The sequence below is a fragment of the Calidris pugnax genome, unplaced genomic scaffold (assembly GCF_001431845.1).
Source record: "Calidris pugnax isolate Ruff unplaced genomic scaffold, ASM143184v1 scaffold38, whole genome shotgun sequence".
Lineage (NCBI taxonomy): Eukaryota > Metazoa > Chordata > Aves > Charadriiformes > Scolopacidae > Calidris > Calidris pugnax.
The window spans coordinates 5,321,388-5,465,566 of record NW_015090995.1 but is presented as its reverse complement, the minus strand read 5'-3'; the positions used below and the strand labels follow the sequence as shown (position 1 = coordinate 5,465,566).

The window sequence follows — 144,179 nt, the reverse complement described above, 5'->3', positions numbered from 1 at the left end:
TCTGATTGATGCTGTGTTGAAAAATAAAAATAGGAATGTTAATGCTTAGAGACAAACTCATCTCAGAAACTGTAAATCCAGACTAACTCAACATATTTCAATGGAATCAAGTCAGCCTTACCCTAGTGAACACAAAAGCAGAAATTTACTATATTAGCTGAGGAGCTGATCTGTCTGTCATTGAAATAAAAAATAAGCTAAGTCATTTTTTACCTGAATAAAAATACAATCTTGCTTTTTTTCTCTATTGATTTGTGTGGTAAAGCTGTTATTAGTTTCAAATAACCATAGGGTAGAATATAGAGTAGGTGCAGTCCTGTGTCTGATGTCAGTGGAACTCTACCATGATTCAAGAGCTGTGGGCATCCTGTAGATGTACTATGGATATAAAACTATTTAAATTTGCTGTTTTAATACATAGACTTGGGAGATACATCACATAGAATAAAAATGCTATTTTAACAATATAATTTATTTTCTCCCTGTAATGCAACAAACTTACTTACCCTGTTGTTTTTTCTCATTAAGTCGGAACTTTATTGCAAGAATCTTTATTTTACTGTTAATTTTATTGATGTTCATTAGTAATACTTGAGATAACTTATTTATTGTCTGAAAACAGTACATTTTGAGCAGTCTTTTATTTTTAAAGTACCATTCATTAGTAAAAGACTGATGCTGTATTTTATTGATTTTTCATTCTCTTGCTGGGAATTTTTTTAGTCATTTAACACAAAGTAATTTCTTGAAAGTACAAGTCAGATAAAAAAAAGAGGCCTAGCTGGTACTAAATCCAAATTTTTTCTATGTGTGTATATGAATGTGTAAATACATCTATGTGTGTGTACTCAAAGGCTTAAAATACTGTAAATCAACTCTGATGCATGCACAAGTGTGTATCATTGTCCTTTTGGTCTTTTTCTAACAGAAAACAAAATATGATTTCTATATGGTTTAGTAGTCATTTTGCATATTTACAATAACTAATCTTCCTCAGTTTCTTTCATCCACAAGCATTTCACTTCTTGATTTTCTTTCATGTACTTTCCTAGGATGCCCCCTTCCATGGCATCCTTCCAGTTCATGCTCTGACCTTTCAGTGTGCCCAGTCTGAATGTTTGTCTGGACACTGGTTAATGCAGTTCCCAAGAGGCAAAAACCAGCTTACAAAAGGCAAATTGTAGGAGACTTTCCTGGATGGTTTCTGAGTCATGTCAGATGTACGATCCAAAACAGAGAGGAGTAGGAAATGCTTTAAGCTTCCATTAGGAAGATTCATTTTGGGCTTTTGAAACTGGACGATCATGGCTTATCATGACTGTAAAATGTGCAATGTAAAGAAGCTGTGATTTGGTCAACTGAATCCTGGCAGTCGGACTGCGGGCTAAATCCTGCAGACATCTCCACCCACTTACCCAAGCTAGGCTTTGGTGTTACTATTCACTGAGGACAAATTATTCAGGTTAAACCAGATGTGATACATATTTCTTAACGAGGCTTTTAACAGAGATGTGGATATATTTGTGTGTGCATTGGATGCTGTTTGGGTATGGAGGTGAGTCCATATCTAATGTTTGTTGAGCACTTTCATAGGCAGAGTCTCTCTTCGTGAGATACATTACTGCCCACATCTGAATATGAGCCACTGCACAGCAAGTACATCTCAATGAGCAGAGTCACAAAGGGCAGAGTGTTTTGACAGATTTTGAGCTCTTCACTGCAAGTAACTACAGGAAACGATGTACCATACAGCAGATTTCCTTGCTCCCTGGCAGGGTTTCATAGACTCTGTGAGTCCTTCTCAGCAGGGTATTCTTCTTGTCTACACACTGCAAATAAGACTCCAGGTCACCAGTCTGGTATATACGCAGTCTGTGTTTGCTTATACCCAAAAATAATTTTGTGGAAAAGGGTGGGAGAAGAACTTTCATTTTTTTTTCTGAAAAGCAAAATGAGTGGAATTTGAATTTTTCCAGATTGAAAAAGAGCAATACAGGTATTTTAAAGCATGGTCACGTTGTTGGGTAATGTATCTGTATTTAGAAAGCATTTTACTGCGAGAGAGAGAAAGCAAGCAGTTGGTTTTATATTTTTAGCATGCAGCTTTTCAACTTGTTCCATTCTTGGGTTAGAATATGCCCTGGGAGGCAAGGAACTCACATGTGCAGCTCAGGGCACAATTTAGCTGCAAAGACACATCTGAACTGTCTTGCTGCCTTTTGTGTGGTAGAGATTAAATGCAAGGTTTTGAACATTCCCTCTCTGTTTGCTGTAATGGAAGTTAGATCAGTTCCCATTCTTAAGGACCAGGCTTTAAACATCTGCTGAGCTTCAATCTGATGAAGTTAGAAGCAAGAGTACAAATGTTGTACAAGGGGTGATGTCTTTGGATCAGGGTTAGTACTTTGAATTAATTGGGGTTCTTATAGTTTGTTAAATATTGCCATGTGGTTGCTGTATTTTATCCTCATAAAGATCTTTACTTTTGCAATCAGTTCAATAAATTGGTAGTTTCACAAATGTGATCAGGAGACTGTGTCCAAATGTCCAGCAAAAAAAACTTTGCTTTGAATTCCCATCATTTTCAAAGATGAAAATAAAGAACAACATCATCATGAATAACCCATATTTAAGATTTCTCTCTATTCTCAATGAAAATCACTTTTGCCTTAACTGGGTGAAATATTCAAAAAGTACTTCGAGATAATTGGGATACTGCCAACAAGTAAGGTCCCTATTCTGTAATCCTTTCTCAAGAATATAAGCTGTGGAAGCACTAAGAGGTTTTATCTTTTAAGTAGCTTCCCCTAGAACTTGGAGTTTCACTTTAGCTGTTGGAGCGATGCCATGGACATGATTTTATGATTTTGTTGCAGTAGTCACATACACAGTCAGCAGCTAGCAGAAGTAATGGTCAACAAGAACAGTATGACGCATTCTCTCTGTGCAGCTTTGTCAAGTAATTTATACCACTTCGGCATATGACAGCAAAGATAGTAAGGATTACATTTTGTAAAGTGTGTGAAGAATTCTTTTACATTTGTAATGTGCTTTCAAAATAAAAGCGGTATGCAAATGATAAGTATTATCAGCATACAATCCGTTTCAGAAGGGGAATACCATTGTAGTGTATGTAGCAGTCTATTGTTCAGATTGAGAAATCACTGTAAGTGAATAAGCTGAGTTTTCATTTCTGTATACTTTTCTCCCTCAACCATTAAAAGACCTGTTTTCTCTATACAGAGCAATACAGCTCTGAGCCATATGCAAGAAAATATATAAGCCTAAAAAAGACGAGCAAATATGTTCCCTTGAAAGAGAACATCTGCATTATAATAATAAAATCACTCCTATTTTTCAATAACATTAGGACCTCTGGCAGTTTTTGCTTATGCTTGGTTGTGGGGTCGAGATGTAGAATTGGAGTCAGTTCCTATTTCCTTTCTCCACTCCAGCATTGCCTTTGACATGACACATGCATGAGGTCAGTTTGCCTGGTGTCTCTTAGCGCCATACGGAGTTGAAGCAACCCCTTGTATTCATACCTACTTATGCAGGCATTTGCCATGGGCCTCACAAGAAAGATGTCCCCAGAGACAACAGAAGCATGGCAATGACCTTTAATAAGGTGTCTTCTCCTATACCCTCTGGAGCAGAGCTCTGTGGCATGGCCCAGAACATCCATGGCTTGGGCCAAGTAACAAGGTTGTAGCAAGGTGCAGTGACGTCCTTGTTTTGACATTGCAGGGAAGCAAAGTAACAGGAGCAGAACAGCACAGCAGCTCTGTAATCAAGAATGTGAGACTCTCTTTGACTGTGTGGTACTTCAATATATGGGCTAGTCCGTTCTGCAACAGGAAAAGCAATCGTCACTTCTGGGTCCAATCTAATCTGAAAAGTTTGTGACCTGGCTGGAAGAGCTTGTTTCACCAAATGTGTCGTCCTCCACAGCATGACTCGACCAGATCCTCTGTCAAATTTATGGAGAAGTATGTGTTTTCTCTGTCTGTAAATAGTGTACAGTCAAACTTGCATTAACAACTTTTAATGATTCTGTAACGTACTGCTCATAATGCATGTTCACAGGCAAAATTGTCATCTCTGTGCAGTATTGCTAAGTGTCACTGGCAGCAGATGGGAATGACCATTTTTTATCTCAAAGCCTATTGTGGTGGCCAGGCTCAGATTGTTTTGCCTGATAATTATGTCTGCTTCTGATAGAATAATTTATGTATTTTCTGAATCACAACACTGTTTCTCATTAGCAAAGAGAGAAGGCTTTCACCTTTTTTTCCTCATTCTTCTGTGCAATAGAAATTCCTTTAATCCATTTCCAACCCATAAAGAACAATGAAAAATCCTCTACAGGAAAATTCCACTTTATGTAATGCACTGAAGATGGCACTGTAGTAACAACTTCACACTGTGAATGATAAGATATGCTTGTGTTTGTTGCTGGGAGTTTATGATTTTTTATTTATTTAGCTCAGTTAACAGCCAAAGGTCAGTTTAATGCAGCACCACCCGACACTGCTATTGTAATTAAGGCTGGAGAAGTGTTTCTGTCACTTAGGCTTATCTGCAAGGAGATTCCAACTCAACCTAAATTATGTGAAATAGTTTATAGTTGATCTTTGTAGAAAGTTTTTTTGTTTGAAAAAAAACAAGGAAGGTAACAAAGGAAATCCTTTTTGTTGAGGATGGCACTTACCTTTACAGGCCATATTAAGGCACATTAACACTGCACAAGGTCTCTAAACACCTAATGGACCCCAGGGTAGGGCTTTATGGTATTAGCTACATTATGAAAACCTTCCAAAATTGATTGAGTTTCCTGTAGAGTTTGGAAGATTTTATTCATGTGCAACAGGAGCTTCAAGTTAAAAAAAACCCAACCCAGCAAAAAACCAAACACACACAAAGAATTCCACTGATCGGTAAGAGTCACAATTAGGTTTGTGATAATTTTTAGTAAGAATAAAGAAAAAGAAATTTAAATTGAGAGTCATATAGGTCTGAAACAATGCTTTTAAGCCCTTCATTCATACCAGGTGGGAATTTTGGTATGTCTTGAAGCATGTGAGTAATTGGGCCCCTGTGCAGCAGTTGTTTCTCACAGCTACTTCCATCATACATACCTAAGCTATTTTGAGGTGATCAAAAATGCAAACCTTACATTCTTTGTAGGACTTGCCTTGCTCTTGAGAAGTTAGTGGAACTATTTACATGAGCTGCCCCCACTGGGCTTTTTTTTCAGGTGTTGGGGTAAACTAATGAAGGTTTTAAAGCCCCACTGATTTCCATGAGAGACAGCACCTGCCCCAAAGGACCTAATACTCTCTGTCAGCAAGCCAAATTTGGAAGGGGGGGGGGTCTGACTTTCTCAAAACCCCTAGAATACGTGCTTATTTGCCGGGCTGTAGAAAGTGCTTAGGCTGTTAGAGAGGCACTCAGCTTTTCTCTCTGCATGGCTTTAGAAAAACCTCTGCCAAAGGCCCAGGTGTCGCTTCCAGTTCAAGGGCCTGACCCTGTAGCCACTGGGCCACAAAGAGCATCCCTTTCTGTGGGCTGTTCAACCAGCCGGCGCTGCCTGTTCCTTCTCCCAGCAGGGATTCTTTTCAGAAGCAGCAGCCTCAGCCCCGGCGTGGTGGGCGGGAGGGAAAACAGCACTTCGCTTGGCTTGGCACCGGCTCTGCTGATCGATTAATGAGCGGTGTTAACCTCCTCAGGCTGTCTTCGCTCCTGTTCCTCGGTGGGAAGGATGACAGCCACGCAGGGCGCGGGGAGAGGTGTTACACGAGAGGCTTGTAGCAGAGGCACAAAGAAAGAGACACAGAAATGCTTGTTTGGGAAACTGGATCTGGCTGCACTGCACATCGGCACTAGAGAGTGGAAACTGATGTGGGGACCATCCTCAGGCTCTGGCCGAAAGCTGAGCTGCTAAACCCCAGCATCATCGTAGGTGCAGGGCCCAGGAACTGCTGGGACTTGGTAACAAGTACCTTCAAGGCTAGGGCTTGGGGTCTTCCCCCCTCCCTGCCCCAGAACAGGCATTTCAGAAGTCCTTTGTGTGCAGATCTTCAAAGATATGGGAGTTAAATAAGTAAATATGTTTAGGGCCTTGATCTTGGAATAAATCTGGTAGTAGCTCTTTAATTACCCCAGCAGGGTGCTCCTCTTTGCACACAGCACTTCCCAGCTGCCTGAGCTCTGCATCCTCCTCAGCCTCCCCTCCTCCTACAAAAGCTCTCTAGTTCCTTCAGTGGGTTGTTTGTTCTGGTGTGAGTGAAACCCAGGTTAATCACTTCTATTTGTGCCACCCCAACCTCCAACTACAGTAAAACTGAATGTGGGTGGTGGAGACAGACACTAAGCCCAAGAAGCTCATGGTAAGGTAAGAACATGTTTAAGAGATGCTGAAGGAGGAACTAAACAACTTGGAGGTCTAAAGCTGAAATATTTGCTTAGAGGTGACTTTGGGGCCATGGGATTGCTTAGAGGTCTGTGAAGCACTTAGCAAGCAAATTAATGAGTTAGGTGCAAACAGGCTCAGCTGCTGCAAAAATAAGCACTCTAACTTATGGACTCATGTAAACTTTTAGAGATCTCTGTGATGCATTTGCCATTAATATTTAATTTATCACTTATTAAATATTTCATTTTGTATAGTTCTTTAATGGAAAGGTGATGGATTGTGTTGTCTACAAGAACCTGTATATAAAGATCTGGTAGATCTCTCCATCTTTTTGAAAAATAATTATATCCAGTTTGCAGGAGGTAAAAATGCATTATGAAGAGATTAGTCATCTGCAAATGTGTTGTCTTAGTTTACAAAAGGCAGGAGTAAACACCAGCAGGCGGTATTTGTATTGGAAAGGGAGAATTGTTATGGACCTGTATGTTATGAAACTGCCACCTGGCTCTTCACTGCCCCCATCATCACACTAAAGTTGAGCTGTTTGTTTCTATCTCCCATGGCTGATGGAGCAGTGATTACATGAGGAGTTGAAATATTAGTATAGGATCTAGTGCAAGGAAGACTAGACTAGACTAGACAAGGAAGACTTGTGTTTGTGCTCCCCCCCCTACTGATGGGCAGTGGAGTTAAGTCTCTGCACCTTCAGGAATTGGGGCCTGTGCCTCCTTGAGACTTCTGCCACTCTGATATTTAGAGGGTGAACCAGCTCAAGACACAGGCCAGTAGAGTTGAAACACTGTCAAAAAACAGTGTTGTGCAATCTTTTTTTTTTTTTTTTTTTTCTTTTTTTTTTTTTTTCTTTTTTTTTTTTTTTCTTTTTTTTTTTTTTTCTTTTTTTTTTTTTTTCTTTTTTTTTTTTTTTCTTTTTTTTTTTTTTTCTTTTTTTTTTTTTTTCTTTTTTTTTTTTTTTCTTTTTTTTTTTTTTTCTTTTTTTTTTTTTTTCTTTTTTTTTTTTTTTCTTTTTTTTTTTTTTTCTTTTTTTTTTTTTTTCTTTTTTTTTTTTTTTCTTTTTTTTTTTTTTTCTTTTTTTTTTTTTTTCTTTTTTTTTTTTTTTCTTTTTTTTTTTTTTTCTTTTTTTTTTTTTTTCTTTTTTTTTTTTTTTCTTTTTTTTTTTTTTTCTTTTTTTTTTTTTTTCTTTTTTTTTTTTTTTCTTTTTTTTTTTTTTTTTTTAATGAAAATGGAGTGTGAAAGCTCCATGCCACAGTCTCTCTCCTCTTTTGTGGTCACACATGGCCACCATCTTCACCCCATGTCCCACACCACATGCACAAATCCTGGCACATCTTGAAAGCAATCTCTCTCTCAGTTCTCAAGCCTCCCTCTGTGCAACAGACCATATACACCCTCTTCCTCTTCCAGTTGTTTTTGCTTTTAATCCAGCAAAGCACTTTCTTAGGTCCTTAACAGCAAGCTTAAGGTTAAGCATTTGTTTAAGCACTTTGCTAAACTGTGTTTTGCTGAATCCCTGCCAAATGAAAACAGATGGGCTAATTTACCCTGATGTTCTTCCCTGAGCCTTCAGGAGAGCTCTAAGAGCAGTAATCTTGATGAAACGTGTATTTCAAAGCAAGCAAGGGGCAGAGCTAAGCAATTCCAGGCCAGGAGCCATCTCTGAGTTCCCTGGGAAGCTGTAGATTTGGGGATCATGTTTGCTCTCCCTATCCCTCCTCTTCTTGGGAAGTGCACCACTCTCTCTGCAAGGAGTGTCACCCCACTTAGTCATCCCGAGTACCTACAAGGAATGGAGCCAAGGAAGAGCAGTCTCCCCCCATTTGTCACCAAGAAACGGTTGTGGCTGTGTTGTATGCGGTAAACAGGGCTCTTCTTTTTGCTGTGTTACCCAGTCTCTGCTGTAGGTTGTTTGAAACAGAAGTGTGCTGGTCTTCTGATGGCATTTTTGATGAGCTAGAGGAGACACAAACTGTTGGTGGATCCTTAAAGCCGTTCTTTTTTTTACTAGAGAGCAGCCAGTATAATTTACCATGCTGTGGGATCTAAGTATTTTGTAGACTGATGTTAACATGTTAAAATTTGATAGAAAATGTTGACCATAGTCCATTACTCAAGAAACAACATGGGAAGTTTAAGGCTTTGCAATATGTTACATACTTAAAAAAATATTAAAAAATAGCCTATACTACATCTTAATAAAACAGATTATTAGCCTAGAAGCACAAATTTTTGGAGCTGTGTTTTTAAGGTATATGAATGCTGACATGCATGTCAAATGTCCTGACTCTAGTATAAGGTCTCAGAAGGGTATATGACTAAATGTAAATGGTCCTGAGCAAAAACAGCAAGTGAGCATGGAATTAAAAGCTTCAACATAATTCAACAGTAGGCTGAATCAATACGGCATTGGCAGCATTTATTGTTCCAATGTTTTATGTAAGGGTTTTTTTGTGTGCGTGGTTTAGTTCCTGTAACTGATGATACTCCTGCTATCCACAGGGAGTCTAGCTTGTTACCAAAATGTGCCTGCTTATAAGAGTTTTAATGCCAAACGAAAAAGTACACAGAAGAAAGGAAGAGTGGAATTTGGACTTTAAAATGTCTTTCTCATGAATTACTTATATTATTTATTCTGCAAGATCAAATGCTGTTTTTAAATAAAGTATGACAGGAAGATTTCAGAGGTTGAATATGAGCAACAAATCTTTGCTAGGAAAGGAAAAACAATAAAACCATCACCAAACCTCAAACAGAAAGTTTGTCTAAGAAATACCAAATATCAGTGTTAAGGGACTGTAAAATGCAGACCCAAATCTATCATTTTATTTTTACAGCAAGGTGTTGTCAAGCTCTTCTCTGATCCAGCACAAAACAGCAATTTGCAAAATGGGGTGGCAGAACACAGACTACCTTCATTTTTAGCACACTGTAGCCTGGGATGAGCCACTGTAAAAACAGTGAATTTCAGCCTCCTTCACAGCATTTTATTCTCTGTAGGTAATTAACTGTGGTGTGGAAATGGTGAAATCCCTTGGTTTAATACAGCAAGCACCAAAATGATATATGTAGTGCCAGTCTTGTCCTTCCTTTTTTTAACCACTTAGAGGACAGCAGTGGACATCTTTATACATGTCATTAGATGTGTATTGGGAAAGGGTTGCAACAGAAAAAAGGGAGGGGGGAAACATCACTCTTTGTCAGTTTGATGAGTTTAGGCAATGTTGAGTTTGACTTCTCAGGAAAGCCTGATCTGAAATGTTGAGCAGAAGGCACAGAAGATGTTCAGGAAAGAGCTTGTTGCACTGAGTTTGTACAGACATTTGAATGCAAGGGAGGAAGAGCAATATCTATGTTACCTTGCAGAACCAGGTGCTGGTGACTCTGTCCTGGTTGTCTCTATGTGCTCTGCAGATGCCAGTGCCAGTGTTAGCACTAACTTTCAAGCAGGTCATGCACTATTTGCTGGAAATATTTTGAGGAAACTGCCATTCTGCAGAGGGTACAACTGAGGGGCAGGAACAGGGGAAGCATTTATTTTGAGGGTACATAGGCCAAGCATTGCCAGACAAAAATCACCAAGGAGAACATGCCTGCTCCTTGCTGACATCAGTAGTAAGTCTGCTTGTATCTCATGACTTGTAGCCTCTGAGCAGTTGTGTCACCTGGGAGCCCGCTGCTCCTTGACAAAGAGCTGAGGATGTTCCCAGCCTTGCCTTCATTGTGGAGATGGAGAAGGTAAGCTCAGCCCTCACTAGCAGGGAGCATGGAGACCATCTGGTAGCATCTCCTGCATCTGCTGGAGTCAGCAGAGCTGTGCTGATCTAAATAGCCCTAGGATGACTTTTACCAATGGAGCTAGGCTCCATAGTGTCACTGGTGTTCATGGAAGTGCGATGTGGTTGAAGGACAAATATCATTTTTTCCAGTGGATACCATGGAAAGATGATGTGAATTTAGAACACACTTTCTAGTAGCTAAAGCCTGTTCATCTCCCCTTTTCTTTCTTACTGTGCATATTAGCAGAGACCAACTGGGGTTGTACCAGCTGCCTAATTTATTTAGCTACTCAGATTTGTAATTTAATGACATCTTCTTGTCAACTACGGTAGACTCTGGTTCAGATCCACAGTATTTGCTGCTGCAGCAACTCTCACTGGCACAGAAACTAGCAAAGAAGCAGGATGTAATTCAACAGCTCTTTACACCTATGTAACCACAGATACTTGAATGATGCATAAGACCAGTGTTTACAAAGTTTAGTGCATTGTTTCCAGAAGTGGGAAGCACAGATTGCAGGTTCTCCCTGGGACGTACTTGCAGGAGATGAAAAGTAAAAATAATGCTCTTGTACTTTTATGAAATAGTGTTCTGTAGTATGTTCTACTTTCAGCTGTTGTGACTATAGCAGGCGTTGATGGCTGTGGGTTTGTGGCTTTGACGGCTATGGTAGACTTTGATGGCTGAATTCCATATTTAATGTCAGGTGGGAGGGGGCAAAAATTGCTGACAGAAGCAAAAAAAGTCTCTGTAATACAGATGCCCCAGGGTTCTTTATTGTAGGTGCAAATAATAAACTCCCTCACAAAAAATATGATTTTTAAAGCAAAAATAAATGCATACATAGCATGTCTTTTATCTTTTATTCTTATTGTATTTTATCTCCTTATGCCTGTAATATTTTAACACAATTCCCTACATAAGGCAGTTTGCTAGGGTATCTTTTATTTAGCACTAGTTTGTTGAGATTTTTTTTTTTCTCAGACAAAATGACTGGTTCTAGGATCAACGATTGCCATCTGTTTCTTTCTGTACTCTTCAGAGTACAGCATACTGTTGCCTCAGTTTCTACTTCCCAGGTTAGTCGTCTTCATTCACTCCCTCATTCATTCATTCCTGTTAACCATTCAGTTTCAAGCCAGGTTTAGAAAGGATGTCCAGCTGATTATAAAATGCCCCAGCAATAAGTAAAGATGCATGAACAAAAAAATCCTAGATCTTTCTCAAAAAATTCACACAAAACAACAGAAACTTTAATTCTCCTGGTGCTTTTCCAGAGAGTCACCAGTGTCATCATTATCTGTTTGGGTTTTTTTTTTCTAGAGCTGGACAAAGCATGGCAAGGGGGCAGGGAAGAGATATATATCTCATAAAAATATAGACCTCAAACTACACTAAGCATTAAAATGTTTTGTTTTGCAGTAAGATTTAAATAAATAATAAAAAGCGTTTATTGCTAAACTACTGGGAGAAACCTGATTTTTCATTGCTGAAAACCAAGTAATCTGTTTCAGGTTGATATGTGTGCAAAAGCCTATAGGGAAATTTTTAATGAAATTAAATATTTTCCACATTTTTCCGGAGTTTAAAGAAAGAAAAAAAAACAACATCAAAAAGCAGTCCTGAAAAAGTCTAACAACACTTCAGCATGTTACTGATTTCAGTAAGCGCAGATGACAGTTTCCTCATCTTACATAGCAAATTCCTCTAGGTGGGGTCAGCAGAGGCACACATGGTGGATGCTCTAACACTCAGCTCTTGAGGGCTATTCTTGCATTTATGGCATATTTCTTAATTCCTTATTCATGTCCACAAAGTTATATTGTATGCTTTCCTCTGTATTTAAGTCAATATGGAGAAGCATATGAGCCAGCAGCCACAACAGTCACCTGCTTCAAGACATTTGCTCAAAGCTGGAGCTGGGGTAGTTGCAAACCAGTGCTTGTGGTAGCTGCAGGAGATGATGGTTCTTGCTCCTGTTCTAATCCAGGGCACGCTACTTTACAATCTCTTTAGTGTACATGTAAGTAGACCATGGTCTGAGAAGAAGGAAAAAGATGAAGGATTGTTGGACAGTTGCTCTTCATTAAAAGCATAACATTATCCTAAAACAAGGTACTTTAAAGCACTGGGAGACAGAAATTCTCCTTTTCCTCCAGAACCCAGCCGCGGACTTTGTCCAGAGCTCTTGGTGGAGCAGAAAGCTTTCCCCTTAGCTGTATTGACCCTTTAGAAAGTTCCAGTGTTTGGTTAAATTTAAACACCATATGATCAGCAGGTCTGTCTGACTTGGAATTACACCAGGGTCTAAGGCAATTTGGGAGCTCCCTGCCAGCTGATTGTACCGAGTGGGAGGTGAGAACACGCGTGTGCACGTGTGTCTGCAAACCCAGGCACAGAGGTGAAGCCTGTGTTGGTTTGTTTTTTTTTACAAAATCTACCATACAAACCTGACAACTGTAAAGATTTGTGAAGAAAGCGTTTACTTCACTGCTGGTTTTTTTGTTAATCTGTGCCATATAAACAGTGCAGCATTCTGTAGTGCACAGCCACTGCTTGCTGAACAGCAAAGCGAACTCCCCCAAATAAACAGAGCTACCAACTCGGGGGGAAAACTGGCCATGAGGAAAAGTCAGCATTTGATCCTCGCTACTGCAACAGGCTCATTCACTGGCTAAGTGAGGCACCATCCTGCTGATGTACCTTTCCCACATTTTTTTTTTTTTTTTTTTTTTTTTTTACAAAATCTACCATACAAACCTGACAAGTGTAAAGATTTGTGAAGAAAGCATTTACTTCACAGCTGGTTTTTTTGTTAATCTGTGCCATATAAACAGTGCAGCATTCTGTAGTGCACAGCCACTGCTTGCTGAACAGCAAAGCGAACTCCCCCAAATAAACAGAGCTACCAACTCGGGGGGAAAACTGGCCATGAGGAAAAGTCAGCATTTGATCCTCGCTACTGCAACAGGCTCATTCACTGGCTAAGTGAGGCACCATCCTGCTGATGTACCTTTCCCACATTAGTTTTGTTCCTGTTAGCTCTGCTACTGTGAGCAGGATGTCAGCGTAGCTTCCACACAGCATTTTTGTGTCTTATTTTTACTGATGATTTCATTTTTACAGTTACACCCACCAACCTGAAACCCATGACGTAAGGCACTATTTAGGGGCTTTATGCTGTACATAGCCGTGTGGGGAATCTGCAGTAAAAATATGTTGCTCTGCAGTTCTTACTTTTAGCAGGCAAGTGATTCAGGTTTTGATAAGTAGCATCACATTGAATGTGCTATTTTCTTTTTTTTTTTTTTAAACTAATCTTACAGCAGAACTACAGTATGCCTGATTTGTAGCATGCTACTGTGAATATTATAATGATTGTTTATATTATATTCTCTTTGCCCTGGGTCTGAGTTATTTTGTAAGAAGCTTACATTTTATTAATTTAAAGCAACAACACCAGTAAATATCCCTCTAACTTTCAAGCCAACCTCAGTATGAAAAGAAGCTTAAGTCTTAAAACCCAGAATTCACATTAAACCACATGCAAAGATATTCGTTATTAAAGTCTCAAGATTTTATTGAAGGAAATCTTACTTTTTAAGACATGATTTTTTTTTTTTGAATGCTTGAGGTTAACAAACTAGAATTGTTTGAAAATCTTGTCAGCCCTGAAGCCAATACTTGTCTATACAACTCCTACATTTAACTGTATGAGGGACATTCACCCGTCCAAATGTAGCTGGAATCTCCCGGAAGCATCTGTGATAAGTGTGAAGAAGGAAACCTGTGTGGTCAGACGTAAGGGGGGAGGGATGGGGTGAAGATGAAGTTTGGCTCAGAGCTCCCACATGGTCCCCGTTGCTGTGGAAACGACGGCCTTTGCAGTGCCTATTGCATCTATATATGTTCAGAAGAGCCATCTCTTCTGTATATCATTAGGAGGAGTCTAAAACGAAGCCGATCAATTAAGGGCCTGTGCGATGAGGGGAAAATGTAGACAATAACTTAAACTGTGTGCTGAAAAAGAAGTAATGAATCACCCTTTTATGCAGTGACATACAGTCACATCCAAATGCCATGCTGTACTTCTTAGGGAGAAGAAAAGGAAACAATGATAAAAATGGAACTGTGCTTTTAAATTCAATTGCTCACAATATTTCACGTCTTCCTTATCCTCATGAGCGAGCCAATCAGTATATAATATTCCCTCTCCATTCATCCACTACCTTGCGAATAAGATCATATTATGTGATTATTTCTTAAATTAACAAGGCTGAAGCGCTGAGAAGTAGATGCTTCCACTTAAAACACATTTTCCTTCTGCTGTTTGCAGTTTGTTTGTATGAGTGACTGTCTGATTGTTACCCAGGCAACCAGCGCAGGCATGAATTTGATTAGATATAGTTTCACAGATGTGGGCAGTGTTTCAAGCATTGTTTGGTGTTTCTGTCAGAAAGAAAATTCAGTTTGTTAACTTTTAAGAGTTTTTGTTTGAAGGACAGGGAGGAAAAAGGCAAGGATCTTAAAATAATAATTTTTAGTTGGGGTTATCTCAGCTTGTTCATTGCTATTTGTGTTTGGTAAATGGTCCCTCATTCTACATACAGAAAGATGTGGAAAAATTCCAGTACTGACAGCAGGGAGACATGTAAAAGTACAAGAATTTTTATTGTCTCCACTGAAGCAGATTAAATTATTATCATCGCTCTAGAAGATAACATCATTAAAATGTGAAGACTTTTTGGTCATATCATAATAATAAGAGTACCGGGAACATATTTCGATGCTTAGCTATGCACGGTCTGTCTTGTGAAGAGACAGCATGGTATTTTAACTGATGGCAACGTTGTGCTCAGTGTATTTATTTCTCCAGGGGAACTTGCAGATGTAAACATCTGTTGAATGTGTAGCTGGAGGACAATGGTTTGACATTCTGCATGAGCTCTCTTGGTGAGCAAAGCTCACTTTCTATTCCTGTTACAAAAGCAGAAGGGAGAAGTAAACTTTGGAGATAAATTAAAATGAAAATGACTCCCCCTAAAACTGAGCATTTCAGAATGCAATTCAGGCTTGCAAAGACATAAGCCTACATTGTAATGTCAAGCTCAGTCTCCAGGTATAAAATTCAAGGGAGTTGAGGTTTTCTGTTCTATTTCAAGGTAGAGTCTCGAGTAAACAGTATTAGCTATTTAACTGTGATCTCTTGCTTGGGATTGCAATGACCTACAGCCTGGGAGCTGGGAACAAGTCTTCCCCCGCTCCACGGCCAATAACCTTGAGAGCTTTATGCACTCTCCTCCAAATGTACATCAGAATTACTTCTCATGAGCCAATGAACTCTTCTTTTATGATCCCATTCTTAAAAATGAATGATTTGGCTGCCAGTGCACTATAATTAATACCTGGTCTGTGATTTTTTTAAAACTTCAACCTTCTTCTGGGAACATTTAGTCTAGCTTTTTAAGGAAACACAACTTGTTATGACGTTGTCCGTCTAACTGTGAGTCAGTTACTTGCTGGCAGCTTTTGAATTTTTTTGGCAAACTCCAACCAAATTTGCAAATATCAACTGATAGCACAGAGAGATCTGGAAGATGTTAAGTCCCTACACATTCTGTTAAAATTGGAAGCTGGGTAAACGGGAAAGCCTTTAGTGAGAGAAAAACAAGGAGTAGTCTGTTGCTCTCAGTTGAGTTGGTAGCAGCTGTATAACCAGTAACCCTTCAGGCAACTCCTTGGTTGCATAGCACGGGGCAGAGCTATCAGCATGGCAGGATGGCTGGTTTGAGTAGAATATAGCAGGGGAAGGGCCTGGGGGCAAGAGGGAGCTGCTGTCAGAGAGGAGAATACCAGGGGGACTGGAAATGTGAAGGGCAGAGCCACTGTGATAGAGCTGTGGGGAAGGAGGAGCTATCGGGGGAGATGGGGAGGAGGTGATAATAGGAATTATCTGGAAGCCAGGCTTTATCGTTTCTGCTATTCATGAGACAATTTGTTTTACCACATCATTCAGCTATGATTTGATCCTGATAGTCTGTAGGGTAAATGAAAGAAGATCAAAACTTCATGAATGGAATGACTCCTGCTGAGTTGAATGGCGGTTGGAATGGGATCCTTTTTGGTAAAAAAAAGTAATAAGGGATCAAAAAAGAGAAAGAGTAATTGAGAGTTGTTAAAAGTCCATAACCAGAAGGCTAGATTTGTAACATAGCTCAGTCTTCTTGATGGTCATTTAAAAGTGCAGCCAGTGGGCAAAAGATTCTTACAGATTGAGGTGAGAGTTTTACTGAAAGGGTTAGGAGATACAATGGATAATATAGTTTAGAAATGTAATGCTTCGTTTGTAGATTGTGAAACTAAAGTAGTTACCTATCACTATTTGGTCTAATAAAATTAGCTCTTTTTCTGAATCCCATCAATACAAGCTTTGATTTTCTGCAGATGTATTTCTTACTCACTGTTGTTAACTGAGAAAGGGTGAGAATGAATTCTATTCTTCCAGCCGACTGCCAATAAGTGTTAATCCTCTGTGCTTTGTAATTAGATGGTATTGTTTCCGCACCTAAACTAGCTAGTGGGACATCTTTTATAAGACAATTGCTAGGAAGGCACTTTTTTGGGTGTGTAAAAAAAAAAAGTTTTTGTTCCATGCATAACTGGGAATTTTGCATGTTCCTGTTTCCACGTTTGTATTTTCTTTGGCAATTTTATGTTTCAACAGACAGCAATCTTCCAGGACAAGTGTGGCCAAAATCCTGTTCACATGATTGCTAAGAATAGGACAAATACTGAAACCTCAGCCCTGCTCTACCCCAGAGAGTTACCCAACCTCTCAAGCTCACTCACATTGTTGCTCTCCATTTGCCTAGCAGTGGCTACCAATTGTGGCTGTTTGACCATTTTTGACTCTGTTAAAAAAGAACATGTTATTTGAAATGAAGAGGGAGAAAAGGAATTGACATAATTCAATACAATTCCATCACCTAGGAAATGAAATAGGAGTGGATTTTGCTTTCTCATTTGAATTCAGAGTACTAACTCCTCTGCATACAAAGGTAATTATTCTGGTTTAAATATCAATATATACCAAGAAACGCACACACCCCCACACTCTGAATAGTGTAAATGTAAGAGCAGAAATAGATCAGTGTTTTGTTTGTTATTTTTCCTCATCCTGTAGACTGTCAGATGCAGCACCATAGGACACTCTAAAAGCCCCTATATCTGTGTGGCTAGGTGCATTTTATACAGACTGGCTATTAGTTTGACTTCACAGAAATGGACTCAGATAAAGAATGATAGGTCACATGTTAGTGATGGTTTATGTCCTCTAAGAAATGAACAAAGCAGCTCTGTCAGGGCTGTAGATCTGGTACGTGCTAATCGTACTGAGCAACGGATCACATTGTTGTAAATGTAAGGATACACGGACAAAAGCTTGTCAGTCCTTATAAATTTTCAAGCCACATACAGGGAAACGGTACTTTTCTTGTGGGTTAAATTCCCCTCAGGGAAGAAATTACAACTCATGCTTTTTAACAGTAGCAATAGTGAAACTGGTTTATATAGCACCTTTATAATAAAAATAATGTATGTGCTTGACACATAAGCATATGGAGATGTGGAAACATGAAAAATACTAGAGAATAAACCAGCTGGAGGTTGGAAGCTGTGCCTGAGAATGGTTCAAATGCTCAGGCTACTGATTTCATGGGAATCAGAGCTCACTAGTGTCTTGCATTGAAGTAGCAGCATAAATTATCCATTATTTAGCCCTTAGTATAAACTGCTACACCCTCAGCAACAGCCCTTCCAACTCACCCTACTGTCCTGAGCAGAGGCAATACCACAACTGGATTCTGCCAACTTTACACAGCTTCAGCAGTGCTATGAAATCTGTGGTGTTACTCGGATGGGAAATTCTTCACCATGAAAATGCTTCAGTGTAACTGCAACATGGTATACTGTTGTCATCAGTAAATCTACTTTTATCTGTATGGTGTATCACTATGTAAGGATGTAAAAGTGAAAGAAACAATGTAAGAGTAACAGAATACAGATTGTAGCCATGAAGATTTTTTTACTTTTGACAACCAAATGAACCAATAAGGTATTTTAGTAGAAAGGGACAAATTTTGTATCAAACCCCTGAAGAGTTCAAGATGTTATGCAAATATATTGTATTCTGAAAAAAAAAAACAAAAACCAAAACCAAACCCACCAGAGAACACAAAAGCAACTGCTGTTTGAGTTTTTGGATGAATATCTTCTTCACCACGTAAAACACACAAAGAACTGAACTAGTACGGGTCCAGAATGTATATCTGGATGTATACCCTTTATTTATCCTGTTTTAGTCACAATCCTAGATTGAAATGAGGCTGTGCTACCTCAGCACACAGAGAAATAAGGTTATCCCAAATTGCTCAGGCTTTCTTAAAGTAACAGGAGGATGTGCTTGTACTATATAGGTACATTGTACTTTTTTAAAATTATTTTTATTTGCTTGCTGGTGGAGTTTTCTTAAGGCAAAACTAGTTTTTCACCTGGGATCAATTTTTTAAAAGAACTCAGGTGTCATTGGGGATCCAGAGAGCTCAGCATCAGTTTGACCACTTTTCAAAAGAGCTGGTGTGGATCTGCACCAAGTCTCAAATCCTTAAATTAAAGTGCCTTAAGTACTTGCAGATATCAAGCACCAATCTTTAAAGACAGTGGCCAGCATGCTTTTGAAAATAGGTCTATATGATCTAATTATCATAGTTAATATTAATCTGTTGTTTTTTAACAATTAGAAAATACATGGACATGGTTTTTCTCTTAAATGAGCACATCTGCAGGGCAAACTCGTGGCTCCTCAGTGCCCATGCCACATCCACCATGGATGCAGCCACCGTGGGGCAGCTGGGCTGCCCTGTGTAAGGACTGCCTACCTGGGAGCTGCTGGCCACTTCAGGAGCTGGGATTGCTTATGGTTTGGGTTCTGAGATGCAGCAGTGGGGAAGAAGCTGTGCAAGCAGCAGGAGACATTGCCATCTCTCTTAGTCACTGATTGAACTACAGGCATGAGGTGAGAGTGGCTCTGCTGATACCAGGCTTTTGTGCTGACTTGGGATTTCTGTGAGACTGAATTACTTGGGTGGTGTAAGACTCCCTGCTTTGGGATTTGCTACATAAACTAATTTGTTACAGTAAAAATAAACACAAGCTTTGCAGTCCCAAAATCTCCCCTACTAGGTGACATGGCATTTGGGCACTGCACTATCTGGACTGATAGCAATGCTGTACCACCCAGAAGAGAAGTAAACACTGCTTCAGGCTATAGAAAGGGCAATTTCTGACTCATTGGAAAAAAAGAAAAAGACAATTTAAGCTGCTCTTACTGGAGCAGAAGAAGTCTCTGAGGAAGTTGCAATGTACAGTCATTCAGCTGCCTTGTGCTTGGGGGCTTTTTGATAAGGCTAAAGCTATTTAATCTACAAGTGTTTAAGGTTTTAAACCTTGTATTAATATATTTTTCCTCATTTATGTATTAAACTCAATCCTAGCAGATTACATTTTTAGATTCTGTGGTAGACTGAAAAATGTAGGCATTTTTAAAAGGAACAAATGATATATTGCTTCAGGGTTGCTGATATCAATAGTCCATTCTGCTTCTGAAGTAAGATTTCTGAAGAAGTCTCAGTGAAGCTGCAACATATTGTCTTCCCTGTAATGCACCGCATTTCTAATTTGGCTGGGAAAAAAACCCAAACAAAATGATGAAAACCAAATCTGATTTGCTAGAAATCCAGGCTGTTCATTGTAATTAAAAAAATTTACTTCTCTGCAGTGCCCTCAGGAAGGAAATTTTTTATAGCTTTGAATTAAGAAATCTTAAGTACTTCAATTTGGGAGAGCAAAACTACTTGAGTGACTTTCTTTGGCTCTACTCCAAATCCCTATCTCTATCATGCTTTCCATTTTCAATTTATTCAGAATGGCAAGTATTTTGATACATAGATTAAATTGTTCTGAGGTTTGTATTTGTCTAACTATTTCCTCCTATAATAAATTATCTAGATATTCACTTGCAGGGGTATTAATATGGTTTTTGCTGAGAGAAGAAGTAACTCTGGGAATCAGCCATGAATATGTGTCAGAAAGTGAAATATAAGTAATAAATTCTGTGATTTAGCTATAAATGTATTTGGTAGTATGAGAGAAACAGGACTGCACTGTGTTAGTGGAAAGTCAGGGGATTCCTTTAGCAGTGCTGGTGCTGTGTATGGCAATATAAGAGAAACATCCATATCTGTACACAGCTCTTAGGTTGTTGATGTCAGTGGAGTCATATTCTCTTTCATAAACCATGAATCTTGTCTAATTCATGTGATTGTTTTTTCCAGTTGCCACTGAGTTTTACTATTGCTATCTCAGATGCCTGTCTTTATTCCTTTGCTTCTTGCTCTTGTAAAGCTCTCCAAAACTTTAAAAAAAGAGGAAAAAAGCAATAGATCGACATAAACAGCATGGAGGGGAAAGTGGTAAGATTATCGAGGAGGGATGGTGGAAGTTGGTTTCATTTATGATGCAGGAAGAGAGAAGATGGAAGAAAGGATAAAAGTTCATTTGGTCATCATTTGGTTTGATATGGTCCATCTAATGATCATTGGATGCTAAATAGTTCAGCAAAATGAGGATCCTCAAGGCAATGATTCTACACAGTAGAAATTTAAGGGAAGGCAGGTTAGTGCCCTCAGGCTGCAACCTGTCTCTATTTCAGTAGCATTTTCTCCAAATGTTGTTGTCTGTTCCTGTCTGGGCTTTGGGCTTTTTCTCACAGAGGAAAGCACAATGCATATTTATTGCTTTACTCTTCCACCTCTTGAATAGGGAAATCAAGCAAGCTTTTTGTTATGGCTGCAGGCTACCATTTGCAAACTGTTGGTTATCACAGTGTAGTGTAACCTCAAGGTACCTACACAATTTTCAATGGAACTTTGTTTTAAGCCTTTAAACGTACATATTGCTGGGAAACTTCTTAATGACTCTACTGTAAAGATACATATGTAAAAACACAGGTAATTTTTTTTTTTAATCTAGCACTACTTAAGCTAGAGCACATAAACAGCAATGGGGATTAGAGCACAATTTTGGTTCTTTCTAAAGCTATGCAGTAAAGGTCATTGCTTTCACAAAGAACTTGCAGTCAAAACAGGGGAGTCAGCATGTGAGAAAGGAAGGGTTATTCTCTGCATTGGCTAAGGCCCTGTGATCTAGGCCACAACAAAAGCCCCACCAGAAGCAGACGTTTAATGATGATCTCAAGAATTGAAAAGGATACATGAAAAAAAACAGTTTCTTTGGAAACACCTTTTGTATTAGCTGCATACTATCTACCTTTAGCTTACTTTTGATGAATATTTGTGGTATAACAGACTTTCACCAGGAAAACAATACGGGGCCACACAACAGAAAAGATGTACGTCTTTGTGACACACAGCTCCTGGCACAAAGTATGAGCTAACATGAGAGACACAGAACAGAAATACTGTTCCATCCAACCTGATAATGATCTTCCCCTCTTGTTCATAGACCTGTTAATAGTTGTAATGAGCAGGATGTGGTAGTGCGGTGAGGAAGCAAGATTGTATTGTATTGAGGTTGGTGCAAAGAAGTGATAGGGCCTACGAGAATGTGACATGCTAGTGGCGAGGCCTAAAGTCCTTGGAGTCCTAAAGAAAGGAGGGGCTGAGGTCTGTGTGGCAATTTATACTTGTTTGATGCTTTTGGTTGTCTCTAAAGAAATCTGCTTGTAAATGGCGGTGGGTGTTTTATTTAAGAATACAGGTGCACTTGGAATCAATTTTCCTGGAAGATATTTGTGAGGGCCTGAAAGGTGTTTTAAAAGGTTGAAAGAAACACTGTCCGGAATCTCAAAAAAGTACTGTAGCAAACCTGGAATGAAAGCTTTAATTTTTTAAAAAAAAGTGATATTTTGACTGATTGAGCAGTCAAAATATAACATGATCAGCTATAACAAAAATATCCTGACTTCTTTCAGGAACCTTTCAGTGTCCTTTAGTTGCCAACTGCAACTTCCACTTAGTTCCTATGTTCCATTTATGAACTCTGAGAGCAGAACAGGTCAATAATATTTCTGTTGGTTCTATGATACAAGTGACACACTGCAAGGTCAGCCCTCAGGGAGGCAAAGCTTCTGGTTTCCTCACGCAATTAAAGAAAGTGATTTCCAAGAGTTTCCTAATGCTCTCTAGCCCGAGAGATACTTCTCATGGATGGGGCAAATTACTGCATGTTTGCTTCTGTCTCTTTTTCCCTATCCCCAGCTAACCTTACTCTGTCAAGGGAGAATCTTTGTTGGCCGATCACCATGCAGATGAAACATATTCACCTTGCGGGCAAGTCCTTGCTGTGTTGTCCAACAATTCAAGTGACTCTGAGGGGACTGTGTTAGAGCAATAGCTTAGTCAGTAACCTCTGCTTTGGAAACTGCTGATCCCAGCCTCTTTTTCTCCAGAGACATGTAATTCATATTGCTAAAGAAATTATAAGACTATGTGGGAGAAAAAAAGGATTTGTGTACAGTACTCAGTTGCTAAGATGATTATCTGTCTGAAGGCCTGACCATCAGCCAAGATTTCAAACAAATCAAATACAGGGAAATGAAACTCTGCAGTGCTCTTGTGGAAATCAGAATCAGATCCACTTTGATCCATTTTCCATTTCCCCTATTGCCTCAGGGTAGCCTCAGATAGGATTGGCTAGATTAGATCTGCCCAGGGAAGGGAGTGCTTTTGCTGTGCAGGAGCTTCCTGCTGAAAGCTCTGGTCCAAGACTTGCTGGGGCTGCTTGCTAAAAGATGAATTATCCCAAAGGGTGAGCATCCTGAAGGAGTCATCACCTTCTCTGTCACTTGTTCTAGCTTTGTTAGTAAACACTTCTCACCTGTGACAGTCGCTGATAAATCTCAGACAGGAGTTCCTGGTCTATTACAAACAGCTCTCAGTTGCTCCCCTGAGGGAGGTGTTTTTTAGAATTTGGCATGTCTTATTGCTCAGATGGCAGCATTAGCAGTATGGTGCTGTAGCGCACTTGTCAGGAATTTTAACGACAAGAAGGTGGGATGTTTCCCTCCCTTTCTTCCTCTTCTACCTGTGATCAAGAATGGTCACGCTAGTGCCAAAATCTTCACATGCTGAAAGCAGGTTTCAGTTGTAAAATCCACAATAACAGCAACTCCAACAGGCAAACTTCCATCCTGAGAAACTACTTTACAACATGCATGTACTCATTTTCTGTAGTAAGCTGGTTTGTGCTGATCTTCAGGTAGGGTTGCTTAAGACAGGTACCACTGCAAGCTCTTTATATGTATTTCCTAAACCTCCCTCATCCCATTCTGTGTACTGCCTGGGCTCTTGCTAAGTCTCTGTGAAAGCAGCGGGATTAGATGCAGGTTTAAAGTTAGACCTGAGCTTCAGCACCTTGTTGGTGGGACTGGGATCCAAATTACCATAATGATAAGATCAGAGTATTAAAACTAAATTATGTGTTAATACAAACTAGGGAAAAATATGCTGGGTTCCAAAGTTGTCCCATCATATTTGCTCTCAAATCCACATGCAAATCCACAGTGGTGTTTACATTTTAAAAGGCTTACTGCCATTTATGGGTGTAATAATGTGATACAGTAATTTTCTTCATGGTTAAGACCCCAGGAAGTTAGTGGAAGGCAGTATGTCTGTGAAAGCAGCGGGATTAGATGCAGGTTTAAAGTTAGACCTGAGCTTCAGCACCTTGTTGGTGGGACTGGGATCCAAATTACCATAATGATAAGATCAGAGTATTAAAACTAAATTATGTGTTAATACAAACTAGGGAAAAATATGCTGGGTTCCAAAGTTCTCCCATCATATTTGCTCTCAAACTACATGCAAATCCACAGTGGTGTTTACATTTTAAAAGGCTTACTGCCATTTATGGGTGTAATAATGTGATACAGTAATTTTCTTCATGGTTAAGACCCCAGGAAGTTAGGGGAAGGCAATATGAATAACTATGCGTAAGAGGGGTTTTTTTTAGCTGAAGCCAGGCTTTTAGAAATGCAAGATACATATTAATGAGAACTGTGCCCGTGAAAGGTGCTAGATTAACCTTCCCTAAGAGGAGAATCTTCAATTTATTCACTGGAAAAGTGCTACATTAGCAGAAGTGCTGGTATTGCTGTGTTGGGAGCACTCTCTATCCCTGTTGGGTCCCTACTGTGGCAAAAGCTGGTGTGTCTGGCTGCCTTTACGCATAAGACTAGACCACCGAAATTAAGGGGGCTGATTCTTTGTTTACCATGTATCTAAAGAGGTTTGCTGTACTCTCAGTTTGTAGAAAAATTGTTTTGGGAATGGGAAGACTGATTGTCCTCTAGGCCTGTCCATCCTCTGAACTTTGAGTACTCAATGCAGAACTGTAAACACAATTGCAGAATGTAGTGGGATTTTTTTAGATAATGATTAGGAAGGTTGCTACATAAAAGGCATGGGAGATGGTAAGAGGTTACAATAATGTCTGATTTGCAGCTAGCACTTCTTTTCAGATGAAACAGCTTTCAGATGACCACAGCTTTTGGGCCAGCTTCAGAGCAAAACCTGGAAGGTGGGAAAGCTTCCTTCTGCCAATCTTCTCACTCTTCTTCAGCAATTCTAGTGGAGTTCATCATCTAGCCAGGAACATTTAGTGGCTGTAACAACAACAGGCTTGTCAGAATTTTTCAGTAGTACATAGAAGTCAAAGATTTCTTGGGTTTCTGTAAGAAGATAATGCCCAGGGCTACATAGATAAAATAGATGTTGATACACCACAACATCCTCTGTGAAAATGGTGTTTGTCATCAGCTGGTGAGCACTTAGATTTACAGATTTCAGTGAACCTGTGCTGATGTACCCCAGCTGAGGTTGTGGCTTGCATGGTTACTCTTTGGCAGAGGCAAAACAGACAGTGCAAATTGAATATAAACTTAAGGAAGTGATATTAAAAATCAGCTTTTAGAACTTGATGTGGACTTTAATTGATGGGTATAAATAAAATTGTAGTCTCAAACTTGACATATACTTTTGTAATATCAATTCCTTCCCAAAAGTGAGCATGCCAAGACAAGGCCAGTCTTCATTGGAGGGGGGTTTCCCCTCACATATTTTATTTTTTAAATCATCTAATGCATTTTCCATTTCTATTTAATATTCATGAAAGTGAGGAATCATATCATTACAACTTTAAATTGAATACCAGTCAAATTATTTGAGATCTACAGCAGTGAAATGTAAACATTGAAAAACTCAGCTATTCACTTAAAGTGGAAAAAACCAATACTAAATCATTAAACATGAAGCAAAGTATGGAAATGCATCACCAAAACAAAATTCACAACTCTGAATTAAACATGAAGGCTACTGCAGAAGTATTTTCAAAAGGTATTTTGGAAAAAAAAAGAGCAGCCTAACCACAATTAATTGTAATTCATAGTTCCATTATAGTTTTATTGTTGGGGAATAGCATATTAAGCACAAGTAGCAGAAACATTTATCAATGGTTTTCAGTAATGTATTTCAAGTATGACCTTTTAATGTGAAGACAAAACAAATTAAGCATAGTTATTCTTGAGATATCTGATTCATATTTACAAGATGGAAACTGAAAAATCATTGTCAGAAAAAATTAGGCGGCTCCAAACAGGTTATGCACAAAGATGAGCACATATTTGGATTCCGTTTGGATACCATCACTACGTGACTAAGGGCATAGTCAGACATTATCCACTGGACCTAGCTATAAAAGCACAGGAAATCACCTCCACCTGTTCTTACTTCAGCCAGCAATTATGGTTCCCACACTTGAAATACCCGACAGGCTTGTGTCTGTAGTGCTTGTTGCTTTCTCTACTAAGTCAGCTGAATTAGACAAAAATCACCCCTGAGGTAATTAGAGATAACAGGACTCTTAAATAAATTGAACTTTTCTCAGCACTGAGGTAATAACAAATACCTATATGGTAATTACTTCCGTCATTCTAAGTATGTATGCAAAAGACTGTCCAAGCTGATGCCCAAAGAACAGTAAAGTAAGTCAAGGGACTTATTCTCTGCAAATCCAAATTTTGATCATTGTTCCATGCCAAATTCAACAACTAGATGGATTAAGGTTTCGGTATTCAAAAGCCTGTTTGAATTATTTTTTAATTTATATATATGTATCTGTTTTAATCAACTGGTTAGATTTAATATGGCTAAAGAAATGAGCTGTCTGTCAGAATCAAAGCCATTAGGTGTTATTGGTCATCTGTCAAATCTAATGAAGCAGGTTGGCTTTGGCATCATTGCTAAACAGGTGTCCATAAGCAGCAAATCCCCCAAACAATTTTTATGTGTAAAAAGCACCATAATGCCACAGATGTTCATTGCTTTCCTCCATTATGTAACCCTTATATGTCTTAATTTCCTTTAAAAAGTGAACTTTCATGCCTTTATGCCATATAAATCTTTGTAAACAAGGCAGAACATCATCTTAAATTAGAATTTTTAGGAAATTCTATCCAGTGATCTAATTGACAGCAATAAAAAATAGTCTTAGGAGGTATTCACTATTAAAATTCCCTGCACTGTGTATCTTGATTTTACTGAAATCCCGAGTTCTTCAGATCCATTTGCTCAGTTTTCTTATTGTTACTGTCACGTTATCGGGACAGTGTTCCATTCCTGGTTTGTGTTTCAGCTTGTCAGTTAATCCCAATAAAAGGTGAAATAATAATAGTGGCATAAGGAATTCTGTTTGCACAGAAGTTGTAAGCTGACTGTGTTTCTTGGTAAGGTCAATTTTAGTACAATAATAAATATCTACATTTAAAAACAAAACTAAAAGAGCACCAAACAAACAAACCAAAAAAACCCCATCCTATCCCTCCCCCTTCTCTTCCCCCCCAGCCCCAGCTTCTATCCAGGCTTTATGTATCTAGCTAAGATCACATCGTGATTGTTCACTGGTAGTGAGGCTGTGATTGCCAAGCCTACATGAGTGAATAACGGGCAGGAAGAACTTATCCACCACTATGAGATGAGTTACATAAGGTCCAGGAACATAGGCATCTCACAAGCATCCTCTGTGCCTTTTTTCCTCCCAGATGCAAGGGATTTTTTTGGTGCTTTTTTTCCTGTTTTGGTTTGGTTTGATTTTTTTTGTCTGATTTTTGGTGTTTGGGGGTTTTTTTTCTTTTCTTTTTTCTTTTTGTGTTTTTTTTTTTTCTCTTTTTTTTCTTTTGTATTACTATTTCTAGGAGTTAACAAGGTATTTTTGCCTGGAAAAGAAGGACGGGTCTTAACTCTGATCTTTCTGTTGCCCCAAGATGGTTCTGTGTTTGGCTTTAGTCTTGGTGCGGAGGTACATATTGCAGGGCTCACCTGCCAGATGCTGGCAAAATTCCTACAGAAACCCTGCAAACACCAACTCTCTTAGAGGCAGAGCAAGCACTGCATCAAGTAATGTCAAGGTAAAGCACATGATCATTGTCTCAGCAGCAGAGTGAGATAACACTAACCCTGGCTTCTGTCATAATAAGTCACAGCACAGCAGAGAGAAACTGCCACAGGCAGGTGGCCCCTACCCCCATATAAGTGAATACAAATGCTTAAACCTGACTGTTTCGTACAGTTTTAGCCACCAGCCCTGTCTGTCCTTGCCTTTGATTCATCTAGACTAGCTTAAGGCACACACTGTGCTATACACCTTATGAAGTCCCCACTGTCACTTGCCACTTTACTTTGTATATGAGGGAAAAAGCAAACCAAAGGGTCAAAACCCAATGAATGGAAATGCTGAGAAGTCTGCCAGAGTCCAAAATAACAGAAGGGGTGATTAACTTAATCAGCTTCTCCTAACTTATCCTTCTTAAGGTCTGCTCTTAGGACACTGATATCCAGGATCTCTTAAAGCACAGCAGTGATGCTATATCTCATGCTCTAGGTGTGTTTTTGATGCCACCCCTACTGCAAAGTTCCCATAGCACACTGATCATTCTTGCTAATGAATTAGGAAAACTTCATTAGAAATCCAGAGCTGCCAAATAAGATGATTTCATCAGGGCATTCTGCCAGCTGAAGTGGCTCCTGTATTTGGCAATCCAGCACCTGCTGGTAAAACACGTTCCCCGGCAGGGGAACACATTGCTCCCCCTATATTCTTCCCAAGTGGAATATCTTTCATATTCATCAGACAGTCTGAGAATTTCTTTTTTTTTCTCTCCATACCTCTGTTACTCCTCCTTGCCATCAGCCATGCACCCTCAAGAGATAAATTTCCATTTCCTGATGAACCCTGACCTCAGGAGGAGCTGTGTGTGACCGTCACTGTTTGAAATCCCCTATCCGAAGTCATCTGGCGAAGATTATACAATGATTTGAAAGTGGTGGCTTTGCCAACTGAAAGAATAGAGGGAGATGCTGGTGGCAAAAACCTCTCTGCTTGGCAGATGTGGTGATACTGTTGATGATGATGCTTATGGAAAGGTCCCCACCCTGTTGGACATTTCCCCTTTGTCAAAGGAAGTTTCCTAAACCTGGCATAGTACAACTTGCGCTAGTATTTTGTACTCAAACTAACATTTGTAAACTTCCTTGAACTCTGTATTTTCTGCACGCCTTGACTTATTAATCTTTCTCACAGCTCCAGCCTGCGGTCTGTTTTCTGCAGATCCTTGATGATAAAGGATTCGTTCTGAGCACTTCTTGAGTGCTTTGAAACCTCACTCAACTAAATACATACAGTAGAAGTAACTCCTGAGGCTTATCAGTAGTGCAGCCCTTTCCCCCACACTCTTTAAATCTCATGGTAACAGTACATCTTCTGCTATCCATTGTTCTTTATTTTTATTTTTATAGTTTTCTGCTTGCCGTGTTCAGCAACTGATTTACACGAGAGGCTAGTCCTCCCTCTTTGTTTCATGTTTAGGTCATAACTTTCCAGCTCAAGCCACATTCCCTCTGAAATACTCCAGTAGTTCTTTATTGCTGGGAGGACATTTGGTCCCAAGTTGATACCTTTATTGCCATTGCTGTGAGAATACTTATTCCATTCCAGTAGAAATGGATGCACTGTGAGGGTTTGAATAGAAAGGAGAAGAATTTGAGAGGTATCTAGACTTGTAAATGGCGTAAATAGACAAGCCTCTGCTGATGACACTGAATGTTAAATGGATCACATTGGGTGCTAGTGTAAAAATATGCTTATATGATGGTTGCATAGTTTTGTCTAAGGCAATACATTTGTTGTTTACCAAAACAAAGCTGGAAATTGTCCAGTTAGACAGTTTACTGTAAGACATAAGCCATCAGCTTGGTCGCAGTCTGCTTTTAATTATTATGGTTTCTCCAGTTAGCATATAGAGAACAGATGAAATAAAACAAACAGGAAAGACCCTTTGTGAACAAAAACCCCAAATAAAAAAAATATCATAAGAAATGCAAATAGTCTCCTGTGCATTCAAAGTAATTTTTATTTATAACAGAGACCAAAAATGCTTTCCTTTGAAACTACTTTGTCTTTACAATACACTGCTGAAAAATTTACTTTTACTGTCCCAAAGCTGAAATTAAGAAATAGTTTTGCATATTCAGTAGGAGAGAGATGGTTGTTATGATACATCTGAGGTTTGCACCACACTAAGAAACAGTGCTGGCATGTTACATGCATGAATGCTTTTTTTTTACATATAATGCATTCTGTTATTAAGCTGTGTATTTAAGTGGAAAATAGACCAGGTTGGACAAAAGTAGAAAGAGGAAATTGTATGTACTGGAAAAAACGGGTGCATTTGGTCAGTCTGCATTGACAGGAGCAGTTTAAGTATGGTTGTCAGGAAGCAAGGGAAACACAACTTTTCATTCAGCTTTTAGTGCCCTTGCCTAGAACAGAACCCACTGAATCAAAAAAGATCAAGGATAAGATTCTCAAAACCTGCCTCTGGGCACTGCAGACTGCATTCCCATTCATTTCAGAAGGAACTGGGTGTCTCTTTCCTTCAGTTCAAACGGTTGTTGCGGAAAATTCAGTGTGACTTCTCATTACTTGCCATGTTAGGAAATGTTATCAATTACATAGTTTGAATTCAATGTATAATATATTTACAAATATACTTTTTTACCTTGGCTCCAATGCTGGCATAATTTCATAGGCAGATTTTTTTTGTCCGACAATAAATTATCACTTTTTTCTTCTGTAGCGGTGAATACCATGTGTCAGTACTTAATTCAAAATAGGTAATTAGGAATCTTGCTAATGATGCTTAACACATTTAGTGTGGTGACACTTCAACAAATTTCTCCCAGGCTGATATTATGCAGTGTCTTGGGTCTTTGCCCATTTGGGATCATCTAGAGAGGTGCAGCAGACCCTTGATACTGCCCGGTGTCTTTGTCAGCCAGAGTCCACCATCATCACCTCTGCCTGCTGAGGTGACAACACATGGCTTGCATCATCAGGATGCAATGGGAGAGGCTATGACATGAGAGATCTGCATGTGCCATAATTACAGTTGCATTTTTTCGTGCATTTCTGGAATAATCTGTATCTCTAATTACCACCCTATGTCCAGAATATCAGTGCTTGAAGATGTGAAGTTAATGGTCAGGAGCAATTGCGTGCCATTCTTTTGGGATGTAGAACCCCATAAACTTCATCTGGCCTATTGCATTAAGCATTTTCAGGGTTGGTAGAAGAAAGTTCATGACAAATTGTTCTCTGTACTTAGTTGAAATCACAACAGCAGACCTGGTCCTAAGCCACTGGGAGTCTTTTCGTCATTGTCAACAGACTGTGGGGGTAGGCCAGAGTATTGTTACAGTGTTTGCTTACTTTTTAAATTCTGCTCAAATCTTCTAGCTAAATTTTAGGGTGATGCAAGTTATTACATCACCTGCTGGGCAAGAAGTCCAACAGCTTTAGTGGAGTTAAACAGGTTTGCATCAGCTAAAAGTGTGGTTCTGAGTTTTCATCTAAATTACAATGAACTGAACAACTAATGCTGCTAATAAATTAAACTTCAAAATAAGAGAGTTACATAGTATAAGTTTTGAAGTGTCAAAACAAGTGCTGATCCCTAAACATATTGTATATTCTATAAAAGAAAGGGTTGTTCACCTTAATTATTTATAACTCAGTGATTTATGGATTTTTGGGTTGTGGTTCACTTTTGATTTTTTTTTCCCATGTTTGCTGTTTTCCCCTGATCTCAATTTAACAATCTCTTTAATATTGATCTGGATATGACAAACAATGCAATTTTTTAATGTTCTGCATCACGTGGCATACTTCAATTATTGGGATTTACTGTCATGAATAATTTATAACTATGTTCTTTAATTTGTCATTGATTGTTGCCATCTTTTAAAAATGAAGGTAGTTCTCAGTTTTGCTGGATCGACAGGCATGGGTAGATGTCTTCTGTTCACAGAAGGTACAAGAAAAACAGTGGTAGTTGAAACTCCCAGATTATATCACAGCACAGTCTAGCACTGGTTGTTGACTACATTTTAAAGGGAACATTTTAGACTTTATAGTCATCCAAGCACTGATGTGTCTGTCTGTTGATACTGTAAGGACAACCAACTATTCCATGAGCAGCAATTTTACACTGAGGCCATAAAGCCATATTCCAGTCTCTAAGTATTTTCAGTTTTTAGGCTACATGCAAACTGATGTTTTAGGAGCGTAAAGCGTTAAAACCAAGTATCTAGTACCCTAACCAGTCCTAGAGGCCTGGAGAGAATGAACTTCTATAAGGTGTGGAAAGACAGATCTCAGATTTTTATGTACTACAGGTTCAGAGAGGTTTGGTGGAACCATGGTGACAGGATGGTGGAAGTAAGAGGTAAAAGATGGCTTAGCCTCAGAGGAAAATTACTTCTTTAGAGAATGCAGGGTTATAAGGGTGAGACTGCCAGGCTTTAAAAACTAACAAAGACAAGAAAAACTGTGTTGAACTGAGAACAAATCAGAAATGGTCAGTCTTTTCACATTGGAATAACGATAATGATTCCTACTAGTTGTGTCCTGAATCAAGGACACTACTGAAAAAGTAGGAAAAAACCGCATACAGTAGGAAGTTTAATCTTTTGCACTGCAGCAATCTGAAAGTTGATTTTCTGATCATAATTATTTTTAGATGGTATGGCTTGTTAATATGAACTTAATATTTCAAAATAAGAGGATGACATAGATTACGTAGACGGAAGGAAAGATGTGGTTCAAATTAATGAAAGAATTTATTATTCATTGTATTCTGACTTTTCTTCAAATGAAAAAAAAAATATCCAAACAAGGTCACTGCAAGCATACTTTCCAGCTGTCAGTTGAGGAAGAATTAGCATCAGTATTTCTAGGGGATAAAACCATAATAACAATTGGTACTTACTTAGCACTGAGGACCTATTTGAACTAAATAGATGCTCTTTCAAGTAGTGGTAGTTCAACCTTCATAATACATCATGCAGTATAGTCATTGCCTGTTTTAATGGAGCAGTAAACTGCAATACAGCAGATGGGATTTCCAAGAGCGTCTAGTATTGCCCCGTTCTCACTTAGGCTGAAGTTGACAGGAGTTTTCACATCGATATTTATGGGTAAGAATCCCGATCACGCTAACTCTCTCATTGACCTCAGCAGCAGGAGAGAGAAATCAACAATGATGGCCTTTGAAAAAGCGTTTTCTAAGTGACTTCAGCCAACTTAGCATAGAAAGATGATAACAGAAACAGACAGGTCACTTAGGTCACCTCTTCCAACCACCATACCACGCTGCCTTTGTAGGAAGGGTTTAAGATGCTTCATTCACCTGCTGAGAACTGAATGTGCAGTGCTTATGAGAAGTCTGAGAGTACAGTCTCTGTTTTCCTCTCTATAGAATAGGACAAGAGAAAGGGTGAAGGTATAAATTTTATCTCTCACAATAATGAATATTTTTATAACTCCATATGACAAGGAGGACATTTTCCCTGCACTGCCACATGTAGAACAAAAATATCAAAACTTTCAAGTACATTTGGGATCACAGAATCCAAGTTAAATATTACAACTCATTATATGGTCACAAGCCATTAGTTTCAGCTCCAAATTGGCAAGAACGTAGCAGTTCAGAATTCATATGCATGTGGGAAAAAGTGTACTCAGAAAAATCTAAAAATTAATCAGAAAAAATGTGTTTCATAGCAATTCCCTTCTTCCATTTTAACACCCTATTGCTTATGATGATGGCTCATTAGCTTCTGTCAAATATTTCATCATTTAATTCTCAGCCTTATTTGAGAATGGCTACATTACATTTCTATTCTGGCTCTGAGGACGTTTATATTTGTTAGTCTTGATTTCAAATTTATTTAATGCTAATCCACTTCAGCAATTCATAGTACTTCAAATACATGTTTATTCATTTGTCATTCTTCTACAATACTAAATCTGTGCTTCAGATGATGTAGGAAATTGTGCAAAATAGTTTGCTTCTTCACAGTGGCAATTATTCTAAGCCACTGCTCAAAACTAGTTTCATGTTATGTATGGAAATCCACAGAAAGATGTGGTCTGAACAATTAATGACTTCCTACACAAGTGCAGTCCATTTTTCCCCTCTGTTCCAACAGCCTGTTAAAGTAATGCTATTGGCAGCTAGCAAAAATTTTGAGTGCTCATTAAAAGAAAATGACAAATATTTTCTTCCTCAGACAGTATATGATGGTAAGTGTATGGGAATTACCAATGCCAAAAGACTTTACTGCAGCTGCGTACTAGCTACTTTAACAAGTGGGAAACATTTATCTTAGTTTGACTTTTGTTTTGTATTGGAGAAGGTCTCTTAATGGATCAGTCAGACAGTATATCATTTTTCTGTTTTAACTAAAGGCTTAAAATGTCCATCTGTCCGTAGTAAACGGAATCCCATGAAACACATGTAGTCACTCACTCAGTATGTGTAGCTTTGAGTGAACCTGTTCTGCACAGTTTGCAGAGTGATAATTTTAAAATAGAGCGGCATATGCCACAGTCCTGGTGAACATTCCCTTGGGGAGTCCTGGATCTCCGAAAGCTCACCCAGTTGCTGTGTTTGGATCCTAACAGAATGGACCCCTGTTGGTGTAAGTGGGCTGGCAGAACCCAAACAGTTTTCTGTGATATTTGAGAAATGCTGATTCATTTATTCATACATTTGTGACAGGAAGGGCTTGCATTAGACCTTTAAAAAGGCACAGAACTATGCACCTCCAAGTAGGAAGGATATCAGGCATGGAGGCTTGTTTTTGTACCACCCTCACCAACCTGTAATCCCAAGGGTGAGGTTTCATCTTCCTATCTTTGACTGGATGCCTAAATTTGGACAAATGTGGTTAGTGCATCTCAGCCTAAGACAGATGTCTAAAATCACTGAGAAGAATCACACTCTGGAGGTGCTAGACTGTCGACTTTAAGGGGAGTCCAGATGATTAACTGCAACAAGATGTTTAATTCTGTATGGCTAAAGTTAGGTGAGGTATATTCTATACAAATTACATGCAAACTCTCATTACCAGTATGGTTTACAGGGACTAGTTTAAATCTAAACTAGTGTGTACTTGTCAGAAAACAATGAGTCAAAGTTGTTTTCACTACATTATTTCATTCTAATGCAGCAGAGCATGGTAAGAATAAGACTATACAAGCACATGGTCCTTCCGCATAATTTGTATAATGAAGATGATTATGGCACTGGTAACATTCGGGAGAAAGCAAGCAATTGGCAAAGGATGGGAAGAAGTACAAGAAAACAAACTAAACCCATGATCTAATATCACCCAAAAAACCAAAGCTGAATTTGAACCAAGGATTGCAATTGCAAATATACATTATTAAAAATCCTCAGTGGATGTAGTAGTACATAATTTAATCTGAAGTGCACTTGAGAAATTAGAAATGCTTCTCTTTTGTTGCTTTTTGACATGACAGAGATCTGGATAAGTGTTAGGTTTTAATGTAAATTAACAAGATTAGTGTGTCTGCAATTTGTCTACAAATAGCCTTCATCTGTTTAATTTCCTTCAGTAGTGTCACCCCCCATTTTATCCTCTTTGAGATGCTCCAAGGGGGAAAGGATTCTCAGGGTACAAGAATTATTCAAATTTCATTTTAAAATACCATCTTGGTTTCTTAGACTGTCTTGTAATCAGAGTAACCATCTTGAAGAGTAAACACAGAATTAATCAAGCTTGTGCTTTTATGTTCACAAAATTCCAGGAACTCATAGCATTCACTGCAAAAAGGTTGAAACCATAATATTATAAAACTGTGTTAAAATGACCTATGCCTTGGTTTCTGGAGAAAGGTTGGATAAACGAGCAGGGTGCATAAGCATTCATTTTGTCAAGGACTTCTCTAAAAGCAGCTAATTAGAACCACTTCTATTCAAAAATAGCAGAAGTTACATAGGAAAAGGCTTAAAAATAAATGGAACTTTTTGTATATTTCAAAAATATTTGCATTATCTTTGGTGTAATTTTGCAAAGTTCTTTCATTACTGTTATTCTACAAATGAAACTCAGATCTGTTCTAAAATTTAAACCACGCCTTCTCCCCACCTTCCCCAAACCTACTTCCACTTTCATCACTTTAATTTTGCAGTTAAAAAAAATCACTGCACTGAAAATCACCAGCTTTTGCAGAGCCTAATCTCAGCTTCTGCTTCTGTGAGGCTCAAATAACTTTTCTTCCTCTCCACAGACAAAAATATCATATAGTGAATATAAAATATTTTTCACCATATCATCAATCCCAAAGCACTAATGTGGACTCCTAGGGTTTTGGAGCTATGTGATTTGTGTGAATGTGGCATAAGTTTTGGAGCTATGTGATTTGTGTGAATGTGTGCGCAGGCATAAAGGGAAAGGAGAGGGGACATAGCAGATGGTTATTACAAATGTTGCTTTACTGTATACATTTCATTTGCAGATTCTGCTCTTGCACATGAACCCTTTCAACTATCAGACTGTAAAGCACAAGGGCTTACACAATAGCAAGTAATTTTTGGCAGTTGCTGCTCAGTCTTTCATCGCTGCCAGATCTTTGGCAGTATAAGCTGAATCCCTGTCTAGGATACAACTAGCACAAGGTCCTCATTATACTGGAATTTAATACTTGGGGCCAGAAGGCTCTAGATACAGTGTAAACCCGGACTCTCTCCCTTGCCTTTTGAGTGAACAACTGTTTAATACGTGGTGCCTTACAAAGCTGCTATAATTGAAAGGATAATTATTTATATACGCATTCAGATTCAATGTAAATAAATAAAAATAAAGAAACTAATGGAATGAATCTCAGAAGCTGAATATACTTGAGTATATGCAGCTATGCCATCAGGGAACAGTGACAATTGGCACAGAAGTCTACAGAGGGCAATTATACTGAATATTAAGGACATGAAGCCTGCAATATATCCTAGTACTAGAAACAGTGTGTATACACAAATATACAGTTGTGTGCACACAACAAAATCTTTTTCTGCTAATTCTTCAAGGCATTATTTTAAATATTAGCAATAGCTTAGAACCAGGAAGAATATCTTAGTGAGGTATTTTTGCAATATGTCCATGTGAATATAACTCTTCCCAAAGATATAATTTCAATTCTGTGCTTATACTGCCAACATACACACCCAAACAATTAGTTACAAACGTGGGTTTGGCAAAATACTCACCTTCTAAGAATAGCCTTGTTCATCCAGAGACTTAGAAGTTTATAGCTCCCAATATCACAGTTATTCCTACCATATCTGCACCAGGGAGAGTCTATGCCCGCCTCTATAATTTTTAAAGTCTACTAAATATAATGTCCTTCTCCATGAGAAGCAAATGAATGGAATCCTCTCCCTGTGCACACTGTATAAAAAAATACTTGTGACATTTCCTTATTGAGTTGCAATTGCTCATCCATGTCTCTCTTTCACACTGATTCTTTCATTCTGTATTGAACAACCACATAGATATCCTGCACAAAGGAAATACTGCAAGTGAAAGTGATATTCTTGCATGGAGCTCTTTACATGTGTCAAGAGGAAGCTGTTGGACATCCTTTGGCTGAGATACTTGCCAAGCACTTTCTATCATTACATCAGCCTGATATAATTTGGTTTTGATTTTTGACTCGGTTCCTAGAGTTAGGAGGGAGGAATAGAGAGCAGCATCAGGATATATGAGGGACAGGAACACAAAAGTACACTACAGTTATGCCATTTTCTTCTGGAACATGTACATGTTGGTAATTCTTTCTCTAAGGAGTCTCTGAAAGCTGCCTATTCCCTCCTGTTGCACAGTTAAAGTGCTTCACAGTCTGTGGGTGATTTTAGCCTGTTGTCTATATTCTCCCAACAGATATCTCACCAGATATCTCCTAACAGAATCCTCTCTAACATTCCCTTAACCCCTCCCTTCACTCCCACCCCCTCCCAAAAAAAAAAAAAAGAGAAAAAAGAGAAAAGAATTCCCTACTGGGTTTAGGGCAGTTGTTTCGTAAAGAGAAAACACAATGATTTTTTTATTTTGTTTTCTTATCCATGCTCCAACCTAGATATATTGAGGAGCTTTGTGTGAAAGATGAGTACTGAGCCAGCACTTCTGAACACACACAGCAGCATAAGACTGAGAATCTAGGGAAGTTTTCACTTTTTCAGTCTGAGCAGAATTTTTTCTCATTTAACTCATGCTCCCTGCATGCATCACAATCTCGATTACTAATTGCTCTTCTGGATTTTATCCTAAATTAATAGATAATCTGAGTAACTCTAATAGGATCAAATGGCTAAGTAGGGAGGAAAAGAGAATTACTTTGAATGGCCAAGGCAGACTCAATAATCAAGGCTTTAAACAGAAATATGTATTTTTATTAATTCACCTTCAGTGTTCTTTTTTTTATTAAAAATGAAATGAGGCACTGTAGATAGGAAGAAGATAACTGAAGAATGTGTATATATACTGGATTTTACATCAGTGCATGGTTGTTTAAGGTTACCTCATTGTGTCTTGATTTTAAAGCAATTTCACACAATCAAGCATTAGTTGCTATGAGGCTGTTTGGCACAAGAACCCATAAGCACCTTGAGGTTAAGTAAAAAATGAGGTAAACTGTGCATGTTTCTATTTATAGTAGCATTATTATGACCTTGACAGTATTTTCATGAGATAGATTAAAATTTTGCCACTAAAATTCCCTCTACAGGCTGAGATTTATAACAACAAGGCTTCAGTATTTTAATAGCTCCTTAAAAGATGAAATTAGACTCTGATGCTGGAAAAGGCTTTACTGTTTAGATCAAAGCTGGCTGGAATTCAGTTTTGTTTCATGGGAATTTAGGATATTTCGAAGAAGTTTTAATTTTAGTATGGAAGTAAAAGTAAAGTTTTCTAAATTTCCCATGGAAGCAAAAAAATTAAAGAATGATAATTTTTATATTAATAATTTTTGAAAAAGTACAGAATTTGATCAGATCTTTCTAAAATGGAAATTAACCAGTACTATGTAAGTACCAGTTTTCCAGAGCTTCCAGGGGGTCAGAACAACCAAAAATTTGGGTGTGAAAGACTCAGACATAGCCAGGTTTGTCAGAGCTTTCATGGAGCGTTGCTTTACGAGGAGGAGCTTGCATGTTCTGAGTCCCCTGAGCCTACATCTGAGCATCTCCTCCCAGTACCATGTTTATTTGGCATGAAATGTGCCCTATAAAATGAAGAAGTAGTCTTCTCATTTTGAAAATGGGGACAAAGAGAGATGGAAGACATTGCCAAGATGTAAGCTCATCTTTGCATAACTTAACCTTGGAAAGTCAGGGACTGTGAGCAACCAAGAAATAAAGCCAAACTACTTGAGAGGAAATATGATGTATCGGCATGTAATTTGGACTGGAGGATGATGCATCCGTCCAGTCAGAAATCACAGCAAGACTTTTCTTAGCAGGTCAGGAAACTCAGTAATCTTCATGTCTTCTAGTAGAAAATTCAGGAAAGGAGTCCTGACTGAGTGTGCCAGTACATCAAGGCAGGAGGTACTTTCAATAAGCTTCTCCTTACTAACTTCCAAAACTGTTCCACTCTCTATACCAAAATAATTACTTGGTCACAGGGCCTGAGAGAGCAAATGACTTTGCAGCCGAGTGGGTTAGATTCACCTTTCAGAGTCTCTCATGCCTGGAGAAATTATATTGCTCCAGAGTGAGATGACAGGTGGCAAGTTTGAAGGTCAATATTTTAGTTTTAGCTACTCCTTTGTGGGTCCAAGACCATGTATTTATCCGTCCAAAGGCTCAAAAGGAAAGCTGCAGTTGAGCCAGCAGCTTAACTCTTTGGGAAAAAAATCTTGTGCTGTCAATGCTGTATAGTCAACGTTTATTATCAAAAGGCACACTCTCTACTAGTTTTCTTTGGTTTAGAACATAAAACCGCAACATAAATTTGCAAAACCCTATACATAAATAATAATTGCTACGACAATAATAACAAATGTATAGCTGAGATCTGTAAAATTTAAAGGTGTGGTTTAGTGTGAAATACATTTTTCTAAGGAAATAATTTTGACTTATTCTAACATTATATAACTCTATGAAGAATTTATACTCTATAACAGCTATAGATCTATAATATGGAATATACATTGGTTTCTCTATTTCTCTAGCAGGACCCCAAAGGAGCTATTAAAATATATGCAGTGAAAAAGCATTAAGTATAAATCACAAATCACAAATCTTGACTAAATCTTAATATGGCTATTGATAGAATATTAAATTCAAAATGAATCTCCTATTCCATTGTGTATTAGTAGCACTTTGAAAATGCAAATACTTTAATTTTGCCAAAACAGAATAGAAATAAAAAAGAATGAAATTACTGTACAGCATCATAAAAATGTTTAAGTAATCATGAAAATGTGCAAAAGCTCTACTTTATTCCAAATCATTATGGCCATTGTTATAAGAATTTATGCTGTCTTATGTGATTGCAGCAGTGATTGCCAATTTATGAATGATTCCACCTAAAATAAACTACAATATTTTACTGCAAGCCATGGAAGAAATTAAATTAGAACAAAAAAAGCTGGGTGAGTGAGACATAAAGCCGTGCCCTGTGATTTTACACCTTATCATGGTAAATCTGCAATTTTGACATGGTTTCCAACTGAGACATCCTACATAACATCAGCTGTCATTTTTTTGAGTGCCTCGGCCATCTTGTGGATTTTACTGTGAGCAAGGTTTGGCATGGGACTCAATACACAGGGAAATAGTCTATCAGTACATGTCCCCACATTCAAGAATCTCAATTAGAAATAATTTGTGCCATGTCTTCAAAATACAAATCCATATAGGAAAATCACCAGCTAAAGTAGATTTATGACTAAAGTGTATTATGGAGGCGTGGATGGATGCAAGCAAATTTTGTGTTCCTAAATCTTAGGTGGTGTGCAAGAAACATCTACATCCTACATCTTGCAACCAAAAGATTCTCTGATACATTCATGAAAGTTTTTACTGGAGATACAGCAACGTGACACATTTTTGACATAAAAAATTCAGTACTGTGAACCGAGAGAGGTGTCCAAATAAAACCTGAGTCTAAAAATCTAAACCAGGTCTAGACATCAGTGTTGCTAATCCAGCAGTCACTGCACTTGGTGTGCTTCCTTGACTCATTCCAGCTACTAATTGAGTGCAAATAATGACATAAGAATAGTATGCAAGATGAGACAGTGCTAGATGAAAGGAGTAGAAGGTGCTCAACAGCTGATCTGCATCTCTTTCTTTTTCCAAATGTAGCATTTTCTGTGACAGAAAATTAGGCTGAATTTCAAAACGAGGGAAAGATCCCTGAAAAAGTAAGTTTTGAATAACGCTATCTTTGAATCAAACAGCAACACTGTTTCCTCTGAGAAAACACTTTGAAAATTATGAGCATTCTTTTGAGTTAGCATATGCCAAAAGGTAGGTTGAATTGCAGCTGTTTCCAGAGCTCAGCATATACTTTCAACCTGTTCTCAGTTTCCTTTTCTATTAAAAATGTAAGAGACTCTTTCTCTGTGCTAAAAAGCTGAAAAAAAATGCAGTAGCTTGTAAAAAGCTTATTCTGCAAGGTTTAAAAGATCTCTTTAGTAAAGCATTTGATTTTGAAAGTTAAGGCTATGCTGCTTCCACAAGGTTTTTTTGCAGCTTCCACATGGAATATAATCTTGTTTCAGGTTTAAAAAAAAAAATAAATCTCTTGACAGTGATGCCTCCGGCTTTCAGTAGGACTCCTTCGTGGTTATTGCAGGATGGCAAGTTATGTGTCTCTGGCCCCTGCTGAGTGAAGACACTCAGGAGGTACTGGGGGTATGCTGGGGCTCAGCAGACTCAATAATATCACTCCAGTCCCCAGCTAGTGTCAGCAGAGCGCACGCAGGGCTTTTCTTCACTCTTACAGCTGACGATGGCTTGGATGTTTACATTATTTCTTTCAGACACAAATGTAATCGTAATGGAAAAGTACCTTCTCTGGGCTGACAAATCCCACAGCGCGACAGTGTTAACATTTCGCAGGCTAAGTGATGTGAGATGGGAAAAATCGAAGGAAAAGTTCTGGAAATGGTGGATGGATGCAAGCAAATTTTGTGTTCCTAAATCTTAGGTGGTGTGCAAGAAACATCTACATCCTACATCTTGCAACCAAAAGATTCTCTGATACATTCATGAAAGTTTTTACTGGAGATACAGCAACGTGACACATTTTTGACATAAAAAATTCAGTACTGTGAACCGAGAGAGGTGTCCAAATAAAACCTGAGTCTAAAAATCTAAACCAGGTCTAGACATCAGTGTTGCTAATCCAGCAGTCACTGCACTTGGTGTGCTTCCTTGACTCATTCCAGCTACTAATTGAGTGCAAATAATGACATAAGAATAGTATGCAAGATGAGACAGTGCTAGATGAAAGGAGTAGAAGGTGCTCAACAGCTGATCTGCATCTCTTTCTTTTTCCAAATGTAGCATTTTCTGTGACAGAAAATTAGGCTGAATTTCAAAACGAGGGAAAGATCCCTGAAAAAGTAAGTTTTGAATAACGCTATCTTTGAATCAAACAGCAACACTGTTTCCTCTGAGAAAACACTTTGAAAATTATGAGCATTCTTTTGAGTTAGCATATGCCAAAAGGTAGGTTGAATTGCAGCTGTTTCCAGAGCTCAGCATATACTTTCAACCTGTTCTCAGTTTCCTTTTCTATTAAAAATGTAAGAGACTCTTTCTCTGTGCTAAAAAGCTGAAAAAAAATGCAGTAGCTTGTAAAAAGCTTATTCTGCAAGGTTTAAAAGATCTCTTTAGTAAAGCATTTGATTTTGAAAGTTAAGGCTATGCTGCTTCCACAAGGTTTTTTTGCAGCTTCCACATGGAATATAATCTTGTTTCAGGTTTAAAAAAAAAAATAAATCTCTTGACAGTGATGCCTCCGGCTTTCAGTAGGACTCCTTCGTGGTTATTGCAGGATGGCAAGTTATGTGTCTCTGGCCCCTGCTGAGTGAAGACACTCAGGAGGTACTGGGGGTATGCTGGGGCTCAGCAGACTCAATAATATCACTCCAGTCCCCAGCTAGTGTCAGCAGAGCGCACGCAGGGCTTTTCTTCACTCTTACAGCTGACGATGGCTTGGATGTTTACATTATTTCTTTCAGACACAAATGTAATCGTAATGGAAAAGTACCTTCTCTGGGCTGTCAAATCCCACGGCGCGACAGTGTTAACATTTTGCAGGCTAAGTGATGTGAGATGGGAAAAATCGAAGGAAAAGTTCTGGAAATGGTACTAGTGACAGAGAAGTGGCTTAGTGGTTTTTTTTTTTTTCTGGAAATGGTACTAGTGACAGAGAAGTGGTTTAGTGGCTTTTTTTAAATTTTTTTGGTCTGTGATAGAAAACATTTCTCATCAAATTAATATAAAAAAATCATTAATAGCTAGGAGCTAAATTAATTATGAGGTCATATATGTAATTTACAGCTGTGTTGATAAAGCTTTATAACCTGACCAAATGTGATCAGGAGACATTCTGGGTTTTGGTTTTTTTTGCAAGAACATAGGTGTTAATAAGAAATGAATAAACAGTAGCCTGGGAGTTACATAATGGAAAAAAAAAAAATTAATAAACAGTAGCCTGGGAGTTACATAATGGGAAAAAAAAAAACCAAACAAAAACTGCTTTCCTTTGATGTAGGGCCTGAATAAGTGTGCAGCAAAACAAGCATGCAGGAGCTGAGGATCAGCTCTGTACCATCCTCGTTTGCTCCGTGTTCTGATCTGCTGGGTCCCAGTGACGGGAGCTGTGAGGAGGTTCAGTGATTCATCCCGTAGGTGGCTGCCTGTCACGGGTGGGTGAAGCGCTTCCTATATATAGCTTCTGCCTGGGTTCATAGCACACTTGAGGATGGCCTGGAATGAAAGGTGCTCTCAAAAAGCCCTGGGTAAATCATTATTTTATTATTACAGCAAGTTGCTAGCAGCTGACAATTTCAGTAATTGGATCAACATTCACATTGCAAATGCCAGCAGGTTTGACTCAGCTGTTTATAGCTCTGTAGCAGATAAACCAAGTTCTATGAAACTAATTTTATTTCAGGTGAGATTTTGGGGGGATGGGAGAAAGAAAGGCCAGTCTGTCATTTCTGGATGTTAGAGATCCCAGTGCTGCTGGCCCAAATGACTTCTCTGTTGTGCTGTGAGTTAGCCAGACAGGCAGTTCCTGGCCAGGGTATGGACAAGAAGTCCAGCACAGCAGTGTACTGACTCGGTGCTTAGTGTTCTCACCCAGAATGACAAAATCCCCATTTCTGGCCCCTCTTCTGTCACAGGCACTGCACAACTCACCAGTGCTGAATCCAAGCAGGGATGCTCTCACACCTGACTTGAGTTTTCTGGATCTTGGAGTGGAATCTATTTCCCAGTATTAGGTACAGTAAGTGCCTGTAAAATGAAGACGTGGTCCTCTTAAAGGCATTTAAAGGCAGGCTTACCTAGATAAGAAGGAAATGCTGCTACTCTTCTCTGGTGTGAGAGGTTAATCAGGGTCTCAGGAAATCATCATCTGCAGGGTACCACAGCTGGAACATCCTCCTGGAAGGAGAGGCCTTGTCTTCTTTCTAAAATAAGGCACAGATCTCAGTTGTGTGGTAACCTTAGGTTAAGAGCATTTATCCAAAACTATGCAATGTGGGTTCAGTTTCTTCCTCTGAACGCTCAGCCTTCATTTTTTGAAATCCCTTGCTATCAAAATAATTGGGTCATTAATTTCTTTTAACCCTCATCTAAACTCACACATGACAAAAACTATGTACTGAAGTAATAAAATTTCGCTTTTCCTTAGTGAATTGTAATTACATCAACGTCCCCGTGCATTCAAAGCAGTGTTTCCCAAGATGATCTACAATTTGTATTTTGGAAAACTACTGAGAAGCAGCACTATGAACTTCAGAAGTATATTTATTAGGTCCAAACCCAGAAAACTTATCCTTGATGGCCTGTTTATTTACTTTCTCCATCACTGCCTCTCTCTTTCCTTGATATGAATAATGTATCAATGCTTTTTGTTGTTGTGGTGGTGTTTTTTTTTCCTTAACACCTAGAGAAAAATGGAGATGTTAATTTCTTACAGTGGCAGCTAAGACAAGCACAATTAAACAGTTTACTTTCTAGGGATTGCTCACTGAATTCTTCAAGAAGTTCCTCTGCAGCTGACGCAGTTGAGGGCCACGCTATCGATTCCTAGCTGACAGCAAACAGATGGCCTGTCAGCAGAATTGTTCATACTTTTAGTAGGGTACATCATTAATGAAGCCAAATACGAGCTTCTGTTTTCAGCTCTCCGGTATTAAAAAAGTGGTGCAGTACACTGTAAAAGTAGTTTATTAGACCCCATGTGTCATTCAAGGAAACCAGTTATGCTAAATCTGTGACATGGAAAAAATCAGCCTTCTCCAGGAACATATGTCAATGGTGCCCTGCATTCTTTCTGACAAATTTTATTTTTCCAGAGGTAAGTGCTAAAATACTACTTTGCATCACCAGTAGTAGTAGCAGCGTATCTCTGTATTCTCTGACATATGCCAATGTTAGGTGTCAAGGGATACAGAAAAACCTGGGACAGCTCGAAATTCCAATCAGTAGGTCTTTTTATCTTTGTATTGCCTTTTTTATTTTTGCTACATCTAGGAGAATCTATTCCTCGGGGGACAACATAAAGCTATAATGAGTTGGTGGACTGTTGTGTGTAACAATTCAGACTTTAAAACACCTGGTTACAGTTTCAAGTACTTTAAATTCCAAATGAAACAATAATACTTAAAGGATCAACTCCCACTCACTTTACTGTCACAAATAGTCCCATTGATACTAAGCCAGCTGTGGAATATGTGGTCTCTTGCTTATTGTTTGTTTCGTGCAACCAAATTTCCCCAGGGCAGTGACATGTGTGATCAAGTTCGCCATACAAAAAAGTGCATTGCTTCATAGTCATTTAGTACTTGTGTATGTGGCAAAGCAATAATAAGCTTGTCCAAAATCCTAAACAATGAAAGATGATTTTAAAATAAAAAAATATAGATGAATAACTGCTGTGATGCTTAATCTTGAGAGATATATCTATAAAGATACTGACAGCATCATGGGTAATATTATTAAATGACTTACTGTTCACATAGTTTGTTGTTCTTTGGATAATCTTTTCTATGTAATATATGTCCTTTTAAAAGAAATTTCTTCATATCCCTGTGGTCATCTTTGTCAATCTTATAATTGATCTATAGTTTTGTTCAGTAGAATGTTAGAAGGGTTTCTTATATACTTTCACTTTTAACTAGTAAAGTTCTCTATAGGAGGGATCGTGATGACTGAAGGCTAAAGTGGTTGCATCCAAGGGTTTTATTTAAGAAGTCGTATTTTTAAATAAATTACTGTCATTTAAGAAAACTCAAAGTGTATGGGAAAGTATTGTTCCTAGGGTGTATTATTATACTTTTTTTTTTTCTTCATGTTCGCCATTTGCTATTCTTCTATTCTTTCTCTCTCAATTACTATTGATGTTCAGGATGCCTGTCAGCTGATAGCTTTTTATAAGCTGTTCTGCAAGCTGAACACAAATAACATGACAGCTTGCAGGCTACTTGTTGTCATGGTGTTCTTACTTTGCTCTGGGCAATGCCATATAAAGAATATTACATCTCGACTCCGATTTGCATCAACCAAATATTTTAACATTAACACAATAATATCAGAAAGGCAGGATGTTTATGACATTACCAGCACCAAGAAAGCGGAATAAAATTATGTTCTGTTTCCGCCTACACATTTTCACCCACTCCAGGCTCTGTACTACCGTGGTTACAGAAATGTTGATTTCTGTGGAGGTAAGTTGATTTCAGGTTCTAAGCCCAATTATGAAATTTAATTTAAAAGGTCTTTCTGATTGCATTTGCAGGCATTCATTAAATGAGATGTAACCCAGGGAATGTCACCTTACATGCTACTCGTTGACTGGCTTCCAACAATTTACTCTGAGGATGTCTTAATTTCAGAAGTTCTGTGCAACATCCACAGTTGAAAAAGCTTCAAGGCATTACAGCACTGACCAAGAACAGGTGAAAAATACTTTGTATAAAGATCATTACCAAAATAATGGATCACAGAGATTTCTTGCACCAGGAAATACCTCTCCATCTGAATAGTCTTCCTGGAGTTTAGGATTGACTTTGGTTTATTATGTCTTTATTTTGTCTTACTTTACATGTGGACTTTAGACCTGTTGAAAAAATACAAGTATTTTTATGAAAAGAAGTATTTAAGCAAAGATAAAAAAAAAAACAAACAAAAAAACCAAACCCAAACACAAGTTTCATTTCAGAAAAAAACCAACCCATCGTATCAGTCTCAAACCTGAACAGTGTTTCAAAAGAGGAACTTAGGCAAAAGAAGGAGCTTAAAAGGGAACAACTTTGAATTGGCAGGAAGAGAAACAATTTACAAACCTGTAAAACCAGCAAACAAACCAGTGTACTAGTCAAGACCTCAAATCTCAGCTAATGTGGAAAGTAGCTGTGAAAAATACTGCTTTTGATTGTAAAGCATTTTTCGATTGGGAAAACCTGATTTGAACAGCCTAATGAGATCCAGAGGAGACATAGTGATGGTGAGAACCGGTGAAGACTTGGTGTAGGTACACTTCAGAAATGTACTCTGCAGTTAGGCGAAGACATTCCTTGATAACATTAACAGGATTGCTGGAGGAAACTGAACTTACTAAATCTCACAGTTACATGGCTGCATTTCCATAGCAGAAAAGGGAAAAAATTAGAGGTAGCTGCATGTGAACTCTCCTGGCTTCCTCACGTACATCATAGAAGAAGCTTTTTGTGTATTTTTCAACTCAGAGTTGGTGATGGGATTCAAGGTCACTGTGGCTGAAGGTGAGGCTTTAATGCTAAGACAGAGTGGAGATAAACATAGCCAACTGGGTTTACAATTGGCTTTATATGAAAACAAAGGTATTGTTTCCTCCTGAAATTTGAAGGTGATATTTTGTCATTCACTACTTATCAAATCTTTTGCACTCCTTGAAGTATTCACAGAAACACTCTGCTTAAATAAACCAGATATTTTTTTCTTGTATTCTTTGTGCTTCTCCTGTTGTTTATGTCACAACAGGACACAATGGATTCACCTGGGTCTAGTTACTTTTTGTACAGTCTTTCTCACTTTTCCTGGGCAGCCTTTCTACCTGTTTATTTCATCAACGTTCTTCAAAATTGCAAAGGATGCAATTTGCTTAAATAAAGTCCTATGTAATTCCATTCCCTGAAATTCTGTTGGCTACTTATCACTTTGCTATGAAGATGAAGAGCAAGTTTTTCTTCCAAAGATCCATATTCCTAGAAACATAAAAGGAAGTGGAAATTAATAAATAATGCATGTAAAGCTTGCTTAAGGCAAGCTAATGAACAGATAAATAGCCAGGCATAGTCCATAGTGTGATAGCATATTCAGAAATGAAAGTCCACCAGGCAAATTAGATCAAGTTTCATAATTTCCTTCATTTGCATTCATATTTGCATCTTGGTTTATTCCCCAGAATTGTCACATATTTTGCCCTCTAACCCCTCACCTTCACAGGGAGTATTAGTGTACTCATGACCTCCATCCTGCTGGTATGAAGAGAACCCAAAACCTCTGTAAAAAATTTTAGGTGAGGTGTATTTGCATATTTGCCCCTGTATCACACTCTGAAAAGAGGATGCTTCTCTTTACTCGCTTTCACAAGAAAAACAGCAGCTGAAAGTAATTTGATCATCTCATAGCCTGCTGTAAAATATTTGCATGCAACTACTTACAGTGAGGCTGAGCAGCATTTTTGAATCCACAAGTTCAATTGAAATTGTGTGTTCTTTGGACTTGACCTGCAGATAAGCCTTTGTATCTAAACTCTAAATTGTGTCTTCAAAGAGAAGGTTTGTGAGTAAGAATTTTTGTACTAGCCTACTATATCAAGATTTTTTTTTCTCTGAACACTGGTCTGGCACTTTGGTCAACTGCAAAATGAAAGATAAATGAAAAATAAATTCAACTTTCATGTTGAATATGATTTTAAAGTTCCTGGAAAATGGGAAAGATTCATCTCCACCAGAGAAAAATTGTATGCTTGAGCCAGCTTTTTAATGAGTATTGGTTGGAAAGGCAAGAGAATGAAATACTATTCAATTAAGTATGTTTCATATTTAGCCTACTATATCAAGATTTTTTTTTCTCTGAACACTGGTCTGGCACTTTGGTCAACTGCAAAATGAAAGATAAATGAAAAATAAATTCAACTTTCATGTTGAATATGATTTTAAAGTTCCTGGAAAATGGGAAAGATTCATCTCCACCAGAGAAAAATTGTATGCTTGAGCCAGCTTTTTAATGAGTATTGGTTGGAAAGGCAAGAGAATGAAATACTGTTCAATTAAGTATGTTTCATATTTTTTTTAATATGGTATAATGTAAGGTCAAATGCTTATAGATTTTGGACACTGAATTATGCCATCTATAGCGTTCTAACTCTACAGGCAACAGAAAGATAAATGGTTAGATTATTGGTTCTCTTCAGTCTTTTTAACAGATACAGATAAAGAAAATAAGTGGTTGTTAGAGACCGCTAAGGACACATTATTGTGGGTTAATCCCAGTAGGCAGCTCAGCCCCACGCAGCCACTCACTCACTCCCCCACAGTGGGATGGGGAAGTGAATTGGAAGTGCAAAAGTGAGAAAACTCATGGGTTAAGATAAAGACAGTTTAATGGGTAAAGCAAAAGCTACAGGTGCAAGCAAGGCAGAATAAGGAGCTAAGTCACTATTTCCCATGGGCAGGCAGTGGTTTAGCCATTTCCAGGAAAGCAGGGCTACGTCATGCATAACAGTTACTTGGGAAGACAAACACTGTAACTCCAAACGTGTACTTGGGAAGACAAACACTGTAACTCCAAACATGTTCCCTTCCTCCTTCTTCCCCAGCTTTTATTGCTGAGGACGATGTCATATCATCCGGATTTTATTGCTGAGCATGATGTCATATCATTCAGGATACCCTTTTGGTCAGTTGGGGTCAGCTGTCCCAGCTGTGTCCCCTCCCAGCTTCTTGTGCACCCCCAGCCTGCTCGCTGGCAGGGCAGCATAAGGAGAAGAAAAGGCCTTGACCTTGGGCAAACTGCTCAGCAACAGCTAAAACACGGGTGAGTTATCAAGGCTGTTTTGGTCACAACACTAAAACATAACACCGTACAAGCTACTGTGAAGAAAACACCAAAACCAGTACATGTATATAAAGCTTGAATTCAAAAATAGTTAAAAGATGAGAAAGTTCATTGTGGTTCATTAAATGCTTTCAACAAAATCCTTTACTTAAAAGTAAAACTAAAGTCTAGTACCATACCTTGGGTATATCCTGTTGGCAGAAGCCTCTTTATGAGAGAATATACTTGCAGGTTGTTTAGCAAAGATATATAAAGTACTTTAATAGTTAAATCTGTGAATCTAGGAGTTTTGAATGTATCAGCTGGACAGCATTAAGTAAGACTGAGTATTGTATTAAGTGCTAGGACAAGTAATCTGTCAGTAAAAGGAAAGGGAAAAAAAAACAGTAAAGAAAACAAGTAATTGCTAATTCCTTTTCAGTAGTCTGCTCTAGTGGAAGAGCAATGGTGCTATGATGCTGTTGTGACAGATCCTCAAGCCTCTTGTTATGCTGCAGCAGCACATGTGACCTTAAACTAACCTGAAAACATTGATTTCCTGCAGTTCTAACCCAGAGGGACAGGCTGACAGAAAATTACAACAAATTAAGGACTTGGTCTCGACTGTAAAGGATGAGTTGAGGAGCATACCACAAGAGTGGTTTAGCTCTGTTTGAAATTATCTCTTTGAGCAGCGTCCGTTATTTCAGAAGCTGGGAGGGTCCTCTGCTGAAACACAACACTGGGATGGTTGGATTTCACATTCCCAGAATTTAGAACATTTCCATAGAGTTATCAGAACAAGTTGAAATCTGAACAACAACAAAACCCAGTGAGAATCCCAACAAAACAACACAGCCCTTAGTAAGTTTTTGGTCAGCTCAACATACGAAACAGCAAGCGTCAGTGGAGTAAGTTGGGCCTGATTACCAAGCTAGCAACAGTCTTTCAACTGAATAGTTCTTGAGATCAACGAGTCTGGTTTACATAAAAAAATTATGAAATTAAAATAGATGATCTTTCTAGAGAGTGCTTTACAGAAGCTTACCTTAAAACTAAAGATAGTTATTTTGACTGGGAAGACTTTTATTTGTGTTCAGAATTTCCAGAATCTGACAGCTCTGAGCATCTGATACCCAGATATTCAAACAGCCAAGAGAAATGTGTGCAATTTGAGGTGTTTATTGTGTCAGATTTATTGTGCTAGTAGAGATGATCTTTCAGAATATATGGTATTGATCCTAGCTTTCAAAGACAGGAAGACCAAGAGTAAACACCAGGATGTCTCAATTTTTCCTGTTGTATAAAGAAGCTTTTGACCCTCAGATTAGTTCATTAAGGGTAGCCTTCCTCTAGAATGGCAGGTAGAGCTGATGGAAGGAAGTATATGATAGAGTCAGCTAACAATGCAAATACTTCCAATATTTAATTATATCGACTTACAAATGTTCTATTTATTTATTTATTTATTATTTCAATTTTGAAAGCATCAAGTCCCAGACACTAGATTCCTCTATGCTTTAATCAATAGATTAATGAATCAACTGTTTGTGAAAATATTAATCATTTAATATGATGGATTCATTAAACATTTACTAAAAAGCTGCCTATACCAAACCAACTCACATTTCACTTAGTTCTTTGAAGCATTTAAACTCTTCTAAAGCCTTCCAATCTTACAGTTAAATAACTATTGATGATGACTAATCTTTTATATTTTACCCAAAGCTCATTCTTGAGATTTCTCAATAACTCCAAATAATCACCAGGACTAGCCCCCTCTAAATCTTCAAATATTTTCTAATTGCCTTTTTCATTCCCCAAAGATCTAAACATGCCTCCAAAGGACACTGTCTTAATATAATCTCAGAGTAGGTCCATCAATTTTGTGCTCGCATAAGTTGCTTCATTTCCCAATTCTCTGCACTTTGCCAAAACCATTAAAAAATGGATCTTCCTTTTCACATAATTACATTTCCACTGTATTTGTTTCCTTTATCTCTTCCTGAAATAAAAATCCTTTGCATCTTTAGCCTTTTCCTTAACAGCCTTACAAATTCACATTGCATCGTACCAGTGAGTGATATGTACTTAACCAAATATGATCACAGATGTTCTTTAATATATTAATGTTATTGATTGGTTGCACTTCATTCAGTAATATTTGAGAATCTGTAAAAGCTGTCTAAAATAATCCTTCCTTTTCCCTGTTACAATTTCTTATAACGGACTTGGACAGCACAGTACATAAAAGTGGGTAGATACACTGAATTAGGCTGCTAGTATCAGCAAAAGTCTATCAGCATGTTTATGTAGCAAAACATCAAGATTCTCTTTCATTTATGAACCAGCTCTCAAGTGAATTCAGTCTGGATGTATCTCTGAATGCTCAAGGAAGATTTAATGTCAAAATCTAAGCTGAGTATGCAGAGAAAACATTTTCACAAGAATGCAAATATAAGAATATTCTGACATTTATTCTGGGTTTTGAGAGTTTATAACAAAAATCATCAACCCAGAGATTAAGGATTAAACAGCTCAGAGCTGCTATGGAATAAATAGCATTTTGCACAGTGCTGTCCTCAGCAAAGAGTGAGCACAGTGCTGACGTCAAGGAACGAAAAAGCTGACCCTTTTGCTCTGATTTTTTCTGGTATCTACATAAGCTACAGGCTGTCTGGTTTATGGATGCCTTCTCATAATTAACAGAAACCCAGTGTCACATGTTGGTCACCTTTCAGTAGTTACAGAAGCGCAGGGTTATACTCTGAGAATGCTGCAGAGTTTCGGGAAGGTGTAGTGTCAGCATGGTCTCTTAAGCCATCTGTGACTCTAATCTATTTTTCCACCTAAAATCATCAATATTCTGATCTAGAGAGTCACAGTTGGGTTTTGCTTACTCTTCAAATAGAATCAGTTACACATTACTCAAGATCTAATTATATTGGACTGCAAACGACGTAAAACTAGGTAATTTGTTTGGAATTATAAAGTAAATCTATCAAAAACTTTTTTGCCACCCAAACAGAAATTTCCCTAAGAGGATTTCTTTGGTTCATATTGGTTTGCTCTCACATTTAATGCTGTTTCTCAACAAATTGCTTATACAACGTCAATAGTACTCAGAGCTAAACATTTGTAAGGAAATTATTAAGTTGCTTTTTAAGTTTAAATAAAACATTATCTGAAATATTACTGTTGTACAACTTTCCAGAAACACATATTCATAAATATTTTCAATGTTCTTCATTGATACTGTGATGGTCTAGATTATTTAGAAAGATGTGAATGTCCTGGTTTGCATAATTTCCATAAGAATCTAAAATATTTGTAGACTTTCAATATTTTGTTACAAAGACTAATTAAAAAGTTTTTAAAAAATTGAATATTATCTTTCCCTATAACAAATAAAATAAAATTTTTTTGTATTTTGTTACAAAGACTAATTAAAAAGTTTAAAAAATTTGAATATTATCTTTCCCTATAGCAAATAAAATAAAAATTTTTTTGTTTTCATTTTTGTTATACACTTACAGGGACATTTTTATAGGAGACAAACATGAGGAATTTGATTTGGCCAGAAAGATTCAAATCTTCCAAAATTTATATTTCTAAATTTTTGGCAAACTGAAAATGAAATTTTTCGGACAAAGTTTTGTTGAACATGAAAGAAGTGTTTAAAATTCCATGCACACATACAAAAAAATTCCCTCCATATTATTCAGCACAAAGTGCTACAAAATTGTTTTAAACTGCATTTTAGTTAAATTGTGTACTTTGTTTACTAAAAAAAAAGAATCCTTTTAGTTATCCAAGAATTCCTGTAGGGTTACATCTGGGGTTATGATTGCACTATCAAGATGTGAAAGAATTACAAATATATTTTGAAAGTATCAAGAAGACATAATAACATCTAAGTAGCACATGTAAGTACACAGTGGAACTGTGGATTGGTTAAACCACAACAGAATTGGTTCACAAATAATTCAAATGTTTTTTCTAATACTAACAGCTCAGAGAAACCCAATCGCTCATGTTCAGTACCACCTGTTTCTTCACTCAATATTGACCCTGCCAAACCTCCGAGATCTGTTCCACATTCATTAGGAACAGCAATCTTTATGGTCTAGTCAGCTCCTAATGTTTCCTCCTTCTTTGCAGTGTGACACGGGACTTCTCAGGACATGCCAGTTCTCAGAACACTGAACACTGCTACTCCACAAATAAATAATAAAGGTAAAAGTGGAACGGGTGAATCATTTCAGAAGCAAACTGGATCCCATGAAGAACTTGTTCAAGTTAGCCATTAACAGAGCTCTGCCATCCTAAATCCACCCTGTACTCTAGCCGTTAGATTCATTATTGATGATTTAGATGATGGAACGGAAAGCACTTTTAATTTGAGATGATAACAAGCTGGGAGGGATGGCAAGCACTTTAGAGGACAGGAGTGAAATTTGAAGTGATGTGATGGAATCAGCAAAATAATAAGTAATTCAGAGACATTAAATACAAAGTGACACACAGCTACAAGACAAAGACAGAATAATAGAAATGGTTCTACAGAAGATGATGTGAGAATTAATAGACCAAAAATGGAACACATGTCCACAGGGCCATAATGTACAGGGAGGTATGTGTAGGCATGCTGCGTGTAAGGTACCTGAAGTCTCTGTAACATCGATGTAGCTCAGCTGGAGTACTATATCAGATTTGGGCACAACATTATAGCTAGATCAACTGAAGAAGGTCCAGAAAAGAGCAAGAAACACTGAGACTTTTCCAGCAAAACCTGTGAAGAAAGCTGGAAAGTACTGGCATTATTTAGCTGAGAGAAGACCAAGGGGAGAAACGAGTACAGACTTCAGATGGCAGCTGATGTCATCAAAAGGTTCACAAAGAGAGGAAAGCACTAATGTATTCTCCAGGACAAAAAGTAATGGATTTAAGTTGCCACAAGGGAGATTTAACCTACACTTTAAGAACATGCTGAATGGCAAGAGAATGGCAATGTTTAAGTGCTAAAACACAACTGTCGAGAGAAGCTGGGGATTCTGCATCACCGGGCTATTTTAAAAACAGGTTAGACAAACGGCCGTCAAACACTATTTAGATAAAGCTGAATCTGTCTGGGATTAGTAAAGGAAATCAGTGACCTCCCGGGGTCACATCATTCCTATTCTTATGGTTCTGTGTCCTTCTTCAGATTTTTTTAACAACTCCAAAACACAGACTACTTATTATACGTTGCATGTATTGAGCTGAACTGCGAGTCAAATTACACTGATTTTAACACAGCCTGATGGAACGTTATCACCAAACACTACTGAGACAATAATACAGACAAATCCTTGCATATAATGTCTGGGATTTATTCAGAGAGGGAAAAAGCTTTGGTCAAGAGAGAGTTACCCTTATTTTTATTTAAGAAATGTACAAGGTCTAGGGCGATTGTTGAAATCTAGTTCAGTAGCTTTAAATATAACAGATTTGTGCTCCTCTTTTGCCTTTCACTGCATTTAAAAGACAGTAAAAGACTGCTAAAAATAATGAGTTTGCCTCGTAAAAGTTAGGCGCTAAAATAATAAGCGAGAGGCCATAAAAACAAATGTCCCTTGGAGATTTTATCCATCTGGACTAGATAGAATATATAGCTACTGCAGTTATTTTGCAAACAATGTTAACAACATTATTCTAAAGTTTTCACATTACATCTTAAAAACCACAACACACATCTCTTCTGTTCCAAACATTCCCAGACTTCAGATTTACATCTAAAACTCACAGATGGCCTAGTACTGTAATGGACCAAACCAAACCACTGACTCAGGGAAATACTTAAGCAACAGTTAAATCCATCTTTATTCAGCAAAATGCTGATATGTGCTTAACTTTAATAGTATTCACATTTAAAACAAAGTCTTTTTTGCTCCCATGGGCTTTCACTTATGCTCAGTGAAAATTCTTACTATGAATATGGAAGAGGCCCCTAAAAGACACCAACCTGTACATGCCCTCAAATGTAGGATTACTTGGGAGCTGGAATGCAAAGCTAGATGCAAGTGTCAAAGTCATGAAGACACTCGGTTACCCGTTGACAGTTGCAAAGTGCTGACTTTTACTCTCGAGCACAGTGGTTATGTCAGTATCAAATTTGAATGGAAATGCATTATGTCGCTTTTCAAAGAAAAAAAAAGCCTGGTTGATTCTATCAATATGAAAATAGCAATTTTAGATTATTGTCTCTCTTTTTTTTGCAGTTATTCACTACATAATAGTCACAGTCTACTTTGAAATTATTTTCCTACTTTAATGTGGCTGATCTAATTCCTAAAGCTTTAGTCCAAAGTGGTAATTGACAGGCATCATATAACATTTACAGGAGAAAATTAAAAATCTATACAGCATCCATGAATGATGTAGCTTTCTCAATGAATGAGAAGTGCTTGAAATGAGCTGCTATTATGGATAAAGAATAAATAAGTTAATTATGAAGAAAGAGCTACCAATTCATGACTATCTTCTTAAACAACTCAGTACTCTGCAGTAGTCAGCAGAGATGTGGAAGGACAAGTATGGTCCCAGAGCAAGGGAGTCTGGAAGCATCATATGCTGTACTTCCAGGGCAGCTAGGAAACGTGAAAAAAACCCAGAGCTGCTGGGAGGAATGTCACTGACTCCAGCTCTATGCCCACTAATACGTATGCTTAGCTGGAAGTAGGGTTAAGTCTCAGAGTTAAACCAGGAACAACACTTGTAGCAATCTTTTTTTTTTTTTTTTTTTTAGTATACTAAGATCAATTTGATTAAAATTTCATATACATGATGGAAAAAGAAATATGTCAGTAAAGCATGTCAGTTATTAATGACACACTCTAAATTATGGTAGGCTGAACATTCTCAGCAGGCTACAGGATTTGATTGTAGTGTTTTGAGTCTGTCTTACAAAATTGCACATTTTGCCTTTTGAACAATATTTATTATACCTCAGAGAGCAAAACCAAATACTTTTACAAAACCAATCATTTAATAGTAACACTTGTGTGAATCTTTTTTTTTTTTTTTTCTTTTTTCTTTTAACACTAGGCAGGGGGTACAGTCTTTCATGCATTTTTTAAATAAGCATGGGCTCGAATGCCCTAGTAACTTAGGCTCTATTGGCACAGACCCTGGGTAAAGGAGCATAAATAGAAACAGAAAGGTTCAAGTGATTTCTGGCTTGTATAATAGAGGAGAGACTCATGCATTTGCTACACTTGGGCGACCATTCAGAAAAAATTCCTTAATGGTGGTATACAACATCAACCCTTCAACACCACTGATGAAGATTTAATACAGTCCTGGCACCATATGCAAGCTGAAAGCAGATTGATCATCAATCACCTTATCTTCATCCTTTTTGGTTAAACATCCCATTATTCTCCCATCAACTTTTTGCTTTGCTGGTATTTCCAGCCATGCCAGCTCATTTGTTCATATCTCCTAACCTGACCTCCATACTTTCTTCTAGGTAGTCCTCACCATGCAAAAAACCAGTCTTCTCCACTTGCAAGATTTGCTTATCCTTTTTAAACCCCATGTGAGTCCGACTTTCTGAAAGACTCGCCTCTGCACTTTACAGAAAATCACATTGACTTACATAAAAATAGTTTTTAGCTCCCAGTGTTTACTTGATTATTCTTAAATTCAAAGCAAGGCTCTTCGTTCTTTCCGAATGTATAACAGGTGGCACAGTAAAGAAAACACAGAATCTATCAAATAAAACAAAACCTTCTAGGTGATAATATCAGTTATGCAATGATACAATCATCTCAGCAACATTCCTAAAGTGGTAGGTTATTGAACAATACACATACCATAGACTGAATTTTTCTCTTTCCAATTCTCTTTTCCAGTGCAGAGAGACCAATACAATCTCAGGAATTTCCTTTAAGTTATAAAAAGTTGCTGAGAAAGGGAGATGTCCAAAGCAACAATCTAAAACACAAGTCTCTGCTTTTTTTTTTCTTTTTTTTTGTAAGATCTTTGGTCCTCCTGCTCATCTTTATAATCTTCTGTTTTAAATTTCTCAAAAGTACAATAAAGATGAACAATGAAAGATTTTTAGAAAGTACACAAATTTTATGCAAAAGAAAGATGCTATAGAAAGAAAGTAGTGTTATATAAAGTATGATGTGAATTACTCCTGTAATACTAAATTGGTCTATAGCTTTGGATTAGAGAGCAAATAGTAGAATTAGGTGGTAATATTCTGATTTTTAGAATGTTCTCAAGACTTAACATTGGATTCATGGAATAAATCAGCCATCCACCTACCCTTTGGGCGCCTAAAACCCTCTCAACTGGAATGAGTATTATCCCTGTTCAGCTACTGCTTAGTGCAGTAAATCTCTTGTTACCTGTGGCTCAGTTTGCAAAATCCCATAGGGTCTATGTTTCAGCATTGGAAAAAGCCTGGAATTTCTTAAGCCACAATGACATTGAAAAGCTCTCATTCTGCCTTCCTCATAAGCAACAACGAGACTAACAAAAAAGCTACTTCCTCCTCCAGTGTTCTCTGCTGGGCCTGAGCCTCGGGACATGTTTCATGCCTCTTAACTAGAGATTCAAACAAGTAGGAGCGACATATGTTTCCCCCATAAGTCAATTGGTCCAGTAGTTTGAGTGCTCTGTGCACCACCTCTGTGCCTGGTTTGTGTGAGGGCAATGCTGTATCTTTTTCCTTCCTTCAAGCTATCAAGACAATACCCTAATTTTTGAGGCACTAAATTTCCTGGAATAGACATTTCTCAATCTGTCTTCTATTGAAGTTTGTCTTTCATCATAAAATAATACATTTTTTTGCATTAGGATTAATTTAGCCTACCAAACCAGCAAGCCAAATAATTATTCTTACTCATTCTTACCCAATAAATATTTATGCATTGTATTCAAAGCAGAACAGCAACTTTTACAGCAAAGGCTGAGGTAACTCCATCACTTAAAATCCCATAATGACGTGTTCAGGCACTCTCCTTAAAGCTGGCAATCCTGGACTTAAACCCTTGCTCTTTGTCAGCTGAAAATATCCATCTAATTAATATCCTCCACACCTCAGACGAGTAATTCAGCCCCTAAACTCTTGGACATAAGTTGAGAAAAACGACTCTAAATGGATATTTCATTTCTTTTCTTCTCAACATGACTGGAGAATTAATGTAAACAGAGCAGGAGAGTTCTTGCAGCATTTCCAGAGGTTGCACACCCTGGAAGGGTCTTCTATGAACAGAGCTGTGCTGTGTGCCTTCCCTAGATGAGTAGAGAATTGCATCTGCCAACTTTTTCAATGTGCTTTAAGTTGCCCACGAATTTTACTTGAAAAGGAAAGACAGAATAAGTCTCTCCTGGTACATATAATGAAGGCAACTAGTGATGTCAATCTAACCCACTGTCTTTTTGCTTCAGTGATCACTAATGAAGAACTATAAGAGGAAGAAATTTTAACATACTTCAACGTGTGAAGGAGCACGTGATAGTGTGAAAGGATATTTCTCCTTGGGAAAGCTAAAACCTGTATGTGTGCTTTAGTGCTTGTCTATATAAAGTTTTAAGATAATGGTGTCATAGACTGTCAGTCTTTTAATCTGTTATTGAAGAAGGTTGTATTTAGGCTGTAAGCAAATGTATTAATTTAAAATTAAACATAATCCTCTCTTTAGTCAGCTAAATTGTGACTGAATTTAAATTTGATTGCATTTTCATATGCCTTTTATTCTTCTGGATCTGATTAGGATCAGAATCAGAAATGACAAAATATCTGAGCAAAACAAAACTGAATATTTGTAAAGCCAAAAGGAAGAAACTCCTGTTCCTTAGCATCCTGCCTCACTGTGCAGATAATAAATCTATAATTAGGTCACAGCGATTCAGATAAATATGATTGTCTGAATTTAGTGATTACTAATTTAAACCACAGAGCCTCAGTCAAGTGATTAATCTGAGAATATCACACATTGTATTTTCGACGCTTTTTGAATTATTTGCTGCTGATTCTATTTGCTGTAAAATCTATCACCATTCTGATTATGAATCATTCATAAGCCGTTCCTAAGTTCCACAAATGCATTTGCTATCAATAAGTGTTTGCCAGATAGTCTGGGTATATAATTTTCCTTATACTCTTTCCTTTTCTTTGACCATTTACTATAGGACTAGTCATTTTTTATGATTTCTGACATATTTGGTCAGCTAAATCACACAGAGTTATTTCTTCTCCTTGACAGTGTGACTGAGGCTTGGGGGGAAAAAAAAAAAAAAAGATAAAAGAAATGTATGAGAATTGCAAATGAGGAAAAGCCTCTAGGATCATAGAATCTGCCATCCTGGAATAAACTATCTTGCATATAGTCCAATACTTTGCATCTGACAGTTGTCAGTATTGGATCCTTCAAAAGAAGCCAGAAGAAATCTGTAACAGCAGAGGGAAAATAATCAGACAACTCCCATAGATCTTTGCTTGAAGTATGCTAGTTAGAGATTGATTAACACCTTCAAGCAGAAGTCAAAATACTTTCTAATGCTGTCATCATTATTAATTCTGTCCGCAGATACTCCTGCTACTTTTATATGTCAATTTGTTTTCAATTTTATGTTTTGTTTCAAAATAGCAAGTGACAGATACAGCTTTTTTGGCACAAATGCTTAGTCAAACAGCCATTTACAAAACTTTCAGGATCAATACATTCTGCAACATAGAAAAGCTGACAAAACGACTACACGTGTGTCTAAAAGTACTAGAAAAATAGACTTGCTATTTCTAGTCATGAAGCAGAAATTTTGACTCTTAACTAGCAGCAACAGCATTAATAAAAAAACCTCTGGGATAATAGAAGAATCCCTCAGAGACTCAGGAGGTATTTTGTCTGGTTTGGTTTTCTTTTCCTTTTTTAAGGAGATACAAAAATGTCTTACGTTTCTTGTGAGCAGGTTTCAGTTTCTAGAGTTTGTGAATTTTTTTCTGGGAGAAGAATGAACACACAGACAAGGTTTGATTACATGTTACTTAGCCTTCAGCATGTGGTCTTTTACCATGGAAATTGAAAAGCAGTCTTAGGCTCTGATTTCCAATAATCTGAGTTAAATATTTCCACTAAGATGTACTGTGATTCTTGTTCCCTCCTAATGTTAGCCATGCAAAAAAATAGCTATTTAGTCAAAACACAGTTATTTAGGCTACAGTCTGGTACAATGCAGAGAGATAGGGTGATTTTAGAATCCACCTGAAAACAACTGTTTAAGACCGGGATGAATCCCTCCTGTCTTAGATACCTTAGACATCTACCTTAGACACCTTAGACAATCTACTTACATCTTTTTCTGTGCTTGTGAGCCCAATTTTGTGAACTGCTGAATACCCTCAGCTTCCATTACAGACAATAGGAGTTCAGGGCACAGCATTCTACCCAGGAGCAGCTCAGTCCCTCTCAGACTAAAGCTTTAACGAACAGAATTCTCTTTTAATAATAATCTGGCAACAGTTTATTGAAAAATGGAAACACTGGGAGATAGGTGTTTCCGTATTTCCACTAGTATCACTGATCAAAGATTTATAAAAGTCAGCATTAAGTTCTTTTGAAATCTCATTCCCAGGAAACACAGTTCGGAACAATGCCACTCCATCTTATCAGTAGGTTTTACAATAAGACCCTTATTAGATTGCAATTGATTCACAGCAATCTATTCATTTTTAGTCAAATTAAAACAACCTTTATTGTAGTGCCACAGTTCATGCTGATACAATTAATGTGGTGTGTGAGCATTTCTATTATGAAAATCCTTTCTTCCCTGCCTTGGTTTATAGCTCAAGCATAAAGAGCTCACATGGCACTGAAACTTGTCATACAAAGTCTCAGCCCAGGCGAGAATGTTATTCTTTGAAATAAATAATAGTAGAAAAAGGATTTGACTATTTTCCCCATGTGGGAATATAATGAGGTGAGAGAAACTGGATGTACCACTGGAACTGTCCACTTGCCCCATCAGATTAGCATTCTTTTATTGCAGATGGCTACGTAATAACTGTGAGGACCAGGAAACCGGTAATCTGTTTTGTCTTCCCTGTCTTCATTGTACGGGATACAAGGATATGAACTGAAGACATGACCTCATATAGTTCCCATTCCTTTAATGTATCCTTAATTTCAAGAAGTGAGCACAGAAAACAGTCACAGGGAAATGCAGGAACTGCAGCCATATCCTGATGTTGCACAGACTGTGTGCTCTCACAGCACAGCCAGGAACAATCTGCCCCAGAGGGAGCATCAATGGATAAGCAAGAAAAGAAGCTGAGTGGGTTATAAAGACAGGTTAACACAAATAAGCTGGGAAAGAGTCATGAAACTGCAGGTGTCCAGATAAAGGATAGACTAAAGCATATCTTTATTTTCTGCATCTGGTATTTATCCTGGATTCATGCTTTGGGTTATATTTTTAACTCAGTGTTAATGGAAGTTGCACAAAGCTCAGTGCTCTGCAGAGAGAATGCAACCCTATATCTTTTTTGTGGGCTTAGTGATGCATGCACTATGCTATGTAGTATTGACTTACAAACACAAGAGATATAGTGAGACCAACATCAAGGTTAAGGTAGCCATTTCTCCATTTGCCTCCTAGTTCTAAAGCAAGTCTTTCCTTGAGAATTGCGCTCATGGCTCCTAGAGCACTGAAAGTCATTGTAAGCCAATGTTGCTGCTGGAAGCCCTCCATATACCAACAAAACCATCCTTTCACTTCAGCTGGAAGAAATGTTCATGCGGCTGCTCAGGGAACTGATCACTGTTACAACTCACCTGGCAAAATAAATAAAGAGCAGTTCCCAGACATGTTTTTTGTTTGGTTTTTTTTTTGTTTGGTTGGGGTTTTTTTTGCATTACTACATGGATGGCACTTGTGCAAACAAAAAGTAGAGGCTAGAATGAACAAATGGGGATAGGACTTCCTCCTCTGGCAGCACTGAAAGACTTGGCTAACTTAAAATGCACTTCTATGTTAAAGACAGTTTCCAGAACCTGCTTTTTACACAGCTTCAACTTAATTCTTTGCCAGCAGAGCACAGTGGTGCAAAATCAAAGGCAACCTGGACTCCAGCAGCCACCTTTCCTTGTAACACGTTTGCTCCAGCTAGCAGTTCCAACCACTCTTTGTCCTGAGGAACTGACACAAGAAAGCCTGATTTACTTAAAAATGCTTTTGAATGGAATAGCAAGTGGACAGCAATGTAATACACAAACAGAAAAAATTGCAAAATTCAACCTGCTTATTTATACTAAGGACTTCTGTTTCCACACATGAAGTTCCCCTTTCCTACACTCGTCATCCATAAATACCAGTTCTTACCTCTATTCCACCTCTCGTTTATCCTAGATAGAAGAGTTGGAGGGATAAGGGAAATCAAAACCAAAATGGTGGGTCATTACTAACTCAAGTCAGCTTCCTGGTGATCCAGCATCAGGCTCCATATATTGTACTGGCACTACTGAGGGGTCACTGGAAAGATGCTGAAGCAAGTGAAGATTCTTAACTAGAGCTGACACTGAGAAAACCTGTGTGGGGACTTCACCCCCAAGGTATCACATTTTTGTACAGATCTCTGCTACCGTAAGTCTATTCAGACTGATAACTTGGATTTTGCTCAGTACTCAAAGACTCACTCTTCTTTGGGAAATAATCTTCTGAAATACCAGATTTCCCATTAGAAATGTCAAAAATTCCCGATGTAATTGTATAAAAATTGTTTGGTTTTGGCAAATTAAAATAATTTGCTAACACAAAATGGTACTAACATTGCACTAAGATATCAGGATAGTTTCTGGAATCTCCTGGAGTTGAGAGATCCTTGCTATTCTGCTATCTGTCATTTTTACTGCAAAAATCATTTCCTGAGTACCAGAGCCAAAAGTGTCATTTAAACAGAGCAGACTAATTTAAGTATCAAACATTAGAATAGTTTGAGTAGCAAACTTCAACATCATGGGGTATGTACAAAGGAACAGTAATTGATTTAATGTGGGAATAGTGCCCGTGATCAAAAGGAAAGCAGGAAACTTGGTGTATTCCTCAGTGAAGCAGTAGCTGAAAAACAATCTTGCGAAAGCTTTTTTTTTGCTTGTTTTTTGTTGTTTGTTTGTTTGTTGTTTTTTTTTTTTTTAAATTCACACTGGGCTTATCTTTCACGCAAAATGCTCCAACTGCATTTTCCAAACTGCCAGACATCACCTGTGCAAGTATGGCTTTTTCTAAGAGAAAGGTTTTCTGTAGAACTTAACATACACACTCTTGGACACAGTTTAGGATCCAATCCAGAAATAATGATAATGGAAAGCTTGCTAGCAGGAGTTGGATTTTTCTCCTAGGACTAGATCTTGCCACACCTGCGGTAGATCTTGTATTAAGTCTGTTGACATTTACTCAAAACTGTACCCTGATTATAAAAAAAATCATTGTAATTCAGTAGAGATTACAGCTCTTTTCAAGTTTTGGATCAGTTCCACATTTCTTGCAATTTAACACCTCGCATGCAGAGTACCCAAACACGAGCTCCACTGAGATGCAGTGAATTAAACTGTGGCGAATCTTTACATAACTTCAACCACATAGATTGAGAGACATGCACAAAACTGTACACACTGTTCAGTCTTGAAAGGCAAAAACAAAGCAACGTGAAGAGCCTTTAGTGTTGTTATAAAACCTTCAATCAATTTGACTTTATGACTATCTCATATTTATTTTTCAGTCATAACATCTCAGGCAAACTATTTGAAGCTGATGTTCTGGGTTTTTCCCATCATCTTATTTTTCATAAATGTGGAACAATTATCAGTAAAGTAACTCCTTTCAGCAGCTTCTATACAGATTTAAGTAGTTACCAGAGAAAGAACACTATTCCATTTCCATTATTAAAGTAAAATCTAGTGGGTTTTTTCCCCATATACAGTTCATTCAGTCGAGACAGCTTCTAGCCAATGTTTTATGGACATAATCCTGATTGCTACCAGTAACTTGACCACACCCCTTGTGATGGCAGACCCTGTAGGAATTGTCCCTAGAAACTGACAATTAGAAATGTTAGATGATTTCCAATTACTTGTAGAAAACTAGTACAAAGTATGCAATGTGCACTTTTGGGAGCAACTCATTTCAACTGATCTTTGTTTAACCTTGTATGTGATGATTCTGGAGAACTATATGTATCCAAGGGCAGGCTTTCACTCATCACTCTCTCCCCCTCATTAAGATTCAAATGTAGGCACATATTAGCAGATAAATGACTGATGAGAACACATGTTGCCATATGCTAAACGAGAATATAGTTGTCCCTAATTCCAGCACCAGTGTTACACTCTGACACCAGAATTGCCATTCTGCTACATGACAGCAGATGTTCAGAGCCTTAGAGGTTGGCTTCCCAGTGAGGGAGAAAGCAATGACACAGAAGCTGACTAAACTCTTAACTGTTACTTACTAAATTTACACATATACAGAGATTCTGAGCGTAGTCCTAGAACATGCAGGGCAAACACAGCTCCAAAAAAGATTGAAAATGCCTCTTGACACCTGCACTAATAGTTTTCTCTTCTTAGTTTTGCAGACAGAAAATAAGCTCCTAATTCTACCTCAGAAAAGTTGACAAACTTTTAAAAAAACCTGACCCAAACTTATCAACAAGTGTTGAAATTTTCTATTTAAAAGAAAAAGACATCTTGGCAACACACCTCCTCATGAACTCTCAGGTGCCTTATACTAATTCACAGTAGCACTTTGGAATAAAAACAGCATGAAACAAATGGTGCACCTGAAGACAATTCAGATAAAAATGAAGAAAAAAAACAGTCAAAAGTTTCCTTCTGAAGTGAAAGGCAGATATATACTCCTAGTTTATCATATTCTGGGCTTTTTTCATCATCTTGCTGTCTTCACAAGCAATAGCTAAACCCACTGGTTTATATTTGTTTAAGACAATTTAATTAAGAATAGCCTTAATACCTGAAGTTAAAACGCAAAGACCACATCTAAGCAAGGACATCTCAGGATATGGATAAATATTTTAACCTGTCGATATTAAGTATATATTTACATACACTATTGGAAAGATATAATTTAAAGTATGGGCTTTAATAGTTTCCAGGTCTGAGCGTCTAACCTGATCTCCAGAAGAAGGATGTGGATCTTTGTCTCTGCTCAAGGAGAACAACAGCTCATAACATCTGAAAATCGATCATGGAATATGCCAGACTGTAGATAAATGAGTCTCAGTGTAAACAGACAAGTACACAAATTTTGGCATTTGTACTTCAACTTCTCTCTGTTGTAAGTATTCTCTATTATTTTATTTATTTGTCATAAGAGCTCATAATGTGCAAACAAGTTAAATATGGCTCTGACAGTACCTTGGGTCTATTGAGCTGTGTGTCTCATTGCTCACCTCTAAAAAGAGCTTCACAGGGGTGTTTTAGAACTAATTACTGATTGCTTGTGGCGCACTCTCTCTGAACATTCTACTAAATGCCAACATTTAACTTTCAGCTGGCCACTGATCCTTTTGTTCGCATTTGGAAAGTAATGAAGACCTTGTGTAACGTATTACTTTATTCTGACCTCATCATTACCCTTATAAGTTTTTTTTCCATGTGCCTTCCCCTTTCAGGTTGTTCACTTATATTTTGCTGTAAATAAAAAAGCATATATGAAACTTTTTTACTATCCATATGTCACAGTAATCATTTTATCAATCATTTCACAATAATGGTCTTGCAAGGCTAAAGTTCATTTGAAACGACTGAATGACTGCTGAATCTCAAGGTAAAGAAATGTCCAACTTAGAACACAGTGAGCAAATGAAAGTATGCATTTGTAAGTAGTTTATTGCAATAAGGTTGTGTGCAATATGATTGCAGTGAAAGCTGGATTGTAAGCATAATGCTTTAGGTAGGGTTTTTTCTCTTGGACAGGATCTAAACCCACTGGGAAAACCTGGGACCCAGTTTCTAGGACTACAAGCAGAAAACGAAAGAATCAAAGTCCATGAAAAGCAGAGACAGTGGAGAGCTTATATTTGGACTGGAAGGTTTTATGCTATACAACTACAAAGCTACATGCTACAATTTATACAATTAATGATTTTATATATTAAATCTCAGATTTCTTCCAGAAAAGTACAAAACTCCTAGCTGTTTATAATTCATTTATGTTTTATCTAAAGAATAGTAATGAAATATGAAGTTTGATCTAAAAGTTAATAATAAAAAAAATTTTAGAGTGATACCTACTCCAGTTAATTTCTCCAGTGCAATTTCCAAATATTTTGTATAAAAACAGGAAGCTGATGCTCCACATATTTTTTCTCAAATATTTTCATATAAGTGTTTCTTAATTTTGTTCTGAAAGCCATATCCATATTTTGATTATCATTTTACTCAAAGATAAAACCAACATTAAAGTATTGACAATCCTCCTGGGACAGAAATTTCACTTTCTCAGCAGCTCTAGATTTCATACATCTAATATCCATACACTTCCAATTTGTATAAATAAAGCCTACAGAATATTTTAAATTTCTTACCTTTTTCCTCTTCAGCCTTTTATTTTTTTAATTGTAAACAATTTTTAAAATCTCATGTATCCCAAGTATAACACCAAAAGCATAAAAGCAAAATTCATCCAGAAAAATACTGAAAAGTAACATTTAACAAATATAGAAAAGTTAAAGTCTTCTGAGCTGAAGGCAAGTAGGACCTGAATCTAGAAGCAGGTTTGCACCAGCTGTTTGTGCATTTTAATTTATTTTGAAGGCTAAAAGAAATGACAGAAGAATTCACCTGTCTTGTGAAACCTGCGTGCCCAGCATTTCACCCTTTCTTCACAGAAATTACCTTAATCCACTCAGGGAGTCCCAGCAAATGAAGCATTATTCACTGGCAGAGAAATGCCGCACTGGGCTGCACATGACAATGGGAGGAATTCATACCATGGTTTATTGGGAGTCCTCTGAGACATCCTCTTTAAAAACTATAGCTGGCAAGAATGGAGAGACGAATGCAACCATTCACATTTAATTACTTTGCTAATGTTTCTAAAAATAATATAAAAGACTCTGCCAGCCTGTATGTCACCCCAAAGCCAACATGTTGGGGCAAGATCTGATTGACCTATCTGGCTCAGAAACTGCCTCTCCGTTCATCTACAAAAGGCTTTAGCAAGCTTATCTTTAAAGAGAGGCTTCTATCGCTTTATTAACTATTGTTATTATTAATTTCTTAGACTGAGAACTGTTATTATGGAGACTATATTGTTATATATTTGTATACCAACCCTCTGCTGTTACACATCAGTGACATTCTTCTGTCTCATACTAGCCTGGCTGTACGGCCTCATAGAGACAGTGAAGCACAAATCTAAGCTCATGTTCCTTTATCCACAGTAGGAATTTTACCATGGGAGCTCAGGCTATTTTGGGACTACCAGGGCAAGCAAGGTCTGTAATATCCTCTTCGAAGATGACAATCTTTGTATTATAAAAAATGAAATCTGCTCTATTAATTACACTCTTCTGCAACTCTGCATCTTGTGGGCCTGTATCCTCAAAGGTATTCCATTATCTCTGCAGCCAAGAAAGGTTCAGTATCCAGTACCCAGCTTCCCACTGACAAAATGTCTCCCAGTCATTGCAAAGAGGCTTTCTGCCAGTAAAGATTACCACAGACTTTAAGTTTTTGCCACTGACTGTCACAGAGACTCTTCAGTTCTGTGACGGTTCTTTTACCACTCCACACACCTTCATAATGCACTCAAATGGTGCCCTGCAAAAATTCAGCTGGTGATGGTTAAACATCCCAGAGTTAAGGGCTTAGTTCTGCCCATGGATCCCATCAATGTCAGTGTTTCAAATCATGTAGTTATCTGCAGGTTCGCTATGGTTATTTCAAAACCGCAAGTTTTGAAATAATAAGTTATAGTTTCTTCTCTCTAACATAAAGATACACTCTGACACTTGATTTTCTCTCTGGAGAGAGATCCCAAGCTACAGCCAGATGGCTATAAGGCTCCTGCTAGGTCTGAATCAGGCTAGCCAATTTATAAGAATTGGAGACCACAGTATGACACATTCACAGCCTCTGGGGTTAAAATTTGATATGAAAAATGTAACTGAATCAGCTACTGACAGCATCTTTTTATATTTTATTGCATTGTGGCTCTAATAGCATTAGAAGATATTGCACTCAATTACTCAAAAGTGAAAAAAATTCAGTATGAACACTTTTGTACACAGACACAAACTGCTTGGAGTAACTAAAGGGTATTAATGTGTAGGAAATCTGAGTTGAATACACTTCGTAAACTGCTGCAGAAGAAGAATTCTCCTTTTTTTTTTTTCCTGCTGCTGGTGAGTGATGAACATGATGATTTTACTGAGAATAGGAGAGAAAATAGAAACTAAGCAAACAACTGCAGTTCCAGAAATTCTGCTTCATAAATTACACTGATAAGGAAAATATAGCTTGGTGGTTTTACAATGCTTGGGTTTCAAATTGAATTGAAACAAGTAAAAGTGCTTTGTGTGCATCGCAGAGCACTTTCACAAGCTCTTTCCTGCCTTTCATGATGCAGTATCTTTTAATGAAATAGGTGTTTGGGTTTTTCACTAATGTGATGTATTTTATCCAGCAGATCTTACACTGCACAGGAATAGGAAATTAGTAATTGAGCATCATGGTCCTTTTAGTCACTTATCCTCACAGTGAGATTTGAAAAATAAAATTACCGTAAAAGCTTTTAGATTGTATCTTCTTTAAAATTTTCCTTTGCTCCAACACCTCCCCAGAGGCTCAAGTTTATTATAAATTACAAATGCACACATAAAAGTTTCTGCCTAAACTCAGCACACCTTGGATCCTTTTCACTGGAGAGCACAATGAGAAAAACTGACCAGAAAAGATGTAGTTGTGAATTTATGTCAGAAGAACTGCCTTTTGCATGTAAATGCAGAAAATCCCTGTCTCCCTTATTTCTGAAAAATTACCATAAACATCCTACTTTTTAATTTAAATCTGAATTTTTTGCTGCTTTCCATGACAAAGCTACTACATATACTAGGAAAATGCACCATGCTGTTAATCTCTTTGAGCCCATCACTTTACCACTTGATGATAAAACATCAATCAATTTTTAAAGGCAGATGTACATTCTCAGAAGTGAGCCTAAAAATGTGTGCCTAAAACCAAAACAAATCTTTCCAAGAATTCTTTTGTTAATCACCAGTTATGAATGCCTCATTCTCTTGCATTCACACACCTAAACCTATGGTCATTCTTTTTCAGATTTTTCTACTTGGAACATAGAAATATGAAAACATCAATAGTAACACAAAATTCCTTAATACAACAACAGTAATAAACCCTGTCTCTTAAAAATTTCAAGCGTTACTCTTTCTGTAGTTTTAAAAATTTGCAACACTGTGATTTACATCCTAGTATATTTTTAACATTGAAGGAAAAGCTTTTTAGATCAAAAAATATGAGTTGCTGGTGATTAATCTTAAATTAAAAGATTTTTAATCTTCAAATTCTAATAATAAATTAGCAAATAAATTACTTGCATATGAAATATTCTTGTGACAACCCTCAGTGCAATTTTCATATGAATTGAAGAAAAGAGAGATTCAACTTTCAGATTATAGAATGTTTTGTTAAGATTAAAAAAAATGTTTTCTTGTCCAAGTCACATATTGAAATTTCTTCACTGGACATATTTACCTTGAAAACTTCTAGTATTTCCATTGTTCTTGAAGGAAAACTAACTGGAACTTGGGAAGTCCAGTGTTGTTCTTCCTGGTAATTCTAACAACACTGAGCCTCACTAACTTTGTAGATTCTGAGAGTTTCAGAATCATGGCTTGAAGTCTGACTCAAAGACCTTTGAAAGTCCTCCTAAGGGAATGATATTTATTGATTCAGTCAAAGGGTATCAAATGCTAAGAAATTAAGCACACTTTCTGTGTACATCTTACAAACATAATGTGACTTCTTTTGGATGTTTGTAAGAGAAAATACCATTAAAATATAAGATTATAATGAAGAACTAAAGTTATAATGAAAAACTAAAATGACTTAATACTATGCTGAATAAAGACTCATGAGACGCACATCTCACTTTCATTATCATTTACCATGACTATTAATTTTATTTAAGACTCTACTTGATTAACTCAATTCCCATTCTAAAATTTTTAATTTTTTACTTACATTAAGCAAAATATATGCAAAATGCCCTCATGCATTGTGATCAAGTATTTTGCCTTAAAATAAATAAAATTTGGTTAATTTTCCACTTGTTTAAAATTACAGTGTAGTTATAACAGAGATTACGGTGAAACACAGCTGATAAATGCTACTGATATTGTGACTGCTGCCCATACAGAGGCTTGAAGTCAAAGAGAGGAGGCATCAACACTGATGCCAAGAACTACTGTTTGGCAGAGATGGAAATTTGACTCATGGATACATTCCTAAAGGCAGAATAAATACTAAATTGAACGTCACAGCCATTGCTGCTGTAGCAACGCCTGGTGGGGAGCCTCGGGAAATGTCAGTGGGGTAGATCCTTGCCTGAGATTCTGTGAGTGGGAAGAAGCTCAGGCTTCTTTCTAGAGACAGGAAAGAAATGGGGGAGTATTGGCTTAAAGGCATCTTTTGGCTTTCCTCCCAGCATCAGAGAGACCTTGCATAGGTGCTCTGTGTAAGTGACTTAGAAGGCAGGGACAGTTACTTTCTCCACAGCTTTCGTGCACTATATGTCAGGTTGATAAGATATAAATTGAGATGAGTTGGACCTCTACCATCACTAAACTGTTCTTAATTTAGAGTACTGTTTTCAACAGAGAGGAAGAATGAAAGACAGAGAGATATGCACAGAGATAGGAAATACAGAAATATTTGCATCAGAGACAACTCTATCACAAATGATTATTCAGATTTACCCAAATGGACACAGAAAATCCCTCTGTACCATTTCTCTCCATCATATGTGGAGCATTTATTTATTTGCTCCAATTAAACCTGTTTTAGAAACTCATTCAATTCTAGTCAGAGCAATGCAAGAAATAGCCATAATAGATTTTGAGGAAAGGCTTTTACTCTAAAACATTTCCAGATTGTTCATGCCAGACACTATTCTTAGCATGGGAAGCAGTCAAACAGCATAAGGAAATTGAGATACACAGTAGAGTAAGTCTTCCTTTCCTGCAATGGTGACACTAGCCTGTTCTGAATGTCTGAAGAAAGAAATGCTGGAGTCACTTATTTTGGAGCAGCATCTTTACTAAGATATATTGGAACAGATGTCTGTGGTTCCAGTGAGACTAATGCCACAATTTGGCTCATTTTGTTTAACTCTTTAGATATAAGTCTATTATATGCATCTAAATGACTTTGACTTGACGTGGAAATAAATCTCCAGTTGGTTTTAATGAGATCTAGATTATTAACTGCAATATACATTGTTCTTTTTCGTAGACTGAGCACAGCAGAGTAAATTTTAATTGTGATGCTTAGGGATTTTCATTAGCAGTGAAACCCCTTGTGCGCTGAAATGAGAGTATTCCCTAGAGAGTGCAGAAGCAAGCAAGAGAGAATATGTAATGAACTGAGCTCAACAAAATGAAGGTCAGAGCCAACATTCATGCAGAAAAGAGGTCACCTTAGGAAGCTGCATTATTAAATACAACCTGAAATACATACACCTTGACAAGCAACAGGAGGAAATTGCTACTTAGTCCAGATATAATCAAATGATAAAATGTAGATGGATTTGCAAGCCAAAATACATCTTAAGGAACAGGAATTTACTGATTTGCAAAACAGAATATGACTTTATTGGCCAGATTCTTGGCTCATATGACTACCAAGTACCATTTCAAACTGGTTGGAAACTGACACAAAGAATTTTTAAGAAATGCAGATATTTAATGTATTTTGTCTCACCAATAAAATGGAACTCAGCAGAGCTATTGCTACAGAATTTCCAGAAGGGAGAATTACAGCTTTATGTTGTAACAGAGCAAGAAACAGAAACAGATGTAAAATTTAAGTGAAATTCATCCTGGGAATGAATTAAAAAGACAACAGGGGAGAAAAACCTCCCCAGACAAACATCATGGTGTGGACAAAAGTGGACAGAAACAAACTGGATGATAAAGTCCAATCAGCACCACATGAGTTCCCCCTGGGAAAGACAAAATACAGTAAGTAAACTCTGAACAGCATGGGTGCTGAGAGCTGTGAACAGAAGAAAGCAGGCAAATTATTGAAGAGAAATGACTGACAGAGGGCCTTGTGTTTATAACTAGCAACAACCTGACCTATACAGTTTAGCTACAAGCCCAGCAAGATGATAAAAGTTTAATAATAGCCTGAGCTTTTGTGAAGCAATGAAGAGGCCACACAGGTGTGTGATGTTTGACAGCACAGTTTTACTGTTTCTGGATGGCTGAGCCCAAAGAGTTCTGGTGGAGTTAAATCCAGTTGGCAGCCAGTCACAAGTGGTGTTTCCCAGGGCTCAGTATTGGGGCAGGTTCTGTTTAATATCGTTATCAATGATCTGGACGAGAGGACCGAGTGTACCTCCAGTAAGTTTGCAGATGACACAAACTTGGGCAGGAGTGTTGATCTGCTTGAGGGGAGGAAGGCTGAGGGATCTGGACAGGCTGGATCGATGGGCCAAGGCCAATGGGATGAGGTTCAACAAGGCCAAGTGCAGGGTCCTGCATTTAGGTCACAACAACCCTATGAACACTGCAGGCTTGGGGAAGAATGGCTGGAGAGCTGCCTGGCAGAAAAGGACCTGGGGGTGTTGGTTGTCAGCCATATGAATATGAGCCAGCAGTGTGCCCAGGTGGACAATAAGGCCAACACCACCTGGGCTTGTAATAAGAATAGTGTGACCAGCAGGACTAGGGAAGTGATTGTACCTCTGTACTCAGCACTGATGAGGCTGCACCTTGAATACTGTGGTTTGGGCCTCTCACTACAAGAAAGACATTGAGGTCCTGGAGCATGTCCAAAGAGCAACAAAGATGGTGAAGGGCCAAGAGAAAAAGTCCAATGAGGAGCAGCTAAGGGAACTGGGATTGCTTAGCCTGGAGAAAAGGAGGCTGAGGGGAGACCTTATTGCTATATACAACTATCTGAAAGGAGGTTGTAGTGAGGTGGGTGTTAGTCTCTTTCACAAATAACAAGTGATAGAAAAAACGCAAATGGCCTCAATTTCTGCCAGGGGAGGTTTAGATTGGATATTAGGAAAAATTTCTTCACTGAGTTATGAAATATTGGAAGAGGCTGCCCAGAGAAGTGGTTGAGTCACCATCCCTGGAGGTATTTAAAATATGTCTAGATGTAGTGCTGAGGGACATAGTTTAGAGGTGGACTTGGCAGTGTTAGATTAACAGTTGGACTCAATGATCTTAAAGGTCTTTTCCAACCTAAATATTTTTATGATTCTAATCTGGGATGTCCACAACAGAAGGATCTGTCTTAGAGTTATCCCCTTTACCAGTACTCATCTAAAAGAATAGTCATTGATGGCTATTTGAATTCTGCTTCTTTTAAACTAGTACTTTATCAGCTTTTTCTTCACTGTTGTGTGAAGTTACAGTTGCACAGTTGCAGTTATGTCCCAGAGGGGTTTTAACTTGCATACTCTATGGACTGAGTAGCGTGATTAAAAGATCTGTGGCCTTTCAACCAGTTTTTAATAGTGTTGTCCTCCCTTTTTTGTTATCCAAGCAATTTACATAACATAGCACTTGGACCTAGTAATCAGAGAGATTTATTACAGTTGTCAGTAATTGTAAAGATTATAGTTACTACTTTACAATGTTGCAAGAAAAAGAACGGTTAAGCTTACAAATATAATTCTGATGCCACTGATATTTTCTGGGTCTTTTTTCAAAGTGGATGGATACAAAAATACAGAAACAAGTGTAGAAAGTAGAGATGTGATTTAGGAATTCACTTAAATGGAACAACTTGATTATCCTCAGCTTTGCCTGTATTCACCTACATATGCATCAGAAGTAACTTGACCAACACTGATGGAGTTACACTGCCTTTAGGGTAGAGAAACCAAATAGAACATGGTTCACCACTCACTCAGTATCTATGACCGATGGGGAGATCTCACACCTAACAATTACAACACACAGCTTTGGAGTGGCAGACAACCAAAATCCTTTGCAAAATAAGAAGAATGCTGAGATAACAAGTAGTTCTTCCTCTATGACAAACATTACAGACTTCAATTCTTTGTTAATAGAGAGATTAATGTTTTGCATATTTCAAACTACTTAGAAAACCAAAAATTTGAGTTTTTCCTGCCATGTCCACAAGTGTCCCCAAAAAGACTGAAGTACATGTTTTTTTCACATAATCCTGAACATACTCTCCAGATACATGAGGCAGATGTGCTCTGCCCCTCCTTTCAACTGACCAGAAGCAATAGGCTGGTAGCAAGACTCTGAACCTCAGCTGATGTGTCCTGCTCCCCAGCTGAGCTTATTAGCTTGGGCTGAGTGCCTCATTAACCCTGACAATATGGCTTCTAGTTGGTTCAGAGGTCACACAGCATTTCAGAAGTGCCTTCAAAAGACTGGTTAAACTGCATAAATATAACGTATAAATACATTGTATTTAAAACCAAACCAGCACAGAGATTGTAAACATGATTTTAGGCACTGCATGTATATAAGACTACATACCTTTAAACTGTTTCAGTACAGCCAGATCCTACGTTTTAAAAGGTGTTAGATAATCCTATAATAATGCTTAAAAACAAGTCAATTGAAATGCATGAGCTAATACATTTTTAAACACCAACTGTTTGCAAGTCTACTCGTGTCCGAACTAAAAGGCTTTTGGGGTTTGCATTCCACTCAGGAAAGTTGGAAATAAGAACTGATAGGGCTAGAAACAAAATTTCTACTGACAAATTAATGCAAAATGAATGGAATTATGAACTGAATAGAGAGGAAAGGGAAGAAGTAGAAAGCTTTGTGAATAGATCTGGGGAGAAGATAGTGACAAATATCCCAGAGGAAGAGCTAAACAGTCTTGTCCTTTCACTGATTGTTACAGAGGGACACTAGAGTAGTTTGTCACCTGCTGTAAAGTGTGCTTAGATGGGATAAAAAGAATGGTTTGTTGGCCTTTTAACAAGGTAGTTAATCTCATGCATACAACCTAGCATCTTGCTTTAGAAATCAGGCTTGTGCTGAATCAAATGAACATGAATCATGACTTGATGGTAGCTGTAAGATGTTCAAGACCTCTGCATAAGCCGGATACAAAGCACTGGAAAGGGACAAAAGTAAAATTTAAACTAAGAATGATTTGATAGAAGATATAATTGTGTAAAAAGCTCTGCAAGGGACTGGAACACTTTTATTTATGTGAGCTCAATGAAATAGTTATTTAATTCATACATTGGTTCCATTACTCCCACTTCCCTCTCTCTTTTTCTCTCTAGCATTTCTATCTCTTTGCCAAACAGGTTTAATCAATTAAAAAATATATTTTTATAGTTCTATACATTTCATGGCACTTTACAGATATATCAACAAGCACTGTCCATGATGCTTCCTTTCAGAGGAGAAAATCTTAACTGGCCACTAGCAGGAAATAGACATGTCTGCTTCCAAAATTCAGAATCTTACAGGGGACCTGGAAACAAGGTGGTATGGAGAAAAGTCCAAACTTTTTCTGTTTATGAATGTCTCTTTAGATTTAGTGTGGATTGCTATTAATGCAGGGAACGTTTCTTTCAGAGGGGCACAATGAGAAAAAAATAGGCTTCAAAAAGGAGCAGCAAGGTTTGCAAACTCAGTATGGTTTGAGACCTCAGCAAAACCTCAGTGGTTTTGAGACTCATCCAACCCCCTCTGCATTCATTTCTCCAAAACAGTCAGAAACATTTTTGGCAGCTTCTTTGTCTCCTACAGCTGACAGTTATTTGACACAGTTAATGACTATGATGGGTACTGAAAGCCATCAGCCACTAATAACCTTCAGTGTTAAACAGCTACAGGGTGGTCTCTCTCTTCTCCTTGCCATAACAAAGAAAATGGCCATTTTTCCACTGCAGAAATTAACAGTAATTGATATTATCAGTCTGATAGTTCCATACACGCTCAATGATAATTTACAGGTGCAAAAGAAGGGACGTTCCATAATGAACATTAATATCTAGGCTCTGAAAAATATAATTTTGTTGCTAAAAGAAATGTCTTCAGTCCAATATAAAATTCCAACCCCTCTCCTTTTGCATGTTAAAAGTCAAGAACTGAACTCTGTAAACAAGACTGTTCAAGTAAAGGAAACACATAATTAGATCTTAATTTTAGAGGAAGGAACTGATAATTGTGTGATTATCCTTCATCTGTGGGAACATCTTGCTCCAGTAAAGGTCCCATTGAATTAAAGAAAGCCACTTGTGGAGCAAGATAATATTCAATACAAATATTAGTTTAGAATCTTAGACACTAAACTAAATAATTTCATCAGCAGTCCTGCAGCCCATGCACTTGATCTGAAGTATCAAGACTATCATATTTTTCTGTTAAATGCTGTCAAGCCAATGCAAGGTACACTGCCAAATTAAAACTGATACACACTTAAAAAGCAAATTCGTTTTGTATGGTTATTTTATGCATTAAAACTTGAAGTTGCTACATTTGAAAAATCTAACTCAGTGTTCTTTTTCTGTTTTCTAGATATTTCTCCATTTAGGTTATTTTTGTTCTCCGCTTCTCATTTGGCAATGGGAAAAAAACCTCAGTTGCTTTCAACATATATGTTACTGGCTATGTGTTTGGATCTTTGGGTATCAGCCACCATGAAATTTTGCAATGTCCAGGTTACAAAGAACAATATAGCAAGTTAAATTCCAAAGCACCAACTCCTTTCTTTAGAATTGTAAAAGGCCACAAAACCAGCTGAATTAATTTTATGGTTCATTACAACATTATTTCTTTTTTTCACAAAATCTGTATCTACAAACTAAAACAAAATATTCTTTCCAGCTTTGAAATTGAAAAATATTTATAGGTCCATGTGAGAAGATTTTAAATAATAAATTTGAAAGGGTAATAGATTAAAAAAAGATACCTAAAGACAGAAATATATCATGCAGACAGAACAGAATACACAGAAACTTCTCTATTGATATGTCATACATACATTTTCCAAATAATAAATAGAAATTAAATCCCTGGCTGTATTTACCCCTTCTTCACCTGATCAAAATTGCCTAGTGAATAAATTTGAAGACTGAAACATTATAGTCATTCAAAATGGTTATGAAATATATACATAAAAGAAGTTGGAATTCAAACACTCAGCAATGAAACTGCACAAAAGTAGTACAGCTGTGCTGATCTATGTTATATGATAATGTGGTGTATGCAACTGATCAAGTATTTATTTCTGTTCTATTTTAATTCCCTTCAAGGAAAGTTCAACAATTAGAAGTCTTACTTGAAGGCAGTTTCAAGAGAAAGACAACAAATTCGCTATCTCTAGCTTTAAAAATGCAAATTAGTCACCTTCCCTCACCTGCCTGCAAAAAAAGCATCCCTCCATCCACACATTTGCATTGACTGAATCACCTGAAACAGCCTACTGATCAGATTAGACACAAGTTAATTTCTAACTAAATAGCCTCATGACATATCACAAGCCATCACATGTCTCACAGAGCAGTGCCTCCATTATGCGCAATGACATTACTGGGCGATGTGTCATGTTCAGAAAGCACCGTCTCTTTAATTGCTTGTCACTACAAAAAGCTCCTCTTTTAAATAACAACAAACCCCAGCAACTTTCTTTTCATAAGTGAGTTTAGAGAGCTCGGAGTAGAATCTTAGAGGAAAGGAAGGAGAACAGGTCAGTGGTTAGAAAGGAAAGCTGTTGAACAGCTATTCCAAGCAGGTCAGATATGGTCACACCTTCTATCATCAGCTGGTCAAGGACAGTTAACAAATCTGGGCTTTCAGTAAAGCTACTGGTAAGAAATATTTGCTTGTGAAGGATCTTGGTGCTCTTCTGCACCTCTGAGATGGCTGCACATCTGCAGCTCTCAGTGAGAATGAGATGACCCAGGCAGAGCAATGGTCTTTCAAGTTAAATTGCAGAGGGTTTTGAAGCACGGTTAAACCCAGCTGGTTTTCTAGCCTCTGGGATTCCTCAAACCGTGTCTAGAGGAAAGGGCTATTGGTGAGGTTATCCTCGATTCCTACCTCTTAGAGGAAACGTGTCAGTGGGTCTCTCTCTGGTTTCTGTGCTACCAAGTAGATGCACTGCCCCTCTCATAGCTGTAGGCTCCCAGTCAGGCTCCCAGGAAAGCTAAGCACATTTGGTTGGCCTGAAACATGATCAGGTTAATCCTAAAATGGGTGGTAAAATGAAACTCTAGGCAAAAATTAGATTCAGAGCAATTTTTGATAAAATTGGCTAACAGAACAGCACCACCCATAATTACAGACTACAGCCATTAAGAATATTTTCGTGGACTGTCTACCATGGCTGACTACCTGCTAAAGTCTCACGTTTAAGTTCATTTTGTGTGTACATCATGAGAAATAAGACTGCCTCCCCTTTCTCAAACATCACATTTCCATCTTGTTGAGATGCCTCCCATAGAGCAAAAGAGGTGAACACAGCTATCTGAGCAAAGATCAAAAGGCAGGGAAACAGCTGTGTTTCTTCCTGCAGAGCCGTTTTACAGGATCAACAGGAGAAATAACACGTGGGGCCCAGATACTAGTGTTACAATATATTTGCATTAGGCATCTTTTGCTCTTACCAGCATATTCACAAACAGAAATAAAAAATCATCTCTCATCGGGCATTCATATACTGCTACAACTGCATCGTCCTCATACAGCTTTTCAGCTTTGAAGGCTATGGTTCAAATTTGGCACAAGTTACCATCTAAAAGAATTTGATACCGTCAGCCTTATCTCTAAGGCCTGTTTATTTCACATGTTGAAAGCATCAAACAGCTTGCTGCAATTGGCAACTGTAGCTAAAAAAAGCAGACAAAGCGTTACATTATAGTGGCATTAAAAACGTCCAAGTACAAAATCTTCTATGAAAGGGCTGGCAGGGGAAGTGCAGGGGGTGGGCTGTTTGAAAAACAACAGCTGTACAGCCAATATGTCTCATTCTTGTCTGTAGCCTCTCCAAAACTTTATCCAAAATGTATTCAAAGTTAACTATGAAACAACTGCTTCCCCTTTTTCTTTTCATTTAACATTTTTGGCTGAATCCTATTTTTCTAGTGTTTTTCAAGATTCCTTATTTCAGTTCGTCACTAGCACACCTCCGAGGAAAATTTTATGGACTAGATTTCTAAGTACATTTAAAAATCTAAGTGGGCATACCAAAAACAAATCCAAAGGCACTGACCTAGTTCTAGAAGTTTCTTATAATCTAGAAAATTTTTACCTGAAGAAAACAGGAGTTATAGCACCCTACATTGGACAGAAGTTCCACAGAACTCATATACAAAAAAAAGCAATCTCTTTTCCACACCCTGGAGAATGAAACGGATTTTTCTAAGAGGTTTGACCTCACTCGACTTGCTATTTCAGTCATTCTTGTTGACTTTGATGATATGAAGTTAAGTTAAAACAAGAGTTCTGGAAAATCCCAGCTTACTTGTCATTTAAACAGGAAGAATCTCTTGCCCTTGTATAAACTGAGGTCTCTGAATGAAAACTAAATAAGCCTTTTTGTTGTTTTGTTTCTATTTTACAAGACTTAGAGTTTTTGGATGGCCATTTAGCTGGTAGTGATATCTGTCACGAACAGACTGACTCATTGGGGATTTAACATAAGCCAGGTTCATTTTATAGCAATACTCAGCATTGGTACTTCTGATAAGCTTCCATGACAATGGAACAATTACAAGACTTGAAAATAAATAATGCTTTAGTCAATTAAACCTTATTTTAAAAAGGATTCATAGCAATTCAATGATTGAAAGTAATTTGGCTTTTTCTCTCCTTCAGTAATTATTCTGACGTAGTCCTTGTAGTTGAGCCAAAATGTTTCATAGGTCAAGGAGACTAGATGAGATTTCTTGGGTCATCAGATCCAGCTCCTTTTCAAGTTAACCATTTAAGAGAACAAGCAGTCATGGTGGAAAAGATATCAGGATATCTGATTTCACAATAGATGAAGGGGAAGGTGGGAAAGAAACAACCAGTTATCAAAAATAATTTGAGGAGTCTTTATAACCTTTTATATCATTGTCCACATAAGTAACAGCTAAAGAAGGGCTGTAATTAGATCAGGATATTTTTCAAATGATCCAGGCTTTGCATGGAAAGCTGCGTAGTGGGACATTTTTACTACCAATATAACTTGACACTTTGCCCTCACAGCTGAGGATTTATATATCTTTTCTTGATTGTGTGCTTTTTCCAGCAGATGCAGACATGAGTATTTAACTTTGAGGGTTTCTAATTTTATTACCAGGGAAACAGTTAAATTCTGGTAAGATATTAACCTCTACCAAGATGTTTCCAGATACTCAGGAAACATCACATTGTACTTATTGCTCTATTCATAAATGGAAAGACCAAACTCTGTGTATTTTCAACATCTGAAGCCTGTTCTGTTACTGCATTCTCTATTTTCTATTAGAGCATGAAAGATGCTCCAGGCACTAAAGGGCTGGTATCTCTTACCAAAAACTATGCATTACACTTTCAAGAGTAAAGGGCTACAAAGGAAAATGGTAAGTCAACATATCAAAAATACCATGACAATCTTGCAATACTTTGATCTTAATATTCCCTTTAATGTAACCTCATTTTCTTTTACAGATTATAGAACAGACACCAAAACCTGCTACTTGGATCTAGAGAGCCAGAATCAAGTCTTAGATTCTGTTTCTGGTTTTGTCCGTGATTTACTGTTTTAAGATAGACAAATCACTTGGTTTATAGATCTGCCTGAAAACATATAGATATATATATTCCATTTCAAAATATTTGAGAGTCTTGCTTTACATTAATCTCAAACCATTGTACTAAGGAGTCGATAAAATTGTTGTGTTAGGGGGGCGGGGAGGAGATGATAATGGCTCAGCAAGGAAACGTAACTTTTGTGTAACACTGGCAAACAGATATTTCTGTTAGTGATAAAGGTAAAGTTTTGGTGAACACATTTGAGTCCTCCTGAGGAGTTTCAAGCTGTTCCCCTTCCACTGCTTGTAGCCATTATTCATTGTATGCGATTTGTGATCTAAACCAACTGACTTCTCTGTTTTTAATGCTGTCCAAACAGGTGCCTGACACATCCTAAGAAGGAAAATAACAAATAGTGAACAACAGATATGAATGTGAGAACATGACTGCCTTCGTTCAAATTCCAATTCAGGTATTCATATGGCACTCGGATATTCTCCAAAAATAGTGCATGAAGTGAGCGTTCATGCGTGGCAAGCAAGGTACTTCATTAGGGTTGAATGCAACAAATTTCTGAGGACTGACATCAAAGTAGTTAACATTGTTTATTATTTTTTATCTGTCTTCAGGTGCTTGGAGAGTCTTGTCTGAGAAGGTATAAATATACACAAAGTGCAACATTGTTTTTCCTGGATCTCTAAATATTGTCTTCAGGTAAAAAAGGCAATCACATATCTACAGAAGCACTCAGCAAGGCGCTTTCTGGGTATTCGACATTCCTTTTTAATTTACCTCTATCACAAAATACACATGCTTAATCACTCCCTGCATGATCTGTAAATCGAAGAATTACAGTAACTTCCTGCCTTTGGGGCAGGGAGTAGATAGAATTTCATAAGCATACACTGTAAAACTCATTCCCGGAATACAGATCCATGAAAGCACGCTTCTCTATCCATTTTCTTCAGTTTTAACTGCACTTTAATCAATAACAGGGATCTTGCAGGTAGAGCTCCAAGCCACAGTCAAGAAGCACTGCCTGCAAAAACACCCAGATTCTGATTTTAAGCTCCTGTCCTTTCCATGTCATTTTCATGTATTTATTTTGGTAACAGGAAAATAAAAAAGTTAATAATCCACTGGTATTATCAGAATTAATGCTCTAAAACTGGGCATATCTAGAAGATAGAGCACCATGCAGAAAAGCCAAGCTAGAACCAAATCAGAACCTGAAGCATTTTTTTCTTCACAACCCACCTAACATGGCAGTATCATTTCTGGTTTCATCCTGAGCTCATTCTAAGTCTGTCTGAGCATCATTTCTCCTGTGATGTATAAGTCTAAGCACGAACGGTGCAGCTAAGCATTTATTAGGATTTACAAACCCAGCCCCTGATTAGACATCCAGCTTCCATGACCCTTCCTCAATTTCTCAGCCAACTCTGTAAACCCAGCTGTACATCACCTACAAAGGCGTTTCTCATTCAATTGCATGTGATCCTAAGTCAATCTGATAGAAAATGTTTTGACAGAGCAGTTTTGCATCCACGTCCTCTAACCTGCCAGAAAGAGTAAAATTTCTGTCGCAACAGATCAGTAAAGTCAAAATGCATCATTCACGTGTTAACTTCCTGTAATACAGATTATAACATACTGGTTAGAACTTGTTAAGAAGGAAATATTTGTAACATTTCTTTTTGCCGTTCACTTACGTACATATTTTATGAGGTTTCTACTTTTCCATTTTAAGAAGAACATAAAGCTTGTTAGAAGAGAGCGGAAGGAAGCCAGCTCTCTGGTCTCTGGCAGGAACAAGTGGGACATACTTGAGAGGCCACAAAACACGGCAGAAGTACAGGGCACCTTTCTCAGGGACATCCCCTCCACCTCCTGCAACTGGTGGTTGCACATTTCCAGACTTCCAAACTGTGAGTTGGAGAATCAACACTTTATACACCTTAGTCCTTTATCACTTAAACACTTTTGGAAATCTCACCTCTTATGACTGAAGTTTTGAAAAAAGCTCAAGAATAAAAATACAATGATCTCAGGGCCTTCAATTAGTCCCTAAATAATTTAAAATTTTCTATTAAAATCGATAAACTTTCTTGAACTGACACCTTTATGTAGAACTGGGGAAAGTGGCCAGTAATACTAATATTTTTTGTAAGATGCCTCCTATAAGCAGTTTATTTTACATAGTTACACGATTTCACATAGATAATTCAACAGCACTGAAGCAGGCAAATAAAGTCATCTATTTTGCTGTTATAAATTGATCGTGCAGTAGATGTTGATAAATCGTCCCTTTTACTACAGCATGGAATTACTGAACACTGAAAATGTTCAAGATACTAAATAACACACCCAAGTATATTTTCGATGTTAATGCTGATGTGAATTTTATACTGACTTTGACCCCAGAATAATTTTTTTTCATCTTCCTACAAGCTGTCTGTGCAGAGTGATTTATTATTAAAGCAAACCATTTAAATATGCTTATGACAACACATGATTTCTTTTCTGCAACTGACCAAAAATATCACCAGAATTTAAGATACAAATTTCACGTAGCTAACAGTTCACAGCTAATCAAACACAACTTAAGAAATTAAGTGCCATTTTAAAAATAGAAGAATTATTGCTGAATATTTGTATTTTTCTATACTGGTGATAACTATGAAACTCATTTTAGTTTAAGATGCTGCAAAGGGATTCCTGTGATCATGAGCTTGCATTCATGAATGCCATTATTTCCATTGGTAAATAAAATTTGCAAAGAGGTCAATTACCTCAAATTAAAAAAAATGCTACAGGAGAAGAAAGATGAGGAAGGAGGGGAAACCCCTTCCACTGTGAGGTGGCTGATCAATACTGCTCTAAAAGCAATCATGAACATCAGGTATGTTTTTTAAAACATCAAAGCAACTAAGAAGGAAAAAAAAATGAAAAGAGTTGGGGTTGAAAGTCATCCTACTGCTGCTGAAAATCTTATCAATGTTCTTCTGAGGGCATTACAAAGGTAAATGGCATAAGGGAAAGGTTTTCAAAGACACTGAAGGACAGATAAATGCCCAACTCCCATTAAAAGTTTTTTGACTGTTTCAAATAAATCCAGTAGAAACAAATATAAAGCCTTAATTTATGGTGAAATGGGAAACAAATTGTTTTCTTCATAGCATTATGAATTGCAGTGCTAAACCAGGAAGGAGAACAATTTAGATAGCCCTATCACTCGGAGAGCAGAAGAAAAATCAGGGTTCTTTGCATTGAACAAGTGAGTGATGGTAATGAGAAAGGTATCAAAATGACAGTACAGAGACATTCATTGAGATAAACCTACCCATAAGGAAGGCACCCACAACATCATCATGATGATTTTTCAGCAAGTTCATGACATACAACTATTTGACATCCTTCATGGAGAAATTCCCTGGAGCAACACTGAGCACTTAGCAGCACTGAGTACTTAGCACAGAAAATACATGGAACAATGATTTTAAGTACGTTCTTAAAAGACGAGACGGTACTGTTTGATTTGCTAGACAGTGGACAATTGTGCCTGTGCAGATTCTACTAAAGATGAACTTCAAATATTAATATCATTTCTATCTAACTTTTCTGCTTGACAGCAAAGTCTCTGGACTATATAAGGGCACAACCAACAATATAAGGCATGTCTAACAACTTTTCATTCAGGTTTAAAATATTGGTTTACTTCAGTTTATCTAAATGGCAACAACAAGATTTAAAATAAATGTTCTTAATCCCTTCGCCATTCCCACCAAAGATTGCATTACTGGAAGTGTGAAGAGTTGTATACATGTTCAAGAAACATGAAACCCTTTTGAGCCCTCTAGAATACAGGAAAAAAAAAAAAAAATCATTGTAGAAAGGGTCAACATCCTCCAACGGCTCCCCAATGAGCTCTGGAGGAACAGTCCCATAGATATCGGGCAGCTTCTTGCAAGCTTGCAAATCAAACTGGGGCTGAGGTTTCTCTTCTTCCCCCAGCTGCTCTCTGTATTCCTGCTTGGCATTCCTTGCAAGCTTCTCCGCAATTCGTTTCTCAATAGCAGCCAAGGATTCAGGCGTGAACCGGTGGAAGCTGTTAGTACCCGGTGGTAACAAGAAGTCAGCCATCTTTTCATCCTGCTTTGTCTTTACTGGTCTTTACTCCTAGTAGTGGAAACAGAAAACAGAAAAAAAAAAAAAAAAGAACAAAAAAAAAAGAGTCAAGAAAAATATGGATAAAAATTTGCAATGTCTTATTTTTTCACAACTTTTGAAGTTCAGAGATGCAGTAAAACCTATCTCAGCTAACTGATACTTCTAAGGTGATTTAATATCCTCAGATGAAAGTAGCCGTATAAAAGGTAAGTGACAATAGATTGGTATTTGTTATTTCCAGGCATACACACAACTTGTTCTCATTTATGTGGCAACAAACCAAAGAAATCTCAGCACGGTTTATAGGTGGGGAAGAAAGGAATCGTTTCCAAACTGCCATATATACGGAGAAAAATGTGTAAAACGAAAAGAATTGCAGCAGTAAAGATAGTGAAAGAGTAGGAGTGTTTGAACAGCGGTGAGTAACTCTTCATAGGAAAATACTGCTTTGCATTTTCTCTGTGCATCAGAGGTGGCTCAAATCTCCTCAGTAAGACAGACAAAAACTCAGGTTAGATGCTCTGACAGTGAAGGGCTGGTCCGTCCAGCCACAGGAGGTGAGTGGAAATAAAAAAAGATGGGGAGGCACAGTAGCTGGAGCCAGGTCTGAAGACCCCAGCTCACTGTCCCTGTTCTCCTGCTGTGGGTACCAGTGCAAGAGGCTGCCACCTTCACAGAAGTACCCATCACCCCCAACAGTCCACTGGGACCTCAGCAGCTGGCACCCGTGCTGCCAGCCTGTTCGGCTCAGACACAGCTCCTGGCAGCTTGCCCTGGGTGGCTGACCATTTAGTTTGTGCTTAAAGCCTGCCTCGCTGCACCTTGTTGCCCTTAAGTAACTTTCAACGGGCTTAAAACCGTCCAGCACTGTCCTACTGTCACTGAGGTCAATGTTAACATTTCTCTGCCTTAACGGTGCAGGATTACGTGGTGGAGAATAAGGAAGGACATATTTACTCCCCTGACACTGAGTGGATGTTTTATCATTCAGCTGAGGTTTGGCAAATCTTTTATCACCATGTATTCAAATGAAATCACAGGCAGCGCGTTCGCTGGAGCTGAGCCACATGGGCGGCAGAAATACCAAGAAGGCGGTGGGATCACTAGTGACCTGACAGTGCTGCTGTCAGAGCTGAATGGGCACTATAAAACCATAGAGCAAACGAGCCCACAGCTATTGCTGTGCAGAATGTTTACTACCCCTTTTTCTGCCATGTCATCCTAAGGATTTCAACTCGACTATGCATGTAGATAGTATTGCTTTTTTTATATGGCCATCTGCAATGCTGAACCTTTAGCCTAGATGAGCAGACAACTCATTAATCTTATTTTCCACTGAAGAAAATGAGATCATAAACAAGAATAGGGGCAGGTATCTGGAGTGCTTTTGAGGATTTATCACAAACCTCCCTGTGTTGAGAAATTATTTATATTTGAAATTCTTCAGTGTATAGTGTGCTATCAAAGGACTTTTTCCAGGTGTTTTGGCAGACACAAATATGGAAGACTTCTTCCTCCTCAGTCTCTTCATTTTCCCTCAATAACTTAGAACTCTACTGGTTGATTTTAACTAAATTAAAGATAGTTATTTCAGAGAATTTAGCTCAAGTTTCATGAATATCAGTGACCAGGTACAGAACAGCTGCCACAGAAGAAAAAGGTCAGAGCATACCCTGCATCATTAGATGTTAGAGAATCCAATCAAAAGATGTACATGACAAGCAAAACATTGGATTTCAAAAGTTTCATTGCTCAAAGAACCAAATCTTCCAGACTCAGTATTTATCTGTTACTTGTACCATGAAACAGCAACTAAACAATTAATCATTATCAGCAGCAACTTCACACTAATAATTCACAATTTATCAGCAGCCATTAACTTCTGTCTCTGTGGACTCTGGTAGCTGAACTATTCTACAAAAGAAAAATGCTCCACATCACATACTTCAAGTTGATAATTATCAAGCAAGGAGCTCAGTGGTCAGCCCTAGTAAGGAATGGTTGGGACCAATTATCCGTTGTAAACTAGTCATAGTGGTAAACTGAAGAGAGTTTAAGTTCCTCTTCATCCTGTCAGAAGTATGGAAAGTATCTTCAGATCTGTTCTATGAGAGTTTAAACCAGATGACACGTATCAATTTACGACTGAAAAATATAGAACTGAGTACTTGATGCAGTCAACAAATTGTTTTAGTTTTTCACACTGCTTCTCTAGTTTTATGAGAGAAAGAAAGTCCTCCAAGAGTGTGCTTAATCTTCAAAGGTCTTTTTCTGGAGAAATAGCTTTGGTTCTTCTTGCGTCCCAAGAGCACATGGGAACCCTGGACTCAGATTCTTACCACTGGACCCATAACAAAGAAAGAAAAAGTGCTTCTTTCATGTCTTCTGCGTGCACATCCTCCTTTAGATGTTCTTTAGTTCACAGTGAAATCTGTCTTTGAATGTTCACTCCAACTGACATGACAAAGAGCCTTTGCTTCAAGAACTGCATGTACAGAGATTAGTGTTATAGTATGATCTCTTACTGCGGAACATTTCTTAACTAGCTGCATCAGTCTTTAGAATTATAGTGTGACCTCTTCAGAAAATTGCCTAACTAGGTGCATCTGTCTTTAGTGCAAAGCCATGCACAGATTTTCAGTGGTTAGTCTCTTATGAAAGAGATCATCCTTACTACTTTGAAGCCAGAGAGGTTTTCTCATCGCCTTCATTGGAATAAGGACTGAACCATCACTAAACATCAAGTATTTAAGAGCTATTGACTGCAGTGCAAACCAAGGACGATACAGCATATTCACTACATCTTAAATGATTTTAATCTGAAATTACATTAATCACCTAATTATTGGATTCTGCAGAATTCCTAAGTGCAATTGCTGCACTTGAGAAACTTTATAGGAAATAGATATTTCCTTTAAGTGGGAATTAGGATTCACAGGCCTGAGAGCCCAGATATACTGTTTTGGCTTCTATTTCCATCAAATTTTAACCCTCGCCCTTGTTTCATATTCTGTTCCTTTCTTGGGTGGAAGCAATGTCTCCTTACAATTTTTTATTCCCTTCTGTAAGAGGAAGATTGAGCTAAAACACAGGAGGTTCATCAGCAATCCTCTAACCCCTCTCTGCTGTAAACCCTAAAATATCAGACTCCGTGAATTGATTTTCTTTCATTCTCTGCTGCAGGCATAACTGTTAATGAAGTTGCCAGGTCTGTTGAGATTCTAAAGATTTATTTGTTATACTGAACATAATGTCAAGACAGAGAGTTATTGGTTGCTTTACCCTGACAGTTTTATTCATGAAGCAGAATACTGGAACTTACGGAAGCTTAGCTCACTCAATACATCATTCCTGAAACTTACTTAAAAGCTTAATGCAAACTTAGTTTAAAGGAGAACAATTGCCCTTAACATGCAAATATTTTATAAATAAATTGCCATAAAACATCTAAGTGAATTACTCTCTCATATAATCACTCTAAGGAAAGTTGTGGGCTGACTTCCTTGTACTAGCTCTTCATCAATCCAAACTACAGTAGTCAGTATTAGAAATGTCCCTTTAAATGTCCTACCCTGTGCAGTTTGTGTCCCTGCGTCCTCTCTTACTCATATTTGAGTTCAGCTGCATCAAGGCAAATGTGGCACTCAAATTTGGATCTGGACATAAAAATCAGATTTGAGACAACGCACCACTTTCCTACATCTGGCAATAAATAAAACCTCTCCATATTGTTATTTGTACAATAGGAGTACTATGATTCACTTGGCAAGAGAGGAACAACACTGTGCAAAGTGTTGTCTGTCCAGATTTAACAGTAACTCAATGCCAAAAGTCAGACTGGTTCTCTCCTGGCTCTCCAACCTTGATGAGCAGGATTGCTCGTCACACTTTATCCTATAGAAGAAATAATATTTTAGAGTGTTTTTAAAGGATCTATTACTTTTCACCATTCTCTAGTAAAGCAAAAATCTCTAGTCAAACACTGAGGGAAAATAATATGATAAGGAATATATTTAGGACATAGAATGAGAAGACAGTAAATAAAAACATTGTACCAGTCTCTCAGTGTTTCCTCTGCAAGTGCTACTTACTCAACCATTCCTTTGCTTAAAATAAGAGAGGACTTGATCCAACTATAAGACATTCCCTCTGCACATCTAGTCCTACCTGATCATACACCAGAATTGGTTCTGCAAGAGTGTGGTGCTCTTCCAGTTCCCAATAAGTGCATTTTGCTTGATACTCCCCATTACTCTCCTGTTGTAATCTTCACTGAAGCTCAGCTTTATTCTCCCAGTCCCAAACTATCAAATCACATTCATGCTTTCACTGTTTTATGAAAAATGCTTAAAATCCCTGTTCAAATTATTTTGCTTCTCATGCTTTACTTACAAAACAGTTAAAAATTTCTCAAAACAAAAAAATCATTTGAAGATCATATCCTCCCCCCGGCTTCCAAAAAAAGCACCTCCCAATAAGAGCAAAAACCAACAAATGAAGGACAATTTGGGTCCAGCCAACTTGCCTGCTCTTCATTTTCCTTTCCCTGTTCCTATGTTCAGTTACTAAACTGAATGTTGCATCTAACGCTGGCCAGAGGGTTAGATGCAGTGCACATTTATCACATGATTCTACATGTTATCCCAGAGTTTTCACCTACAAACATAGGACACGCATCATTTTCTGTAAAAGCTCTTCACTCAGCAGTCTCTAATGGCTGTATTTGTCACTTCACAGGCAAAGCTGAAGATAAGATAAAAATAGAAAAAAAAAATTTTTTCTTCTAGTAGGTGATGACACAAGTTTCTGGAGGAGGTTCTCCCCTCAACCAAACTCCATGCAATGACAGAGTTGTTCTACACACATAAAACTGGCCTCCAACAATAATGTTGTTGCAAGAATTCACAGAATACCTCATACGTATCTCCTACGAAAGTGACCGCTTTTATTAGACAATATAAGATAAACAGGAGGTCAATAAAAAACAGTAGAGTTTCACAAACCAGGGAGAAAAAAACCATGTTCTTGTTCAAGGTCATGGGCCCAGTCTGTGCTGCTGTTAAATTAAAGCTACCCTTTTGAGATGCTCTAAATTATCTGTGCCATGTGGATTGGGACCATTGACAGCTGATGAGAAAATTACTTCTGTACTACCTCAGGGGAATTCCCACACCTATTAGACCTCGGTGGAAATGAGATAAGTTTGCTTTAAGCTCCTTCCGGGCTGTATGCCAGAGTTTGGCAGAGTGCATAAAAGAAACAGAGCTCCCAGGCCAGCAGTCACTTAGGCTTGGATTTGGTATTTGACAAGGAATGCCTAAATGAGGCAAAGGATAAAAAAAAAAAAAAAAAAAAAAAAAAAAAAAAAAAAAGAGGGGGGCAGTCTATAGCTGCCTTCTGTGTGTCTCTTTGGGTTTAATATTTTTCCTAGAACTTTTTTTTTTTTTTTTTTTTTTTTTTTTTTTTTTTTTTTTTTTTTTTTTAAAAAAAAAAAAAAAAAAAAAAAAAAAAAAAAAAAAAGCACCTTGCTTTGATTAGATGAATCAGGGAGTACTCTGTCTTTCAAAAGAGGTATTTTTAAGAGACAAACATCTCCTTATTTTCCAACAAGAATTGATGAGTAAGATGATGGGATGGGTTTTGCAATCAAAGCTGAATCAGTAAAGAACCCAAGGTTATCAATTTAGCAGCCACAGGTTACAAAATATTCTGTAAGATTATTATAGAACCTGATGTGCAATTTCTCAAATGCACATGACAGATTCGTCATAAATAATAAACCAATGCATAAATGTAGCTTATATCTTGGGGGATAATGCCACATTCTTTTCACTTGTAGGTCATCAGCTGTCATTTTAATTCCTAGCATTAGGGTCTTCTAAATCCCTCAACACTGGCGGTCCACTTCTACATAAATAATGCTGCATTCCTGTAGCTAGCTGAGTTTTCCAGGCAATAGTTGAATATTACAGAGAAGAATAGGTTTTCTTAATTGTACAAGAAGCAGGGAAAGTGTAGTTTTATTCTAACATTTTATGAGAAGCAATAGGAGAATAATGTAGTTCCTGAAGCTGTTCTGTCGCTCCCTACTTTGCAGCAGAGCTTCCTTTAAGAACCCCTGCAAAAGAATCTGAATTTTCATGTCACTACTACCTGGCACAGACCACACTGCAACTAGAAAATACTGCAGCTAAACTCCCACTTGTTTAAACCTCTGTGGCTGGGACTCAGCACTGACGTGTGGGAATGCCAAGTATTCATACAGTCTTTTCTCTAAACATTCTGGGTAGAGCTGCTCCAGTTTAAGATTATCCAGAATGAAGCTCTGAGGCAAAACAGAGGATCTCCTAAAGTCTTATCATGTTCTCCTGCTTGCTGACTTTTTTTATCTTGAGAGGAATGGCTTGGCTCCAGGAAAGGGAATTCACAAGGTATTGCTTAAGTCCCTTGAATGATCCTGCCCTTTCTTCATCTTCTTTCCACATCCTGCTGGCTAATTTGCCTTTCCATGGTGCCTTACCTACTTCTGTTCATAGCCCTTAACTCTCCTTACACAGAGATTTATAGGCTCTGAACTCTGCCATTAACTCCAGTAGGGTCCTAAAAATCGACTGTTGAAGAGTAAAAATTCCTTTATGAATCTACTTTGCACAGTCCCAGCAGGGCTTGGATTATGTACTCCACAGGACTGTGATGATCATGAAATGGCACAAACATTATTTTGCTTATAAGCTATCAGTGAAACTCTTGGCAATGGATCTCAAATTAAATATGCGCTTTTCTTGAGTGGTGTCAGTCAAAAAGTTCTGCCAAGACAGCTCAAGCTGCCCAGCTAAAGCTTACTACATTACTTATTAAAGCAATAATAATAAATGTATTTATAGGCTTGTTTTACTTTCTTTTCATCTAGGCAGAACTAGATAGCTTCTTTCAGAATTTACTGTTAAGGCTGGGTTTATTAAGACTCTACAGAAACATTTTCTTTTCAGGTAAGGCCATTAAAGGTTTATATGTGGTTTTCCTTTTTGCCTTAAATTTATCTTTCATTAAAAAGCCACAAGAAGAAAGTAGTGCTACAAAAGTGATGCAAGCTCTTGCTCAGAAAGTCTCAGCTATCATCTGACTGTGGATTTTAAAATGACAAACAACAACATGCAAGTGAAAATAACATGTCATTTCTCCTCTCACCCACCTCTGGGTAAGTGGAATTGCCATTAAAAAAAAAAAAAAAATCAAGGTAATTTGTTTTCACTTGACAGCAGGAACTAAAAGTACATCAACGTTGCTGTCATCAGCAGTATCTTGAATTCCCCCACAGTGATGTTTCTGCCTGATCGAAGGGGACACTTGCAGAGCTACAGACAGAGAAAGTCAAGCTCGTAGAGCAAATGGGCATTGCTCATACTTTCAGCAACCATCAACAGATATTTCATATTTGATCTTAAATTTAGGAAAAGGATAAAAGTTGAAGAAAATTAAAGCCATTTCCAGATATTGCAGCTGACATTCATCAAATGTCAGTACCACCGCATATTTTTCCATTGGCCAACTATAAACAGTAATGGGCAACAACTGCTTGTACAACTTACTTGTTTGTATAAAATACAGTGATAATTGTAATTATATAGCTGATAAGGCTCCAGATAAAAATGCTGCTACATCCTTTTGATTCAAGGGAGTTAATTTCCACCTGTGAGACTTCTGTCATCACATGTCAGGGCTGTAGACAGCATGAAACAGAAAAGTGGTACTAAAGAGTTCACTTCTGTCATAATGGTTCACTACTGCATCTATGTATACATCAATCATCTGCCAAGCCATGTCTCCTTCCTGTTTCCCTCAACATTCATCTCAAAGTTCTTAAGTACAATGCAAGATCAAGATGTAAATTAATTAAATTAATTTTCAACCTGGATCTCCTACAGCTCCACAAGAGGTGGAGGAAAGTACTTAATATTATTTGTTCCCATTCTACTCATGCTGTCATGTTCCCAAAAACTACAATCTCTATGTTCATACTTCAGTGAGGTCCACAATAATAACAGCTGCAAAGTTCAAATTTCTACAAACTGCTAGGACCGTCTGTCTATTCCATCCTTGGTGAACTACTCTGTTTGTTGGTATGTCTTTTACCCCTGACTCCCTCCCTCTGGCTTCATCACTGTATTGCATTACAGGATACGATCATAGGATAATTCAAGTTATATGGACCCTCATCTGGTCTCTAATCCAATGTCCTGCTCAAGCAACATCAGATCAGGTTACTCAGGTTATCCAGTCTGGTCATGAAAATCTCAAAGAATGGAGATCTGCACAACCTGCTTTGGCAATCTGTTCACTGTCCTCATGGGGACAAAGTTTCTCATGCAGTCAGCAACCCATGCAGCTGCAAGCACAATTCCTACTGCACCTTACCATCTAACTCAGTGAAGCAGGTTCCTACTTCTCCGTGACTGATCACACGCAGACTCCTATAGTGTCTCTTTAGAAATTAATGGAAAGCTTACATTCAATTTTTCTACTATTTAATGTTTAATATCTGACATATGAATTAAATATTCTTACCTCTAAGATTTGGTTAACTTTTCCACACAAATTGAACTTTTTTTCATAGTTAAATAAGATAAATCTGATCCATGTTCTTGTGATTTAACACTGCATCATTGATTTATTAATGTCTACATAAAGCGTTGAGAAAACACGTACTTTCTGCTTGCAAGAAAACAAATACTAAGGCTTTTCACTTATTTCCTTTCAGCATTCTTTCCAGAATGCACCTAGATTTCCAAATGTGGTTTTGAAGGACTAATTTTGAATATGTTTTGAAGTACACTAAAAAAACCAAATCAAGTCCCCACACTGTTACAATGTACAGAGCTGTCAGAAAGCCAAATGAAAAGTCCCTGTAACCTTGCCTTCAATTCCAGGCCAAACTGGAAGTTCATTAGTGTACTCTAAGTTGTATCAGCTGCCATCTCCTTTGGCATAACTCGCACTAGGAGCTCCAGGACAAAAGAAATAAAGGACAATCTTTTCTGCTCCTGGTCACCTGGGATTTCTCCACTTTAAGAGAATTCTTAGTTGGAAATAGCAAAAGTGGAAAATCCACCCACATAACCTGCAAGAGTGACTAGGCATATAAAATCTGATCTGGTGTCAGGATTTACTTTAGTTGTTTATTATACATATGATTGATGAAACAAAAAAAGGTGAATCTCACAGACAGGCTGCAGAACACATGATGTGAATATCCATTTGCTTTTTGTTTGCATTTCCCAAAAACTCCAGTGAAAAAAGCTTTCCCAGCACAAATCTTTGCAAAGATTTAATAAGGTACACTCAAACTGCATGTGAGGTATGGTACACTCAAATATGTAGTTCATAGTGCTTTTAGTTGTAAGTCATTTGAACAGAGGAGAGGAAAGTTGCCACATGCTTTTTTTTAAATGAATATTCATAATCGAGCATTTGTGAATGACAGAATTACTGACTTTAAAAGATAAATTGGAATGCCTACAAATAATTTAGTAATGTATAAACTGGGAACAGTGGATTGAAGAGAATTAGACAAATGGATACACTTCAAAATGAAAAGCACAACTATGTTTTTGAGTGAGATCACTAAAACCCTGCTTCCTTTATTTTGCTTTATGTTAAATAACTATCAATAAGCAAACTGTCTAGGTTGGCCACCCTCAGCCCTATACCATTGAATCTTTTCTTTCACTTTCTTGCAAAGGGGCATACGTGTGTCCTGAAGGATGTGGATGTGAGAACCTCAGGTTTCCTTCTCCTCCAGGATACTAAATAAGACAAAGGACTTACACTTATTTGTGGGAAGTGGTCGTTTTCTGACTCTCAGCTTGATTGCCTACTGGCCAAAAGCTTGAAATAAATCACAGTCAGGCATACTGTGCTTTAACCCTGCCCATAGTCCCCATTTAATTAACCTAAAGTGAAAGAGTCCACAGAGCCTCTTGTCAGTCTAGCTTGCATGAGAAATTCTTCCCTAGCCTCCAAAACTTGCAAACAAAGCAAAATACCAATAGTATTTCATAAGCCCAAGTTAAAAAGAGTATGCTGTTTCATGACTTTTTCATAATTTTTCATTTAAAAAAATAATTACTGTTTACCATAAGAGATTTCCCTGCAGAGGGTATGTAGAGAGCCATCAAGACCCATCAACCACAAAGCTTAAGCAAGCAAACAAGTGACTTCTTTATGCTTAAATCCCATGCTCAAGTACAAGAAGGAAGGTTACCGTCACTGAAAGCATCTACTTGCCAAAGCTACAGCAAGGGGAGAGCAAGAGTGGTTTCTGAAAGTGTTTGTGTGGGACCCACCATGCTCAGCTGTCCTGTGCAGTCATCCAGAACAGAGTGCACATCTGTAGAGCAGCTACTGGAAAGAGTCCAGGGGAGGGTAGAGTAGAAGGAGAAGGCTTAGAGGGTCTGAAACAAAGTTCTAACTTTAGGCACCCTTGAATTATAGCCTGTGTTGAAAATTAATGATATCTGAAAACCTAGTTGCTATAGTGAACCTCAGGAAATTGTGTGTGAGTGCGTGCGCACGTACACATGTAAATAAAGCTTCCTGCTTTATTCATTGCTGGTACATGCAAATTACTTTCTTCATGTATCTACTGAATGCTATCGATGCACACTCTCAGATAGTCATGAACTGTGACTCATATCTAACTTTTGGGTGGATTTTTTTTTTTTCGCTTGAGCACTACCATTGGATTTTTCATGTTGCTCTGTGTGCTCCTAAAGGGCCAAATTCTGAAATATTTTAATCAGGAAACACATCTGTTATAATCTGCAAGAGCCAGTCATTTACAACCGAGAGACTGTTTTGACCCTGGAAGAGTGATTGAGAGACAGAGAAATGAATGGCAACTTTAAATTTAACCTGAATAAAAAAGCAAGCAAGGGAGAATGTTTCTTTTGGGGGTAAGTCTCATTCACTAGAGAATTAAGGCTTAATAGTGTCTGGAACCTTGGCTTGCCCCACGGAAAAGAATATGTCCAATGGAGTGGAGTTGTGCTTAGTGAACACGGGGCCTCTGAGCAGAAACCAAAGAGCCTGCATTGATTTCCTACAGCAAGAGACTGCAGCATTCCCTCATGTTAAAGTTAATTCTGTTTGATACTGTTTTTCTGGCCAAGACACATTGACATGGAACATTTTTCAATATAAGAAGATTTAGATTCCTATGTCTGACCACTGTCAGAGAGCATTCCTGTGTCGTTTGGCTGAGAGCAGGCAGGGAAAGAAGGCAGCCTGTGAGAATTGCCTACCATTAACAATGTGGTATATTTCCAGGTGTTGTCACTGAATGTCACTCTCACATGTTCCCTGAAGAAGCCTCGCTATCTGACACGAGCACAGGTGAAATTCGTAATAATGTGCTCAGGAGTCTTAAGAAGGCTTTTCCACTCAGCTTCCCAGTCCTGCATCTGCTTCCACAGAGACAAGTCTTTTGATAGACCTCAAAAACATCACATAAAATGGCTTGCATCTTTCATGTTTTTAATGTAAGTTTTTCCTTGCTTGCTGTGGCAGGCTCAACTATCCCCACCCACTACTACTTCTATTTTAGGGAGCTGTTTTATGACTAACTCCTCTTAAAGAATATGTTGTAATAGAGATCAGATGGTAAGACACTTAAACAGAAGGACCACAAACCCTAGCAAGCAGACAATGGAGCCCTAAACATTTCTGTGCTTAAATTCTGTATAGAGGGCAGGGGTGAAAGGCAGAAAGTGCCCATCATCCCCCTTCCCCTTGCTGTCCTCCTTCCCCAATCCACTTGTGTTTCTTTCTGTTCTATAAAATCACACTTGACAATCTTCATCCTAGTGAAGTTTTCCTTCTGGATAGAAAAAAGGGTGATAATTATGAATCACCCTGGTAGTTTAGTTATCACAGCCCGGAAGTTTCTGTATCTTCATAGAATCATAGAATGGTTCAGGTTGGAAGGGACCTTAAACATCATCCAGTTCCGAACTCCAGCCCTGGGCAGGGACACCTCCCACCAGACCAGGTTGCTCATAGCCCCATCCAGCCTGGCCTTGAACACTTCCAGGGATGGGGCAGCCACAGCTTCCCTGGGCAACCTCTTCCAGTGTCTCACCACCCTCACAGGAAAGAATTGCTTCCTTATATCTCATCTAAATCTCTTCTCTTTCAATTTAAAATCATTACCCCTCGTCTTATTGCTACGCTCTCTGATAAAGATTCCCTCCCCAAATGGATCTTGAACTCATGAGTTTACTCATTCATGTAAACTCTACATCCTTCAATACAATGATATGCATCCTAATTTTATTTTTGGATAAAGGTATCAAATACCCAAAATGTCTTCTGTTGCACCTTTTAACACTATTTACAAGCACTTCAATGCCCTCTAAGAAGAGTAACCAATACTTTTATTATGAGCTAAAATACTTTTAAGATTAAAAAAAATAGTTTGTATTTTAATATGATCTCAAAAAGAAATAATCTACATATTTTCCATGTTATTTTAATACGTAAAAGAAGTTTGTGTTCTTAGTTCTTTCAGAATACAAAAGATTTAACAGATAGCAGTCAGACAGCCCTAATTCTGTAATCAACAGGTGAAGAAGCAGTGGAACTGTCATGAAGCTTAATTGACTTCTTGGACTAAGACACTCATCTGTAGGGAAGTTAAAGATAAAAGCCTGGAGCAAGGCCTGAATTTCTTTCTATGAGTCTAAAATGAAATGTCTACTGATATGACACTAGGCATCACTCATTTCATAAACAAACCACTAATATCATGTCAGGATGTACATACAAGACCAAATCCCAACAGAAGTCCTCAGTGGAACTGTGGATACTAATCAAAATTCTCATAAATGAAGCTCACGCTCAGCATTTTCTTAATTCATACCAGGTCCTCAGAACACTCTGAAATTTAAATGCTTTAATCACAGGCTGCACTGCAGTTCTCTAATTAGCAAGTGTTCATGAACGTGCTACTCTGCAGTAGGACACATCCTACAATGGCTCATAATATGAGTGGGAAGGTAACAGACACATTTAATAGCACAAATTAACTTGATGGTAATGAGGAAGCCTCTCTGTCAGTGATATCACAAATTAAATTATCTGCTACCTCACTAGTGATGAGCAATAAATAAGAAAGCTACACAATTGCTTACAAATAAAACAGCACAAGATCAGCTTTAAGATGTCTGTCTTGGAATCTCTTTGGCATAGCAACATTCGTTCCCTTAGCTCTGATACCATTTGTTTGTAGGTAAACTGGATCTTCAGCATTACCTTAATTAAGCTTTTAAAATTTAATTTCCTTTTTCAAAGGAGAGTATCTTGGGCACTACACAGTGTGTTTTCATTAACAATGCAGCAGCTTCAACAGATTGTTTTCAAGATGAGCAGAAAACAACAAAAAGAGCTCCCTGGGCTGGGGGAGCGACCGGCAAGTGTGACAGTCTAGTGTAGCTCTGGACAGTCACCTGAAAACACAGTAGTTTTCCCAAAGTCAGTCAGTCACTAAGCAATTAAGCTGCAAACTGTGTTTTAAGACCACATAGCTTATTTAAATTAAACTTTGAGGTTGTAGGCAACTGTTAAACACTGCAAATACTTGTATCAATTGTTCTTTTCAGTTTTTGGATTTTTTTCTATATTTTACATTTTAACTGAAATCAGACCCTGTTGGTTTTTCACTTTGAAAACAATTGAAGAGACTAGCATGTTATTTTCCTGAAATTAGTTAAAACAGAACATGGTTATCAACTGTCATAGTTCATTCAGAGAGATTTCAAGACCACTGTTGGCAGTTCAGTAATTAATCATATTAACTGCAGATGCAATACCCTTATTTAGCACTTGCTAGAACTGCGAATTCAAAAAGATCCAAGACAATGAGTGATCCAAACAGGTAAAGTATGATGAATTTTTAAAAACTTTTTATGAAGTGCAATGAATCTTTGGTGTCAACCAAGATTGTAAAATACAGAAATATTAGTCTCTTCCTCCTTCACCCCCTACAACCTTCCATGAGATTCTGGACCTTCCACTTAAATGCAGAAGGTGTAACATCCCATGAGCCATGACTGAGAGACAAAGATGAACTGGCAGCAACTGAGTTTAAAATGTCACAGTTCACAATACAACACCGATGTATTTTGAACAACTGCAGATGAGATTAGTGTCTATCACGTGCTGGTGTTCTAGTTTATGCAGTTTTTTGCAGTTAACATGCTATTTTAACCAAGTACATAAGCACAAAACAGTTAATCCAGCAATCTTTTGGCAGGCAGACAATATAAAAACACTGCCAGTGATCTGCCAATCCTCCGTTAATATAAGTGATGTTAGAATAGAGGTTCAAAATAATGCAGGTCTGAGCAGTTTCAGTCAACAAGGTAAGCCTAACAACAACAGCAGATTGAAGAGAAGTAGTTCATTCTCCTCATTGAGGGTTTTCAAGATTTACTGGAGAAATAATGTTTTAGCAGTCCTACTCACCCAAAGCATAAAAATAAATACATATAAATGTATCTAGTTGGAGTAAGCATGCTGACATTACCTTTTTTGACAAGGTGAAAACTCAATAAATAAGGAAACGAACTAACACATAGTTCACAATGCTATCTAAGATGAAAAGAAAAAGGTAATGAACTTAGTAGACAGCAATAACTTCACACAATGGTGCTGGACAAAGCTGTTTGGCTGTAATTTAGGGAAGATTAGTGTTCTGTTAGATGCACTAGAGTTTAGATAATACACTTCTTACAAACAGCCCATAATTTTCTTTACCTGCTTAGTAGGAAGATTCTTGGAACAGTTCCGATTTTATGAAACGATTTTTCTTTCTACGTGAACAGCAAGAGACGACACCTTAAATACTGGAGTAGTCTTGAGAAACTTCTTCTTTCCTGTTTAATAAAAACAATGAAATAATTCACAGATTGCTTCTGCTGGAAAGAAAAGCTATTTGGCAATAACTACTTTGTAAAGTAATGAAACTTGGTGAACACTGGAAGACCATGAAAATATACTTGGTTGAATCATGTCCGGCTAATTTTGAAAGTCTTGAATAAAAGTGTTTTACAGATAGATCACTCAAATGACAATATTTAAATGAAAGTTAAACTATATTCAAATATCCCATATGAAAACTGAAATAATTATATTTTTTCAATCATGGAATGAATTAAAAGATTGCATTCTCTAGTACAGTTATCTAAAGATCTATGAAGATCATACACAGAAAGCAAGACAAAAAGGGTAAGTATTCATTTATCCAAAGTATTTGGAATTTTTCAAGTATCCCAAATATCACAAGTAGAAACAAAAGATGTTCCAAATATCCAGATAATTCTGAAAGTTTCTTTAATTTCAGTAACAAGTAGTTGGCACTTTTTTGGCATATACAATGAGATAGCATTAACACACAGTATAACACCCAATGATGAACCTAGAACAGTAAGTTTATAGCGACAGCAGTCTGACAATTGCTAACTTAAATCCTTTACATCACAGTTTGCTGCAAGTCATTTCTCTGTGTTTATATATACTAAAGGTGAAAACAATTCCAGACTATTTATTCATACTCTGAATCAAAAGGGATTTCCATATTCAGTGATCCCACTTCAATCACATCAAACTCCTTTCACAGTTTTGTACAAATACAGAACTGTAGTTGATCCTTGTTTCTACTAGATTTGGTTTCAGAATATTCCTAGATGCGATACAGACAACTGAATCAGAAGTAATAAAGCTGTTTGTCTGCTATGAATAGGGAAACTTTGATTAAATCAAAGACTTGCCAATGCTGACACTTGATTGTTAGAATACTTGAATAAAATTTAGGTTTTTCAATATCTGGTAGAAAATCGGTCTTCATAGACTGTATTATATTATTTGTAACATCTGACTGGGAAGTCATTTAAGAAATAGCTTAACAACCCAAGGAGTACTTTAAATAAACAACGGGAAGAGACAGGAGAACGGGACAAAGGACTTAAAAGTGAACCTGAAAGTACTTCTTCAGAAGTACTCTGTCACTTAATGGAATGAGTGCCTCAAGTAGGAGATGTCAAGGGTGTAGCCATCGTGTAAACTATTTCATTTTATGCTCAGAGAAAGTTGGGGGGAAAGTGCTTAATGCAAAAATCACGTTGAAAAAACATAATCAAGTATAAATGGAGTATCAAAAAGCTACACTAGAAAACAAGGCTAAGATTCCTCCAGATCAGAAGCTTTTCACATAAATCTCTTTCTTTCCTTCAAATATGATGAAAAGAAATCTTTTCATCTATGGTCTGTAGTGAAGCTGTAACAATGATTCTAAGAACTTAAGATAGAAATTCTAAAACTGCCCTGTAATTAAGAGGAACTAGGAAGAAAAATTTAAACATGTTACTTCGAAAAAAAGTTGCCATGGAAGAAAGCCTTACCAGCTGATTCTATAGAACTTTTCCTTTACTGCATTTCTGGTTCAATATTAAAGCACATTCTGTTTCAGCTTGCTTTGCTTGTCCCGCTGTAGATTTAGCCAGGAAAGGAATACCTTCTCTGATTAAGTGAATGAACAAATCATTGAGACTCTTTTTTACCTTTAGCTAGAATAAGAAAGCTAGGAGCAAAAACATTCTGTTGCAGAAGATGAAAATGTGTGAGAACAGTGGAGGGAATGCTGCTCAACCGCAAACCTTTTTGCATCTAAAGCTCAGCCACATAATGTGGGAAATGCTACTACTGTTCCTTTTGGTACTACTTTAAGCAAATGACCGAAGTCTCTCTGATGTGATGACAGGTCCTTGTCAAAGAAGAAACTGATAATCTGTAAAACTCAGATCAAAGGCTCAGAGATGTGGAAGCAATATGCCCTCCTGGCCATACAGCAAGACCTTAGACAGCATTCCTAATGTCTTCAATGGAGTCTGCTGCTTCCCTGTCAATTCTAACCTGCAATTATAATTTTTACTTTCTAGTAAAACACTCGCACGGGCTGTGTTGTCCAGTCTGGTGTCACCCCTAGACTCTTACAGTAAGCTCACAAACAGAGGCATCAAGATTACATCTTGCTCTGCACAGCAAGGCAAACAAAAGAAATTGTAAATCCATCCATACTCTAATCCCCTTAGTTTAGATTATGGATGCAGATTTATGAAGTCCTCTCATCCAAAGGTTTGGCCTCAATTTTGCAGCTTTGAGTTGTAAGTGTAATCTCATTCCACTTATATAACATGACATAGGAAAGTAAACATATGCAGATTATCTATCATCATGTACCTATTTACAGAAGCAAAGACAGGCCATAGGATACAAATATCATTTCTTCAATAGTTACCTCCTCCTCCCCCCATCTACACACATGCAATTTACAGCTATTATTGTTTATTTCCCCCAAAAATGATCTGATAAGGCAAACGTCCACAACCTTGGTGACTCACCGTTACTCAAACACAGGCTAGCAAGATGAGTTCATGCCAGTACTATTTCTTTCCAAACAAATAGTTATAATTTGCCAAAAACCTTTAACAGCCACACAATTATGCAGGCATTGAGTCTGTAACTTCCTCTTAACATTTCTTAGGCAAACCAGCAAAATATAAAACCCTGCTGCTACGCTGAAGAACAGTTAAGTATAGGCCAAGAACAAAGCAATTGTGCTTTCAAGGCTGTGCACGGTCCCCTTGTGTGCAGTGATTGCTGCAGCCTGTCATCCCCTGTTGATAGGAGAAAGAAGCCCTGCATGGCAAGGAAAATAACGCAAAGCAGCTGCAATACACAGGTTTTTATCTAGTATATTATGATATTCTCTTTAAATTGGAATGAACCATGACAATGAGAACACATGCACGTTTGTTAATAGCCAGACATCTTACCAGTGATTTAATGGGCTTCAAAATCTCAGGAAACTGCGCATCCCTGGTGGTTGACTATCAAGTCAGATTTTTAATTTAAATGATACAGGTCAAACAGCTTGATTTTAAGACACTTTTTCCTATTTTTTAAAATAGTTTTCATTTCAAACCATTTTTGAATAAACAGATACTTATAACAAACCCTGGGAATCTAATCTATTAACACAAGGAAGACTTGAATATTTCATGATGTTGTCAGATTACTTGATTGCAATATATGCAATATGTAGTTGCATTTAAGTTTGGCCTTAAATCTTAAATGACAGACATTAGCCTTCCCTAAGAGATTCCCTACTGCCTTCAGACTTTCATTTTTGTAACTCAAATACAGGCTAAACAAGATTAATCCTTGATTCTTTCCCAGGTAACAAAACAGAAGGCTATACTCCCTCTTGACTCCACGTTGGCTGACTGAAGGATCTCTTACCAAGTCAATTAGCAATATAAATTCCGCCCAGATGAATGTACTTAGGTGCATGGTGAGATCGTTAACCTTATCATGCCCTCCTGTCTTATTTTCAAGCTTCCCACTAATCTGTTGCTAATAGAGACAGGTGCCAGAACTATTGCCTACAAAGTCTTTTCACTATAATGGAAATAATTTGTGCTGCTGTCATTTATCACTGGTGTTTCTAAGGTACCTCTTATGCTAACAGACAGAAGACATTCCAAATATTTTGTACCACCACAGAGGGAAGTGTCAGTGTTTCTGGTTGTCTGTTTGTTCCCATCTGTGTACCCGCAGCCAGCCAGGTCAAGCTAGCTCACTTCAGAGCCTTGTTGTTTTGGTAATATCTTGTGACACAGTAGAGCATCCTGAATTTTGCAAAACTGTATTTCAGCGACAAGTCTCATGGCCTCCCCCAGAGGAAATTCTCTTTCCTCCAAACTAACTTGCCAGTGCTGTGTTTAAACACAGAATTTACACCCAGTCTGAAAGGCCTTAGTGCACGGCCTGGCCCAGAAGGACCTGGCGGCTGGTGGCATTATGCTACAGGGAGACTGACATGGATATCCACCTTGAATGATATGGCTTCGAGTGCCAGCAGAGAATTGCACGACTGAAGGACCTGGGGAGCCTGCTCTCTCTGAAGGCAGTGCAAATCAGTATCTTAAAGTCTTGTTATTCAAAGCTGCTTTCCTTTGTCACAAGATGAAGTTCCAGAACTTCTCCCCTATCTAACGTATTCTCCCTGGGCAGCACCTTACTGGTCTCTCTCCTCAAAGCACAATCCAATACTAACTCATTATGACTGGACGCTTAATGTGGCCTTATGACTCACTATAACCTACTTTAATTAATTTGTTATTTTCATGTCCTTGATGGCTTTGGTACAAGCAGACAGTATTCTCTGTATACGTTCCTTTCCTCAAGTCCTGCCACACTTGTCTGCTAGCTACTTCTTTGTATTACTAATGAGTCTAAACAACACCTTGAGGCGAATCTTGATTAGCATGTTAATTACGAAATTCCTAGCAGGCACTTTGGGTGACAGCTTACTCCCAAATACCAACAATAAAACGTGTTCAGATTGAGACATCAAGTTGAATTATAAAGATGGACACACTGGAACTGCTTGTCAAACAAATCAATCTCCTCTCTCTATTCCCAGTCCCTTTCCCCAACTTCTGTAGTGCAAACCCTTAAAAAGTAACTGTTTGCATGGAACTAGCCAGGCACTGGCTTCTCAAGCAGCCTCCTGTGACTGTGTTAGTCTTTCTCTTCCTTTTCTTTATTGTTCATACAAACACAAATGTGGGACTAAAAGCTACAAAGAGCAAGACTAGTCTACTGGTTTTAGCACCTCCTTGCTAGCTGAGACATGATCCAGCCTGCAGCTCATAAGGAATATTTCCAGTGATTGTTGAAGGCTTTTAGTAAAGCCCAAAAGGTCAGATTATGAAACACAGTCTGCTCTTCTGAACAAGACAATATCCTATCTGCATGCAGCTCCCAGCTGATGTAAAGCCTGTGCTATCCACCTTTCCCTGTATCTCATTGCACCACATCAGTGACATACCAGGCAGTAAAGATGAGGAACAAATCAGTACAACGCATTGGCCTCCCAATATTGGTTAAAATGAGCAAGGTGATCAGATATGACCTCTCACTCACAAATATTCTTCTCCTCTCCTTTCCCCTTTGTCTTCAAAAACAAACACAGGATCAAAAAGGACTCCAGTCCCATACTGTCTAATAAACCTTAAAAACAAATAATAGAATCATAGAATCACAGAATGGGATGGGTTGGAAGGGACCTTAAAGATCATCTAGTTCCAACCCCCCTGCCTTGGGCAGGGACACCTCCCACTGGACCAGGTTGCTCAAAGCCCCATCCAGCCTGGCCTTGAACACCTCCAGGGATGGGGCATCCACAGCTTCTCTAGGCAACCTGTTCCAGTGTCTCACCACCCCCACAGCAAATAATTCCATCTGTGTGCTGTACTTCAGGTGCTCTCCTGCTGACCTGTGATCCTTCTCCAGACCCTGGGCATCTATTTCTGGCACTGGCATCAAAGTGTCAGGAGTAGAATGGACTGAGGTTCCCCTACCCTGACAACTTTAGTTTGAAGACGTCTTCAAAAGCTTGGCAAGCCTATGATTGAAGATGCTCTTCCCTTTTTCCAACAGATGGACCTCATCAGTCCCCAACAGACCTAGTTTCTCATTGTCTAGGTAGCCAGACCCCTGGCTGTGGCACTAATCCTGGAATTATTTGTTGACTCACCGTATTCTACTGGTCCTTTAAAACCACTTCCCTTTGAGCAGAAGGATTGATGACAAAACTACCTGTGCTTCCCAGTCCCTTACCGGTGCTCCAAGTAAATTCACCTTTACCATTTCTCAGATTGCTGTTGTGGAGCTAAGGTTCATTCAGCACACATCCACTACACAAGCAACAGTGACGAAACACAGCTGCAATAAAAACTAGTCTCCAACTGAGTGAAGAATGCTAATTTTTGATTGTACATGGGTTAGTGAGAAAGGGAAAATGCCCATCAATGGTTTCAGTTGCATTATTTTTCTTTTCAATAAGATTTTTTTAATATGGATGAATTCAAAGTGTCCCAGTTCTCTCACAAAATTTCCCACGAAGCTGTGCTTTAATCTGGTATCAGTCTCAGTATTTTCAACGAGGTTACACAAAGTACAAGGACTTTTGCAAATAACTATGCACCAAGATTAGGTAAGGTCTGAGTGATATTAACCCAGGTGTCTAATCCATGGAGGAAAGTTCCTGCCCTGGAAACAGTGCCATATTTGTTACTGGTGTATTACCAAAATATTTAATTAAACTAGAGCTGGAAGTTGTTTACTGGACTGTGAACTATGGCTCCTGAAAAAAGAAGTAACACCTATCCTACCATTTCCACTCGAAGGATAGTAATGCCCAACAGATGGTAACACTGTAAACATTGCCAAAATTGGAGCTCCAGGACACTACTTATCACCACTTCACAAGGGGAGATACGTCTCTTTTATCCTAAACCACCTGGAGCATGGATGGCTCCTGCAAACCAGTGGCCCTTCTTTCTCTCCATCCTCTTCCACAAGAGACAGCTTATATAAACTTTATGGAAAGTTTGGAAGTCTGGGAAAAAGCACAAAGGAAAATGCAACATCTCCATTTCTACAGAGAAAGGGAGGAAATTGAAGTATAAATATATCTACTTTACTTATTTTCTTCTTTGAAATTAAGATCTAATTACTTTTTCAAGAGTGAAAAATGTATTATGCATAATTTATTCATGAAACAGAAAGTAGTGCTGGGCAGCTTCATGTAATAAATAACTATACATTCTTTATTTTAGAATAACGACAAATATATGCAATATTTGAGACAGAACTATTCTGCATATTAAGGTATTTACATTTACTGTTTGCCTGTAAACATTTGTAAAGTAAGGAAAAATATGAAATGGAAATACAAACCATCAATATTATTGACTTTTTAGCAGAAGAGTATTTACATACTATATCTAAGCCCCATCCCATATTGAAAACATAGCACTTTAATGTAGATGCAGGAGAAAAGTATGTTTCGTAGAGATGAAGTCTGGAAAATGAATATGGCATTCCTACATATTCATTGAAAAGTAGCTCCAGGGGGTATAGATATACATAGAATACAGGCATTGGACCTCTATACTGGTATAAATCCAAAATAAAATCACATAATTTGAAATCCTAATTAATTTTAGAATGCATTTGGAAGAAATGAACTGTAGCAGTAATATAATTTTCAATGTTGAGGATTCTTTCAGTACTCATTCAAAGTATTTCACAAAAAACATTTTTCTTCCCTCAGCAGCTCCCCAGATTTCCCGTTTTTCCTTATTTTTCCTGAGGGGAAAGAATCGAACAAACAACAAAAGAATTGGCACTTTTTCCTCTACTGTAAAAGCCCAACAAACCTGTATGATGAAATGAGAAACATGGGGTTTGCCCTTAAAGTTTCTTAGTGTTTTCTTGATCTCAGATCCCTTTACGACACGGGGGTAATGGGAAGAGTACTTCATTCAGTTTGCTAATTTTTTGCCTTTCATAAGCTTGATCAGAAACTGAGAAAAAGGCAGGTGGAATAATATTTTTCTCAAAGTCAAGGGAAAAGAGTAAAACCTAGATTTCACCCGGGCTATTCATTAATTTCTATGTTGCAATTCTTAACAAAGTGGGGTTTTTTCAAGTTGTACTTCACATCCTTTTTGTAAGAGCAGCCTATTAGTGTCAAACTGTAATAGCATCAAATTAGGTGATGTGAGCATTCAGACCCTGAAGGCAAGTACTTTTGTATTATGGCAAAAATGTGTGTGTGGAACGAATTGGGCAGTCCCAATGCTTGTTGGTAAGCATAGTTTTATCTGTTCTGTTGTACTGTTTTACTAAGGAGAGAAAGGTAAGATAAAGTCCTTGGTATGTATGACCCAGAATCACAAAGCATTTTCATAACTATATCCCTGTCAATGAGATGTAGGCTTTTAATGAGTTTGTGAATGTAAAACAGTCTAAGTAAGGACATTGTCTAGATATTGATTTCCCAGAAAATATACAGCCTGTATTGGTTTCAAAAGCTACTTGGGTCTAATCCAAAACCCACTGAAACAAGTAGAAAGTCCCCTACTGGTGTCAATTGGCTTTGGTAAAGCCTAAGTGTTGCCTCCGGCCTGATTTCCTGTTGAGAATGGAGTAGTGGATTATCTGGTAGTTTAGGATTCCTAAAGATTTCACCTTGTTTCAGTATTAGATTTACAAACATAGAAACATGCAGATGAGAATGCTGCCATCATCCACTCAGAGTGAGGATTATTATTCCTTACATTTTAAGAATCATAAAATCAGTCTCCTTTCATCAACAAGGTAAATATATACCCATGTTCCACAAATTTAATACTTAAAAAAATGCAGGTGAAAGGATTATGGTCACACTTTACATATACAGTAGCGCAGAGCTGCAGCATGTTTAGACACAGTATTTTCATTTGTTTTTAATTACTAGAGGGAGAAGGGAAAAATCCTGATTCCTTGACAGCATTACATTATGCTTAAAGACAGTCACAACATGTATTTATCAAATTATATTTTAATTTACAGCCAGTAACTTGCAGTTATTTGAATATACCCCTCATTAATACACAATATCCAGTAACTGTCTTTCAGAATGAGTGATACTGTGTTATTGTGATGGAATATTTCAGTAAAAACATTGAGGCTGGATAAAAAATGCAGACTTACTTAAAAGTTTAAGAAGGTACTTGTTTTAACTGAACAGTTCCCAGTGCATAGACAGCCTTGCTGAAATTCTGTAATGAAGAATATTATTTAATTATCACTGTAGCCATTAGTGGCCCTATAAAACGAAATATTGGTAACGTCCTTGGCTTTGTTCTGCAGATAATTTAAGAATTATCCTTTATGTTGGTGCAGACCAACTACAAAAGCCTACTACTCAAATTCTCTTCCTTGTTGACATATGTTCTTTGTTCTGTTCTCTATAATTACTATGCCCCTAATAAACACTTGAATGCACTAGAGACAAGAACAGAAAACATAAAATATTTAATATTAAACCTTCAAGGTGAGTACACACACATGGATATACATAAATCCCCTGCTTATTATTAAAAATCTGTACCTACATTGTTATTTTAGACTGGGCACTCTGCAGAAGAACCTTTCCTTATATCTTAGCAATGCTACAGGGACCATAAGCCCAAAAAACCACGAAACAAACAAACATTAAATACTTTCCAATTTCAACCTTATCCAGAGCAGATGGAGCAGAAAATCATACTTCCCATGTGGGGATCTCTTGTCTGTCATTGAAAGGCAGCACAATATTCTAGCAATCTTCAGATAGCATTTATCCCTCGGGATATTGTAGGCTACTAACACTGATTAAGAAGCCCCCAACTATGTATAATCTATGCCAAGGTTGATGCAAAACCAGCTGCCTGTTCAGAGCCAGAAAGGGTGAGTTTAAGGCCCTGGTGTTTGCTCTGCCCAGCAGATACGGAATGAACAGCTATTAATTAGAGCACATATTTATGTCAGTGTTCTTCCCTGTTGGAATACAATTCAGTGCATTTCTCTTTGCACAGAACACAACAGTTTTTGATAGACTAGAGGGAAAGATGCAGCAAGAAAATGTAATTTCTTTACCATTCTCCTCCTCCTGCACTTCTATTTCAAAAAACTCTCTCCAAGAAAAAAAATATGGAGTGCATATATCCCAGCAGGCTCATGATGGACTCCTTCAGTCTTAGCAATACAGAGGTACAAAAAAGCTGTTCTATTACAACACCTACCAAAATTAGAGGACTTTGAAATGTCTGGGTTTTATATTCCGCTCCTTAATTTTCCTTTCAGTCTGTCGCTTTCTCATTTGAGACTTGACACGTATATTTAAACTCAAGCCAGAATAGGAGAGAAGTATCTTTCCAGGAGGAGCTCAAATACCATGATTTTATGACACAGTTGGGGTGGGGGTTTTGTATTTGTTTTTTTTTTATTATTCCAATCAGCTTTTTCCACTAGTAGTTTTGTATTAATTTGAACAAGCAACTGCTCACAAGCCAGCCTGATACAAACACTCATCAAACATCACTGAAGCCCCAAAATTCATGATCCTTTCCTCTATATTGCTCTGGCAACATATGAAATATGAATCCATGTTTAATCTGCTTCCAAATCATACAACTCTTTGTATTTCAGTGCTATCAAACTTCCCTTGCTATAACCAAAGCCACGTTATGCTTTCATTATCAGGAAAACAGACTCTTCCTCTCAGCTAAAGTTCAAGTCCCCTATCTCCCACTGTCACTCAGGCAGTTGCACTCTCAGACTCACGGGTCCTGTCATTCAAGCAATCTGGGGGGCAGAACATCCTCGATGCTGCTCTCTTGACCCTTGTAAAGCCAGCAGCAGTGTTTCTCAGCACAACAGATTAATCTGCTACTCATGCTTCTTTCTTCCTCTGACTGCATCTGACTTCTCGTCTCCGCTATGAAATTAGCTGATCTATAGTCACTGCAAAGCCGTGTCAGTTGTCTGCTAGATTTTACCCTCTCCTCCCCCAGAAAGCAAGGTGGTTTGGAGCTGGGTTCATTTTTACCTGAATTACTGAAGTTGAAGGGGACAAGCTTAGATATCCAGCTTCATTCCCACTTAGGCATTCATTGCAATCAGCTCGGCTTCCAAATCAACAACCTTGGCACTCCTGAGGGATAGAATGAAGTTATGGCAGTCACTGTCTGTGCCGAGAGTGCAGGGACAACCATGCCCACACTGTGGAGTACGGGTGCATCTGGGTAGTAAACTGGGATGCTCTTCTCAAATTATCAGCAATATTGTAGCGAAAACGTCAATAAATCTCTTCTCTAAGTTACAGCTGCCTCGAGTAGCATGGAAGTGACGGTAGAGAAAAAGCTAATTAAGCAAGTATTGAAGACATCTTTTACTGCTTCCCACATTGATGCTTCATTAAAGGACCAGTAATGCTCTTAGACAGGAATGATGACAGCATACACATGTTCAGGAGAGCATAAATGTTAATATGAAGTGCAGGACAATAGAAAACACAGGTTTAAATGATAATCAGCCTTAAACAAAGCCTAATATTTGTATTTTATTTTCAAAATGTAAATACCAAGAAGGGAAAATCCCTATTTTCTTTATCAAAACAAGCTATAGCCTGAAACATAGAGGATTTTTTTTTTCCTCAGACCATCCAAATGAAGTAAGACACGTGTGAATAACAGTTTTGCTCCCTTATTATTTTCACATGCAGAAGCTGACAAGTTGACTATGTGCAGGCTCAACATCTTACCAATGTTTGTCATTTTGTCTTGTAACAAATCTTTGACAAATACCAGCCAAAGGAGCAGTGTTTTCACAAGATGATTTGGTTATCATGGTACCATGAGAGCTTTCCATAAAAATGAAACCCAAGCAAAGACATGGTTGGGCTGTAACAGCCCAGGAGACCTACCCCATGAAACTGTTCTTCACATCTGTCAAACTGGAGGGACTTGTGTGCCATTTGTTCACAGTCCACTAAAGATTTATAATTTTTCATGGCAAGGTGACTGCTTTGAGTATAGAGGGTCACATTGCTGGGTAAGACAGACTACATAGGTCTCTGGCAGATGGGCACCTTTAACCTATCATCAAATTCTGTGCTTTCTTACACAAAGAATAAGAGGAGTACTTTCAGGCCTGAAACACACTTGATGTGAATCCCCAAGCACATTCAAATCAAAACTGGCTTCAATGGGCTTTGTGGAAACATGCAGATCAACCCTAGCCTGCATGGAAATATTTCTTGCAAATTCTTGATCAAAAACAAATGCACAGGTTTCACTTACATTTAAAATTCCCAATACTGAATATTGCATTTTTTAAAATATTTACCATGAAAAGAGCACTAATTTATCAACTGTTACCTAAATATTTTGCTTAGATTCTGAAAGTCAGGAAATTCTCAAATAAGACGCCACAAGACCAGAAAAAAAGATTTGCATGTTCCATAGAGAGAGAGCAGGTAACAAAGGTTATGAAGGCTAAAGTTTTGATGTTTTGACATTTTTCATATTCATTAAAAATAATATAGGCATGTGCCTGTTATACCTCACACTAAGGCAACATAACGGTATGCATAATCTTCCAGTAGCGAGATTAGCATTCAAAACACAAGACTGACACAAGAGTAGCATCTCAAATATCTCAGAACAAAAATGAAAATCTTGATCAAACCCTGTTAATATAGGACAGATAAATTCTAAGCTCTCCTGCCATTTTTCCACATGTAGTTCCAATTTCCTTCCTCACAGAGGGGAATGGTTTCCAATGCACTTTCATAACAGTGCATTTTTATGTATTTGGTAAACACATGTGAATGTTAGGATCTCTGCAGCAAAGAAGGGAAAATATTGAATGCCATGTCTCTACCCATGAACAAATCCTATGTTCAGGGATACTTAATGCAAGAAGGGGGGCTGCCAAATCCAGAACCTCTCTAATCAGTGTTTGGCACCTTCTACAGTGCAAGGATGAGATCTATCTGCAGAGACAGCTGCCGTTCAGGCCTTCCTATGTTCCAGAGAGGGGATGTCATCAGGACAGATCTTCTCATTGTTACATTTCAAGCTAGAGGATGTGGCCGGAAAGCTTTTAGTAAATGTAAATGTAAAGCTCAGAAGCTTGGATCACACTAGCATGGATGCCAATAAAAACGTAAGCAATAAAAGCCCTTTCCTATTTTCCTTTGATTAGAAGGTACATAGGTACATGTTCAGCTTTCAGCTTTTACGCTGTTAATATCTCAACTAAGCACCAAGCTAGCCGTCATTATACAGCACTTACACACAGGAAATTTGCCAGTGTAGAGGCTCTGGGTTCCACCCATTCAGGCTAGATGCACATTTGGCAGAAAAGCCTCAGCAGATCATGCAGTGCATACTGTGCTGGTGATGAGGCTACGTGCTCCTCAACAAAGCTATTGGAAAATTCACATATGAGAGTGTACTTTCCATTATTTAATACACTAGGCAGTACTTTTATTGCTTTTCAGCCAAATTATAGCTGGGTGAAATGAACTGGACTCCTGTACTAAGAACATTTATATTCCTGTTTCACTGTGCTACCCTGGACAATGTACATATGGCAAAATACGGAGAAGCAGGATTGAAACTCCTTTCAAACACTAATAGAGGGGACCTTTTACATATAGATCACAGGCATTAATGGGTAAAGAGTCTTCCAATTTAGCTTTTCCTAATGACAATAAAATTTGCATTACTTCATTTCCTTTTATATGAAGAGAACATATATGAAATCAGCATGTTAAAGATGGCTTTCCCATGCCTATAATATTAAGAGCATTTGAGAACACGAATAAGAAATTGTTTTCTGAATTAATAATGTCCACTCCCTATGGCATTACATGACAGAGAAACAGGTTCTTAAAACTTACTGACCGTGAAAGATTCACTTAAACTACCGTGGAGCCAAAAGTAACAAAGAGCAAATCCCTTTCCAGCCAACATGCTACGGTATCATTGCTTGAGGAACTGAAACCATAGGAACGCTGTGAGGACAGAAAGGGTAGCAGCCTCATCCCTCCAAGCCCAGCTCTCCTGCAGGCAAGGAGACAGATATCACTTTTGTTCTGCTCTCTGTGAAATCAAATTAGTGTTTTCTGGAGCTGAACTTGCTAGAAAAGGGAAGGCTACTCACTAAATGACATACAGGAGGTAAATCACTTGCTGATGCCAGGTGGTGCAGAAGCTCCGCAAAGAACACTCTGAATCTCTGCTCTAATATTTCATTAGAACCTAAACTTGCAACATAGCAAAAGCTCTGACCAAACAGCTCAGACAGAAAAGGATACAACCAGTCCCTCTGCTCATGTCCTATCTGGGAAAACCTTCTCCGGGCCAGCTCTTAGATCAAGCATGTCTGAGTGCCACCTCTGGAGACAACGGCTTTGTGTGATATCACAGGATCTCTATAAAAAGTCTCTTTCCTTCCTACCCTCAGGGGCCTGGCAGCATGTCTGCTTCTGTCTCTCCTCAACAGTATCCTTGTTTGCCCTTCTGCTACAAGGTCGGTGATGAGTGAGTCAGTCCCACACAAGCTGTGTTTATGCACCAGAATATTTCCTATGTGGGATGCAGGTTGGTGGAAGACATCATCTTGAGGGCACGGCCTGAACCAGAGAGCTGGATAAGTCCAGATGAGGCACACAGACCATCCTCCCTCTGCTGTGTTCTGCCTTAAAAAGCAACCAACCAACCAAATGAACAAACACAAAAAGCCCCAGCACTAGAAACAAACAGAATGGATGGTGCCTGCCAGATCTGCTTATATCAATACTAATGGACATTCAGGACCTTCGGATTTTTGGTTCTCTGTATTCTGTCTGGGCTCTCCTCTTGCCAGCACAGTAAGTTTAATTGGCACACTATTGCATGCCAGGGGCCATGCTGCTAATCCACAAGAATGTGGCAAAGACAACAGAGTTAAGTTTTAACACTGCAAGCAGTAGCTTTTATGCATTACATGATTTACAGCCAATGTTGCCTGAGTGAAGGCTCATTTCTCATAGACCTGCGGCACTGTCCTATGCAGCACAGAGCAAGCCATCCTACTGGATAGAGTCACATACCATCAGAGCAGGGCATGACTTAGTATAGACATACACAGCCACTTTTATACCAGACAGATCTTTAACACTGGGCAATAATATTACCCAGACGTCTCTTATCACTGTTGTGAAATTCATCTGTAAAGACAGAGGCCCCTGTGGTAGTGGGAAACATGCCACACAGATGCTGCTCTATGCTGTTTCAATCCTTTTGTTGGTCTTTAATGTGCCTTTGTTCCTCCACATGCTGCAGAAGAGAAATGAACAGCTGGTGGTTGTCTCCAAGTTTATATCTAGCTTTTATTTAAAAATTTCACAGTGCCTCCAATCTTCCCAGCAGACTAAAACACAGAATGGAAACCCTTACTTACAATACACATTTCTCCTTTGCTTCTGTACCTGGAATTCTGACTGCAGGTTGCTGGATTCCCTCTCTCTGACTTTATTCCCCAGTACCCTTGCTTTCTTGCTACATGCATTTAGAAAGCATCCAACTGGACCACTAACAGATGGCCTGCTGTGACTTCAGGCACCTGTTGAGCCAGGTGTTGGCATATTGAAGCTATTACAGATAATTCAATCCATGCTATGATGCTTTTTGAGATGTTAATGATCACTCTGATTTAAAGCACAGCGTCATGAAGTTTTTAAAGCCATATGTTGGCACTGTTATATAGATTGGGTCAACTATTCAGATTGGTGTAAATGGGCATACCTCAAAGGAAACCAGTAGAATAAGATGATTTGCAATAGCATGACCCATGGTCTGCAAGTAGATATTTTACACTGCAATTTACTCCCAGTGACCTGGGAAATATTAGCTTTATTAAGTGTGCCTTGTATGATGAAGGGAAAGAAACCCTGCTTTTTCCCAGTGTGTGGATTGCAACCAGCCCTCACATACAATGTCGTTAGTAGCCTATAATAAGCGAATTCCAGCATTTAGCAGATACCTGGGAGGAAAGGGGATTGGGGAAGAGATCCTGATGCCTTTTCTTCCAGTCCTGCCCTGACCATTTTCCTGGAAAGTCCCTGGAAATTACCAGCATTAAGATTCTGCAAGGTCATAGGGAGGCAGAAGAGTTTATCTGAGTTGGGTTTAGACCTTAGCAAGCACAGCTGGTGCTCCTCAATCAAATGTGACTGAGAAAGAAGTAAGACATTCTCTATAATTTTCTTTGCCGTTCAGACACAGGCAAGTTTGCCTATAAGCTGAAGTACATCCCACAAGGTTTGACAGTTGCATGAGATTTACATGAGAAGCTGCCTTAGGAACACAATGATGTGTCACACTGCACACTGTGTTGCACGGTTTTCAGTTCCCTGAACATCATACCCAGCATTTAGCTGCCCAGCACCATTTGGGAAAGAATTTGGAAGCCAGTAGAGATGCCTGGGGCCAGCAGCATCGACAGCAGGTGGTTTTAGCTAGCAGCCAGTGCTTCTAACTACACCATATTTGCACTACAGCATTCCATGGCCCTGTGACAATGCATCAAACTGGTTCATTACAAGGCAAAGGGGAGACACTGATCTAGCTGAGAAGACAAGGTATTTCAGTTGGTACTTAGTAGCCCCTGTCCTTGATGTTACTAAACATGGAAAATTTTCACTATTTTGTCATGTTTTGGAAGGCCAAAAGTGGAAAAGGAAAATAATCCTCTAAATACATGATGAAAATAAGAATTTATGAAATTACTCAACAAAACATTCAGATTACAGAGCGTCAATGGGATTCACAACATCTGCTTGAACATGGAAAATTTTCACTATTTTGTCATGTTTTGGAAGGCCAAAAGTGGAAAAGGAAAATAATCCTCTAAATACATGATGAAAATAAGAATTTATGAAATTACTCAACAAAACATTCAGATTACAGAGCGTCAATGGGATTCACATCTGCTTATTTTGCTTTTGCTGTGGGAGTTTTGTTCATCAGTCCTGGTCCCCCTCCCACATGTGTAAAACGGGATAGAGCAGCTTTTCTCAAGCAAGGACCCCTTCAGCCAGCTCTGCTTTGGCAGCCATTGGCATCTTACCAGGGTGGTGAGATCGTCGTTACTGCCAGAGAGCGGGACCGACAGGGGCAGAGTCCACAACGCCTCTCCATCACTTTCACTCTATGGTGATACAAACTGAAAACCTCCATTCCCTGTCCCACACCTCTGTCTCTACCCCTCACTCTGTTCCTCTTTGCTTTCAGTTGAACCTTCTGCTTAACTGAAGGTTTAGCCCTGGCACGTTCTCCCACTTCCCGTGCTTTTCAGGCAGAGAATACACTGAACCTACAGCGTCTAACAACCTCCCCTACCCATGTCCCATTCATCCCCATTATGAGAATCCCAATCAGCCCCTTTAGGCCAGCCTTTGGCCCATTTAACAATACTGAAATCACATCAACGAAGTAGAGTCTGCACTGAAAATTTGGCCCTTTAAAATATTAATTCAGTTAGAGAAAGGCAATCTTACAGAAAAATATTCCCAATTGTTAATTTTTGCTAGAGCTGTGTTATGTTAGCTCATTGAAATTTAATTGCTAAAGGGTTATAAGAGCCTAGAAACAGACCTAGCATCTGTCTTTTTTTAATGTCTCAATTATCACCACAGTAATTTAATGGCATCGTGTAAGAGAATCACCATTGACATGCTAATGAATGGCACCATGTTCACTTACATTAGCTCTATTTTTAAGAGGTTATAGGTTGAATACAGGCATTTTATGCTTCAGATATCACTAAGGCTAGCTGTATCACATTTATCTAATTCTGCTTTTACAACTGAAATTACGTATCTTAAAAATGTTCACTGAACAGTGGACTGCAAACGGGTTAAACTGTGGTCAATTAGGATTATGTACTTGCTTCTTTAGATCAAGATAAGTAACACAAATCCTTTCAACCCATTTATTACTTAATTTGTCTGTCAGCATTTACTGTTGAAATCCTCTTCAGTTGTTTTGTGAGTTTTTTCACAAACAGGTATGTCCTTTAATATTAGCTTTTTAATTGAACAGCCTTGCTTTACTATAAATGTTTTACGCTATTCTTCTCATCTTGTTGAACCAAGTTTACCTATCAATATTTTTCTTTCATTTATTCTGCAGAAACTCTGTTGCTAACTTAAAAGTCCCAAATCTATTACATCTAAATGATCACAGCAATTTCCATAATAAGAGACGCAATGATGTACACTGAGCTATTTATCTGCAAGCTTTTCAACACATCGTATATGAATTTCTATAGACGAGTAATAAGGGATTGACTTCACAAACACAATGGAACAGCCTTCTGAGATCAGCTAAGTGCTAGTGTTATCATCAGAATTGATTTTGCATGGAAAGCTGCATCCTGACAATAATGTGAAAGGATTTCTCACTTGAGCAAAATTAGCGCAAGGCTGGAGAATAATCCCATAATATTTAATATTAATATATATTTAAGAACCTTTTACAATGAATTTTATTCTATCATCATGCACGTTTTCAGCAGTTCCACTGCATAGCTTAGTTCTGCCAAGAAAAATTGTAGAGACGATGCTGCAATACTTCAGGTGTAGGAATCAACTATGATATTTCAGAACGTCTCAGCTCTCCGGGCTTTTCAGTCCTACTTACGTTGCCAGATACTCAGAAGAGTATGCTTGAAGTTGTATAATAAAAAATTAAGTTTTCTGAGTGTATTGTTGGCAACGGAATTATTACAGAGAGTGTTTCCTTACAACACACCTCACAGAATAATCTCTCCTCTGTTTAACCTACACAGAGAGAGGATGTAATTGCATCTTGGCGTCCTCAGCCCTTCAGACAGTGGTCATTGCACCCCCTGGTGTCCACATCTCCCATAGCAGAATCTAAAAATCTAAAAAATTTATCATCTCTGCAGCTTTCTCTGCTCCCCCTGCTTCTTGGTTAAAGAAAAAAATAATCAAAAAAAGTCTCTAAATCCATGCACAGTTTTCAGGTTTTCTCCCATGTGATGTTTACTTCCTTTATGTTGGGATCGTTACCTCCACCTCTGCGGGAGAAAGGGAGAATCCAAACCTGGGCTTTTCTGCAGGGGCAAGTATACAGGGCATGGGACAGGCAGCCAAACACTGCTCTTAATTTCTCTGTCTCCTGTCACCTTTCACAGAAAAATACGAGAATATGTGGCTCTAATCTTCTCCTGCCTGAGATATTTCTCTGGCTGAGTGCCAGGCTGTCCCTTTGTGGCTGGGCCTAAGTCTTTTAGGAGAGCTGCCACTAATTAGCTTTGTGATGGAAGTGAGGGAAGCAGTGCAGGTGGAAGGGAAAAGTGGTCATCCCATTAACTCCTTCTTACTTGCAAACACAGGAGCCTATAAATTGCCTCACAATTACAATTATCAATTATAAACCAGATTAAATTCCATCAGGCAACTTGAGACATCTATTTCAGTGGGAATCCTACAGATGCTGTTTATCTCATTTGCAGAGAAGCCTGTGCTCTGTCTGAACTTTGTCATTCTGACAAACTGATCCAAGAAGAACTTCCCAAGGGAATTCTGGCAGACACTTCCTCTCTTGTCTCATGCCGCTTTTTTTAGTTGAAGGACATAATTTGCAGAGTAGGTTACAACTGAAAAATAAGGGAAGGCTGCCTAGATGAGCTTAAGGCATAGTCCAGTAACTATTTTTTTTCCTTACTACCCTGTTGATTGCTTGAAGGGGAGCTTTTAATACACTCACTGGCTTATATTTGCTCATGTTACTCTTTATTAACCTACTAGAACTGTGAGGAGCTTGATATCAATCATTAGAGGGATTGCAGCCATCCTCACACAATTTAAACTTGAAGGGTAATACATAGTCCTTAAAAGAAAAACTAATTATCGCAGAAGGCGTCCAATCTATTTGTAGGTATCTGTAACTGGAGACTTTGAGAGAGAGGACAGAGAATAGCAATGAATTAAACCGTGGTCCATGTAATGTTGATCTAAAAAATGATGGATGATACAGCCGATTGAAAATCCTTTAAGGATCTTCCCACTCATATTTTGCAGGGTTAGTTTTACATAGGTACTCATGAATATTCATTATATTAACCTTCACAGTTGGTTATAGGTCCTCATACTGATTAATTGATGTCAATGTGCAGTTCTAGCTTGGTAAGGAACCTTTCACCTCTGGGTGACTGATTGGGATTTTACATAGGTCAAGAAGAATTGAAAATCAGCAAGAACATTTCAAATGTGGATCAATAATTTCATGAGCAAGAAGAAGTAAATCACTGTTGGGTTGCTGAACAGTGCCTGGTTAAATGAAGCTCAGGGCCTCTTCTTGCTCCAGACACATGGGATACACAGCTGGGTAGTTATGTTTGCCAATAAATTACTTTTAAGAAACAAGAAAGACTCAGAAGACTTAGAAAAAAATAAATAAACAGAAAGAAAACAGCAGAAAAATATCTGTATTTATCGGTGGCAAAAACAAATGTAATTTTTAGCTCTCTAAAGATGTTACATTACAGAAAGAAATTATTCTAACTTTATATTAAAGTACATTAAGGTCATCTTTGGAATACCGTATATTTTCTACTGGTTTCAATTTGAATATTTCTCTTCAGTGGAATTGTACCAGTGTATCCCAAAGACCTTACACCTGCTGCCTCCTACACTTTTCAGAGATTACAAATGCTTACCACTCCTTTCAATTTATGGGTGAGTACATGTAGGACTAAAAAGAAAGAGAGAAGTTTGGCATATGCAAAACAGACATTCTATCTCTCAAATTCAAATCTAGTAAAGCCTGTCATAAATTTCAGCTTTCATGGCCAGAGCTCATTATCAATTGCATAATCAGGTCTACTAAAAGAAGGTCTTCTCCTGCACATGAGCATGTCCAGCTCCCACTACCTCCAGCAGGAATTGAGCACCCATGTTAGAAGTCCCAGGTACCTCAGTTCATTTGAGTGTTGAAGTCCTGAATCTCACATCAATGCTTGGAAGCTTGAATTCAATGCAACAATCATCCTTTTTCCATTTCCTTCTTTTGAGAGATTACGTAATGGTTGTAGTAATGTGCATTACCAGGATTCATTGTACAGCTCCTTGTTTTTTCAAGAAAGATTTACTACACATTCTGTATTCTGACTCTGTATGAATCCGGACTGCACACATCTGTGTTCTATAGTTAAATGGAAGTCCAAATCAAACTCACAAATATTTTAATGTAATGGAAAAAGTACTACAGTTTGGCAATGACACCACGGCAATAGTGGTCCAGTTGCTCACTTGGATGCAGGTCAATGTGCTTTGGACTGTTTTCATTTTCCCCTGCAACAGTGTGTTAGCAGTGCCCTCCGCTGCCCAGGACCAACACTCCGACACCACAACCTACTGCCGAGCGAAACCCTCTTCAGTTCTTACAGGTAAAGAAAAGCCTCGTGAAAAACCCATATATGGAGAACTTGCCATTGACTCCTGGTCTGCACCTCTGGCTTTTAGATGTTAATACTTGTATAGTATCTCTGAAAGTAATCTAGTGCCAAAGGGTGAATTTTGCTCATTGTGCGAGTGTTTTAATTAAAAGAAGTCATGTAACATTCAAACATTTAAAAACAAAGCAAACCCAAAGCATTAAAGCAGAGCAATCATCACCCCTAGCAGGTTGGCCAGTGGGGCTATAACCCATGGTGCCTGCAAACCACAGTGCCCACAGTAGCCCTCTGAACTTTGCACTAGCCAGTACCTGGCCAGGCTGTCTGAGTGCAAGTCCCAGAAATCTCCTGTTTCATGGGGAGCACTTCAAGGCACTGCCCTGATTGAAGGCAAATGCAGTTAACTGGAGGTTCAGAGGTGGATGACTGCTGGACTAGAGAACACAGGAGAACTTTCAATGTCCATGAACATCCAAGCAGACACAACAAAATTTTAGACTTTCATACACTAAAGGCTTCCAAAACTACAAGGGTTTGGGGTGTCTAATCTTCTGCACACCAAGGGCTTCCATTGATTTCGCTGATAGATTTTTATAAAGAATTCAGGTATCACAAAACAAACAGATATTTCTTACTGCTGGTTTCTCGCCTTGTTGAAATGAATTTTGATACTTAAACCGGAATTTAGATCATGTAAAAAGCTGAATGCAAACAGAGGTAATGAGGAGCACTACAAAGGAGAAGCAATTATGCATGATAAATGCTCTCATGTTTTGAGCAGAAGTTCCAGGAACTTGAAAAGATTAGATTAAATCCAGCTCATTTAGTCCAATAACTTATGCAGAGTCAAATTTAATTAGAAGAATAGGTATATAAGTTTCTGCATTTGTTCTGTGTAGTGTTGGATACATTTAAAGATTAGCAGGTTGCAAATTTAAACACTGCAATTAAAGCATACTTTTTATAACACTATCACTACAATAATTGTGGGTAGTCTACACAGTGGGCTTTTGGACAAAGATTTGAACTCTTATAGGGAAAGCTCTCAGACTGCCTTGAAAAAGACTATAATCAATTGCTACTGTTTGTCCAGTGTGCTTTGGAAGAGAGAGCAAAGCCTGAAAATGACAATATTTATACCTGAGAAATTAAATTTTATTTGACAGTGATGCTAGTTACAAAGAAGGAACAAAACAAAACAAGCCAGCATATTCAGTGGTTAATTTTTCTTTTCCTCTCTGTTGCAACTGCTCTATGAAATTTAATGAAGTTCTCCCTAAGCTTTTCAAAGCAGTGAGCTTTGAAGAAACAAAGAAGAATGCATAAGGAAGATTTTCCTAAACAAGTTAGTGAGAAATATATAAAAAAAATCTAGCATAGACGAGTTCACGCACAGCAACAGTCGTATAGAAAAGCCTACATTGTTCTAATCAGATGGTGTTTCTCCTGCAGTCCATCTGGTAGAACACTATATTTAGGTCCCTTGGGGTAATTCCACCACATGCTCTTTTCTGTGAGACAGTTTATTAATTTTTTCTTAATGTGTTTATTCCACAAGTTGTGCAGTAGCCCCTACTGGCAGATTTGTGAATGTCACTGTGTCCTTGATTCAATAAAGCTCTCTCTACATTATAGCCACACTATGAAGCTAATCATTCTGCTTCACCATGGAAGTCATCAGTTATTCCATGTAAGACTGGAATTATAGGCATTTTCCTCCTATATTTGACAGTTTCATGTTACACATGAAAACTCTGTAACAGTCAGACTCCTGGCAGTGTGATGACAATAATTCATTCTTCCTGTGAAAAGTTTTCCTTGAGAAAAAAATCTCTATAGTCATTTCTTACAGATAAACAAGCAGTCTCTTTTTCTATCCTTTCATTTAATGGTGATCTATGTTCATGAACTGTTTGACCCACTTATGTTCTCTGTTTAATAAGGATAACTTGAGAAAAGCGTGCACCTTTTCTAACAGACATGAATTAAGAAAACAAAAAATAATCATGACTAGGCCATTCAGTGATCCAAATCCCAGAAACAAGCAAGTGTGGCCCAGACCTTTCAACGTTCATATTTGTTGAAAATATCATGGGAATCAATGGAGTTACAACAGGATTGAACCTATTCCAGTGATGTCTCGTAGATAAGCTAAGTCTTACAGGGCAGGGTTTAGTTCACACCAATCCCATGGGTAACTAGTACTATAAAGAATATTGCCCTATCAGTTCCATTTCATTACACCGATCTTTCCACTCACAGAAAGTAATATAGTGATGTGATGTATGATCATCGGTTGTCATTAGGAGGCTTCACTCATGCTGTCAGATCATGGCAGAAGTGGGTGCAGAATAAGGAAAGTGTTCAGACTCGTTTCACATAAATGATGTACCATGGCTCTGGTGCAAATGCAGGTGCTTGTGTTGTATTTCTTTCTTAAAAACTTTTATAAAATACCAACGTTTCTGTGACTGAATCCAGTGAATAGAAGTGCTGAACATAAAGTGATTATAAGAACCAAGCTGATGCAAACTAATTAAAATACCAGGAGATTCAAGACCGAAGTACTCACCTTAATCTCTACAACTGGTCATTATCTAAAGATCAGAATGAAATTGTTGCATCTTTTACCAGGCAGTGGTGGAAAAAGACAAAAATTCCTTGGGTTATGCTTAACTCATTCTGCAGCATGAAGTAGCTAATTCCCTCCCAGTATTCAAAATGCATTTGTTTATGTGTACACAATATGCAAATTGCGCTGGAAGGCTTGTACCTCAGAGAGATGCATTTTAGGGTGAAAACAGCTGGTATTATGTTATATGAAGACAGGCTTATTCTGCACAAGAGGTTTTGGATATTGATAAAATACAAGCACTGACTTTGTCCTTAAAAACTAAATACAGTGACTTTCGGAAGTTTCATGAAACAGTGTGAGTTCTATTAATTTCTGCTGCAATTAATAATTGCAAGGTTTTTAATTTGTAAGTTACCATAAAAATACCAAAAGTGTAAAATTTCTCATCTTTGTTATGGATTATTTCAGTAGAAGTTAGAATACTGACAGAAACACATTTAAAGGGGCTGCTTGTCAGCATATGGATAGCGAGACAGAAGACAGAGGTTATTCTTAAAGTCATGCCTGACCCACGTACACTTGGAAAATAACAAAAGATATTATGATTTCATCTTGGACCAGCTGATATTTTTACAGAAACACAGACACATTTTTGGACACAAGAATTATTGCCAAGTCTGAAATAGAAACAGCTATCCAAACTGATGAAGAGTTTGTGTGCCAAAAGATAGCCAGCCTTTTTCAACCACATTACATGCTAATTTGTACATTTATTTGCACCCAGTTATAGCCTTAAATAATAATAAACAACTCTCCCATTATAATAATCCATCTATATACAGATTGGGCATCTAAGACGTTATGGATAAACAGCAGACTGCTTGATGTATTTATATAGATTTTCAGGATTATGTGGAACCTCTTTTTTTTTTTTTTTAATTTTGGAAGAGGGGAGACAGAGGAATAAGCATTTCCATTGCATTGTGTTTAGATAAAGGACCTTCCAAATGTAAACCAAGCATTGCTCATCCAGTAGTGTCTTCCTCAGTTTGCCAAGAGACAAACAATGCAGACAATCACACATAGCTGTGCCAGTGATCAATCTGGTGGATCACGACCCAGCTTCAGTCTGGAAACTGCAGCCACACCACTGTGGCTCTCTGCCCACTGAATTTAGCATGGCTTATTAATTCAGACACAGCACTGCACAACACAGCGGTTGGTGGGCTCCCAAATCGATGTTAACAAGCAGCATGAAGACATGGCTCTCTATAACCATCTCTGTAGTGACACCTGGAACATAACGTAACGGGGAGTAGCAGCACCAGGTCACAGCACAGTTTAATTGAGCTCAGTACCTTGCCTCCAGCAGTGGCCAACAGAGATTGCAAGGAAAGAGGACTTTCCTTGGAAAGAATGGGGCAAGCATATATAACATTTCCTTTGTAAACTTTCACACCTGCAAGGACATGAACTCTTCTGTAACACCTACCAGTCCACCACTAGTGACATTTCAAATTACTGACTTATTACTGCTCTGTTTGGATGCAGCAGTAGGTACAAACTGGTGTCTCTGTGGAACATCAAATATTTTTAAGCAGTTATAAATGCATTAAGGTACTAAAGGCAAGTGACATATTTTTTCTGACAAAGAGACAAATCTTGAAATAATTACACCTAAAACATACTTCCTGGTTTTATACTGGCTTCAGACTTTTGCATGCAGGACTTCCTCTGTGGGGACAATAAAGTCATCATAATGTGTTCTGGCATCCTGGTCTTCATTAAGACAGTATGCACTTCTAAAGGGCAGCACATGTCTGAGAAATGCAACACATTTACTCATTCAGCTCTGAGAAAGGCTCTCTCTAAGCTTCATTTCTAATTAAACTAGATTATTCTACCTCGTAGACAAATTTAAAAAAATCTTTAAGCTGTGCCCTATACATAATGAAAAAAATAATAAATGTGAAGTTGATACCAAGTTAAAAAATAGAAAAAGAAGTTATATTTCTACATGTCAGCCTTCAGAGAAAAAAGGCCTAAACCCCCAAACTGAGGAAAAAACCAGTCTGTAGCTCAAATTGTACACAGTATCATGTGTTTGCCATATTCCCAATATACAACATACCTATGACTTATGTAGTTAAGTGCTTTTCTAAGCTCTTCAAAGAGAAAGGTTAACGTGTTCAAACTAAGACGTGGGGAACATGATCTCTTACCTAAGTTCACCAAATATATTGGAAACAGATCTTTTAAACTGAATCCAAGTTTGCCCCATCATCCAATTCAGTTCTCTTTCCACAACGTTACATTGTCCACCACCCATTACATTTCCAACAGAAAATATTGCATCAGTTCCTGGAAATTCGTCAATGTCCTTGTCCACTAAAAAGCATGTTTCACAAAGGCTGGGTATTGTACACAGCTCAGAGGAGCTTCCTTTGACTTCCACGTTACCGCAAGCAGGATACACTGGTTCAGCTCCACACGCAGCTCTTGCAATATGTTGCTTAAATGGCATAGAGATTGCTCTGGTGAATAAGAGCAAGGTCAGTTTCTTGTATCTCTCTAATTAGTGATAGTTTCTGCATACTAATTGGGTGAATGCCAGTAAAGAATCAGTGAGCCTGTTCTGGTAGAGAGTCAGCAAAAGTAATTCAGATGAAAACCGCGTCTGTGCCTTTTTAAAATCAGTTAAATTTGTTTCTAGTAGGGTGGTAAATGCTATGTTAATTTGTATTCACAGAGGTCTTCATCCTCTGAAATCCCCTCAGTCCCCACTGCAATTGCTGAACCTTTTATCCAGGCCCTGGTAATCTGAAGAGCAGACGCACTCAGCCCCATTTCAGCTGCTGTCCGAAGGAAGTTTGCTAGAGTCACTGGTGTCATCCCTCTTGTGTGGTTTGTAACAGATAACTAGAGAAAATGACTGCATGGTTTTTAAGGATACTGAATATCCAAAAGCTAAAATAAACCATCTTAATTACCAGAGGCTGGGAGAGCACAACAGACCAGTTGACTAAACTCAGACTAGCGGAGTGAAAACTCTGCTATTTATAGTATTCATTCCATACTGGTTGCATTTCAACTTTAATCTGATTTGTGTGCAATGGAACAGAAACAAGCATCACATCCAGAGGAACACATCAGCAGATACCATAAGCATCTAACACTTTTGTGTGTCTTTTTCCATAGCATGGAGCCGACATACACCCTGATGAATGCCTCTGCTTATTCCTTTCTTCCTGCAAACCCACCAAGTGCCACATATGGAAAAAGAGTAGCAGCCCAGAAAGTGGTGATTCCACTCGTCTGTGATTGTCAACGGTGTGACAGAGGCAGAGCCGAGGTCCCTGCACATTCATTCCCCCATTCTTGCACTCTTGTGCCTCTGTGCCACTGATTATGCTCAAGAAAACAAATTCAGGGGAGTCCTTGTCCTGTGACATGGATGCACAGTAACAGAAGTTCTCTATGAGGGGTAACAGCTGTTCTTTCTCTCCTGCTCCACAATAATGGCTTTCAGATAGCACCAATAAACAATGTTCTTTATTCTTGTTCATGCTGAAGCTCACACTGCACAAACATTAGTTGTATTGATGGGAACTGACATAACCATTCAAGTCAAACTACAACAGCAAATCTTTCAGTGCTTCTGGGTTCAGCAATTGGTAAGCATAAATCTAGAGCTTTTGGTGCAAATCTCTTTTAGCCATCTGTTCTGTAAGGGCAAACTCAAATTTATGGAGACATTCAAAGCGCATGTTGTGAAAACAAGGAAGTAAAAGCATGACCTCACCACTTCATAAATGTCCACAAATCTTTCTCCCTTTTGAGTTTTGCACTTCATACTTCTTTGAGCTAAGACAAAACCAGTTGACTACATCTGCTTCTCTGTTGGTTGCTTTTTTGCTTTGGTTGTCTTTATCAAACTTCAAAACTGAAGATAAACTCAATAAGCTTATCTTGTTGCCACTTACTATACATCAGAGAAAACAAGTGATAGCAAGATTACCAGCCGTATAGACACTGCATCTATCTATCTGCAGGCTTAGCAGAAATAGCCTGAAGTAACGAAGACAACCAGCAGTCATGGTAGCACTGGACTCCACAACAAATACTTCATTCAATATACTTTTTTTTCAGTTATCCTTTCTGCTTCTATTTGTGCCTAGGAAACATTTTCCCTCCAAATACCTGGCATTTGTCCTTTTGTACAATATATGAGCATCAATTTCCTTGGCTGGCTGGCAGCATTTCTTCCAACCTGCCTTTGTCAAGGTTTGAATCCAAAATGGGGTCACACATATTCCCCTTTACAAGCAACCTCTTTTTACTCAGCTATACCTGCTACACACAATTTGTTTGAAATAATTCTTGGCTACAGGTTTATCCTAAAGTTCATATACTCGTGATCCTGCATGTAATGCATCTTCTATGCACTTATCTATCTTTTCTACTTTTGATCACAAAAGTCAAAGTTAAGGAATAAATAGAAAGAAAAAAGATCAGCACATTTCTAAAAATCAGAAAAAAAGCTTTGATTGTTCATACACAAAATCACATGGAAAACCAGGTGGCAAAATGACAGTAGTGAAAAGTGAAAGCAGGTAGTTACTACATGAAGAACAAATAAAGGAAAGTTTTTGCACCCACTGTGTAGCCATGAAAACTGAGTTCAAAGTAGGGTATAAGCTACACTTTTGCCTGAGACTTTGGTGAAGAGGCACCAGGCTCTGAGGCTAGATACTTGAGGAACCTTCTGCACATCAGATAGAGAAGTAGTTCCCTTCTTTTGCACCACAGGGAGTGTCCTGGCTCTCTCTCTTACTCGGGTACCTTCAGAAGCTACATGTGATCTCTCAGTGTCACAGTGACACTTCAGTTCCGAGATTTCAAAGCTATTTAATTTTCTGAAAGAAATGATGTGAAGATATCTACTCTGCTCAGATTCTGCTCATTGAAAAGGCAATGGCTCTTTCAGTATAAGCTACACTTTTGCCTGAGACTTTGGTGAAGAGGCACCAGGCTCTGAGGCTAGATACTTGAGGAACCTTCTGCACATCAGATAGAGAAGTAGTTCCCTTCTTTTGCACCACAGGGAGTGTCCTGGCTCTCTCTCTTACTCGGGTACCTTCAGAAGCTACATGTGATCTCTCAGTGTCACAGTGACACTTCAGTTCCGAGATTTCAAAGCTATTTAATTTTCTGAAAGAAATGATGTGAAGATATCTACTCTGCTCAGATTCTGCTCATTGAAAAGGCAATGGCTCTTTCAACATGGATCTTTCAAAAAAGTAAAAAAAAATCCCCCAAAAATGATCTGTATAACTAATTAAAAAAACAGAAATATAGCTTTGTCAAATAATCCATGTTTTCTTGCTTCCAGCAATCTTGTTAAAAGGACTTGTTTTATTGATAAATTATTTTATGCTAAATTGAGCCTCATCTTTGATACTTTCTACTTAGTTGAAATTGCTCTCTTCTCCTGTATACCTCCACTAAAAGGAACTTGGGAAAAAACAGTATATTCTAGGAATGAAATCAGCACGTGTTTTGTGAAATAATCCATGTTTTCTTGCTTCCAGCAATCTTGTTAAAAGGACTTGTTTTATTGATAAATTATTTTATGCTAAATTGAGCCTCATCTTTGATACTTTCTATGTAGTTGAAATTGCTCTCTTCTCCTGTACACCTTCATTAAAAGGAACTTGGGAAAAACCAGTATATTCGAGGAATGAAATCAGCACGTGTTTTGTGAGTGACTGTAGTGTACTTAAGGAGTATGTGTGTTAATGTGTGTTAAAATGCTTAGCAAAAAAGGCCCTGTACTCTGCGCACAGCAATGCAACTTGACAGCAGCACTGGCTGCATGAACACTATGATGCAAATGGCAATGCAACTTGACAGCAGCACTGGCTGCAGTATGAACACTATGATGCAAATACATTTTCTCTACATTACCACCTGACAAGAAACGAACTGGATCTCTGTTAGCTACCTCCCAAAGAATGCGATCTAATCCAATTACTTGAAGAGTATGCTTTTGCTCTAATGGTTCTATGAGCAATTTCTAGGCTTCACTACTCTTTTGCCTGGACTGCCTCTTGTTGGCAATATCTGAGGATGTGAACCTGCAAATGCCATATTTTAGACATGCCAAATGTCCACCTTCCATTTTTGGGGAAGGCCCTTTGACAAAAATCTCATTAAAACCAAAACCGAGTAAAAGGTGTAAAGTTAAGAAATGAAGGTGATGAAAGACAAATGGCCATCGCTATGCTATCCCAAGTTACAATAGAAATACTGTATGTGGTATAAGCAACACCTGTTTGCCTGAAGAGGAGGCAGATGCTTGCAAACAACCTGACACCAAATCCCCTGGAATGAAGAGACTCAGAATTGTTCACAGGAGTCCTTGGAGTTTGATTCAAAATCCTTCATAGTTGTGTGAATTCACCATGTCTTTTGAGGCCAAGAGGTGTTACAAAATCTTTGTTGTGCGAGTCCCAGAATAAAAGAACAACTTTTAAAATATTAAATATGAAAAATAACATTTTAGCATGGTTGCCAGAAATAATCGGTGTGTTTTTCGTATTTTGTTTGATCTGGAATACTTACCTATTCCAATATATTGACAAAAATGCTACCATGAATAATGTGTGATAATTAAAAACAAAAAAAACAATAACAGAAAAGACACAAGCATGAAAGGGAATTCTGTCTACTCTATGGTTTATATTCATAGTACATCAACACCATGCTTGAGTGCTCCCCTTATTAAAAAGGCAAATATATCTCAACCAGTTTCCTTGTATCTCTGAACTCTGGACTGTAAGCATAGTTTTACAAAAGAAGGTGAGGAAGGGCTCTGATGTGATTTGTGGTGATGGAACAGATTTCAGTAATGTGAAATGGCTGTTATGCAGGAAGTATAATCTCTCTAAAGCTCCCTATCTCCAAAGCTACTTATTCAACACCTTTTCATGGCTTGGCTTTCATTTTGTAATAATAGTAGCAGCAATGTGGTCCTGTTCCAAAAATAATAATTTAGAAAGTCCCTTATTTTATAAGATGTTATGAACTTTTCATTCTAATTTCCCAAATCACCCCAGAGCACCAAATGATAGTTGCAACTAAATTAAACTAAAGCTTGCATCAAAATGGCAGATCTGCATTTCCTTCTTTCCACAACAATCACATTGTGTGTGTGTACAGGGACGGAAGGAGAGAGAGCACGTGTGTGTATGTATATACATGCATACAAAGGCAGATACACATTCACAGCATAGTGATGGTGATGTCTCCATTTGATCTAGAAAGAGATCAATATTCAAAAAATTACGTTTCATATATTTACATAAAGAAACACATCACAAATAGAAATAACTGATTTATGCATGGTGAAATACAACTAAGTTTTGAGATTACAGTTCTGGCAAGCATATGTTCTACACCCAAAGCAGTTTTGTCTGAAGTTTCCTGAAATGAGTCTATCTGAAAATTACCTTTTGTATTCTGCCCCTGAGCATGATACCTTAGATTTCAGCAGAGGACAACTGGAGGACATCACAGTAGAAATTATTCTATTATGCCAGCTGCTAAAACAAATGGAAACACTGAATTACAGTATACAGTACTAAAAAGGAACATTTTACTACCATGTGCTTGTCTAATAAAGTTTTGTGAATGTCAAATCTTTAGCCACAAGGACATCCAAGACATAAAGGAATTAAACAGATGTTTTACATGCTGAGCAGTGAAACACAGCAATGTTGTATTCTTATCTGCTCCTCAAATGAAATACCTTTTCTATTTGGTCCTTTTATTCTGCCAGCTCCCATTTTCACATTGTCACAAACATGAGTTAACCTGTACATATATGACTTATGAGGTAGCTTGTAGAACTTGATATCCCAATAGTCCTTTCAGCAACATGTGACTGACAGAACCCAAAGGGCACAGAGCTCAACTTTAGTGGAAGTTAGTGAGAGTATCTACCTACATATCTTTGAAAGTCTGGGGTAAATGACTTTTTGTAAGTGATGGTGATCTCATTGTGGAATGCCTCATTTGAGGCAAAATATTGCATCAGGTTTTAGAGTGTTGGCTACCTTGTTTTGAGTACACAGTCTAGTTCTATTTGTTCAATCAAAAGTGCAATAGTAAGTTTAACAGCTTCTTTCTCTTGCCTCCACCCACATGTGGGATGACACTACTGCAACATGACCTCGCAACGTTTCTCAGGTTTGTTGCATTTTCTTTCACAGATTTCCAGCAGTTCTCCATTGCTTTCAACTTCAGCATGACACCCAAGGCACCTCTGTGTCAGAATCTTGGCAGCACAAAAGGATGTTCAAGATGCAAGACTTGAAGACACAGAAGAGGCAACACAGAGAATTTCCTTTACTCAACTACTGCTGAAGCTCCAATGACTATAAAGCCTCACTCCACAGAACTGAAATAGTCACAGGAATTAGTGTAATTATTGTCTCTCCTCATCTGTTGTGGGAGTCTAGAATGGATCATACTACCTTAGCATACAGTTGCACCAGCATCTCTCTGAATCTTTCTATACAGACTTATTAAAAACATGGAAAAACATCCTCTTCAATTAATTTTGTGGTATCCCATGCAAGGTTGAAAGGGGAGATTAAGCAAGATTTCAAAATTCTTGTGTTTTAATGAATCACAAATTGAGATAAAAGTGCCTTTTTTCAGACCTAAATTATTCCTTGAGTTCTGCAGAATTTTGACAATTAGGACATCCTTTCCAATTAGTCAGAAATGTGTAATTGGAGCCTAACAGAATTAAACCTTGATGAAGGGGAAATATATGTGGTAAAATATCTCAAATTATCAGACAATTAGGTGATTTCACTGGCTGTCAGGAAACAGAAATTTAAGGAGCATGTTCCAGAATTATTTTCAACAAAATGATTAAATAGTCATAAATATAAAAAACTGTAGAGTATAGACAGGTCAAAATGCTTTCAGTTTAACAGAGGATGGCTAGGCACAAGGAAATCCTGTCTGCACAGCATACCTCAGACAGATAACAACAAGCACTATCCATGTTTCAAAAAGTCCATAGTTCCATGAACCCAACACTGAGATAGCATGTGCCGCCTCTCAGCGGGAATGGAATGGCCTGAAGTTAAGGGCCTGCATATAAAACTCCAAGCATAGATCAGGGGAAAGAATCATCTGGCTTTTTGTTACACATCCGTTTAACCCCAGCTGGCGACTAAACACCACACACCTGCTTGCCTCTCGTCCACCCCCCAAGGTAGGATGGGGAGGAGAATTGAAAAAAAAAAAAAGTAAAACTTTTGGGTTGAGACAAAGACAGTTTAAAAGGACAGCAAAGGAAGAGGAAGTAATAATAATAAAACATATGAAAAACAAGTATTTCACAGTGCTCACCACCCACTGACCAATGCCCAACCCATCCCCAAGCAGCGATCCCAGCCCCCCAGGTGACTCCTCCCAGATTATATACCAAGCATGACATCATATGGTATGGAACATCTCTTTGGCCAGTTTGTGTCACCTGTCCTGGCTATACTCCTTCCCAGCTTCTTGTGCACTTCCTTGCTGGCAGAACATGGAAAGTTGAAAAGTCCTTGACTTAGGTTAAGCACTACTTCTCAACAACTAAAACATCAGCATATTATCAACATTATTCTCATACTTAATCCAAACACAGCATTATACCAGGCACTAGGAAGAAAATAAATTCTATCCTAGCCAAAACCAGGATGATCTTTTAATCAAATAGACTTCTATGATCATGATATTCTGAAGCTCTGACACGTAGCAAAGTAAATCCTAGTGCCTTGGTTTTACTGCATATAGGTTACAGGCTTGCAAGAGGTTCATGCATCTTTTCTAATGAAGTCAGTAATGCAGTCCTGTCATAAACCTCTAGTCCTTGCTAAGCTTTTGTTGAGACAACAGTCAGTAAAGACTCATCCTCTGAGATTAAGATACTCTTGGCATGTATTTACCCATGTCACATAAAACAAACTATGCATCTGAGATGGACAGCTGGATGCCTGCCACCCATTAATGGAAAAGGTCAGCTAACTCTTATGGCTTGTGGAAAGGATAGATACAGAGCAAGCAGAGTTTTGTTCTGTAATTTCTTGCACACACATTGTGAAATCGACTGGAGAAAGCTGGGGTTAGAATCAACAGGGGGGCTGGCACGCACAGGTCATCTTAGCTCCTTGTAATCTTTAACATCTGCGTTACATACGTAGCAATCTAACATCTCCGCTAATAAAATTCCCACTTTACTAATTGCTGCAGGCCAGATCTCGTAATGGGCTCAAGTCACCTGAGCTAGCCACAGCTTCATCTGCTGTAGGTGCTCAGATTACAGTGCAGTAAATTCTGTTAGGCACCAAGGTATCCTTCATGTGACAGGTTAAACTGCTCAAACAACATCCAAAATCCAAAAGTTGGAAGGTGCTGGAATCTAGCAAATAAAGAAAGGCTCTTGACAGAAGGAATTGCACAGAGGGCAAGAGACAGGAGAAGAAAGCCTTCACATAGTGCTACAAGAAATCACACCTCCTTGGAAGCTCTGCCTACCCTGCCCTATGGACAGGAGCATACATTTTCTTCCAAAACATTAAGCACACCTTACTAAATATAGTTCTGTCCTGGGAAGTCATAGGTTTTCAATCCTCATGGTAGACAAGAAAAACAATTCAAATCTCCCATTTCCTGGTGAAATCTTCTACCCACTACAGCATTACGTGGAAAGAGGGTGGCAGTTCTTCTTTAGGGTACAAATTAAAGAAGGAGCTGCTGGAGTCTGTGATCCTTTACTAGATGCACACTGAAAATCTCCACCATGAAAGCTCCATGTGGCTTTAAGCAGGGCACTGGCTGAATGTCTGGCTAAGCATCCCCAAGAAACGGGAAGCAGTTCTCAGCACAATTGTAGACATACTGAGAAATAAGAGGGAAGATGCTTTAGGCATCTGCAGAGACAGTTATGCTGTAGTGTACAGGATCATGTCTTTGAAATTAAATACATTAATTCTGCCAAAGTCTCATTGTGGATGTGGCTGAGCTTCTGGGTCCCTCTTCCATGAAACAGGATATATGTTGATATACTTCTGGCTTGGTCACAGTACTGAAGTGGAACTTGCATTTTAACTGACTAACATTTTTACTTACTAAACTGTGACTCTTCATATGATAGCATGTAATAAAACTGAATTTTAAAAAGTACCTAATTAATATCATTGGGTTAAATGTAATAATTAAAATAATTATCATATTATTTACCACAACTAATTATAAACTTAATTATTTTCCACAATCCTTATCAGTGTTTCAATTGCTCAAGAGACATAGTCAGGCAGGTTAATTTGACAACATCTTTGCTGTTTTGTTTCACTCACAGTAATTAACCTCTTAACATCTGTAGCTGTTTCCTCTTGTGTGGTTAATGCACATCTAAAGTGTCCAACATGCACCATTTCCCCAAAGTGCTATGTTACTTCAACTTGGCCACAGGCCAACTTTTTAATATCCACCTTTAGCTTTTGCTTAGCATTTCCAGTTGCTATTGCAAGAGAACTAAGGTAGCAAGCAACTCCACCTGGGAGAATTAAAAAAGTGACATTGCACAGCCCACTTCTGGATATTTGCACAGGTGTTAAAAATAGTAGAGCTTTGAAAATTGTCCAGGGAAAACCTGGTCCAGCAAAACCTCTCAAAACCTTGACCTTTGATGTTCTTTAGAATTGCTGTTAAGTTATTTCAATTCTATCTTACATTCTATGCTGTAAAAAAGGGTGTCTGTTCATCAGTTTAAATACTTAATTTCTCGAAAAAGGGTCTAATCCAAAACCTGCATCAAGGTTAAAGGAAACCTTTTTTTAATTATTTCACTAGTCTTTGGATCAAGTTCTCTTACTTTCAGGAGGATTTTAAAATTGAAATGGATTATTCCTCTTTGCCCAGGGGTTAGGTTATATGAGGATGAAGCACGGCATGATAACTGATTACTAGAGCAGTCTAGGAGTGAAATATGAAGTGTTAGCTGGATTAGTTGATGAGTTCTTTATTGCTTCTTTTTTACGTGAAGCAAAAAAGATTTTTTTGTAAAATTATATCCAGTTAGGTTTTACAAATGATAATGGTGACAAAACTTTTCAGTGATCTGGGGTGCCTTAATCATCTCCTGAGTAATCAGGGAATATTTATGTTAAATAATTTAGCAATAAAAGAAATCAGACTTCCATTCCACTTAGACTCTCTACTTCCTTCTACATTAGCTTTGCTCCTGTGAAGCTGTACCCATCTTCAGAAACAAGGGAAAAAGAAAAGGTCTACTGATGCTTCTAAAAGCTCAAGGGATTTCCTGTTCTAAAGTTTGAGAAGAGGACTCAGGAGGTTACTACTGAAGTAATTACAAAGCAAAAGACTTTTTAAACATTTGAACTGCAATTTAGTTTTCTGCTGAAGTTTCAGTGAACAAATTCTTTCACCTCCCTGAATGTATCACAGCATCATACCCTCTTCTTAGGATGGTGCAATTTGACAGGTACCTCTGTGAGGTCTCGCCTAGACCAGTCCATCTTGGTGCACAATGATACATGAGGGGAAGAAAACCACCAGAAAACAAGATCTAAATCACTCTGCATTCCTGTCTAAGAACCAGTGTAGATGAGTAATTACAAGGATGCATAAAATAAGAAACGAGCTCCTAAACCCAGCATTCACAAGTGGCATGTCTTGTCTATGGACCACACAGTCTCTTCAAAATGATCCCTAGGCTCTTCCTGAATACAAGCAATAACTCTAAAGAAACCCATGCACAAATATACACACTTTAGAATTCAACCTCGTGTCAATCCCACTAGCATTAAGGGCAAAGTTTGCATAAATTTAATTAGCACAGATCCGTAAAGGATGAGATATCCACTGCTATAAATAAGCAAGTCAACAAGTGGCAGGTCATATTAATAAAGCACACAGATTTTTAAGCATGAAACACATAAACTCTCAGAAGTTACCTAAAATTAAGAAACTGACACACACACACAAAAAAAAAGCATGATCAGAGTGATCTTTGCTGAAGATCTACAAGAGTCTGAATACCATCAGTGGCACAACTTTTCCCTTCATTCTGCCCAACTTTGTCAATGGCTTAACTTTCAGGGGCAGTGAGCACGGTAAACTTTCATCAAAGACTACACAGTGCTTAAGATTATAAGGAACTCATAAATTTAAGGCCACAGGGGACTGCCATGGTTAGTGTTTGACTTGCTACTTAACAGACCATTTAATTTCACCTAGCCACCTCTCCACTGAAGAAAATTCTCTGCAATATATAGTTGAAGCTAGAGATCTTAAAAACTAAGACCAAGGCTCGCCTATTCAGATTTTTATATCAAGAAATTTGAAGGTTTCACAGTTTTCAGCATGGTTTCATTTCTCATGTGGGAATAGATAAACTTCAAATTTGAAAGGGAAAATCTGCAAACCTACCCCTAGAGCAACAATTAAGAACAACCTTATGTTCCATTACATGGTAAAGGACAGAGACATCAGAATTTCATTCCACAGAAAAATACAATGCAGGGTTATAGCAAATAAGGATTTTCAGAAACAATTTTAGATTAATATAGGTCTTTTAGGCTTAGTTAATGAACTGATTTTGTATTATTCCTAAGAGCTGTGAAAAAAGCTGCCCCAAGGTTGCTTTCCCTCCTTGTTCTTGTTTCTCTTCCTCAGTGAGAACTTTAGGTGTTTTTAAGGCAAAAATAGGAGCTGCTGCCAAATCTGCCATCCTGTTATGCCCTCAGAGAAACACATCTATATATCCTTCAATATGTCACTAATCATAAATCTGAGTAGCTGAAGATCAGATTGCTGTGACAGAATTCATTGAACAGGGCATTTTTGTACGTGTGTTTATATACATATACACAATAGGTATACATAAATTTATAATAGGTATAGGGGTGTGTGTATATAAGTACAGGTATATACATATAGAGAGGTATGGGGCCAAGGTAGTTCTAGATATAAAACATTTATTCTCCGAGAAGGGATAAATTTGAGTATGACCTTTCATTTTCATTTGACCTTTCAAAAGACATGATTAAACTCTTATCTTCTGGCACTGTAATTGATTTTCCCCAAAGGACCATTTATCAGAAAATAAACTGGGTTTGGACCTTGAGGTGTATATTTTGTGGCTTTTACATATCAATTGGTATTTTAAAAGAAGTCCTCCATTCCAAAAGAACTTCTGAGATTACCAGAAAAAGAAATACAAAAAAAACCCAACAACTTGGGTTTTTGGTCAATATGTCATTCCAGCAAAGCTTGCCAGTTGAAAGATTAACTTTTGAGAAGAGCTAGAATCAACTAATAAGCAGACTTAACTACAACTAACAGGTTATCTCGGCAAAGAAGGGACCCATGAAGATCTTTTTAAAATCACTGCAGAAGGAAACGACAGTTCATATAAGGTTTGGGCTTTAACAACCAAGGTACAAACCCTCTTTCCCCTCTGTCAGAACAGGTGGAAGCCACTTCACAGTATCCTAGCAAGCTCACTTATGGACAGAGACCGCTTCTTTCCCTCCATCACACAGTGCCGTAACATAAAGGCATACATAGCCACATTCCAGTTAAAAGTCTCTAATACCATAAAGTGTTTGACTTTAACTGGCATCTGGAGATTTTCATGCACACCAGCCTGGTGGTGGAGACACACCTGTTCTTAGGTCCGGTGGGAGTAACTCTCCAAATGCTGTGAGATTCCTTGTTTTTTAGTTGTAGACAACCTGTTTACGGACAGGGAAATGTGTTCACAGATTCCAACCTTGAGCCGTAATTCCTCAAGTCTGAATGTTTTAATTCATTCATTTTAACACTGTTTTTAAACAGAGTACTCCCAGGGCAGGGAATCAAATTAATTTCATAAGCAGTCCAAAGTTAGAATGTACAGAGCCAGACACAGGATTCACTAGTCCTACAAACAAGACTTAGTACTCTAGACACACTAATAACTTCGGTGTTGCAACTACAAAGGAATTTTAGTTAACCAGAAAGTAATTACCTTTGCGGTGCAGCAGAGGTAAAGTGATATCTAGATTTAACATTAATGTTAATTGAATTATACATCTGTCGTGGGAAAAAAATAACTCCCTTAAACTCAAATTATGTTCTCCCAAATGTGATTATACATAACACATTTGCGTATTCTCAGGCAGTCATAAAGCAAATATTGTTTCATGAGCATCAGAAGGCAGAGTTACTAGGAATATTTACTGTAATGAAATATAAGAACATACAGATAAACAAAAGACTGGGGGACAAATGCCAACCCTCTGTGGTGACCTTTACTTGATTCCAAGACAAACAAGAGGGCTCGGGAAGTGAGCCAACACAACATTTGAGTACATCCTTAGCCCTGAGCTTATGAGCTGTCTCAGTGTCATCATGCTTAAGAGTTTTGGCAGAGCCAGGCTCTATATAAGCTGTAAATTCTCCTTTGGAGATAGGTGCTATCAAGGTATCAGTTTGATAAACCATTCACTTAAGAACTTTCAGGGGAATAATAAATACACGTTTGGTGTCTGATCCTCTCTTTTGGAGGAGGCTACTTACATCCATCGATTTCTGGGGAATACAAGAACCAGAGCTTCATCTCATGCCAGGACTCCAGATCAGCTCTAACAGCTGCCTGTCAGGAACTACTCATAGCTTCTTGCAGTTCTCTCAGATATAGTAGAAAAAAATCAGAGTGTAGAAGGAAAGATATAATACAGATGGATTTGTGGAGATGTGTATCATGCCAGATTATAGAATATTCCATTGTTATATAAAACTTCGGTTTTCTCCAGGAGATCTTACAGCAGTGTCAGCTTTGCTACTCTCATTAACAGAAGGAAGAGCCAAGTTGCTAGAGTACAAGTGACCTGCTGATGGCCATCCAGCAGACTTGAGGCAAAGCCTGGAGCAGGCTGTGCAAGAGTGCAATAAACTATTCTGAATCTCTGACAAGCGGACTAAAGGGGGAAGGTTATAAACCAAGGAGAAAGTCTCAAAAGACTCTACTTACAGAACAACATTAGTTTGAGGCAGATTAGTTTTTAAACCACACAGCAACAGAGAAGAAAAAACACACTTTAAAACTTGCCTTGCTTTCCAAATGAATGATGGGTATAATTTACTGTTCAAATGCACATGGGAAGGGATTACTTTATTGGGTAGGCTGGCCTGCCACCGTATGCGTTTCACTGGTAGGAGCCCTAAGGCGCTGCTCAGAGTTGGGGACAGCTCTGATTTAGCAGTCACCGACTGTCAATAGGGAGAGCTGCACCAGAGCTGATTCTCAAGCACAAACGTTTGTCCCGATTAAGCTAATTGAGGTTAACTTCTTCTAACTCAGTATGCAAAAAAGCTCTATCTTGCCTGGCTTTGGCCAGGGGATATCATGACAACAGCTACTCCAGTAAGCTGGCACTAAAATTAAGCAAGAGAAATGAATTCAATGGAAGATAGGACGACAGGATGATTTGATCACTAGAGATGTACAAATAAATTTGAAAGGATGTCAAAAAATACCCATTTGAAGAGAATGTGTTTAAGGAGTCCCGTGTTCCAATAAATTCAAACCTTAACTCATTTCCTCCATCTGGCACAGTAATTTACAGGGTGATTTGAGAATTAACGTGCAGATTTTAAAGTGTTTAGAAAAGTCAACATTTTGACATAAGAGTTTTTCAACTAACTGTTGCAGAACTGGATCTCTACTATAATCTAATGTCCCTGATGAAAGGAACACATAAAACACCATCTTCAAAGTCAGAGTGATAAGAGGTTATCAGTAATATGCACTGTACCTTTCCACTTTGGATGAGAACAACATTTTTTTCTAAGCAGTCTGTGGCCTCTTAACTAAAACAGTCTGACATGAACTATTTGTCCAAACAAGGAAGTGCTCTTCAAACCATGTCTTCATGGATGTCAGATCACTATTCTCACTATGCACATCCACCAAAAAAAGAGTATGAAATGATTCCCAGAAAATGAAAAATTAATATGGAAGTATGACAGAGGCACTGGCAAGTTACTCACACTTGCAGTGCACTAAGGAACCCAGAAAAAATACAGGAGATAATCAGTAACAATGCCATATTGAGATTTGATTATGAATGAATTGAGGTTGCTCATTCTAACAAGTGTGCTAAATGCACACTTGAAAAAGTATGCAAAATTTTACTACCTCTTAGAGAAAAACTTAATGAAATTTCACATGTGATGGGAGAAAGTAATATCTAAAAAGGGGACCACATATTCAGTTGGTTCAAGTTAGTAGGACCCTGACAGTGGCAGTGCAGCTGCAGTGATTTATACCAGCTGAGCATCAGTCTAGCATATCTTCTAAACCAGCACATGGAATCTTTGCAGAGAGCCACTAGCATTTCAATGAGGCTGATGAGGTTTTCCACACCTCAAAATAGGGATCCTGAGAGTATATGCACAAGACGATAGTAGAGACCTTGAAAATACGAGACACAGGATGAAGCCAAAGGCCTCCAGCATCGAAATACAAATGGTCAGTTACTAAAGGAATGTAACTTTGGCAGTTGGCTAGAACTGGTTTTAGGGCATAACAAAGAGAAAAAAAGAAGCAGTATCCAGCATATGTAAAATGACTCATATGGTAAAAATACGAAGGTGATAACAAGAAGGTATAAATGTGAGTCACAACCTTCATAAGAACAGAAATTAAGTATTCCAGCACCAACCCCCATGGTTAAGGGCACCACAACTGATCAGTTCTGCTGCCTGTCTGCAGAAGGTGGAGAAAATGCTGCTTTCGGATTTTCCAATCACCATATTTTCCTACTTCAACTTTTCATACATAATGTATTATATTTACTAAGTAATTTTGTAAATTAGGATTTTAGAGAGCAGTGCGTATATATAGATAAGTGTGCTTTCTATTCCAAACTTATCACATGACAATGTGATTAATATTGGCATGCTAAGTTAGAGTAAGCCTTGTAAATATTTAATCTTTGTCCTTATAAATGCATTAATATAGTAGCAATAATAGGTGTAAGAATGCTGCAACACTACCTCTCTACTATTATTATTTTAGATTTTTTTTGTAAAATCATGTATTGCATAAAATATTTTTAGCACATGTTGTAGAGAAAGCAAATAATAGATAAAATTTGGGAAAATTCAGAGCAACTAGAAGCAAATTTATAATCTTGTAGGATTCCCCTGCACCAGAGGGCAAGAATCTGAACTCTATGATCTGTGAAGTTCTCTATGTGCAGACAATCTCTTATAGAGTCCTAGCTTAAAGTTCCCTTCTCCAATCCTCCACAGGCTTGTATTTCCACTCTTAATTAGTGTGCTGCTGTTTGGCATGTGAGCAAGGATGTTTAACTAGTGGGCTAAGGTGAGAACAGACTGAAACCGGCAAAAGAACCCTGGACCACAGTGTGACCAATGTAGCTCCATAATTTAAGCGTGAAGACGTACAGCAAACATCTTCAGCAGCATTTTGACTTTTAGCTCCTTTTAGCTAAATTGGCTTCGAAGGGAGTTGTTCTTCTAAACACCTTTGTGAACCCGGACCTTTCACTGGGGACTGCACTTGTCTCCACCGAGGTGCCTAAGCTGGTCAGCAATAGAGTGAACTGGTGTAGACTCCCCAGGTCAGCGAGCAGCAAGTGAACCAAACTGGAAAACATCACCTTCTGTTCTTCAGCCCAAACACAAACTGACAGAAAAACCTTCTTTCATTTTGCTTCTAAGCTGTACATTGCAGCCATTCAGTACAAGAGAAAGCCTTCTATCCTTTCAAACTTAAAAACACACTACCTTTTGTTAGCCTATTATCATTCGGCATATGTCACACTTCAGTGAAAATGGTTTAGCCTTATGGAGGCTGCTGATTTCAATACTAACATTGATGATAGCAATACAAGCATGAATATCTCTAAAAGTACTCTGCTGCTTGTTTTAGACATTAGCAAGTTGTGCAAGTTAGCTGTTCACTGAAGCACTTTGGCATCTGGTTTGTTTTTTTTTAAATATTCTTGTTCTGCATCAGACACTCTTCTCTTAGGAGAAACACACAGGGGAAGAAAAAAAAAACCCTGCACACTTTGATATTAAGAAGTAGCAGGGAATGTTCAGCTGTTGTACTGCTCACTTGGTTTCACATTTTTGTACTTGCTTTACTCCAAAGAGAGAGATTCTTTGGCGCTAGAGGATTTGATACATCGTTCTGCACTGCTGCACTCTGGATAGGGAGGAATGCTTTAAAACTATCGACTAATGTCCATTGGCAGCTGGGGAGCCATCCTTCCCTTTACTGAATCTTTGCACATAGATCCCGTTTGGGGAAGACGTGTAGCACAACCCTCAACGC

The 144,179-nt window shown here is 38.1% G+C and overlaps 1 protein-coding gene across 1 annotated transcript; it reads right to left on the bottom strand.

Moving 5' to 3' along the window:
* Positions 1–85,740: 85,740 nt before the first annotated feature.
* LOC106895479 (sodium channel protein type 5 subunit alpha-like) lies at positions 85,741–86,216 on the bottom strand. Its single transcript, XM_014954911.1, has one exon. It carries the CDS (start codon positions 86,167–86,169, stop codon positions 85,741–85,743), a length of 429 nt encoding a protein of 142 aa, XP_014810397.1. The 5' UTR covers positions 86,170–86,216.
* Between the last annotated feature and the right edge of the window lie 57,963 nt (positions 86,217–144,179).

What these genes read in the sequence shown, in the direction of transcription:
- LOC106895479 (XM_014954911.1), bottom strand. Translation starts at nt 86,169, where the DNA reads ATGGCTGACTTCTTGTTACCACCGGGTACTAACAGCTTCCACCGGTTC.